This window comes from Vipera ursinii (assembly GCF_947247035.1).
Source record: "Vipera ursinii genome assembly, chromosome: 1".
Taxonomy (NCBI): Eukaryota; Metazoa; Chordata; class Lepidosauria; order Squamata; family Viperidae; genus Vipera; species Vipera ursinii.
The window spans coordinates 134,093,060-134,237,238 of record NC_139512.1 but is presented as its reverse complement, the minus strand read 5'-3'; positions in this window follow the sequence as shown (position 1 = coordinate 134,237,238).

The window sequence follows — 144,179 nt, the reverse complement described above, 5'->3', positions numbered from 1 at the left end:
GTGTTAGATACAATTATTAATTATATAAGCATGAGTTTACAAGAAACTCAAGGAAGGTATTTTAAAAAATCAATGCCTAAGATCTTAAAGAATAAAGAACAAAAATATGCTTCTTATAATTTTTACATGAGAGTAATTCAATAAATGATTCATTTTCATGGTTATTGGACACCCAGATAATGTTTTAAAAGGGTTATCTTATAACCTCATAAAACTCAATATAAAAGCAGAACAGAAAAATAGAAATAAAGCAGTCATAACAGAATATAAGAGCCAAAGCATCTCAGAAGTGATGCATGCATATCAGGCTCCACTTGCAATCTGGCCCTAATGTCTGAGGAAAAAACCAGCAGTGTTAGGGGTTATCTGGATCTCAGGGACCATGCTATTCCATAGGGCTGGCACTGCAATAGAGAAGGGATATCTCCTAAGTCCCACAAGGTGATTTTTTTTACTGAAGGGGATCCAACATATGCCCAGCTATCAGATCTAGTGGAATGGGCAGAAGCTACTAGAGAGTATGGTCACAAAAAACTCAACCCTGTGCAATATAGGGCTTTAAAAGTGAAAGCCAGCATGGATAAAACTAGGTGTACCCAATGCTGCATATGCTGCTGCATTCTGGACTCATTGAAACTTCTGAATGTTTTTCAAGGGCAGTCCTGTGAAAATCCATTATTGGATTTGCAATATCCAAATGGGAAGTGATGACTATAGTACTATAGAAATGTTTTAAAAACAATTGTAATAAAGGAAGAAAAATCCTCTCTATGATTTAAAATGTTTAGTTTAAATATTTACATGCAGTGTAAAATAATCTGTAAATTAACACTGTTTTAAATGACATATTAGATGTTCCTTCTTTGTTATGATATATAAAAAGAAATGTAATTAATAAAAACAGATATCATAAAAAGAAAGTGGACAGGTATTATTAATAATGAAATGAAATCAAGTTGGGATTTGTAAATTTTCTGAGATATAACTGCCAAGTCCCATAACCTCTTACAATAACAAAGAAGAATTACAGATTCCTACCTGTATCTACAAATTCTCATTGACTTGCAAAGCTTCAGTAGAAATACTGAACTGAAGCAGCTGTCCCTCTTTGATATAGTAAATCAATATTATTATAGGATTTTTCATGTATGTGCATGTATGTGGAGACTCTTTTATCACTAGTTCAGAATGTCCTTTCCCACCTTTGTTGTATTTTGCAAAAATTCCTAACCAATGTTAGTGAATATTGTGTTCTCAAATTCATTTTACCTTCAGTGATGCTTATGAATGGAATTTTGCTTTCCGACCTCCATTAATTAATGTGGCAGTTTGAATATATTGAAAGAAATCCATGTCTTTTTCATACAAAATGAATTTTGGCTACAGAACATGTCTGTCCTCTCCAATTCTCTAACAGTCTTTTATTGTACAGTTTTCCAGATTAACTCAAATACCTGATATCCTCAGACTGTATTAAGTTTAATTCTATCTGATATGCATTTGCCCATTAAAATGTAAGGTACAGTAGTACAGCACTAGAGCTTAGAGAATAGATGAATTTCAAATTCTAATGGAGGTAAATTGATTCAGATGTCATCATAAAGCTACTCAAAGGTAATAAAATTGGATATATATATTTCATTCTTCTATAAAATTTGGAAGGCCAGGGTTTTTTTTGCTGAAGTGATGGGCGGCTTTACTATTTTTTAAAAAATATGGAAAAAATGAGCAAGTTCAATTTGTTTTTACTCTAATTTCAAACAGTTTTTCAAGGATAGCCCCAAATGTTGTATATTACAGAAACAAGAATGAAATGAAATGAAATGGGGGATGAGTCAGAGATGAGCCTCAGTGGCCATTTCTTCAAGAAACTGTATAGCTCTCACAATAAGTGATGGTGGAGATAGGAATTGCCACACTTTTAATCTAACCTTCCAGGAATAGCGAGGGGTCTAAGAACACCCTCTAGCTCAGGAACCTCCAAATTCTTCAGCTCATTACTCCCTTCATAGTTTCAGATTGTTCAAGAACCCCCCAAAAATTATTATATGAAAATAATTTAATAAATACTACTTTAACTAATAATACTATGACAACAACAACAGTAATAGATAGTTACACCAACCCTTGGGGGTCAATATTGACCACTTGGGGGAACCCTGCTTCAGCTGCATATCTTTGCTATAAGTAGGAACTTAGACCAAACGGATCCTGCTTCATTGAAAAAACCCAGAATCGTGATCACTGATTATTTTGAGCAAGAGTTCTCAAGTAGTGAATTAAGACAACTGGAAGAAAAGTTGCAAATAATTTAAGGTTGGGTTACAATGGTTTTTTTTTAAATACCCTAATCATGACTGAGCAAAGCAAATGGAAATTGGATCTAAATTTACTCTGGACTTTGCTGCTCATTTTGTCTACCAAAGTGCAAAATGTGTAGTTGCTGTACTGCAATGTGGTGAATTTATTTGTTGGCCAGCTTTAACTACAGTGGAATTATTGGTATTGTCCATGAGAAGTCATCTAAAATCAGTGGCCACCATAGGTTATTTTACTACAGCAAAGTTTGAGAATCACTGATCAAGGATATGAAGAGTAAATAATAATTGATTTATTAAAGAATTTACCACCAATCTCTTCAACACGATTAGCAATAGCAATAACATTTAGACTTATATACCACTTTATAGTGCTTTACAGCACTCTCTAAATGGTTTACAGAGTCAGCATATTGCCCCCAACAATCTGAGTCCTCATTTTACCTACCTCAGAAGGATGGAAGGCAGAGTCAACCTTGAGCCAGTCAGGATCGAACTCCAGGCAGTGGGCAAATGCAATACTGCATTCTAACCACTGCCCCACCACGGCTCTTTTTTTAAAATTGAATTGAATTGAATCATTGAATCAAGTCCTCGTCTCATGGAAGAGCAGACCCCACTCAGCAATCCTTATCTAGCAATTTTTGGTATTCAGTGATAGTGTAAGGATCAGCAGCTACCCAAAGAACTTGAGGTTCCAAGAGGGCAAATCAGGAGACTCAAGTGGAGGCTTCCAAGTCAAACAGAACTTTATTTGGCCAAGTGAAGTTGCTGGGCAGAACACTGTCTGAAACACTGGCAGCTGCATTCAGAAGTGCCACACAGTGGTCAGTTAGGCACTCATATTTATATACAGGTAACAACCAATCACAAGGTGACACTTGTTGGCACACAGAATATTAATCAATCATCTTTCATTACTTTCCCGCTCTTTCCCCAGTCTCTGGGTCAGTGTACGTGATCTTCCTGCCTCCACAAAATGGCGTCCCTAACGCAAGCACAGTGTACAAAAGCAAAAATGGCAGCTATTAGGCTAATAATAAGAATACCCTTTTGTACAATCCCTATAATAGGTTCCTCTTTTCATCCTTCCAAGCAACTACCTCTTCAGTAATCCCAACTGAAATTAATTAACAAAACTAACGAATTACTTCTTTCTCTGTCTTTACTGGTGTCCAGGAGAGTTATTGTTGATTAGAGGGAATAATTCCTTAGCCCACATTAGCTCCCCTGGACACCACAAACTGATTCAGTAGAGACAAAGAAGTTTTCTTCACTGCCATATGTTTGTTCCTCAAGTGATACTTATACAATCCTGAATGTAGCACTGCTTCCACAAATGCTGGACTTCAATTAGAATTAAACACATTCCCATACCCAGAAAATGAAAATCAATGCACTGAATGTTTTGTTTTCATTAAAATATATACATACATCTCTGTATATGTATACTTCAGAGCAAGGTCATCAATTATTTTGGGTGCGTGGCATAGACACATTAATAACATTTCATGGAAAATAAAGTGTTTTTACTGTTTGTAATTAAAACTAGTGACATGCAAGTAATATCATATCTAGCTCATATAAACATATGCAATGTGTAAATTAAATTTACACATTTAAAAATGCCTACAATCCAGTGAATAACTTGGATAAAATTTTTGAAAATAAGGTAAACTACACCCCTATTCAATACCTCTGTTCCAAATAAGACTTGTAAAATCTAGGGAATCTGTTAGGATATTGAATTTAGCAGCTGGAACAGTAAAGGGTACACTAGGCCAGAACACAAAGTTGTAGTTGATTAGAGAGTACTGACATCTTGCATGAAGCAATCTATGCTATGATTGGTTGCCATAAGTGTAAAGGGGGAGTTTCCCTTTTTCCCCTCCTTTTTTCTTCTGTGTGTTCTGCATGCTGTTTAATTTACCTCATGACGTTCCTGTGTTCCTGACTGTTTTATGTTCTTTCCTTCTGGATGATGACAAAGATTGCTGTAAATTTGAATGTTAAATATATATGTGTGTTTGTGTTATTGTCTCTGACTTCATCTGGACAAGCTGCTACACAAATCCTTGACAGAATCCATTAGAAAAAGGTATTAATGTAGCCAATTAATATTTTATTATTTTAAATTATTTAGACAATAGTGTTCAAATTGAATTGAAATTATCCTTCTGTGTGAAACTTTCCAATTTCTTTGTTGTTTTGTTAATTTTTCAGCCAAGGCCACTTCCTGAGCTTTTCAGTATTACTGAGCCAATGAAATACATATTTCAATTTTCCAACTTTGCAACTATAAAGGTAATACTAAAAAGAAGTGAATTGATTTCTTATGCAGGATTGATTCATCTTCATTAGGCAATTCGGACAGCAAACCAATCTCAGGATTCATTATATAAATTTTTGTGAATTTATTATATTTCATTGCAAACCTGGGACATTTTTTGTTGCAAGGTATTGTTGTATTTTTAAAGTTGATATAACCCTTTTTGTCTTATCTTGCTTGCATTTGCTTCAGGGGAAAACATGAGGACTCAACTGTGCATTTACAGCTACATGTTTATGGTTTGAGTAATAACGCACAACTATTCACTGAGAATGAATAAGGTATCTGAAAGATGTATCTGAGTTGGTTAATCTAGATTAGAACCTACTCCATTTTTTTCAGGAATTGGTGAATGTATTGGATATTATGAACCAGATCTCTAGTTCTCAGTTTTCCTAATTTTTATCCTGGTGGCTATTGGACTTAAATAAAATTGTCAGTGCTTCATAGACCCCAGCAGTTCCCTTTGATTCTGACTAGGCAGTATGATTGGGACAATGTCCAGGGACTCCTTTGAGCCTCTGGGACTTGTGGACATAGGTAGGTTGTCCTGTCTTGTGGACAGGATCCATGTCTCACCTTGTTTCTCCAGATGGCTAGGTCTTATACTTGTATAGCTAGAATGAAGAGATGATGAATGCATCTCTGAAGGAGGGAGACTGTAGAATACTTTATCTTGTTTTAAAAGAGATTGTGACGAATTAACAATTTTAACAATGCTATGTATAGTGCGAGGTCATTCTGTTTACTGCAGCCTTCAGATTTAGGAAACATACAAGGTATATGGCCAACAATATCTTACCTACTTCTGTTGCACAAGGTATATCTTTAAATGCCACACTTCTCTCTTTTCACATTTAAATTTCCTTGTTTTGTAACATCCACCCTCAAAGGTTTATTCTGTCTGGATTCAGTTGTTATTGTGTGGTTGTTCAGCCTCAACCTTTGAATTTTATACAGTGTAAGGATCCTTCCTGATCATTCCCCTGTAACATGTTGAAGACTGACATGATATTTAAAACCTGCCAGGACCTCACTGAGTAACCTCTTTTTCTGCAGGGGTTGTAGATTAAGAACATTAAGTATTTTAAGTGAACCTCTGCTATGCTTGGCAGATCTGCTTTAGCAGCCTCTTATTTTAAGATAGATGATTCTCATAATGTCAGTTCACTGAACTTTATTTAACAGAAGCACACACATACACTGGTGCACATGTGGAATTATCCATGAGCAGAAATACTTTCTTAGGTGGAGGAAGCAGGTTTGTGAAGTGCCGGAGCGGGCATTAATGGAGATGTAATTCTCTTAATGCTTTGCTGTATGAATTAATTTGGCACGAAGCCTTGGGTGAGGCAAAGGGGGGGGGGAGCAGTTCCATTTACTTTCAGTAAAGAAGAATTCAATTTTACAAAAGCCTAGGAGGAATATTTAATACATATAATCCATGGTGACTAATTTCTTTTGCCTTAATTGGTTATGAAAAAGTGATTGCTTATTGAAGCTTTCTCCTGCAGTGAGTGACATAACTTTATTTTAGAAAGAGCAAGGAGTGTATTCTAGCCCCAATTAATCACTTTAAAATGATTTCTGTAGGAGATGTTTATGCATGCACCCAATGTCCTTTTTGAAGCCACTTATATAAGGACTTATTTGTGACCACACTGTCCCCAAGGGTCTGTCTGGATTACTTAGTACCCTTTGGAAACTTTACAGTCTCCCTGAGATAGAATGTCAGGTTTACACTGCACTTGACAAACTGGTTTGCTTCTGGGTGCAATTCAAGGTGTTGGTTAATATCTACGTATCTGGAAGTCTAGTCATTTTTTAGAAGACTGACTCTAGCTAGAATTTGCCTATCAACGATGTTTATGCTGTGTTAAAAGCCACCACTGCTTGTGAGGTGCGGTAGGAAGAAGATGAGAAGCAAGGATACTCTGTGGTCTCCCCACCTCTGGAACAGCTTATCTTCTTAGAGGGATTGTTGCTGTTGTTGTATTTACCTACAATACAGAAATTAGTGAAGATCAATTATTCTGCTAAACCTATTTTGCTAAGACCCCAGGAATTTAAGAAGCATCATGATTTGTTTTGTCTCTAGATGAGAGGGACATAATACCCTATGGATATTAGAACTCTTATTATAATGCTATTAGTTATAGCTTATTGTTATTGTTTTTTGTTGCATTATGTGACCATTTTGATTGAAGCGGCATAGACGTTGGATGATCATATTGTGTGAACCCTATCATTAGCTTGTCAGATTGTTTGAATCATGCTATTAAGCCATAATAGAGGTTATTTCAGCATCACTTGTTACATGAAAACTGCAACTACATTTTCTTAAATTTGATATACCATTTAAAAGGTTGTGTGAACCTATTCTAACATTGACTCTATGAGAATTCCAAAGCAGGGGCATTTTTATGCTGGAATTCTTTAATGGTACTATTGATTGATGGGAGCCCTGATCAGGATGCTATTTGACCTTCCCCTTGCCTCAGGATGTTCTACAAGCCTAGCTTGTAGATTTGAGTAATGCTTTTCAACCTGTGGTATGCGTATCACTGGGGGTACTTCGGCACCTGGCAGATGGTATGCATACAATGAGTTTATAGGGATTGTACGAAAGTGTATTATTGTTATTAGCCTAATAACTGCCATTTTTGCTTCTGTACACTGTGCTTGCATTAGGGACGCCATTTTGTGAAGGCAGGAAGATCACATACACAGACCCAGAGACTGGGGAAAGAGCGGGAAAGTAATGAAAAATGATTGATTAATATTCTGTGTGCCAACAAGTGTCACCTTGTGATTGGTTGTTCCCTGTATATACAGTAAACACAAGTGCCTAACTGACCATGTGTGGCACTTCTGAATGCAGCTGCCAGTGTTTCAGACAGTGTTCCACCCAGCAACTTCACTTGGCCAAATAAAGTTCTGTTTGACTTGGAAGCCTCCACTTGAATCTCCTGATTTGCCCTCTTGGAACCTCAAGTTCTTCAGGTAGCTGCTGACCCTTACAGGTTGAAAAACACTGTTAACAAAAGTATAAAAGTGTAGCGGGTGGGGGGGATGAGCTAAAGTGGCAGAAATGCCGCACAGGCCTGTGGGAGAATCAGCTGGGGCTGTGGTGTTGGCCAGGGCCCTGCTGAGCACCCAGGATTGGTGTGGGGCTTCAGCTGATTGGCGCTTCCAGGAGCAGAACACAGCCTGGGGGAGAGGAGTCAGCTGGAATTGCACTGAAGAGCAAAGGAGGAGGAGGGGGGAGAGAGAGGAGAGAATATAAAAGGAGAAGTATTTGTGGGAAAGGGAGAGAAAAGAAAGATGATGGGGAAAGAGAAGGGAACAGAGAAAGAGAGACAGAGAAGAAGAAAGGCTTCTTTGAGTCAACCAGAAGGAGAGAAGCGGGTAGAACAGTGCAAAGATTAACGTCAGACAAACAGGCACAAGTTTCCCATTAAAAGTGTAGTAAGTGGGTGTACAGATAGTCTTCAACCTACGACCACAATTGAGCCCAAAATTTATGTTGCTAAATGAAAAAATTATTAAATGAGTTTTGCCCCACTTTACAACTTTTCTTGCCACAGTGATTAAGTGAATCACTGCAGTTATTCAATTAGTGACATAGTTGTTAAATGAATCTGGTTTCCCCATTGACTTTGCTTGTCAGAAGGTTGCAAAAGGGGAACACATGACCCTGAAACATTGTGATCATCATAAATATGAATCAGTGGCCAGGCATCTGAATGTAAATCGCATGACCCTGGATACTGCAAAAGTCATAAGTGTGAAAAAATGGTCATAAGTCACTTTTTTCAGTGCCGTTATAACAGTCACTAAGAGAACTGTTATAAGGAGAGGACTACCTGTATTTTATCACTTTTATCCTTTTTTTTTGGTCATCAAGTTTTTAACACCTTGCTAGGCAACTGGTGATACTCGAATATTGTCATACCTTAAAAGTGGTACAATCTGCGAAAAAGTTGAAAAGCACTGAATTAGAGCACTGATTTTGTTGCCTAATTTGGGTAACGAAATGTCTGCAAGAAAACAACCAAGCTCAGAGAGCACCAAGGACTCCTCATTCTATGACCTAACCAGTTTCCCCCTCATATTTCTTCTTAAAATTTTAGGTGATTTGGTTACAATACAAGCTGAAGCTGTAATTGTTCTCAGAATCTTCCTTTCTTCATCAATCAATCAGAATATTGCTGGAAGGGGCCTTGGAGGTTTTCTAACCTAACCCCCTGCTCAGGATATACTCTTTCAGATAGGTGGCTGTCCGGTCTTTTCTTAAAAACCTCCAGTGATGAAGCACCCACAACTTCTGAAGGCAAGCCATTCCACTGGTTAATTGTCCTCACTGTTAGGAAGTTTCTCCTTTGTTCTAAGTTGCTTCTCCATCCATTGATTCTTGTTTTGCCTTCTGGTGCTTTGGAAAATAAGCTGACTCTCTCTTCTTTGTGGCAGCCCCTCAAATACTGGAATATGCTATCATGTCATCCCTAGTCCTTCTTTTCTCTAGACTTATGAAGGACAGAGAAAGAGGATGACAAATTTTATACTCCCCCCCCAAAAAAAAACCCAACAACAAATCCCTACATTTGGATTTTGACTTTGTGGGCCCTCTGAGCTTCTAACTCCTGGATCGTGCAGGGATATCCAGATTTAACAGCACTTCAGCATCTGACAAATTGCATGTCAACTGGAAACTTCCATACATACAGATTTTCCAGGTAGCATGGTTATATTAAAAAAGTAAAATAAAAGAAACACTGTTCTTGTGTTTTTGATATTGCTGCTGGCGCTGAGATAACAGTTTTGTAATTACAATATATTTGATAGGATCTGTGTTCCTATTATTTGCTTTAGAAGATATGTAGAACATGACTGCAGGGGAAACAGCTTCCCACTTTTGCAAATAATTAGTATTACAAAAACCAAACAAGCTGGGCTGTTCTCATAAATAATGCTGGGAAGTATATAATTTGCCAGTTTTTCTACTTGTCACAGGGTTTACTTTCAAGAGTTAGTAATAGGCGGTTAGGAGAATTAACATTTCTCTACATCAATGAACCCTAACTTGATTTTCTCAGCATGCTGGGATACAACTCAAAGAATTCTCACTCAGCAGCCAGTCATCTTGGGAACCTGGAGGCCACCATGTTGGGTGAAAAGGAGGCTTCCTGCATAATGACAGAGATTTCAGCTTGGGTAAATATGTTTCTCTTAGTATGGAAGTCACTGGCCTATTATGCTAAGGAAGAAGTCCAATCTGTGTAAGCCAAGGTCTACTTATGGGAGCCAGAGTCTGGGTGCATTCCCACAAAGCATATCCTTAAACTGTTATTGAATTATCTTTTTTAAGGTGACAGAACAGAGAATTTCTAAAATGCAAGGCTTCTAATTTAATTTTTGGCTTGACCTCACTCATTTTGGGAAAGCACTGCCTCGCTTGCTACTAAAACATCCAGCTGCATTCCTTCACCCTGAATAAAAGTTGAATTCCATTGATCTATGGGAATAATAGCACTAGCAATAGCACTTAGACCAGGGGTGTCAAACTGCCGGCCCATGGGCCGGATGCGTCATGCCAAAACTGCACCAACCCCAGCTTCGGCAATGGTGAAAACGTCACAACACGTCATGACACATCACGTGATGTGGCAAGTTTGACACCTCTGACTTAGATTTACAGTATATACCATTGCATTTTACTGACCTTGGAAGGATGGAAGGCTGAGTCAACCTTGAGCCAGTCAGGATCAAACTCCAGGCTGTGGGCGGAGTTTCCTAAAATACTGCATTCTAACCACTGCGCCACCATGATTTGATTTTTTTCCTTAAGTCCAAGCTTTAACGGGGATGCTATAATGCATATATATATATTTCATTTCTGATTTTAAAATACAGGTAGTCCTCATTTAAGTGAATGGTTGCCTCAGATAAGGACCATTTACAGTTATAACAGTGATAAAAATATAACTTGGCAGCTAATCTTTGCATTTAGGGCCTTCACAGGTCTGTAAAGGAAAGAAAAACTAAAGATGATAAGCATTTTCACAGTTTAGCAATTGCTTCACCTAATGATCAAGTTGCTGATCCCTACTGGGGTCTCTATACAAGGATTGTCTGTAAAAACCATATTTAATAAACATGAAAGAAAATTAAAGCATTAAAGAGACTGAGGGAGCAACAGGCATTTTTTAATGTTATTGGATTGCAGTTTCTGTCATTTTTTTACCTCCACTCATGGAGTTTAGTAACATTTGGAGGACCACACTTTGCCCAGATCTGATCTAAATATAAATAAGGTATTAAGAATTTCCATGTGTGATTGCTTCATTTTGTAACTGCAACTGCTTCATGTGAGATGAAGAATATTGTCCTGAAGAAATGATTGTGTAAGAATGAGTAAATATCTGCATTTAACATGTTTGCCTTGGATAGGACTTCCAAGTTTATATACCTAAGTGTAAACTAAATATAATCAAAATTAGTTTTTGTTGAAGAATGTGGTTCCTTGCATGCCATTTAATAACTACTGTATAATTACAAGACTCTCCAAGAAAAGTTATGTAGCCTGTCAACTTGCATTTGCTGAAACCTTTTGAGTCAAGGTTTTAGGTATTTCAGGCACAAGAATCCTCCTTGTCCATTTATTAGGGGGCTGGTGCTTCCATTCCATTTTGATTGAACCATATCTTCATAACCATATCTTCATAAGGAATGTCGGCTGGTGGCCCCCAGGGGGAGGGCATTCTCAGTGGGTGCGCCAGCCCTCTGGAACACCTTACCTACCGAAATCCGGATGGCCCCTGACCTCCGTACCTTCCGTCGCGACTTAAAAACTTTTTTGTTCCAGCAGGCTGGCCTGGCATGATAGCGTTAATTGGGGTCCCAGTTTGTGTTCATTAGTGTTTCTTATTATTTTATTGTTCGGTCTGTATTCTTCGTCCTTCCTCTGTACACCGCCCTGAGTCCCTTGGGAGAAGGGCGGTTTATAAAAACTAATAAATAAATAAATAAATAAATAAATAATAAATAACACATTGGTTATGGAGGTCATTATAGTTATTCTCTCTCATTTTGTAAATATTACAGGAGCAAAGTAGTTCAACTCTCCTTCCCTTCAACCACCCTTTTTTTCTCTCTCCTCTTTGAAATCTGGAGGTTTTCCCAGTCATTGCAGACTTTCTAAACCATTCCATAAATCATGAGGAGATATTTCAAGGCCGGGGGCAGCATTTGCCATATTGTTAATTCAGTATTCGGAATCAGCTCTACCTCACTGAAAATTCAATCTATCTCTTGCAGCATGAAAGTGAAAGAACACAAAGAGGCACACAATTTGGGGGCATCACTGGAGTTTTATTAAAAGATGTTCCCACAAACATTTTATCTCAAAGAGGAAATAATTGAGTTTGCCTTTGATAACAAAGAAGGAAAAGCAAATTTCACAACAGAATTTCTCAGCATCCAGCTATGTTTCAAACCACACCAGATATGAAAAATAAAATCTTTTAAAATCTTTTTAGTATTGTCTCCACCCCTTCAATTTGACTGATAGACCCAAAGTCAGACACATCCATTTAATTTTTCACTTTTTAAATAAAAGTTCTGGACTACAGAAATATCATTTTTTTAAATTCTAAACTCACATAGATCTGCTGTCTGCCATTTTGGAAATATGCACAGGGAATTCTTCTACACATAACAACTTCCTCAGATACACAGAATTATTTTAGTTATAAATACTAAACAATTACATGTATCATATGTAAGCATATACCACTTCTATAGATGTATATGAAAACTGATTTAAGAAAGGAAATATAATTCAAAATAGTGTGATAGAAGTAATATTTAATTTAGACTAGGTAATATAAGTCTGGAAGTGAATATTGCACCAAAATGATTGTGTGTGTGTTTGTGTGTGTTAGTGTTGAGTCCTGGCAACTGCCTGCATAAGTCTCTGAAGTTTTCTTGTTAAGGTTTTTCAGAAGTGGTTTACCATCGCCGGGGATGGGGGGGGGGAGAGAGAGAGCAGTTGGTTTTGTGCCTTAGGAATTCACAATCTCTCGGTTTTCAGTCTGATGTCTTAACCACAACACCAAATTGGTTCTCTCAAAAATGGTTTTTTAATGCTTTGTGGGAAGAAGTAGTGAACTGAAAACTGCTCTGCTAAATGCAGAGCTGATGACCATGGTAGAATGAAGAGCCAAAGAGTAGGATGGTTATTCATAATTCCTCTCTGGGAAAGGAGAGGACTTGAGATTGTCCACAAGTGCTCCATATGGTTGCATCTCATGAGAAGACCGCAAGACATCAGTGTCAGGTGGGTTTAGAGCACTGGAACATGAGAGAGCCATAATGCCAAAATCATGTTTGGCACTTTTGAAAGATCACTGGGTTTACATACTTACAACCATTCATGTAGCAATAGTAACAGCACTTATATACCATTTCAAAATGCTTTATAGCCCTCTCTAAGCTGTTTACAGAGTCAGCATGCTGCCCCCAACAATCTGGGTCCTCATTTTACTGACCTTGGAAGGATGGAAGGCTGAGTCAATCTTGAGCCGGTGAGAATTGAACTGCAGGCAATCAGAAGCCGGCAGTCAGCAAAAGTAGCCTGCAGTACTGCATTCTAATCACTGCGTCACCACGGCTCATATAGTGACCTTTTGAAGTTACAATAGTGCTAAAAAAAGTGACTTATGATCATTTTCACAGTTATGACCTTTGCAGCATCCCCAGGTCACGTGATCAAAATTGGGACACTTGGGGCTTCTGATTTGTGCACGCGACACTTTCGGATGTGTAGGAAGATCTCTCTCTCCCTGCCGTCCAATGCTTCTTCATTGGAGAACCCTGAAAAGGGTCAAATGTTGCCCTGGAGGGGCAACCACCGCAAGGAGGCCCTCCCTGTGATCACAGAAGGGCAGCAGCCCTCCGCTTGAATCCGGAGCAGCTCCTTTGGCCTGAAGAAGAAGAGATTGGCCATCAAGATGGCCGATCATAAAGCCGTTACCTGCCGAAAGCCAAAAGCACCATCTAGCACAACGAAGCAATCTGGAGGACCTGGGTGAGACCTTTCTTATCCCCCTATCTGCCTTCCTGTGGGACTTTTCCAAAAATTTCCTCCCCCTTTTTTTTTTTAAAAAAAGGCATTTGTATACTTGGGGAATAACATTTTAAGCCTTAAAGCCTCGAAGAAAAAAAAGTGATTAAGCAAAGAAATTAAGCAATATTATTTCTACTTATTAAAAAGCTATTTTTGGTTGGAATCTACTACCCTATTTGCTGTTTAAGATGTGAATTAAGGAAAAAAGAATGGACTAATTATACAAAAGCTTTATATTAATTTGGAAAAAAAAGAACTTCACAACTTATTCTATATGCTATTGATGACATCCTATGGCTAAACTTGGAACAGCAAGTAAACCTTTTGCCTATTGTGAGAGCTGATTGAATAAGAGAGCTGTCGTTGACACTAACTTCAAATATAAGTGTGGGAACACCTGGCACTGAAAACAAATTTTAGGAACATTGGAGATGGAAAATTATTGACTCCTATTAAAATAGCATCCATGGAAGACTTAGCTGTAAATACCAACGAAATGGATGACTATATCCCACCACTTAATTACAAACTGATATTGGACACAATCTTGGCAATAACTGAGCAAATTAAAGCCAAACTGCATGATAAACCTGACAACTCAAAGCCACCAAATCAAACTTTGACCTTAAATGATGAACTGACAATCCAAAAACAAATAGAAGTGGAAACTAACATCAAAATAGGAGACTTCAAAAAGCAACAAATGCAGCCTACAGAGAACCTTGAAGTCCAAACTCTTACTTCAACTACAAAATTTACAACTCAAAAAACAACAATACCTGAAGAAAGCAACATTAAGAGCGAAGATATCAAAGGCCTTCAAATACAGTACGTTGAGGATTCAGCTAATCAAACAATAACAACATAAGCTACTACTTTCTACCTAAGCCAGATGGAAATGGAAGAAGAAAAAGATCAGACTGAATTAATGACAATTATATTACATCAAACATCAAAAACTGAGCTATTAAAGCAATATTTCAATACTATAAAGGGGAGACCTGCTTTGCAAAACTGTCATTTGGATGGTCTCCTCGGATTTAAATAAGAGGTGGAGGAAGAAAGGGAGACACAGTTAAGAATTTAAAGGCACTAAGATGGAAGCTTGATTGGCACAAAAGGGAGGCGAGAGTTAGATTTAAAAAAATTAGAGTTGATTTTTTGGGATTTGTAAGAACAGAGCTTAAAAAAATCTCTTTTGATGGACTAAGGAATATATATATATATATATATATATATATATATATATATATATATATATATATATATATATATATATATATATATATATATATGTTTTAAGTGTTTGTTAAGTATTTTAGAATACCTTGCTAGGCCCCAAACATGGGACAAATCTTATTGCCTGTTTCAGCCTAACCCAAGGCCATCCACAGGCTGTAGTCACAACAGTGACAGCTCATATTTGTGTAAATTTTTTTGGATTGCTAACAATCCAATATATATATATATATATAAACTGTTTTTATATTTAGGTTTTAGATCTTTAAAGGAAAACAAAATTAAGCTTCTAGAAGATAATTTTGAACTATACTATAGAATCTAGAATTTTATAACAAAAGATAGTATTGTAATAATTGTTGAACGGTTAAGACAAAAAGTATTTTTCTAATAATTGGTGATTTGTTAAGATGAAAACTAGATTTTACTGGTAAAACATAAGAATGTTTTGTAATGAAAAATGTAAGTTTTGTAGGCAAGAGAATTATTCTTTATTGAAATAGGGAATTGTGGGTTACGCAACAATTAAGCTTTCTTTTCTATATTATAGGCTACTTTAGAGTATTTTATTGCAATTAGATAAAACTTAAAAACAGGATATTGATATGTATTAGTGAAAATATATTGAAAATTATGTTAATTGATTAGGTCACAACTAGAAATGTAATGATTATTTTGACTATGTGATAACTAAGGGAATCAGAGAGGGAATCCTTGTTGATACAACCTGAACTATTTACAAACAACTTGTTATTTGTTACTTTGACTACCCAACCACTGTATTGCTTCACAAATACATGTATATGTAAATATTAAAAAATCAATAAAACATATATATATATATATATATATATATATATATATATATATATATATATATATATATATATATATATATCAATTGGGACACTTGGCAACTGGGATGCATTTTTGGCAGTTGCAGTATCCTGGGGTCATGTGATAAACTTTTGTGACCTTCTGACAAGCAAAGTCAATGTGGAAGCCAGATTCACTTAATGACCATGTTACTGACTTAATAGCTGCAGTGATTCACTTAATAACTCTGGCAAGAAAAGTCATGAAATGGGGCAAAACTCACTTGACAACTGTCTTGCTTAGCAATGAAAATTTTGGACTCAACTGTGGACATAAATCAAGCTCTATCTGTACTTCCCTTTCTAACCACATTCAGAAATTCCTTGCTAACTGCTTTTCAGCTATTAGGATTAACAAGCCTTATAACATTCCTTGAGTTTCCTTCAGTCCTTAGTGAAAGAAGTTTTAAATATGTTTAAGGAAATATTTTTCTTTTAGAACATAGAGCAAGTGGATAATTAGACTTTTTGATGTTAGAAAGTTACAAATGGATTAAAAGTCCATTTTATTTTAGCCTGATTGGATCCTGAGTTTTGGATTCAGAAGGTCTAGCATAACTTGGAATAAAATCAGAAACTAGATGGAGCATAAAATTAGCATTTTCTTTCTGTTTGTCTTTGAATATTTTTATGCATTGGACTGGAGATTGTTAGGGGAGTCTGGACTGTTTGATGTTTCTGGCAATTCCACTGTTTTTGAAATTGAAAAACCTCGGTGTTAAGTGGCTTTGCCTGATGTCTGTCAAACTGTTGGGCTTATCCTGCTTCTCTTTCCTGAAGAATTTTTTTCTCTCTTCTATAGAGCATTTGGTTTTTTTATTACTGTCATTCAATTCTTCTGAAGGTATTTAGTCCTAGATGTCTTTTTCTTTTATTTCACCATTTTTTTTCTTTTTAAAAATGAGATTCCATCCATGAAAACATGTATGAAATTATGACGGAATGTATAGTTTATGTTTGTATAGAAGGAAAGTGTAGGATATTTTAGAATCAAGCAAATGTTCAAAGATATGGAATTGAACCTGTGACCTTTTCCTTAACATAATAATGAAAGAAGCATGTGGTATGTATTCAAAGTCATCTAACTAGTAGTATATTAACGGTGATATATTATGACTAATAATAATTAGATTATTAAAATTCATAAGGATTGTTCAAAATGCTTTGTAGAACCTCCAACTGCTGCAGATTTTGGAATACAAGTTTTATTTTTATTTGTCCCCTTGTGCCTTTCAAGACAGTTTTTAAATTATTGTTATTATCAGTGAGGTCAGGAACATTTATGTTAAGTTATCTATATATTCAAGAAGGAAATGTTTGCTGGTTTGTTGAATTTACACTCACACAAGAGAAAAGAGAAGACTTTGGGGCACGGTCTTGGCTTCTTCAGGCTTCTCCACACCAAAATCTTTTGCAAAGGGAAGGAAGACCTGAAGCAACGTGACATCAGTACCCAAAGCCTTTTGTCCATTTGCAAAAGCTTTTGGCATGGAGAAGTGAAGCCTTTGGGGACGTGGTCTCCTGCTCCTTCAGACTCACTGAGACTGCCCGATGCTCCAAAAGTGGATCGGGTGTCCTGCGCAGGCAGCCTCGGTGAGTCAGCAAAATTGAGCAGGGCATGCTCATCCCACTCAGCCTCAGCTCTCACCGCTCCACTTTTGGAGCATAGGGAGCAGGTGATTTGGTGTCCCAGCTGGAGTGGAGAAAGGGGAAACCAGGCTGCATGAGTGGTGGGATGGTGCGAGCACACATGCAGTTCCACTCATGCAAGAGAGACGTCTTTGGGGCACCGCTCGCGAATAGACCATAGCCCGGTAGTGGGCCACAGCCCACAGGTTGTGTACCCCTGCCTTGAGATTCCTGCCAGCTAACTAGGATATAAAACCTAAGTATAGTAAAAATTAAACTATCCACAATAAACCCCAAACAAATTCTCTCTATTTTTTATTAATCCTTTCTGTTGGAATATAATCTGTTTTGAAATAGAAAAATATTTCAGTTAGATTGTAAAATTCACATTCATTTGAAAATAATTTCTTTGTATTTTTCAAATGGTTTTTGAGCATCTATTAGTTGAATAGTAAGGGCTTCTTTAAAGCAGATTATAAAAAATAGCAGAATATTTTTTTCATTTTAATGGGGATTTGGTGTCATCACTGTATTTTTGTGAGGTATAGCAAAGCACTTATTAGAGAGTATAATACTGCATATGGCTCTCATAAAAGAAAGCAGTAGTTGGTAAAATTTGTAGATAAAAATCATATTAGAACTTTAGAAGTAAATGAATAAATTGTTTGTAGAAGTTTAGATTGCATTGAATCCAAGGATGAAGTCTTCCCACAGATACACCATTGAGTTCCATTAAAGTAACATACTTAGAACTTTGGCCTTGACAGAAAATTATAAAATTGCATGAAAATGAAGATTACCTGCTGTTTTGAAACATTCCATTGTATGGTAGCAGTTGACGAAGAAGGCTGCAGATACATTGCAAACGTTGCGTTGCGCAGGTGCGTTGCAGATCTCAAATGCAACCAGGTAATTGTGAATGTCTTGCTCCATAGCTTTGCAGTGCAGTGGTTGGATTATTGCATTTGGTCTGGAGAAGCCTTGGATCGGTTCTGTTCTTAGCCCTTACTTAAGTTTATTTGGTGATATTGGATACAGTGTTCTCAGCTAATCACTTTCACTGGGCTTCCTCTTTGGGAAAAAGATTGTCAGTGCAGGTTATGAAATCATGAAAACTGCCAAGGGTTGTAAAGAATCAATATACTGTTTCGTTTATGCAAGAAAAAAAATGGAATTTCTGCAAAGCATGAAGTTGGAGAAGGCATCCTCCTTTCCTGCCAGGACACCAGCTGCTTATGACATTATGAAAATGAGCTGGTGCCATCTACGCCTTATTCCATGTTATTGCTGTGCAAATGACTTCATCCAATTAAAATCTAATGTTCTGTGTTTATTAGTGGATGGTGCCTGTTATGCTGAAACAGCTATTGAAGTCTCTGGAAAATTCTGAGTATTCTTATGGCTCAAAAGAAAATACTTTCTGGATGATTATGAACAGAATGTGCAGGGTTTCTCAGAGGCTTTCCAAGGCCGATGAATGATCGATCCTCGCCTCAACCTCATATACTGCAGAGTCTCACCCCGAACATGAGGTCAACCAATTACTTAGCATGAGATGCTAGAATTGAACAGTATAAGGGAAAAGGTAGAAGTTTTGCTTAAAATCAAATTGATCCCTTGTATCATCAAATCAGGGACACGGTGGCTCAGTGGGTTAGGACGCTGAGCTTGTTGATCAGAAGGTCGGCAGTTTGGCGGGTTGAATCCCGAGTTCCGCATAATAGAGTGAGCGCCTGTTACTCGTCCCAGCTTCTGCCAACCTAGCAGTTCGAAAGCACATAAAAATGCAAGTAGAAAAATAGGGACCACTACGGTGGGAAGGTAACAGCGTTCCATGCGCCTTTGGCGTCTAGTCATGCCAGCCACATGACTACGGAGATGTCCTCGGACAAGCACTGGCTCTTCGGCTTTGAAACGGAGATGAGCACCGGTCCCTAGAGTCGGAAACGACTAGCACACATGTGCAGGGGAATCTTTACCTTTACCTTTATCATCAAATCCCCCAATTTTCATGAGTTAGCCTCGAGTCACCTCTTTCTTTTCATCCAGATTTCCAACCTGCTTTCACTTTGGAATTAAGATTATTGAACAGGAAATTGAGGTTCAAACTTGAACCAGAATCCTATTTCAACTTAGTCTATGCCACATGACTGTTATGAGGGTTAAGTGAAGGAATGGAATGTCCCTCCCTTGAGGAAAAACAGCATATTATGTCACCACACCCCTATTTTTACACTAGCAAGTAAAAGCAAGCTTCATATTTTGTTTAAAGTATAATGGTTGTAAATATAGACAGTCTTTGACTTACAACTTTTCATTTAATGACCATTCAAAGTTACAACAGCAATGAAAAAAGTGACTTAAAACCATTTTTCACTCTTACAACTGCTGCGGCATCCCCACAGCATGTCATGTATTTATGATGGTTGCAGTGTCCCGGGATCATGTGATTTCCCTTTGACAAACTTCTGACAAGCAAAGTCAATGGAGAAGCCAGATTCACTTACTAACTTAACTACTGCAGTGGTTCACTTAAAAGTCATAAAATGGTGCAAAACTTACTTAACAACTGTCATGCTTGGCAACAGAAATTTTGGGCTTAATTGTGGCCATAAGTTGACGACTACCCATAGCTGTATGAAATGGTTCTTCATACAACTGTAAAAAGTCATTTTCTTTTCATATAGAAAAAAGGAAAAAGCCCAAAATGGATCAGTAGCATCTTTTATATTTAACACAGAATAACGGAATAATAGAGCTGAAAGGGATCTTGGAGGTCATCTAGTTCAACCCCCTGCTCAGGCATGAAATCTTTTACCATTTCAGACAAATGGCTGTCCAGTCTCTTCTTAAAAACCTCCAGTGTTGGAGTACCTGCAATTTCTGAAGGCAAGTCGTTCCACTGATTAATTGTTGTAATTTTAATACAGTCGTCTTCAATGTGATACCAGCCAGATGGGTTAAAGTAGGCTAGCTGGAAATTCTAGAAACTGTTATGATAAAGATGCTGTCTTGGGCAAGACTGAAAAAAATAGAAAAATGCTATTAAATGTTTAAATATGACAAGGTGAACATACTTTTCCATGTGTGAAGGTGAGATCTTTGTATCAAGCTGAATATCTAAGTTTGAACTCTCTGAGAAAGGCACCAGAGAAAAGAAGCAGAATGAGGCATAATATATATATATATATATTTAGGGATGCGGTGGCTCAGTGGGTTAGGACGCTGAGCTTGTCGATCGGAAGGTCGGCAGTTTGGCGGGTCGAATCCCAAGTGCCGCATAACAGAGTGAGCACCTGTTACTCGTCCCAGCTTCTGCCAACCTAGCAGTTCGAAAGCACGTAAAAAATGCAAGTAGAAAAATAGGGACCACTCCGGTGGGAAGGTAACAGCGTTCCGTGCGCCTTTGGCGTCTAGTCATGCCGGCCACATGACTACGGAGATGTCCTTGGACAAGCGCTGGCTCTTCGGCTTTGAAACGGAGATGAGCACCGGCCCCTAGAGTCGGAAACGACATATATATATATATATATATGGATCCTTGGTTTTTCGGGTTTTTCCCCGTGTAGAACTAAAGGTGTAGGCGCAACGTTTCGACGAAATCCCATCCGTCATCATCAGGCTAGTGGTTTCTGCTTCCTTCTTCTGGGAGAAGTATGTGGCTGTTTGTTTTTCTTTTTTAAACTGCCAGAGGGGGTGTGTTCTGTGAGTGGAAGTGTGCTGATTGGGTGGGGATTATGTGTGTTCTGAACACACATAATCCCCACCCAATCAGCACACTTCCACTCACAGAACACACCCCCTCTGGCAGTTTAAAAAAGAAAAACAAACAGCCACATACTTCTCCCAGAAGAAGGAAGCAGAAACCACTAGCCTGATGATGACGGATGGGATTTCGTCGAAACGTTGCGCCTACACCTTTAGTTCTACGCGGGGAAAAACCCGAAAAACCAAGGATCCACATACAGGCACCCGCGAAAACCTCAGAAAACAAATATATATATATATATATATATATATATATATATATATATATATATATATATATATATATATATATATATATATATATATATATATATATATATATTTTCAGATTTCTTGTCCTGATTTAAATATGCCTGGGATTCATATTTTAGTTTGATTAAGGAAAATATATATACATATACCCATACTTTGTGAGGCCTATACAATTCCGCTAATAATTACTAATGAGATGGGTAATTCCTTGATTATTAGTTTCCACACATGTATAATGTGTATGCATGTTTGGATGCCCACACAAAACATACTGTGTGGGACTCACTTAGGATTCATTTAATAGGCAATTATTAATCAGATGGGCAACTTCTTGATTACTACATTACAAAAAAACACACATATACATATGCACACACACAGATACATATACATAAAGTACGTGCATACACACACATCTATGTGTGTGTTTGTGTGTGTGTACAGACAATCAGACACAAAATAACTACATGTCAATATCCAAGAAAAATCACCAACAAAATAAACCTGTTGAAGTAATGTTGCACTCTTGTTTCCTCTTCTGTGGGTTAAAAAAATCCCAAGGAAACACAAATTGAATTCTTTCCATGAGTTATTTGAGACTGGTCCCGTGGGAAGTTCTCCAAAGAGCTGCTCTAATAAATATTCTGTGGTAAAGAAGAAATGGCTTTTCCAGAGTAGGCAGAGAAGTATGGCTCTCAGAGTTGTTAGGAACCTGCGGGCTTTGCCAAAGGTTTGAAGGAGGCGCTTGATTGATTTCCTGTGAATGCAAGTGCAGCATCTCTCTGTTCTGTTTACAGCAACCTTTTTTTTCCCACCCACCCCTGTGCTGGGGTCAGGATCAAAGTGTTTTCCTGAGTCCTTTTTGAAGCATGTGCAGTCCAGCAACTGCAGCTCCAAAAATGAAATAATTTGTATTCATTAATGTAATCTCAGTTATCAGCATAAGCACTCACAACTCTGTTTCCTATTTTATAGCATTCTTGTAAAGAGCTGGCCATATGGCATTTCGTCAGTATTTCTCTTCCTTCCCAGGCTGCCCATTCAGGCAAAAAAAGCTGCATACTTTAAAAAAAACAAAACAAAATCTGAATGTAATCTATTTCTGATTCTCACACTTGATTAAAAATGTAGCTAGTGCTTAATTCTTGTACAGGAAGTGACTTGATTTATACATTAAGTGGAACCATTATTGTGTAGATGATGGTTTGCTGAATATGCCATAATGGTAACATTATACAAGATATGAATCCATCAACCATGATTTATGAACTATGGGAAGAGCATACTAAACTAGAGCCCATTCATCTCACATGCTGATTTAGTGTGATGCTAGGATCTTATCACACATTTATTTTTTTAGCACTTGAGAAAAATAATGCAGAGTGTCATAGGCCCCTAACAACTGGCTCTAAATCTGAACATTTAGTGATCATTGAAAGCCCACAGAATTTAATAGGAGATATTACTGTCTACCAATGAACTCCCTCCAATAAGAGGAAAAAATGACAACAATTGACTTTTTTTTACTTTGTACACTTCTCTGATTTATAGGAAGTAGAAATGTATTGTATGGTCTTAAGAGAGAAATAGTCCACACATTACTTGTGACAGATTATATAAAGGTAGCCTTTGACTTACAACTATTCGCTTAGTGACTGTTCAGAGTTACATTGGCACTGAAAACAGTGACCTATGACCATTTTTCACACTTATAATCATTCCAACATCCTCATGGTTACTTGATCAAAATTTGGACACTTGGCAATTGGTAGTGCTTTTTTTGTAAAAAAAAAAAAGTGCCAGAACTCACACACGTCATACAACCCGCCTTGTCTACCCTACAAGGTTCCATCCCAAAAAGGTGTTGGAACTCCATTCTGGGTGTTCTATGACAAAAAAAAGCCCTGGCAACTGGCATATATTTATGACAACTGCAGTATCCCATGGTCATGCGTTCACCTTTTGTGACTCTCTGACAAGAAAAGTCAATGGGAAAGCAAGATTCATTTAACAGCCGTGTTATTAACTTAACTACACTGGTTCATTTAACAACTGTAGCAAGAAAAGTTGTAAAATGGGGCAAAAGTCACTTAACAACTCTTTTGCTTAGCCATGGAAATTTTGGGCACAATTGTAGTCATAAGCCAAAGACAACTTGTACCATGATCTTTGAAATCAATTGGCAAAAATCTAGATGTTCTTTGGTTACTTTATTTTTTAAAAATGTGCTTTTTTCAGTATAATATTAGCAGAATGAGTAGGTGGAGTAGCTGACTGATATTTGCAAGTAGTTTTAAACAATTCCTCTTCAAGTTTATTCTAACACCTTAAAACCAGTTTTTTCTAAAATAGAGATTGCTTTATTTTCCATTTTTTATTTTTTACAAATCCAACACTTTTTAAATAACATTAAACAGCTTCAGTGTAATAAAGTCACAAAACAATAAAGTAGAAGAAAAAAGCAAGAAAAAGAAAGATGAGGAAAAAAGAATAAGATCCTAATGAAATTTTCTTGATAAGTACAAGTATCACGTCCTTAGGGGGATGTTCTTAGATGGACTTGTCTCTGATCCAACAGAGCGGGCATGACAAACAATCAAGAGTTAGTTTGCCCTTTCCAAAATAAAACATCCTATCAAACCACTGCTAAATATGGAAAATGGAAGTGGGAGGAACAAATGTAGCCTTTGCTCTCCAGAACAGCTAATTACTGGATTGCTGGCTTTTTCCAAAGAGTTTTGTGTTCACAGTTATCTCATGCTGTATTCTGTTGGGCACAGCTTGCTTTGCTAGCTAGCATGAGAGTGTGGAAATCAGATTCTTTCAGATGGGAGACCATTCCATACCCTTAAGTTATTTAGTTATTTAGGTGAACAAGTCTTCTTCTAAATGACTTACCCAATGGATGATTTTATTTGTTCTGATAATTTCTACCAAACCTATTGTTTTCCTTTCCCATCTTCTTCTAGGACTAAATTTGCGGTTGATAAGTGCATTGCAAGTGCTTTTTGACTTTTTTTTTAAAAAAAGAATGCTATGCAGGGTAAAAAGCTCAAGAAAGTCATATCAGTATATGTGTAGCGCTTCCCCCAAAAGAGCCGCTGGCAATCAGGCCTTTCTATCCCTTTCTCAGGGGACCAGCCTGACCTGGCCCAGGCCCAGGCCCACCAACACATTTTGGAAGAAATTACAGACTTTAATTAAAATAACAATTGTTAAGACAAAAATCAGATCAAATTATGAATCACAATAATATAAAATATTAAAACGATCATAAGCCCATCCTCTTTGGCTAAATGGCCCCTCAGCAATCCTGTTTCTTCATCAACATAGGCCCAGTGAAAGGCCTATATCCAGTCTCCCTCTCGTGGCAGCTCGGATGCAGTCTCAAGGCCAATGGTAGCCATCCTCTGGGGTGGCAAATCTTGCAATCTTTTTTTTTCTTTCTGAAGGAGTGTAGTCTCTTTCCCTCATAGCAGTTTTGTTTCTTTCTGCTTCCTCTCAGTTCTGTTTTAACCTTCAGCTCCCTGAGAGTGTCCTTTTACTCTTCCTGCTGGAGGACAAGGTGGCACAGAAGCTTAATGATGTTGGAACTGGCAGTCAAAAATGGTCTGCACTCCAGCGGTTCAAGCCCAGTTAAGTGAGACAAAGTGAGCTCCCATCACTCAATCCCTAGCTCCTGCCCGCCCAGCAGTTTGAAAACTTGCAATATTGTGAGTAGATAAATGGGTACCACTTCAGTGGGGAAAATCTAGCTGCATTCAAGTGTGGAAGCTGCTGCTAAACCTGGCTGGATGTGAGGTGAGGAGGGACAGGCAGAGGAGCCCCTAGTCAGCTGCTGTCAAGGTAATTCAACCCCGTGATGCACCAAGGATAGGTGCATAAGGCCCTACACTGTACAGAATGAATTAGCATTCTAGGTTGTCAGAACTGCATTGTTTATCTAGCATGTGTAGATTTCCTTGACAATGTATGCCATATACTAAACAAATAAACCCCCTTGCTGTGAAGTACGGTATCTCTCGTGGAAAAAACCCCCCAAACCTTCCCTCTGGGTCTTTTCCTGTCCCCATTCCAGTGGCAAGGCCCCAACCAGCCAGCCAACCAGGGAATGCTATTAATAGAGCAGGTTACATATGAAATTAAGTAGCATATATTAATTTGTTTCTAAATAGGAATTAACCTGGAAAATTATTGGTGTGGATAGTTAAGACATCAGTTTTGTGGTATACGGCCTTATCTGCTCATAATTTTCTAAATTCAGAATTATTGTTACAAGGAAAATTTGTTTGTACCTTCAAATCAGTTGTGAACACAAGTCTGCCATTTTGTGGGATAAGATTCTTTGTCAGAGCTTTATGAAATGGCAGGCTTTAATGCTCTATTGGTATGAGATTGTTGTTTTCTGAATTATGATGATAGATTTTAGACTTATTTTATTACAGTATTTGAGTAAAGGAGCATCCAGTTATACTGGCATATCTAAGCTGATTTCTAGGCTGATTAGAACAAAAGAATTTATGATTGTTTTTCACCCTTACAGCTATTGCAGCAACCCCATGGTTAGGTGATCAAAATTCAGATGCTTGGCAACTAGTTCATATTTATGACTGTTGTAGAGTTTCAAAGTCATGTGATTACCTTTTGTGGCTTCTGACCAGCAAAGTCAATGGGGAAGCCAGATTCACTTAAAAAAAAACATGTTACTAACTTAACAACTGCAGTGATTCACTTAACAACTGTCTTGCTTAGCAATGGAAATTTTGGGCTCAGTTGTGGTTGTACGTCGAGGACTACCTGTGAACAATTGAAATATTTGTAAGCCAGTTTAGCTTGCCTTGTTCTGAATTTTCATTCAGTTGTGAAATTTAAGCCCATCCACTATAAACTAACCATTATTTCTCAACCTATCCTACTTCATGGGGTTGTTCTGAGGATACCACAATAGAGGAGCAAGAATCTCATGTACTGCAAGTATGAAATAACTTTCTTCACCTTGTCCCATCTTAGCTCTATTTGTGAGCAGATCGACCTGCACAAAATGAAAGTGATCAAAAGACCTGTTACTGGAAAGTTGTTGTTATAAAGGGACACTATGCCAATCAGATTCGAAGATGGGCCTGCTCTTCCTCCACATCATCTTTTGAATAAAAGAGTAATTTTACAGATCTGCTCTGTACCAGTAGCACTGAACTGTTCAGTCCCATTAAGAAAAGAATGCTGAGGCACCTGTTTGTCTAAAGATTCCTCAGCACTCTTTGGTTAATGGGGCTTAACAAATCACTGCAGCTTTGTATATTCTATCCTGTTGTGTTCTTGAATCCAACCCATGGCAGATTTTGTCAAATTCTATCAAACCTGTTTGAAGTATGGATTTTAAACTTATATAGGCAGAATTAGGATCACCGAAAAACTACTGGGTAAAAAGCACTGGATTAAATTCCTACATGTCTTGATGCTAAGCATTGAGGCATTTCATGAACATGACAAAACCTTCTTCAACAGCAGCTACAACATCTACTCCCTGATCTATTAAGTCTCACAGGCCAACATATCTTCAGGGAGGAGGAAAACCCAACATCAATTGTCAGGTATAAAATACTGTACCTATATGCTTGTTGTACCTATATGCTTGTTGACTTCAACACTTGACTGGCTTTTCAATGAACTGCATTTTTTCCAAAACATATGCAATCTTTTAAAAATGATTGTTTTCACTTCATTTCAAAACATTATGCTGTTTTTGTTTATGAGATAGAAGAAATTCTTTGACAATAAAACTATGTTAACAAATCAGTAGCAGCATCCAACCCAGCTCAATCCAATGTAGAGGTTAGAAGGACAAAAGTAGATAATGTGTATTAAAGCTTTTCAAGCAAACATTTGGGGTCTTTTTTTTCCCCTGAAAGAGAAAATAAATAATTGAAGAGGCCCTTCCCTAATAGTGGTTTATGGTCTGTGTATATTAGGAAGTCCCTACCATACAGGTAATCATGGAACTTCTTTACTCCTGCAACCACTGCCAGTGCCTCCTTATCTATCTGGGCGTAATTCCTCTCTGCAGCTGACAGGGTCCTGGAGTAGTATGCAATGGGGGCTTGAGTTCCATCCTCCTCTAAATGGCTGAGCACGGCCCCAATCCCATAAGGGGATGCATCGCAAGCAATGCAGATTGGCTTGTTTTTCCTGAAGTGTGTAACTGTGGCATTTCCTGCTAACAGGTTTTTTAGTGCATTGAATGTGTCCAGGTGTGTGGCAGACCAGTTCCAGGGTGATTGCTTGTCTAGCAGCCTGTGTAAGGGCTCTGCTATCGTTGCTTTGTGTGGCAGGAAAGTGTGATAGAAGTTGAGCAGGCCCAGGAATGCCTGTAGCTCTGCCTTATTTTGTGGAATTGGGGCTTCTTTGATTGCCCTGACCTTGGATGCTGAGGGATGGATGCCTTGAGCATCTATCCTGAACCCTAGGAATTCTGTTTCTGTTACCCCAATCCTGCACTTGTCCCTCTTGAGTTTTAAACCTGCAGCCCTAAACCTTTCCAACATAGCTTTCAGGCAATCTGCCAAAACGTCCTCAGAGCTACCTGCAATTAGGACGTCATCAAAGTATGGGCAAACTCCTGGTATCCCCTTGAGAGTTTTTTCCATGACCTCCTGGAAAATTCCAGGAGCCACACTTACTCCGAACTGCAGCCGGTCTACCCAGAATGCCTCCTTGTGTGTGACTATCGTTTGTGCTTTAGCAGCCTCCGGGTCGACCGGTAGCTGTTGATAAGCTTGGGCAAGATCCAGCTTTGTGAACACTGACCCGCCTTGCAGGGACGCGAGGATGCTGCTGACTGCGGGGACTGGGTAGGAGTGGGTGCTCAGGGCTCGGTTGATTGTCCCCTTATAGTCTGCGCAGATACGGACATCGCCATTTGCTTTGAGGGGTGTCACAATGGGAGTTTCCTATTCTGCTCTATCGACCGGAGTTAACACCCCCTGGTCTACCAGCTTGTCTAGTTCCCACTCTATTTTGTGCTTTAAAGCAAACGGAACTCTCCTAGCCTTCATTCTGATGGGCTGGACCTGGGGGTTTAACTTAAAGGAAATTGGGGAACCTGTGTATTTCCCTAACTGTTCATCAAAGACATCTGCAAACTCTTCACAGACAGTTTCAAGTGAACGGCAGCTCCGCGTCTGCTGAATCCCGGTGATTCCAATGCCCAGCGCTTTGAACCACCCCAACCCCATGAGGCTGGTTCGCTGCCCTTCAACAACCAGCATGTTCAATTTGCCCGAGAACCTCTTGTACTGCACCATCACTAATGCCTCCCCCCAAATGTTTATCGGTGAATTTTGGAAGTCAGAGAGGGTCAGTCTGGATGACCTCAAGGGGGCCTGCTGGCCGCTCCGCTCGCAAATTGCTTTAAAGGTTCTGGCGGAGATGATTGATACGGCCGACCCCGAGTCCAGTTCCATCGTGCAGGGGACCCCTTGCAGCTTTACCCTTAATTTTATTTTTGGGGTGAGGGTCTGTGGACCCCCCGTTGTGCAAACAGCCGCCTGTCTCTTCATGTGCCTGACCGTCAGTCTCTGCAACCGTTCCCCGGTACCTGTGACAGACTGGAACTCCGCTTCCACTTCGTGCAGACTGTCCCATTGCTTGCTCCTGCAGACCGATGCGATGTGCCCAGTATTCCCACATGCTCGACACTTTGCCTATTTCAAACGGCAGGTAGACCGGGGGTGCGGTCCTCCGCAGCTTGCGCAGCGGGTAGACCGGGAGCCGTTCGCGCTGCAGCCGGAACACTGGGTAGACTGGGTTTGTCCGCAGCCACCGTGCTGGGTAGACTGGGACCCACAGCCACAGTGCTGGGTAGACCGGGGCCAGTTCGCACTGCCACCAGGGAGCTGGGTAGACCGGGGGGTGTTCGCTCCACACCTGCACTCCTGGTACTTCTGGTCCATCGTGGCTGGCCTTGCTTCCCTCGGGTTGTCACGGTTAGTGGCGAAGGGCCGAGGGGTTCGGTGTATGGCATCCACTTTGGATGCTGACCCTTCTTCCCCGCTGCAGCCGCTCAGCTGGTGGATGGTTCCGCTTGCCCTCGTGTCGGACTCCTCTGCCACCTCCCAGGCTAGGAACTCCTCCAGGACGTCTCTCAAGGTTAGTTTTTGTTTGGCGAATATCATCTGCCGCAGTTTCCGATCCCTCAGGCCGCAGACGATGCGATCCCGCAGCCTAATTTCTAGGTTTTCAAAATTACAGAGATGGACTACCTGCCTTAGGGTGGCCATGTACTGTTTGGCAGACTCATCTGGACGCTGGTCCCGCTTCTCAAAACGATACCGCCAAGCGATCTCGGACGTGTCCGGTCGGAAATGTTCAGTCAGCTTGGCCAGCAGTTCGTTGTAGCCGATGGTGTTGATGTCATCTGCTGAGCAGAGACCGACCGCCAGCTGGTAGGTCTCCATTCCGCAGCTGCACAGCAGTGCCGCCGCTCTCTGGCAGTCATCCTTAACCCCGTTCGCCCAGAGATAGCACTCGAGCTGTCCCACGAAGGCTTCCCACTCTTTGGGACGGTTACTGTTAAAAAGAGGATACTGACCCAGCTGTGCCATTTCACTGTCTTGGGTCGTCCTGCGTCCAGATCCAGTGCTGCCGATGGGGGTTCTTCCGCGGCTAGCGATGTCCAGGGCAGAATCCCACCTTCATCACCAGTGTAAAGTAGTGTGGGCGCACACAGAGACGGACACTCAGCTGGGTAGTAATTTCTTTATTGAGGTCAGGAATGAAGCTGGGGAAAGGGGGTTACGTGGCATATCTTTATACCTGCCCAGGTGAATACCAACCAATGTATTCAAACCTGGGCTTCCTGCCAGTGCAGGTGACCAATAGATTTAAACCGTGGCTTCCCGCCAGAGCTGGTCATAGCCCGGGGCTGTCAAACTCGTTCAAACCAGGCTTTCCCGCCAAATGCGGTTATAGCCTGGAGCTGTCCAGCCCCCTGCTGTGCTGACATCCTGTGTATGCTTTAGCCGCATATATATATCTTTAGCCGCATACACTACATACACACACAAACACACACACACACACACACACATCCTATATCCTATCCTATATCTATATCTGCAATTAAATATGGAGAATTCCAAGAATTCTCAAAATGTAGGTTGTGAGCAGTTTCAAGAAGGATTGCTATTTTATTAAAATATGACCTTGCTTGTGCTCTTCGCAGTGGAGAGCAAAACTTGGAGTAAGTTTTCAGAGCTGGTAAAATCCATCCAGCCAAATGTCAATTATCCACCAGTCACATATCAAAAATCATATTTTAAATATTAAATATTTTGATATTTCTGATTCAGTTATTTATCTATTATTTAGCTGTCTTAATGAGGGATGTTTCACAAATCCATTTACCATTCTTTATTAGTGCAAAGTTTGAGAATTCTTGCCCTATGTGCTGAGGAAAATGAATTCTTACAATTCTTTTAGGAAAATGGATTGTTAAATCTGCAGAGACTAAATGGGTCTTGGCTGCAACATTTACAGTAATTGCTCCCCCCCTTCTTATGTTGATAGCAATTTGGTATTAGTAGCTCCATTAGCCTTTCAGCCTGTGTTGAGGTGGTTTGTGGTTAAATAAAACAACAGCTTGTTCTTCAGGTGATTGAATCAGGCTATGCATTCTCAATAACAGAAGCAACCGGTAGACTAGGCTCTTGAAAGAAAAGGCATTTCTTTTGGTTTTTGGAGAACTGCTAGTGGCTAATCCCCCTTCCCAAATGTTGTGTTTCATTTTTGCATGCTGAATGTTACTGTTTTTCTGAAATATTTTATTACCGGTAAGTCAAGTCTAAATTTCATCCCCTTGGACAATTACTTATGAAAACAAAACAGGGAACTATTCCCTCCTATCAGCTACTATGCCTGAGCTGAGTTGAGAAATGCTATGCATCACAGCTTCTCCGTCCATTTGGAGGAGCAGATCAAAAGCTAAAGGGAAAGTCTTCATCCTGCATTAGGTTTATATGCCCTAAAATTGCTAGTTTCTTTGGTTCAGTCTTGCTCTTTTTATGAGAATATATTGTCAGCAAAGTAAAAACCAAGAGCTCTTGCTTCCTTAAGTCTTAATTGGTTTGGTCCAAGATCAAAGTTGTGTGATTACTGTATGTTTGTGACTAAAGGCGACTTTGCTTTTTTGCTTTATGGCTTGTGAACACTTTATGGCTTAGATTATAGCAGCTGCTGGCTATAGATCAGAGCTATTGTTTATGTTTCTCTAAGATATTTCTGGGTTGGAGCGATTATTTTTCTATTTGGATTGTTTTTGCATAAAATCAAAATCCTGAGAATCTGAAAGGACCTTAAATGTTTCTTACCTTTTAGAAATACAATATGTCCTTAGAAAGCTTGATTGAGCAGCACAGAGCCAATTAGTTGTCCGAAGACATGGCATTTAATTCACAATCCTGCATTACTTTGTTCTACTGAATGCGTTTATCTCATATAGAAACGCCTTTGCCCTCTAGCTTCTCAAGACAGCTGCAATGCACAAGGAAGACAGATAATTCTTTCATTTCAGAACTGCTTCTTTTCCTTCAGTGTAAAGCAATTGGCACATCAATGCTGGCTCATAAAACAAAGAGGAAGAACCTTCTTCTTTTTAAATGTGAAAGGAAAAAAAGCTGCTTTTATAACTGTCTTTTCCTTCTTAAGCATCTCTGCCCCAAAAGTGTTATATTCAACATTTGTTTCAATTATTTGCTAATCTAAACCATAACTCAAAAGATATTTTGAGCAACTGATTTCAAAGCTTTTTAAAGACAGCAGCTAATTTTCTTATAATTGTTCCTTTACAAGGCAAAACAACATAAACAGTTCTGAATTTTTTTTTCTTTTATTGAATGCATAATTTATATGAAAGGGTTCTTTTTTTAAAAAAAAAATGTTCCTCTTTGAAATATGCAGTACTGTAGTTTAGAAGCTGCTAAACGAGTTTACTCTTTTTCATCTTCAGAAAGCCATTATACTGCAAGAAAAGTATAAAAAGTGACTTTGAGATTTGTGGGTTGAACTGTAAAACCTGCAGGTAAGTGGTAGACACGCAGCAAAGCTAAGAATGTCATCTGTGTATTTTTCTATGCTTGATTGTATGCTCAGAACAACTTGTCACCAGGAATAAGTCACTTTTCATTCATTTCACTGGAGATTTTGCCTCAGAGATTGTATTGTTATGTTCTCAATATATGAAAGGAATGGCAAAGGAGAAAAAAAAACCCTAATAGCTGTTTGGATTAATGGGAAACTGCTAATGAATTATGCACTGAGCTTGTTGAACATTGGTTATACGTGCATTCTTTCTTTCTTTCTTTCTTTCTTTCTTTCTTTCTTTCTTTCTTTCTTTCTTTCTTTCTTTCTTTCTTTCTTTCTTTCTTTCTTTCTTTCTTCTTTCTTTCTCTCTCTCTCTTTCTTTCTCTTTCTTTCTTTCTTTCTTTCTCTTTCTTTCTTTCTTTCTTTCTTTCTTTCTTTCTTTCTTTCTTTCTTTCTTTCTTTCTTTCTCTCTCTCTCTCTCTCTCTCTCTCTCTCTCTCTCTTTCTTTCTTTCTTTCTTTCTTTCTTTCTTTCTTTCTTTCTTAAAAAATCAAATACCTGCATTTTTCTTTTGAGAATACATTTATTTTAAATATCTGGTCTTCAGTTATCCTGTTAATCCTTCTGTTTGACATCCCAGTTGGTATTAACAAATGCCAAATCTATAGGCTCAGGTGCATAGTTTGTATGGAGTTAATGTATTTTCTTGGAGAGCAGGAAATTCAAAGAGTGAAGCAGATTGGATCAAATCATGTTTGACAGAGAAAACATTAGGGTGAGGTTTTTTTTTAAAGTTAGTTTGGCACTGTAACAGTTCAGTGGTGATGGGAAAAAGGAGGTATGGCAAGGGACAAGATGGAGGTTGCTCTTGGGGAAGGCAGTTTCAGCAGCTTATATTGATTCTGCCTTTTAGCTCTCTGGGTTGAACCTCAGTGCTGGATCGTTGAATGAACCCGGGTTCAGGCAGTTGTTGCTTAATGCCAGGTCAGCTTATAATAAGGTGTTACTCATCCATAATCTAATCAGGATGAGATGGTTGACCTGGCATGTATTACAAGGATAGGGTGGGAGAGGGAGATGTCTCCTCTCAGAAATGTACTGATCTGGGTTTTGAGTGTGACATCAGCCATGGCCTCAGGACAAGGCTAGGAGAATATTGTCAATTAGATGTCCCTGAAAGCTTTCAGAAACACTGTTCCAAAGATAGCTGGATATAAGACTCAGTGAATTTGGGGCCTAGGGTACAGATGGTTTGCTGCTTCTGAACTGGGTTCTCCAATGTGCAGTGGCTTGACTTCCTGAGCTACTGATGCTGTGGCTGCATTTCCCTGAGTTTTGGTCCTAATAAATTTCAACTTGCCTTCCCTGGGTGTGGAATCTGAAGCAGCTTAGAAGGTCATGTCCACTTGTTTCTAGTCATTGAAGTTCTGATATTCTGTGGGGTCACACATTGGATTTGGTTTTTTGACATGGGGAAGGGGTAATTTGATCTGGAACCAATCACTATGTCTCCTTTGTTGTGAACAAATCACTTTGTCATTGCTCTGGAGTTTTCCATGCTGCTCTCTGAGGGAGAGAGGAAGAGGATCCATTGAATTAGTCCAGACACTGATGGCCTCTATTCCAGTTTCAGAGGGTGCTTTGGGAAGTTCCTGAGAATGTGGCACACAGTTCAATTGAGGTCTTTGTCAACTCTTTGAAGGACATCATAATGATGGCTCAAAATTGTGCCTCTGCACATGACTTTGGGGGTAGTGATGATGGTTACATCAGTGTAGTCTATACCAGAAAAGTGACATACGGTGGTAAATTCATATACAAAGTAGATGTGTGCATGTTTGGGTGTGGATGAGCATGGTCACAACAGATGAAGTGGCAGAAGAAATGCCTAGAATACAGTAGAAAGATAAGTAGTAATGCAATAGTGGTGAATATGTGTAGCTCATGTGTAGGATGAGGGTGAAGGTTCATTCTCTGAGTTTGTGGGTTGGTTTCTAAGTGTTTGTTACCAAGCTAAGTAACATTTTCAGCTGAGTTTAAGGGATGTCAGTGTCGGTGTTCCGTTTATAAGGGCTTCTGTGTCAAGTGAGAATCTGTGTTGGGTCTTGTGATGGGTCAGGTGCTCAGGGTAGAGCTGTGGATTAGAGCCACTGCATGATTTCTTCTGCTATTACGCCTGATATGGGTGATCCCATCAGGGTACCTTGTACTTGCTTGTAGATTTTCCCATTGAACTTGAAGTATGTGTTGAGGCATAGATCCAGGAGTTTCATGATGGTTTCAGTTGATATGAAGTATTCTATGGTGGTATCATCTTTGGGGTTATGATGTTTAGTGAGTAGGTGGTGTATGGTTTATTTAACCAGGTCAATGTCAATTGAGGTGAAGAGGGTGGTGTCATTGAAGGAGACCATAATTTCATCCTTGTTGAGCTTGGTGTGTGTGAAATTGTTCTGGGGAGTTTACCAGGTGTCTGAGTTTCCTCTGCAGGGTTTTTGTTAGTTTATATGCCAGTGTTCCTGGCAGAGACAATTAAGGGGATCCTGTTCTTCTGTATTTTGGGGAGTCTGTAGAACCTGGGTGTGGAGGAGTCTTGTGGTTGCATGTTCTTTCTCTCTAGTGCAGATAGCTGATTTTCCATTTTTCTTAGAGTGTCTTTTATTTTGTTCTCTAGCTGTTTTGTCTGATCATTGTGGATTATTCGGTAGGTTTTGATGTCATTGAAATGGTTTTCGGCTTTGCTGATATAGTCAGTTTGGGTCCATTACTACTGTCAGTCTGCCTCTGTCTGCCAGTAGGATGTTGATGCTTTCGTCTTGTTTCAGTTTCTTTAGTGCTCTCTTCTTCTTTTGGCTGAGTGTTTCATTTTGTCTGTTGTGTTGCACATTGGGGATGATTCTTTGTCTGATTTCTTCTTGTGTTTCTTGGTCCAGGTGATGCATTTTTAGAATGGATTTTTGAGATTGGCAAATAATTCAGCTTCTTCTTTGTGGTTGAAATTGAAGGCCGTGTGTGAGAATGGACTTTTTATCATCAAACAGAGGTCTGTTGGATAGAATTCTGATACATAGCTCTATATACATTACATACATTACCAACCACTGATCGACTGCGCACAAGCATGAAAACTGGCCTTCCAAAATGGGTGCAAAATGCTTCGGTTCATAATCACTGATGCCCACAACCACATGGAAAAATAGCAACACATCACTGATGAATAAAAATCTGCATGCCTCAACTCCATCAGACAAGACCTGACAGTCACCTTAGAATACATGATCCACAGGAATGCCAACAAAATGCAAATCCCAAAACGTGACTCACTACAAGAGAAACTCAATACCATCACTCCAAAATCACAAGATGACAACTCAGAAGGAAGGAGTATTATGTACCTTTACCGCCTTGAGTTACTAATAAGTAATAAAAGAGGAATAAAAATTAAATGAATGAATGGTTTACTGGTTTAAACTCAGCACTTTAAAGTGCCTTCAGAAACTAATAGGCAGCCAGTGTAGAGCCTATAGAATCCATTTTTAGGTATAACATAATAACAGCGATAAAAGGGGAAACAAATAGCATTAGATCTAGCCTCTTCCTAGGTGGTTGAGACCTCCAAGAAGTGGCATCTGATGCTGACCTCATCATTCAGAGATGACTGGGTTCTGCCTCTTCTTAAAGAGGGTTAGACTGCCTCCTTCCTTAAGAAGTCATTACTGGACCCAACAGTGTTGACTAATTTCTGACCCGTCTTTGAGGAAGATTATTGAGAAGGTGCTCAGGGTGCAATTTCAAAGGCCTCTGGAGGAAATGGATTATCTGGATATTTTGGTTGGATTCAGGCTTGGCCCCAGTACCAAGAGAATGTTGATCATGCTTGAAGGTTACACATCGGGGATCAGGATAGGGATGCTGCATCCCTGGTCCTCCTTGATCTTTTAATGGCCTTTGATACCATTGACCTGGTAACCTCCTGAATGCACTCAGTAGGGTGGGGATAAGAACTGTGGGGTTATGGTGGTTCTTCTTTTCTCCAGTCAGTATTAGTTCCAGTCAGTATATTTAGGGAAAGAAGTCCAGCTATTGGCCACTGTTTTGGCCAGCCCAAGAAATCTTAGTGTCCAGAGCAGGGGTGTCCAACTGCCAGCCCATGGGCTGGATGAGTCACACGGAAGACATGCTCAGCACAGCTCTGGCAAGGTGAAAAAAGTCATGATACACATCATGTGTCGCAGTGAGTTTGACACCCCTGGTCTAGAGGCTGTGACTCAATCCTATCAAGACTAAGTGGCTGTGGATTTGGGAAGTGCCTGAATTCAGGAGTTTAGTTTAGTTTTTAATAATTTAATAATTTAATTTAATTTAATTTTTAATTTAGGCATCTTCTGACTCTGGGCAATATACAGATGAAGTTGCTTCTGGCACAATGTATTTTATTATATTTTATATTTTAATCATTTTATTGAATATAATAGTTATAATGTGCTGTTTTGTGTGTGCTACTCTTAAGTTGTATATTGACTGAGCTGCTGTATGAATGGATTACATACTGTACATAAATCTCTGTTTTTATAAGCTTCTCATCACAACATGTAGAATTTCAAAATGAAACTGACATATAGCAGTAGAACCAGGGCGACTTTGGGGTGAGAGTGGCTCACAAAAGTGTATTGGGAAGATGTTTAAAAATCCTGGGACACAGGTTGTTCACTTTTGCTTTAGGCAGAAGAGTGTAAATACCAATAAGACAGAACAATTGTATATGGAAGGTCATGCGTTAATGGGGCCATTTCAAATTGTCAGCAGTGCGGGCTCTTTCCTTTTACTATGAACAATTTTTTTTCATTCCAGTTTTTTTTTCTACAGCCATTTCTGCTATTTTTGTTGCTGGTATAAAGCAAAGTAATAATTCATTTCACCCCAGAGACTGTTCAGCATAGGTGATTCTACTGTAAAAAAATTTCAGAATTACAAAATGTCATAACCAGGAACCCTAGCTTTAGAGCTGTAACACAATTCTAAGTATACATGTCTGGCTACTTTTTTATGCTGGAAAGATCCCAGTGTGCCTTCTAGTGCCAAGGGATTGTGACAGAATAGTTTAAATATTTATTTATTTTTATTTTTATTGCATTTATATCCCGCCCTTCTCCGAAGACTCAGGGCGGCTTACAAGCTTAGCAGTAACCAAGTAGCAAATAACCAAGTTGGGATTCTAGAAAAGCTATCCAAACTCCAACTAAAGGCCAAAGGCCATTTGGCAATGTTCACTATGGCTATAATGTAAGCAAACCAGCAAAACCGATATTCGTAGCACAAATTTGGTATATACATCTCATGCAACTTTTTAAGATGAATATTTATTATATTCAGAGCCTGATACAAATATCTGGTAGAAACTTTTAATAAGCCAGAGAAGAAACCTGGGACAATATTTTGGGATTTTTTTTTATCTTGTGGACTCTGAATATGTGAACTTGGTTCTGAATAACTTGAGTCCTGTCATCTATAAGCTGGATCCCTATTCTTCTTTGCTCCTTTAGGTGCCCAAGGTGAAATTGAGGGAATAGGTCCAGGTGGTGATAAATGCATCCCTGAGAGAAGAATTGATAGGTGCCGCTTTGAAGAAGGTTTTAGCAGACCTTCTCTTGAAGAAGCCATCTCTCAATTATACACTGTTGCATACTTTCTGCATATTCTCTCATTTACCTCATTTAGGAAGACGTGAGAGGTGGTGCTTAGGCTTCGGCTGCAAACAATCCTGGATGAAGCTGATGGTCTGGATCTCTTCAAAGTCATGATCCACCCTGACTGTGGAATGAAATAGCATTGGCCATTCTTGTGGATGACCTCCAATAATGTTTGAATGTTGGGACTGCAGCTAACACGGGTCCTGTTAGCCTCACTGCTGCTTTTGGAGAGCCTATAATGATGGGAAGATTGGGTCGCCGATTTACACTGGTACTGCTCTATGAGTGAGCTATCACTCATAGTGATAGAGGATGAATGACTGAATTTAAGGATCCTTTTCCATAGTGATTCATCAATACATTGATGAGATCCACCAGAAGTGAAGAGAAAATGTTATAATGGTACTTCTCCACAGGTCAGGATTGTGGTTGGATTAGGTTGCTCTCCCGGTTGATGTGAAGGGGAGTGTCACATTGTCCTGAAACAGCAGGTCAGGAATTTGGAGGTGTTCCTCACTTCATAGTTCTTTGAGCAGTTATGCCCAGGATTGCCTTTTTTCTAATAATTGTGATCTTGTTAGGAGTGTGAAGTTCTGGCAATAGTTACCCATACACTCATTACTTCCAGATTAAATTATCTCAGTGCTGTTTAACTGGAGCTATCAAAAGATTACCAGGAAACTGAGATTGGGAAAACATTTTAGTTCATTGTACAGCATCTATAAAATTTCCTGATGAAAAGGGACAAGGATTTCTTCATAGATAAAAGAAAAGTTTCAGAAAACCATTCTTTAATTCCATTAAATTAATCACTCTTCATTTTTATTCATAGACAAGATATGTGACAGTTCTGGGATTTTGCAGCCCAAGTAAATCCATTTCAGTGCATCTTCAGGTTCAGTTATCAGCTTTAGCTGTCCTTTTGGTACTTAAAGCAGGAAACATTACTAATACTTTTACTATGTCTGGAGAGTAAAAGCAGAAAGTATTTATTAATCTGCTGACTTGTTAGGAAGCAAACTGGTCTGGCTGAGGTAGTTATCTTAATTTGCTGAATGATAGGTTGCTACAGTCTAAAGTAATGTTCATTCGTTACATCTTATTGGTTCGATCCAGACTTTTTGAGAAATGGAGTTTTCTATTTTATTTATTTTATTTATTTATTTATTTATTTATTTTGATTTATATACCGCCCTTCTCCCGAAGGACTCAGGACTCATTTTTCCTTCCCCTCCCCTTTTTAAGAAAATCCTTCCCATTAACATCGTAACAAGAAAGAATGCCTAAGCTATCTCCAAGCTGGGACTGTCATGGAAGCAAAACAGATGAGCCACATGGAAGATCTAAGCATGCCACTGGAGGTGGAAATGATTCTGATACTCTGTCTATATTTTATGGCTTCTAGAAGAATCAAAGCTCAATTCACCCATCTTGTGTTCAAAATAGATAATTTGCCTACCATTACATTTTGCCATTAAAATATTCAAGGAGGTGTTTATTTTATACAATACTACAAAAATGTTCCCAAACATTTAGACTTGTACTATTGGGTCAATTTATACTGGAAAGAAGATTTCGATTTTATTAAACAGATATGCTAGAGGCAAATGTCACTGATTCAGTGGTGTTTAAATATAGTGCCAGGCTTAACTTCATGGATAACTTTCCTCCCTACACTAGCTTCTACCAATCCCTCATTTTGTCAGCTGCTTTAACAAATATTATGTTTATTTTTTATCGCTTATGTTCTTTATGAGAGTTCAGGGGATCCTTTTTATTTATTAAATAGCCACATTTATTGCTGATGGATGATAATTTATAGTTCCACTTCTAGGGAGAAAAAAGATAAAGAATAAAACCTTTGTTTTATTATGCTCCCAGAGCTGCTTATTGGAATAAAAAGGAATAAAACAATTCATACATCTAAAGGGGATTACTGCCCTATCAGGCAATACACCTGCTCAGCTGATGAATAGCAGCTAGAAGTAGAGTTAATAAAACCCTAAAGTTATTTGAAGCTCAAGCATGGCAGAACAAAGCTGTGCAAATGTAGTTCATAATGATGTCACCATCATAATATGAAATCTGAAGATTTAGCAGTCAGTTATGGAAAATAACACTACTCTATTAAACCTATTATAGATATTCAGTTTTGGGTGGTGATGGTGAGGAATCTAATGGTTTCCATACTGCTTTATAACATAATAAAGTAGACTGTCTAATACATTTAGTAGATTGAAAAAGTGTAGGTTTTATACTTAAGCAAATGCTGAAATGCAGTTATTTCATATAAAAATGGATGAATGTAACTAGAAGAATTTATGTAAAATTATAATATTGGTCAAGAAGAGAGTTGAAAAGTCTGCCATTCAAATTTGACTTCATCTTGGGAATTACTGGAAAGTTTTAGAAATAATATCACTGATTTAGGAGCAAAATATTAGTATTTTATAGGAATGTTTTATCAGCATTGCTTTAGCCCATGCTAAAACACATGCTCTATATAAATTCAAGACTTCCATTTATTTTTCAAATTTGAGAGGCAAATGTGAATAACTTTATGCTGATGTGCACAACTCTCCTCCAAAATCTGAAAATCTTCTGCAATTTTTACTTTTTTCATAGTGGTCCCTGAGCAATAATAAAGATCAGGGAAAAGTGATGCTGTCTTTTGAACAAATATTTTAATAAATAATATATATATTTGTAGAATTTAATTTTAACACACACAAAAAAACCCCCATAACTTTTTTGTTGTAACCTAAGAAAACCCAAGTTTTTATCATGGCAGAAAAACTCAGTGGGACTCAATAGATGTGTTTAGATTTCATTGCTCACTCAACCATTTTCCTTGTGTCCCCAAAATTAGTTATCTCGTGGAAATAACCTATATTACGCACCTCAGAATGATTGAATAAAATAAATGTGGTATTAAATCCTAAATTATAACTTTTATAAATAAATTTATCAATAAATAAATCAAATAAATTTAAATTTAATAAGTTATTTATTAAATAAAATAAAATAAATTTGTATTAAGTTAAAGAGTTTCAGTTTGGTCTAGTGCTTAGGGTGCCAGAAAACTGTGAATTGTTTTCCAGTCTAGGCATGAAAGCCAGCTGGGTGACTTGGGGCCAGTCAACCTGTCTCACAGGATTGTTGTTGTGGGGTAAATAGGAGCAGGAAGGAATATTATGTGTATTCACTACCTTGAGTTATTTATAAAAATAATAAAGGCAGGGTAAAAATTAAATAAATGAATATGCATATGATAATGTAGATATAATTTTTGAAATAATTGCTATAATTTAAATAAAAATGTAATTTATTTCATCATATAAATGTTAGGTTGCTAAAGACAGCAGAATAACCTTTTCAAAAAAGCATACTTTCAAAAACATGATTAGAGTTTATAAAAAACAAAGCTGAACAAACTAAAAACCATCAACTGTTCATTCAGACTTTTTTTTTTCCTTTCTAGTTTTAATTGCAAAGAAAATAAGTGGAATGTTAACCCTGCCTATATGCTTGGAAGAGTTATTGCTTGTTCCAATAATTGGCTAGCAATTTGTCTTAAATTTCTGGTTATTTTACACAAAGTAGAGAGAGAGAAAGAACTGAAATAAAAGAGATCAGGAAGTATGCAATGAAGATTAAGACAAGCATTCTGTAAAGCAAAATTCTCACACCTAGCAACCCACACACAATCTTTCTAATCTTGAAACTTGTATGATTTTAATTTTCATTTTGAGGCATCTTATTTCCTCCCTGTTTTGTTATTCCTTCCTTTAAGTGGCAATCTCATTGAAGTAAGCAGGACCATCTACGTAGAATTTTGGATCCTGAGCTATGGATCCTTTCCAGTCACTCTGTTATGTTATGACTCTGACTGAACTGTCTTTTACTCTCTCCCAATTTCATTTCGAGGTCTCCAACTGTTGTTTTTCTTCCTGTTATTTTCTCTCCACTGTTTCATTGTGGCCTGCGCTACCTATGATTCAATACACTGGAGAGTCATCTGACTCCTTTCATCCTTCAAAATCAGCACTCTTCTTTCTAATGGAAATCTGCCACCCCCTTTTTCTCCCAATGCCTGAAGACATCAAAGCACTGGGAATACTTCACTTTTCAAAAGATGTGATATTTCCACTAATCAATCGAAGCCCATTTGGAGACCCTCCTTCCTCATCATGAAAGGCCCTCAACGAATCTCAGGAGTGTGAGGTACTATAATTTTTCATTTTTGCCAAAGGAATAGGCATATAGAGACACTTAGATAAGGCATTTTTAAGGAAAGGAGATATAGTAAGCTGAAGGAACAGAGAGAAACTATGTATGCTGACTTAAAGCATAGTTTTAGAATAGTGCACACTATTGTAGAATAGAATATAGCTTATGAATAACATGTTATTCAATTTATATAAGGTTTGTTCTTTATAAAAACTGCCTAGAGTTAGTATTTTAAAGTATAACTATGAACCAAAGTGCAGCCATGTTTAACCAAAGTGTGAACTCTGTTACACACAAAGCTTCTAGATGAAAAGCAGGCACTCTTATAGATAAACAAGGGAAGACATAAATCCTTTATAATTGCAATTATCCAGTTTGGGTAACAGTTCACTTTGTAGATAAAGCTACACCCTTAGTTAGCAGGATGTTACAAATCATGCCACAGAAAAGGGAGGGGAGATAAGACAGAAACAAAAAAAGGCTTTTGATCTAATAATTGGAGGATTTGGTAATTATAATGGTTGCTAGGTGGTCAGAAAGCATGTGACTGGGTGGGCCTTTCAACTGGGCTCACTTTGGAAGGATGTGGCATGATGCACGGGATAGGGTATAAAAGCCAATGCTGAAATTGATTCAGTGTGGCCCTTTATTTGCATATAGAAGGGCACAGCAGCTTTTGCAAACGCTTAAATAAAACTTACTACCAGAAGTACAGGCAGGATTTCGAAAAGACAGAGGAACTAGAGATCAAATTGCCAACATACGCTGGATCTTGGAAAAAGCTAGGGAGTTCCAGAAAAACATCTACTTCTGCTTCATTGACTATGCTAAAGCATTTGATTGTGTGGATCACAACAAGCTGTGGCAAGTTCTTAAAGATATGGGAGTACCAGACCATCTTATGAGGACCCAGATTGTTGGGGGCAATTAAGCTGACTTTGTAATAATGCCGCTGGGGTGTGTGTGAAAGCCCTAATAAGCAGGCATATACATAGAATGAAGGCTACTACTAAGCTTGTAAGCCGCCCTGAGTCTTCGGAGAAGGGCGGGATATAAATGGAATTAAAATAAAATAAAAATAAAAAAATTGTCTCTTGAGAAACCTATGTGTTGGTCAAGAAGCAACAGTGAGAACTGGACACGGAACCACTGATTGGTTCAAAATTGGGAAAGGAGTCCGGCAAGGCTGTATACTGTCACCCTGCCTGTTTAACTTATATGCAGAGCACATCATGAGAAAGGCAGGGCTAGATGAATCAAAAGTTGGAATTAAGATTGGGTTAACCCTAACCCTAAATATCAACAACCTAAGATATGCAGATGATACCATTCTAATGGCATAAAGTGAAGAGGAACTAAAGAGCCTCTTGTTACGAGTGAAGAAGGAGAGTACAAAAGTTGGGTTGAAACTAAACATTAAGAAAACCAAGATCATGGCATCCAGCCTTCTTAATTCCTGGCAAATAGATGGTGAAGAAATGGAGGTAGTGACAGATTTTATTTTTCTGGCCTCCAAGATCACCACAGACGGGGACTGCAGCCAAGAGATTAAAAGATGCTTGCTCCTGGGGAGGAAAGCCATGGCACATCTAGACAGTACACTAAAAAGCAGAGACATCACCCTGTCAACAAAAGTGCGTATAGTCAAGGCTATGGTCTTCCCAGTTGCAATGTATGGCAGTGAAAGTTGGACCATAAGAAAGGCTGAGTGCCAAAGAATTGAGGCCTTTGAATTATGGTGCTGGAGAAGACTCCTGCGAGTTCCTTGGACTGCAAGGCGATCAAACCGGTCAGTCCTAGAGGAGATCAACTTTGACTGCTCTTTAGAAGGCCAGATCCTGAAGTTGAAACTCAAATACTTTGGCCACCTAATGAGGAGGAAGGACTCACTGGAGAAGAGCCTAATGCTGGGAAAGATTGAGGGCAAGAGAAGAAGGGGACGACAGAGAACGAGGTGGCTGGATGGAGTCACTGAAGCAGTAGGCATGAGCCTAAATGGACTCCAGAAGATGGTAGAGGACAGGAAGGCCTGGAGGAATGTTGTCCATAGGGTCGCAATGGGTTGGACACGACTTCGCAACTAACAACAACAACAAACAAAATAAAACTTGTTTTGTTTTCCAACACCCTTGGAGTTGAATTTTTATTCCTCACAGGAGTATTGTGCCAGAAATGAGCAAACATTAAGGGATGGATGACAACAAACATACTTCACATACATGGCTCACACAGTTTATTTTGATCAGGGGAAGAGAGGGAAAGGGAACACCTTTAACTTTCTCCTGTTTTGTATAAAACAGATAGTAGCATCCATATGAAGTCTCGAGATGAATGGAAATATCTATTCAGACAGCCTCAAAGCCCCTACCAATTGCTCCTCGGAGCACAAGCTGTTTTGGCAAATCAGTTCAGGAAGAGTTAGAATTAATTCCATCATTCATTAAGGATCCTTAGAAAAAGGGACTTTAGTGAGAAAAACACCTCAGAGCCAAAAAATCTAAAATTAAGAGCCAACAATTCAATTTAAGAAAGCTGTACATTTTAATGAAACATCAAGTGGATGCCATGCGATCTTTAAGGAGAAGAAAAAATATCTGATTTTGTATAAAGAATATTAAAAAGACTCAGCTTTTATGAAATAATTAACAAAAAGAGAAGCAGATAAAATCTTCCTCTGGCTTTCTGCACCTTAAATTAATAGAGAGATTAAAGCAATTATTTAAAAGCACCTTTGCAAAAGAAGATGCTTTTTTCTATGACCATTACTTGGTAACTCCTGAGAAACATGCTTTTGTTTTATGTTATACTTAATACATGATTTATATGAAATGACCTTTTCATTCATTAGATGGCTAATGGTATTATCTATTGTTCAAGATTGCTAATGATAGTGGCGTCTTTTCATTTGACATTTTACCTAAAGCGCCGTACAGAACATATTTTCAGTTCCACAACTTTGACATGTACACTTGCCACCAAAGGAATTAAGTGCAACCTTAATAGAGAAGGAAAAATTACTTCGCTATATGACAAAGTAATTTGAACCAACATTAACATGTTTTAAGGAGATGGGAAATATGGTAGGCTTTAATATGTGTGGTCCCTCAGTGGATTGTTATGTTGTGTCTCTAGATCCTAATGTGAATTATTATTAAGGCCTTAAAGCTGCTAGAATTAGGAGTTTGAGATTTGCAAAAGATTTTACTACACAGGGAGAAGCAAAGGACCATCCTTCCTTTTCAACCCCATCTTATTGAACTCTTTCCTCACAGTGCTATTATTATCTATCTCCCTCTACCTCTTCATATCTATCTCTATCTCTCTACTGTATTTATATGCCTGCCTACCTCACAAGAAATTATCTTGGGTGGCATACAGCAAAATAAAAAGTATAAAAACCATACACATGTTAAAAACATACACATACACAAAAAAATCAATAATGGAACCACCTGAAGATTTCTTGGGACCTGCAGGCCTGATAACAAAGCCAGATCTTCAGGGACATCCAGAAAATAAGGAGAGATGGAGCTGAGGAAGCTTCAAGAGGAAGAATGTTCCATAATAATAATGGAATAATAGCATGGATCCAACATGCACTTGCACAGGTATAATTCCTCTCTTCAAGGGATCCTGAATTTTGCAGGATCCTGGTAGGTCAATTCCTCTTATGTTTTCCACTTTCTTCTCTTTGTTTCATTTCTCACTTCACCAAGAAAGGCAGTCTGGGCTGGTGGGGGTTAAGAATATGCTCTTTGTCCCATTCATTTTGCTGAAAAGGAGATAGATTTTATTAAGCATCTTCAAAAGAGTCTTTTGTGTCATAAATGATTATTCAAGTTTAAAAATGCAAGTGAAAAGCAAGCATAAGCAGTTTTTTAAATAAGCTTTTGTATAATCATTTACATTTCTTTGCTTTAATAGAAATTCAAAGACTTTCCATAAACCCAGTTCAGACTTTGGACAGCTGCCTGTTTAAATTTAGTTTTAGTTTGGTTTAAATTAGCTTTATTGTTGTCTTAGAGAAGAATTCAGACAACTGCATGTATTTGATTATTCTCACTGGGATACCTTACAAGGTTGTACAACTACAGTATGGTTTTAAATACATGTATTGGTATTTCTTTTTAAACCCGTGAATATTATTTCACCGCTGAGAAAAAAAGTGAACAATCAGTTCACAAGAATCATACCGAACAGCCTAAATAGCATTCCTGCCATAATCCTCCAGGTTATCAGGCATAAAAAACCATTGATGAAACAATATGCTGATCAGAGTAATATGTTTATTGTTGCTCGCCTATAGAGAGGAACCTTGCCAGACTAAAGCACACATTGCATAACAACTGTAGATAAATATTGCAAACTTTTAGGGACGATTCCTGTTCAGTCTCTTTCTCCTCATAAGAGACTCAAGGCTACTGAGCTGTTTCACTTCTCCCCTCCACTCAGTGCTAGATTCCACCACTCAGATACTGTGGCATCTATGAATGCTAATACAGTCAAATAAGAGAAATTCAAGTAATTTCTCATAAAAGATCGATACTGTCAATGACATGACTGAGATTCACCATGCAAGGGAGCCATGAAGTAACCAGCAATAGAATCTTGCATTTTCATACCACGGACAATCTATGGAATGGAAATCACATGTGCAAAAATAAACATATTAAAATATGTACGAAGACAATACAACATTAAACATTAAAATCCTCTTATTAGAGGCCTGACTGAAGAAGAGTAGCTCAAATTTCTTTCTAAAGATGAATATGAGCCAAATTCTTAAGCAGCTGTGTCATCAGGAAAGGTGTGTGGTAGTAGTTAGAACAGAATTGCAAAATGCAGTTCAAACCTTGTCTGTTTTGTCTGTACACACATATGAAAGGGACAGAACTTAAAGCTGATGAAAGAAGAGGGAATCTATCTATTCTCCAAAGCACCTGAAGGCAGGACAAGAAGCAACGGATGGAAAATAATCAACGAGAGAAACAACCTAGAACTAAGGAGAAACTTCCTGACAGTTAGAACAATTAACCAGTGGAACATCCTGCCTCCAGAAGTGGTGAATGCTCCAACACTGGAAGTTTTTAAGAAGAGACTGGACAAACATTTGTCTGAAATGGTATAGGGTTTCCTGCCTTAGCAGGGGGTTGGACTAGAAGACCCCCTGCTGGGATTTTTTAATTGTATAGTATCATGTTATTCTCATATTGTGGATAGGTTAGCAGCTAAGCTTCACTCACTGAAGGTTTTAGATAGCCCCGTTTAGAATAAATTATAAAGGTAGAAACATGATGTAACCTCCGGTTATGAAAGGCAATTGAAATTTCATTAAAAATAATAATTGTCAGGCTTCACACCATTTAAAAAGTGAGTTAGCAAAAACCTGGCACAGAATATGATGGCTTTGGTCTGCTGAGATACATAATGGCCAACTCTATCTTGGGAACCTCTGATTTCTGCCCTAACTTCATCCCTTATATCAGCAAAATGAAAAATAGAACTTCCAAAAATTATTATTATTATTGTCAAATGTATACCTGGCAATTCAAACCTTTAAGAGAAAACAAGATGACGTTTGTGGAAATAAACTAACTTTTCCCAAATCTTTGCCAAGGAAGTTAGTGAATTCCAAAATAAGATGGAAGTAATTTATTTGATCATCTCTAGAAATAATGAGATTCTGCAATTTAAATACAGTTTTCTTTCCCTTGATCTTCTTTCTTTAAACTTAATAGCAGATGACATTTGTTTATAAATTGATACCAGATAGTGAACTGAACGTAGGCTAATTTTTGATGTTAGTTACACAATCCCCATTATAATAAATATCACATCTATTGCTTTCATTTTATAAATAGCATTTCAGGGGCTACAAATGAGTAATTTCAAATTATATAAAGCATTAAAATAGGAAATGGGGACATTTGAAGATATAATGAATATGACTGAATAAATGGAGTTATCTTTGTGAAATTCAAGAAAATCAAGGCATTTCTATCATGTTTGTTAACTTTTTTCATCATTTGGAAGAACAACATTATTATAATCTTATTTTATATTCCATAGTAATACAATGTATAGGCTTGCCCTGAATGCCATTAATATTTCTCTTCTTTTAAAATTATATTAACTGTATGGAAGTCAGGAGTGCAGGAACAAGAATTAAAATATAGTTGAGACACAAAATCTATCTAGAATTTCAAATAAAGAATGATCATGATTCAGAAATGGGAGCATTTCTGTCATAAATATTGTATTATCCCTGCTTTAGAGGTTCTCTGCATTTCTGCTACATAGAAGAGAACACTGCATATTAACTTTGATAATCAAGCTTGATTTCATTTGTTTTTGCAAGTTACTTAAAGAAAACTCAGCATCCCCATAAAATGTCTGTTTCAATTTTTAAAGGTGACTGTCCACAGGGTCATTCAAAGATATACAGTAGAATGAAAAAAATACTGGTTCCAGCAACAAAAATATAATGGCTGTGAGGTATCTCCACATGTGTATGTCCACAACTACCATCTACTTTCCATCTTTCTTTGCTCCTCAAATCCATGATTTGTCTTCTGGTCCATCTAATTATTAGCCTTTTCAATTATTATTCAGAAAATAAGCAGCAGCTAAAGACACTTATCACCATCCTCACCATTTATTTTCAGATGTGAGAATTCTTTTGAAAGACATCGACAGAAATTGTTTCTATTATCATTGAATCAGAACGCTATAAAAGTAAACTACAAATGGAGTTATGAAAATGAAGAGAGAAAGGAACAGAATAATTCTTTTAAAAGTATTTTTGTCTTACAGTTTCCAGTTTGAAAAATCTAGGAGGAAACTAAGTGTATACAGAAGGGTCTCATGAGTGACTTTTTTTTTTACAATGTGAATAAATCTAGGTAGCAATAGATTATAATCTGTACTTATATTTATAAATACAGATTATAATTGTACTTCTAATACTGATAATTATTATATCAATTGTGATTGGAACCCTCTGAGTGATACCTAAAGAATTTCCTCAGTGTCTGAAAATATTGAATTGATCAGATCTGAACACCCAAATTTACAAACAAAACACTCTGCCTGCAGTTGCCTCTGCTGTATTCTTACATTCTTGATTAGGATTTAAATTTGTGAGTTTCCACCAGTCTTAGACTGTGGTTTTCACACACATAATAATTTAGAAAGGAAAGCATATTAATTTAATAAACAATATATCCAAAGAGTGAGAAATTGCTAAAGACAAAACTGAATGGTAGAAACACCATCAAAGTCATCAATACCTGGGCCATACTTGTGATTCTGCTAGAATTATTAACTGGATAGTTTGGAACAAAAACAAGAAAGTGGATTATCCACTATGCATTACATCCCTGTAGTGATATTGGTAGATTATGCTTGCCCTGCAGAAATGGAGACAAAGGTTTATTTCAAGTCTAACAAAGTGTCGAAGAATAAAAGCATTCATTGAGTGATTATATAAAAGTATGATCCTATTTTGGAGTGTGTTTTCTGTCCCCACAGTTCAGAGCAAGCATAATTATCGTGAAGAAACTCAAAGTAAGGATGAATGGCTTCTCACAAGACTCTAGACAGCATGAGTGAAATGCACATAAGTAACTTGCTGAAAGTGGGTTTTTTTTGGAAAAAGTAGAAATTATTTGTGCTCTTTCACACATTCCCTACATCTGCTCCTGACACAAGATCGTGAACATCTTTTCCTTCTATTTTTCTTAATCCTATGTTTTGTTTTGAATAACTGATATTAATATTAAATACTGCTGCTACAGTGCTGAGATCAAATGCTACTTATACTTTTTAATCTCTTAGTTTTGATTTTGGCTTTGTTTCAGTCATATAGCATTATTTGTTTATGGTTGTTTTTACTTTACAGTTATTGTTTCTGCTTTGCAAGAATGTCCTAAAACCTTTGTATATAAAAATGATCTGAGGAAAAGCTTTACTATTCTCCTCAGGTCTTCTGTTCCTTCTCCAACTATTATGTCTATCTGCAGAATTAAAAAAAAACCCCATAACTAGGTTGCAACAAATATTTCTGTGTTTCATACATTGCTCAGCTCCAAAGCAAACTATTTTCTTTATCCATTACAATACAGCTTTGTCCCAGGAAGGCCAATCTAAGCCTACATTCATTGGTTGAAAACTAAGAGCTATCATGTTCTTTGCCTCCAAACAAAAGCACTGCATTTTTGTCTCTGAATTCTTGCCTTAGCCTTAAACTAAAACACTCTGAAAATAATTAAATTGGCAGAAGACAACTTTTTTCAAGGTTTTGTGTGAGCTGGAACAAATAGCTGCTTTCAGGACAGTATTAACTTTACTGGCTGAATTAATGAGTAGAGAGATGGATTACACTAGAACAAGATCCAAAGCACTTACTTATTGCAGATAATTTTCTAAGCAAACACATCCTACTAAACCATACCCAACTTTGCTGAAAGGCATAAGAAAAAAAAATCCTCTAAGTAAGCTGCCCTCATTGTAGTTTTGTTTGACTTAATGGATCCCTAATGTCTTTTTAATCTAACACCTAGTGGTTTTGTTTAACCCTACCTCTAATTCTTTTTCATGTCAGCACAAGATTAGGAAATGCACCATGCCTTGAGAAGTGAATCAACTCTTGGCAAGCATATTGTAATGCACTCTATATGGGGCTACCCTTGAAGACCATTTGGAAGCTACAGAGTGTGTCAGTGTGGGTAATTTTGGGGGCCCCAAGAACGGCCCCTGTGATACCTCTCCTCCGCGACCTGCATGGGTTACCAGTCTGCTTCTAGGTGTAATTCAAGGTGTTGGTGATCACCTTTAAAGCCCTTCAGGGCCTGGCTCCAGGTTACTTGTGGGGCTATCTCACCCCACTGGAACTGGCCCATACCACTCGTTCCAGCAGAGGAGTCACGCTCTGAGTGTTCTGGCTGGCAGGGTCCAGGAGGAGGGCCTTCTTTGCTGTTGCTCCTGCCCTTTGGAACATCTTGCCCCCCTCCCAATATGAGGTTGGCCCTGACCCCCCCCCCCGTCCTTCATCAGGACCTAAAGACCTTGCTCTGCCAGTCAGCTTGGGGCCCCAGAGGGGGATCAGCGCAGTGGAGGTGGTTGGTTGAGTAAAAACAGATCCCACCTTCCTCCACCTTCCCCATGTGTCTTTGGTTGTAAGGTTTGATTTTAACATTTTTGTTTTAACTAAGATGTAATTGTAAACCACCCAGAGTTACCCGATGGCATGGGTGTCAAACTTGCCATGTCACGTGACGTGTTGTGACGTATGGTGACTCTTTTTGCATTGCCGGCAATGGGGTGGGCACAGCTTTGGTATGATGAAACCAGCCCACAGCCCGGCAGTTTGACACCTCTGCCCTATGGGAAGATGGGCAGCCAATAAATGTAAACAAACAAATAAATAATCAGACCTTTTTCTCATCTGTGAACCATTCCTAGGGACATGCGGTCCTGACACACATTTACTTGGAGCCACATGCAAGCATTTACACACTGTTCCCTTCTGCTCAAACATATACATAATGCCCTCAAAGAAGTTCAGGCACACTTTGCCTTGTTTCCCTCTCCCTTTTACACAGACACGTGCATCCTCCCTCCCTCCTTCCCCTCAAACAGCTTAACAGCTATTCTCCCTCACAGAGGGGTTCTGGGCAATGCCCAGTTTAATCAATATAATAAAATATTGAAAACCAAATAATTTAAGGTGAATGGTTTTTTTTTTTAAAAATGTAAAGCAACATTATAAAATTGCAAAAGATGGAGAATTCCAAGATGGGCAGAGTAGAAACTGTTAATCCAGGCTGGGGGGGAGAGATTCTCATGAAGCCAACCAGCCCCATGGCTATGTGGGTCCCTGTGTCTCCCACACAAGGCTACATTGCCAAGTTTTTGACCCTTTGTGGAAGCTCAGGAGATTGGGGGCTTTCCTCCCCTCTGAGGTCAAGATGTTTCACAAAAACAGTGTCCCCCCCCTGTCGGTGGGAATTCTTCTGGATTCTGCTCAGACTGGAATGCAGCTAATTAACTGTTACACTTTTCCCATCCAAATCATACATTTCCTGGACATCTCTTTTCTGTTATAGTTATAAAACCTGCTTCACTAACCTCAGGAATACTTGAGTATTAATGAGTGATCTTAACATACATCCAAAAACAGCTCCCATTCTCCTAAGGGGGTGCTTAGCTATAATAGTGAACTTCTAAGGGAATGCCATCTGGGGAAATATATTCATAGCCATGCAATAAAAGGAAAGTTCAGACAGATACGATTAAAAAAATGAATTACTAAGTGTAAGTTTACTTGTTAACAATTAAGCAAAAAGAAAAATAATCAAAGCATCCTCTAGATCAGGGGTCTTTAAACTTGGCCCTTTTATGACTTGTGGACTTCAACTCCCAAAATTCCTCACCCTGGCATGCTAGCTGAGGAATTCTGGGAGTTGAAGTCCACAAGTCATAAAACTGCCAAATTTGAAGACCCCTGCACTAGGTAATGCATTCACTGGCATTAACTAATGGGGCAACTTGTGTTTTATTTTTCTTTTTGAAATCTCTGGAACCTCCTAGGATTGCATTGCCTTACCTACTGCAGTTTTGTAGTGAAAAATTAATAATAAAGTGACTTTCCTGACTGGAAAAAAGTTGCACAGACCTGAGTTAAAAAGTTATTCACTGGGTAAAATAATTCTTTTTTTTTATTAAGTTTATTGTTTAAAAACATTGGACACAGTACCAGCGGGCTGACAAGCCTTCTTGTCTACAATGTTCAAATATATATATATATACATGTATATATGTACATCAAAAATACACTTAAATACACTTAAATTACAAATCAGTGAAATAACACAATATTTAAAACAATGAGCTAGTCTGTAAAACCTAATAGAGGCCTTTCTTTTTATCCCTCCAAAGATACAATTTGTTCCAAATTCTATAGTAATCTGATTGATCTTTATTCTTTAGTTCCAAAGTTAGTTTGTCCATTTCTGCGCAATCCCAAATTTTCCTAATAACCTCTTTTTCTCCTGGGATCTCATTCTTTTTCCATTTTTGCGCAAATGACATTCTAGCTGCTGTGATAATATGGATCATCAAATATAGCACATCTTTAGGATATTTCTCTTTCGTAATTCCCAACAAGAAAAATTCTGGACTAAACTCAATATCTTGTTTTAGTATTTCTTTCAGCCAAATCCAAATCATTTTCCAAAATTTTTGTGTTTTACTGCAAGACCACCACGTATGGAAATATGTGCCTATCTCTTCAGAGCACTTCCAACATTTGGGAGATGCTGTTGTATACATTTTTGCTAAACGGGCTGGGGGAAGATGCCATCGATAAAACATTTTAAATAAATTTTCTTTATAAGATGAGGCCAGTGTTATTCTTTTATTTCTGTCCCAAATTGTTTGCCAAGTACCTAAATCAATGTTATGTCCTAAATTGTTAGCCCAAATCAACATGGGATCCTTCACTTGCTCTTCAAACAGCTTATATCCCAAAAGCAATTTGTATAATTTCTTTATCTGTTTGGTGTCTGGGCCCAATAATATTTTATCCAATGCTGTTTCAGAGGTATATATCCCCCATTCTTTTTTATCCTTCCTAAATCTTGATTGGATTTGTAAGTAGGCCCACCAATCGAGTTTTATACCTTGTGAATCTAATTTATTCCTCAGTTTCAATTCCCCCTCCTCATTCATAATATCCTTGTATGAAATTATGTTACCCACATCAAATAAATTTGGGTAAACAATCGCTTCAAGGGTGGATAGCCAGACCGGTACTTTAGTGTAATTGTGAGATCTAATTTTTTTCCAGGTATTAAGTAACGCTTGCCTAATCCGATGTTTTTGAAAGTGTGAGAAAAGACCTTGTTTCTCCGTCCACAGAAAAGCATGCCAGCTATATTGCAAATCGTGACCCTCTAAAGTTAATAGTCTTCTATTTTTCAAAATTACCCATTCTCTAATCCAACTCAGAGCCGCGGCGTGGTAATAGAATTCCCAGTCTGGCAATCCAAAACCCCCATTTTCCTTCGTGTCCTGTAAATATTTCAATTTAATTCTTGATTTTTTCCCCTGCCAAACAAAATTTAATGATAATTTATTCAAATTTCGAAAAAACTTAGAATCGAGTTGTATTGGGATATTCTGGAACAGAAACAGAATCTTGGACAGGATATTCATCTTGATAACAGCGATTCTCCCCAATAATGAGAGTTTTAGGTTTCCCCATCTTTCCAGATCACCTTTTATTTGATTCACTACATTATCATAATTATCTTTTTTGAGTGAGGTGCATCTAGCCGTAATATTAATCCCTAGATATTTTATTTTCTTGACTATTTCTATATCCATGATTCCAGCCAAATTTTCTTTTTGTTTATTACTCATGTTTTTAACAATCATCTTGGTCTTATTTCTGTTTATTCGCAGTCCGGCAACCTCACCATATTTAGATAGCTCTTCCAATAGATTTGGTCCCGTCTGATATGGATCCTCCATAATAAAAACCAGATCGTCCGCAAATGCTTGAAGTTTAAAAGTTTCCTTTTTAATAGTTAATCCTTTTATCTTTGGGTCATTTCTTATAATTCTCGTTAATACTTCAAGTGTCAATATAAAGAGCAATGGTGATAAGGGGCAACCTAGCCGTGTTCCCTTTTGAATTTGAAACTTCCTAGATGCTTCCCCATTAATAATTATTTTTGCTTCCTGGTTATCATAAATTGCCCTAATTATATTTATAAATTTTTCACCCATATCCATGAAGCTAAGTTGTTGATGCAAAAATGACCATTTAACATTGTCAAATGCCTTTTGGGCGTCTAAAAAAAGTAATGCCATCTGTTGTCCACTATGTAATTCATAATACTCCAACGTATCCAATATTATTCTAATGTTGTGCTTGGTGTGTCTCTTAGTGAGAAAGCCATTCTGGTCTACATGTATGAAATCATTCAGAAATCGTTTCAGTCGTTCCGCTATAATTGATTTAAATATCTTATAGTCCGAATTAAGAAGTGATATGGGTCTATAATTTTGGATTAATGTATGATCCGTATTATCTTTCGGGATGAGAGCTATGTTTGCCTCAGACCAAGATTTAGGCGTTCTTGCGCCTTCTAATACTGCGTTAAATACCTCCACTAGGGGTTGTGCTAAGATATTTTGTTGTTCTTTATAGATTTCTGACGGGAGACCGTCAGGGCCCGATGCTTTATTATTCTTTTGTGCATTAATAGCTTTTATCACCTCAGATAGCCGAATTTCCTCGTTTAGCATATTTCTGGTATCTTTTGTAACCTTGGGTAGCTTGGCTTTTTGAAAATATTCCTCCATTTTCTCCACACTTGCCTGACTATCTTCTTTGTATAAGCGCTCATAAAATTCCTGGGCTATAGTTTTTTTCTCCTCTTCCTGGTGGAATATTCTCCCTTCCTCATCTCGTAGTTCACGAATCCAGTTTTTTTCCTTTTGTTTTTTCAATTTATATGCAAGCCAACGGCCCGGTTTATTTGCATTTTCAAAAACGTTTTGTTTCGTGCTTCTCAATTGTTGTGCTAATTTCTCTTTGTCTAAGATATTAAGCTTGTGTTTAATCAAGTCCATAGATTGTTTGATATTCTCTTTTTGTGGATCTTGTTAGAGTATAACTTCTAAACTCTTATATTCCCCTTCCAATCTTTCCCGTTGTTGTCTTTTCCCCTTGTTCTTGTTTATCATATATGCCCTCGCTACCCCTCTCATTATTGCCTTGGCTGTGTCCCAATTATTTTGTACTGAGGTGTCTATAGCTTTATTTTCCTTAAAAAAAAGACTTAGTTCTCTCTCCATCTTGGATTTAAATTCATCTTCTTTTAAAATTGCTCTTTGTAACGTCCATCTGGATATTTTTTTGGAGCCTTTCCAGCTAAATTTAATAGGATTGTGGTCTGCCCAAGTACCTGTCGCTATATGCACCTTGTCTATTTCAGAACTAATTTCTTTCGTCATCCATACCATGTCTATTCTAGACCATGAGTTGTGTCGATTGGAGTAGTATGTATATTGTCTAGCCTTACGATTTCTTTCCCTCCAGACAGAGAGGGTAAGATAATTCTTGTAGGTTTTATATGTTATAGAAATTTTTTTTAGTGACATTTTCCCCCAAAAGGCCTAAGAAAAAATATGTAATATAGTTTATGGAATAATTTCAGAAATGTGGAAAATCAAATTGCAGAATAAAAATGGGACATTTTCTAACTTACACAATTATTTAGAATCATAAAGTTGAAAGGATCTTTGGAAGCTTTCTATTTCAGCCACTGACAAGAAAGAAATCCTTAGGCCATTCCTTAGGATTTATATCTCTTTTTTTCCCCAAGAGATCCATATTATGCCCACCCTTGGAAGAAATTTGGAGAATTTAAATTTCTGCAACTTATTAAAGGACTGGTGGTTCTCCCAGGCCCTGACCTAGGAGCTCCTTTGGTTTTTAGTTCTGCTTTCTGGTCAGCAATATATGTTATTTTATTTTAATTTTAATTTTTAATTGTAAGCCATGTCATTATGGAATTGGGCTGTTCTGAAACTGAAATATTGAAATTGAAATGAATCTGTACTATTCATTTCAATTAGCTGAAATGACTCCATCTATTGTGACAACATTGGAAGACTGCTATCGTGTCTCCCTTCAGCCTTTTCTTCTTGAGGTCAAATATATCCAGTTCTATAACCATTCTTCACAGCAGAGGTCACCAACCTTTCTCGGTTGGCGGACTAGAGGGAAAGGGAGGGAGCAGCATTTTATGTGTGGGCTTGCGCAAACAGAGCAACGAGCGTGCATGAGGTACAGCGTCCCATTTTTGCACCCTGCAGTGCAGTGGTGTCCTGTTTTCATGCCCTGCGATGAGGTGCCCCATTTTTGTGCCCCATAGCCCTGGCCGAGTCCCATTTTTGTGACCCATGGGGTGGCAGCATCCCATTTTTGCACCCTGCGTGCCATGGCCACATCCCATTTTTGCACTCTGTGGTGCAGCAGCATCCTATTTTCATGCCTTGTGGCACAGCATCCTGTTTTCATGGCCGAGGCACGGCAGTGTCCCATTTTCATGGCCCGAGGTGTGTCGGTATCCTGTTTTTGTTCCCTGCAGTATGGCATCCCATTTTTGCACCCTGCAACTGTGGTGCTAGCACGAGTGGGACTTTGTGTCCGCACACGTGCGTGCACTGGCCAGCATGATAGTGGGCCATGTTCCACAGGGTGGGGATTGCTGCTTTACAGGATAGAGCTTCTAAGAGCCCCAACAACTTTGTTGCTCTTTTCTACACTCTTTGCACACTAGGACAGGACACATTATTCTAGAAAAGTGCAGCATACAGCAAAACTGATTAAATTGTTAGTGTTTAGACATATTTTGACACTGATATTATGATTCAATTTTAAAACATAGTGTGGCACACATAGTGGATTTCTGTATTCAGGACACACATAGCAATTTTAATTCTCTTTTTGGGGTAGAACCTTTTCAACATAAAGATTGAACATTATAAACGAATGAGGCAATTCCAAGATTATTTCTTCTGGAGACAGAATCTCCAAGGTTGTCTCTGTCCAAGCTAAAATGCATAGCATTCAATGGTTGCCAAATTATTTATATAACAGCAAAATGTATCTGAAATAAGGACCTTGCTGTGGAAGACAAACATACAAATAAATAATATCCTACAGAACCAATATTATTCTAGCTAGGCACTGAATTCCTTGCATGTTTATTTATACAATAAAAAGTCAGGAAAAGTATATTTCCAAAGAGCTGTGCACAGAATTTCAATTACATCATGTACTTATTGTCTTCTCTTATTTTTATTCCAGTTCCAGGATTTAACCCATTTGACCTCTGTTTCCAATGTTGATAGAAATCTCCAATATTGCCATAGTTTTCTAAGTATGATCCCAAAGCAAAACCTGCCAGGAAGTACCAAACAGGTGCAATCAATAAATGTATACTTAGAGTCCTTTCACAAATTCTTGAGCCTGTAGAAAGTTATGCTAACATAAATTTTGCTCTTTCAGTGGTGATCCTTTGCCTGACACAGGGCGTTTTCCTTATTTATGGTGTATAAAGGATAAGATAGTTGGATTTCCCTGGTTTCCACTTATCCTTCTTAATATTTGTGGCTGGAGAAGTGTTAAGGCTTGACAAATTACTAAACAAATGGGTTTAGCTCCCTGTGAAAACATGCTGTGATTTGGTGTAAATGTTTTGTGGGATTGTGTTCAAAGAGAGTCTATGAACTGAAAAGCATTACGTAAATCTAGGTTAAAAAGCACCATGCTATTTTTTTTATTTTTTTGCTAATTTTATCTTCCTTGTATTTCAGGAAACAGGAGTGTGCGGTGAGGTGGTCACAAAAGTCAAGATTGAAGCTCTGCCCATTTTTATGGGTGGAAATCCTGGATGGAAGCATGATATTCTTGAAGCCAATCAAGGACAAACTCATCTCGATGATACCTTAGAGACTGTTTCTTCCCTTTGCATCCAAGACACTGGGAGTTTCTTTGTTGTCTGAACAAGAAATAGGGGAGAAGCAAGAAATTTATGAGCAGTGGTATCCATATAGGAGATCAATTCAGTCCTGACAAAAGTAGCATCATGACATGCATATCCAAAAGAAGCAAAGCTTATTGTACAATGGTGATGAGTGACTCCCCTTGGTTACCAGATCTGTATTGCTAAATCTGGACAACTGTTAACTGATAGCAAAGTCGTTGGACAAATAAAATGTTTGCTCCCATCTAGTGGTCATCTGGATATTTGCAGCTCAAATCTAGTAGTCCTACCCTGAAATGGTTACACCAAACCTTCTTTTCTCTTCCTCATTGATGTCTTGGTCCGGTTTTTAACCTATATCAAGGGGTCTCATGGAGTAGATTCAAAATTAACATTATTCTGGAAAGACTCTCTTCAACTAACTGAGTGTGTGCTTCACTTCTGTTAGTTGAGGACTTAGCTGAAGAAGATACAGTAGGTTCTTTGATAGAGAGCTGAAAGCATTAAGGGCAACTGTGTTAAGGCCTGGTAATTCCTGGTCACTAACATAGCAGGCTGAATAAAATAAATAAATAAAGAAAAAGAGTGCTCAGTCACAAGATCACAAAATTACTTTGTGTTAAAAGAATGTATATCAAAGAAGCTATTTGCTTGGCAGTATCCATAGTTGTATTTCTAACTGTAATTTGGGGTTGTAATGAGGATTGAAAGAAAACAACTGATAAATGTATTGATAGTATTAAAGTAGTTGCATCCAACTACATAGAAATGGGGGTGGAGGTAGGTTTGTTGAAATGGAAAACCTGAAATGAAGGTTGGTAAGAAAAAAATGATAAAAGAAGAAAGTGGAAATTAATAAGGGAAAACAAATAAGAGGAGCATAAAACCTCATATGATTACTCTGCCAAAGGTATTTTTTTTCCTTTGCTAGGAGAAAGGTTTAATGGACAGTATTCCTCATAATGGCTCTTCTGAGTGTGTGGTGTAGCAATATATTAAAAGTATCTGAACCATCACAACCTTGGGACTAAATAAAGAAGTGGAAATACGTAAGGCAAAAATAGACTGAGAATTTCTGAACTACTCTAACCACTTCACATAATTAGCACTAATCTTTGAGCTGTATATGTTTTTAAACTGCAATTTATTTGTGTACGGGTAATCCTAGACTTAACAACAGTTTGTTTAGTGAATGCTCAAAGTTACAACAGCATTGAACAATGTGGCTTATGACCGTTTTTCAGAGTTGCAACCTGTTAGGCATATGGTGTTAGCCTACAATGTTGGGTTGAAAATATATTAACCATAATGCTATGTCTTTAAGTTGTTAATTGGCCAATGGGTGTGTAAGTGTTCTCATGGCTATAAGAGGAAGCTAGGAACGTAGCTTCTCTCTCTCTCTGAATTCACTGATCTCTACTATTACTGTTTTTGCTCTGCTGTTGGTTTACTACTGTTGTAAACCTGAACTGTGTATTGACCTCTGGACCGGTAAGAAGACTTTGTAGTTTGGATTACTCTTTGGACTGTTGCTATTGTTTATGACCTGGACTGTTTATTTTTGACTGTGCATTTTTGTTCTTACACCACCTCAAAAGTAAACTACTTTTTGCTTTTAGAACTCAGTGTACTCCTGTGTGTGACTTTTACTACTCTCAGTACCCTTCCTTGTCTGTGCAACTCTTTGGTAGCACAAGGAGACCTCTGCACAAACAAATTCCTTAACAGCATCCCCAGAATCACGTGATCAAAATTCAGATGCTTGGCAACTGAATTTGTGACCTTTGCTGTGTCCCGGGGTCACGTGCTCCCATTTTACAACCTTCTGACAAGCAAAGTCAATAAGGAAGTCGGATTCACTCAACACCCAGGTTACCAACTTATCAACTGCAGTCATTCACTCAACAACCGTGGTAAGAAAAGTCGTTAAATGGGGACAAAACTCACTTAACAAATGTCTCACTTAACAACAAAAATGTTGGGCTTAATTATGATCCTAAGGCAAGGGCTACCTATATTAAGTCTCAGGCTCACAAGAAGACAGAAAAAGTTGGTTGAATTTATGTTTATGTCTAAGGAGATTTCTCAAGAGAAAGCAAAGTAATGAAAAAACAAAAATGTTGCTTATGATACGATATGTTTAGGTGCTAAAAATGAAGGAATTATTTCTAATAAAAGAGAGTATTATGTAGAAATCTAGGAAGCTCTTGGATAAAATGTTGATCCATCTAGTAAATGGATCTCTAATCCACTGGATCCATCTATTCAAGCGACAGTAGCTATGTTTTAATGTAGGATGTATCCAGTTCTGTCTGGAGAAACTGCAGATGGAACGCAACAAATTTGGGTACAAGTAGTCCTCAACCTTTGACCACAAAATTTCTGTTGCTAAGTGAAACAATTTTTAAGTGAATTTTGCCCCATTTTATGACCTTCCTTGCCACAGTTGTTGAGTTGAATCACTGCAGCTGTTAAATGAATCTGGATTTTTTCACTGACTTTACTTGTTGGAAGGTTGCAAAAGATGATCACATGACCTCAACCGTCATAAATACAACCGTCATAAATATGAGTCAGTTGCCAAGGATCTGAATTTTGATCACATGACCAAGGGGATCCTGCAACAGTCATAAGTGGGAAAAGTGGTCACGAGTCACTTTTATCAGTACTTTGAATGGTCACTAAAAGAACCGTTGAGGATTACCTGTATTTAGTACTCAAATACTAAATGTCGTTTCAACATGCACAGTTATAAAGTGAATACTGTATATAATCAGACAAAAGGAATTCTGTCTTTCCAAAAATTATCTTGGGTTTGTGTGACTACAACAGGTAAGCCTGCAATTTAAAAGCAAATCCTGTGTTGAGTAGTATTAGGAAAAGAATGGAAACTAAAGGTGTCAATATTATAGTAATGGCCTGGTAGAAATTGGTGGTGCAACTACCATTGAAAAGAGGGATTCAGTTCTGTCTGCTAAACCAGAAAAGTTTATTGAAAAAAATGTGGAAAATAACATCTTAAAAGAAATATCCTCTGAGGAAATATTACAGTGTTTGGGGCTCTGAGTAATGAAGGTGTAAAAGTTATAAGTGTGGGTAAAGCAAGTGGCTAGGACTTTTATTCCTCTTTTGTTTGGTACATTGTAAACTAATTACTGTGATTAGTTATTGTAGCACATTAAACTATGACATTTTATTATGAGATCAGCAAATGGGATGACTTTAAGAAGGAGTAGACTAATTCATGGCAAATGAAACCTATCAATCAAAGGCTATTTTATGTATTGATGTACAACTACCACGTGACCCTCATTGTCAGTGTTTCTTCACAGCTTCTCACAAGTAGAAACATGGCAGGAACTGATGTGATTGTTCACACTCCTTACCAGATTCCCAGTAGCAAAGTCTTTGCTTGTGGGAAGGTTGCAGGGAGAAAGTTAATGCACGACAAGTTATTAGAAATATGGAGAATACTCAATATTTATTATTTATCAGGATATGTAGTTGCCCATCATTAACAAATGTCACAGTAGTAAATATAACACAATTAGTCATACAATCATAAAATGTCTTTTGTTTTAAAAAAAGTTAGGATAATAAAATACTGGTAGAAAGAAATATAATTCACTCCTAAAGACTGATCAGTTTAAAAAGCCAGAGTAACTAGTTTTATTCATAAGAAAGGCAATATAGCAAAGTTTTTTGCCACTGTTGTTATGTAATTTGTTGAAAGTACTTTAAAATAAATTCTCCTTCAGATCTTCAGGGATGGCCACTTTAGGAAGAGGCATTCCTTCAGATATTGACCCATATACTGTATTATACATACATACATACATATATACATATATACATACATACATGTGTGTGTGTTTATGTATGTATGTATAAATGTGTTTGTATGTGTGTGTGTGTGTAATTTTACATACTTACTTTACTTATCTTCTTACATGAAACTTAATGCTTAATGTAAGTTTTCCCAAGTTTTGCAATAATGATACATTCTAACTTACGTATTAATACTCAAGCCATTTTTTTAAAAAATAAACATTACTAAAACTGCACATTAAGAATTTCCTAATTTATGACTTCAAATTGTTACTTACCCCTTTTTCATTGGCATGCTCCAGATTATGGTGTATAATAAAAGGAGAATCAGGACTGATAATAGCTTTCTTCTATTTTAGTAGTATGCCTGTATGATGTATGATAGATTTACCATAATATGACAGCTCAGATATATGGATCAAGTGAATGCATCAGGACCTATTCTGCATGAGGATTGGTGAAGGAAATTATTTATTGAAGCATACAATTTAAGTTAGTCACAGAAAATTAAATCATTTGCATGTGTTTGGATTGTCGAGGATCACATTAACTCCAAGGCCTGCTGTGGTTTCTTTTGTCCTTAAAATAAGTTTGATGTAATAATGTTAATTAAATTGCTAATCTCATAGCTGTGGTTTTTAATGCTCAGCTTACTTGTACTAGAAATGTTGTCACTTGCAACTGTGTGTTTCTCAAGGACCACCCAGTTCATTTTTCTGTTCCTTGCAGTAATGATTCATAACTAGACCATTGAGTAAGATCAGTAGCTTACTATGGGGTTACAAATATGTCAGGAAATATTGAACTGCAGGGCTGACCTTTAATGGTTGCTTGACATAAATACATAGCAGCCTATGTATTTTGTAAATCTGTAGAGCTTGCATTAAAATTCTGGTGCATTCTCTGAATGTCTGCACATTGCTTACATTCAGTATTATTAATGACAGTGCTGCTCATTGATTCTTATATTACTTAAAATATATTCCATCTCTTTTTCAACTAGTAAGTAGCTTTTACTTTCCCCCCGATTAATGGAATCTTGCTCTGTAATGGATTTTCCTCTCTTTATCTTTCCAAGGCTACTTGCAATATTTATTTTTCTTTATTGCAGCTGTTTGTTTCCAAACCTTCTAATCTGTATTGGTAAGTAATACCAATAGTTAATTTTTAAACCCATCCCATAATTTTTTATATTCAGAAACAGGATAGTAACTGGGAGATCTCGGTGTTTTGCTACAAATGAGATTAGAAACAGCATCTACAGAGAAACTGTATTTCATACCTTAAGTATCATAGATGGATAAAGCATAACTCTAGCATAAGGGCAATAGCAGTTCAGATGTTGGTGGCTGTAGCATCCAAGCTAAGTTATATTGACCTTGAAAAGAAGGAACTTGCCTTTATACCATTCGCCACGCATCATTAGGACATATCTCTGTTTTGAAATGCTGATATATTAGATTGATTGGGTGCTCAGATTCTGGGCGTGTATTCTGTCCATCAGTTAGTAATGGAAGCCAGATCATAAGTGAACAGTCTGGAGACTTCAGAATGATGGATACAGTGCAACTGTTTTTAATAACTTTTGCTGGGGAACTCTCATCTTGTTATCCTACATGGGAAGAAGGAACATGTCACCAGTTTTGCATCCATTTGTCAATCTAATGTTTTTATTTTATTTTATAATACTATTAAAGAGGCAGTGGGATAGTATAGTTACTTAGTTAACATGGAAAATGATAGAGGAAAGGTGAACAGACAGTACATAAGGAGTTAAGGTACTTAAAATTACTGGAACTGTCACAGTAATTAATGTGCTCAATAAACATGCTAATTAGTTGACTTGGACAGAATTTTCCAGGGAATGTGTTGGATCCCTTCATATTACTCTTGAATGCAAACATTACCTTATCATATCCTTACCAATGAACATTACCTCTACATCATTTCCTAAAATTAGACAGTTGTTATTGACTATTCACATAGGGGGGAAAAAAAGGACTTAATAAAATCTGACAGCTGGCTGCTTTTCCTGCTAACATAGATTAAGCCTGCACTTCATCTGCAATTGTGCATTTCAATGAGCTAAAAGTAAGGGAATAATTTTTTTACTATTTACAATCTTCTTTGGCAAATAATTTTGAAGAATACATCTGTGAAAACTGGATGATCACATTCTTATTGTATGTTAATATTATAAATTTACACTATAAAAATACTAGATTTACCAACTAGCAGAAGTCAGGTGTTTAGCATTTCTTCATTTTAGAAACTTACAGTAGTATCTGTTCCTGTTTTAAATATTTTTCTCATATAATTTTCTTTTCTTTTCAAAGAAAATTTACCTCATTTATTATTTCTTACTCTTTCCTATCCTTCCATTGTCTATTTGATTTGCATATCTGGTTTCATAGCTTCTGACCTACGTATTTACATAATTTTACTTTAGATGTCAGTAGTTTTAAAGCAAAGCAGATAAAAGAATTGCTATTTTGAAAATTTGTTATGCTTCTTTGATGGCAGTGATTGGCATTTATAAAAGATAAAGACATTGCTATTACATGAAAAATGATTTATATTATTAGTATAAATACAAATAGCTGTAAACTTTGCATTGCTGTGTAACATTCTCTTAAGAAACTGGGAATCATAATCTTCTATTTCCATCCTTAGAGCATTCCTTTGCTCTTTTTCTAATTTATTAACCTTTCTAGGTATTTCTTCATTATAGCTTCCTGGGAAAGGACTTTTTATTAAAATGTATGAATTTATTTTCTGGATGCATAATAGAATAAAAGCTTTATTGGTATCTGCCGACATGAAACAAAATAATATTCAGGCTTTTGGATTCTCTAGTGTACAATTCAATTAGAAAGACAGTTTGGAGAAAAGGTAAAACAAAATACACACAAAAAAAATTAGTCATGCAGTTTGCAGTTCAGTCTGAAAGGAGTTGGGTAGATTGAGTATATTTGTTAAGGAGAGATATCACTGATATCAGTATGTAATTTATTTCCAAGGGTATGGATTCTTCATCCAGCTCTGAAAACACAAAGTTCTTTGCTATTTCTGTGAATGCAAGCAATGCTTATAATAAGATAATAAACAATGATTAAAATAAGATTAATGTTGATGGACTTTATTCTACAAGCTCTCCACAGGAGTGACAGATTGTATCTGCCCTTTCAGAAACTTTTTCTTCCCTGCAAAATATCACAGTATTTCTGTTTGTAAAATAGATGACAATTTTGGTTATTTTGTAAGGGTAAGAATTAACAGCCAACAATTTAAATAAACATGACCTTGCTAACCTAATCCAATCATGATTCCTGACAGGTCACTCAGACGACTTGGCAGACTTTTGCTTATTGAATGACATTTTATTGATTGATTGATTTAAAAAGATTTATATGGCTGCCCAACTCAACCAATGTGACTCTGGGCAGTGTACCAAATCATTAAACAAAAATACAAAGGAAATAAAAATATTATAAAATAAATAAATAAAATAAAATATTATAACTTACCAATTGGGATCTCTACTCATCCTGACCCAAGTTCCCATGGAAAGAGCTGGGTCTTGGCTTCCTTTCTAAAGGTCTGCAGGGTTGGGAACAACTGTGTATCTCAGGCTGCTGTCAAGGAAGCACTTCTCCTGGGACCCATAAGGTAGTATTATTTCAGAAAAGGGACCTGGAGTGTGCCCTGTCTGTTGGTTCACGTGGGGCAGGGAGATATTATTGAGAGAAGGCACCCCAGAAATAATCCAGAAAGAGCTTGCATCTTGATAACCAACATTTTGAATTGTACTCTGTATGGAACCAGCCTCAGCTTGCAATGTAAAAATGTTAGTTGGGTATAACGAAGAGTCCCTATAGCCATTCATCTGGCGCATTCTGAACCAGTGAAGCTTCCAGATGGTCTTCAAAGACAGTTCCATGTGAAGTTAATTTCAGTAATTGAATTGGGAGGTGACTGAGGTGTGAATGACCAAAAATGTACGCAAGTGGCACAAAAGACGAAAACAGTTTTGCTCCTTGTTTTCCTCCAGTGATCCTGGAGGAATCGCTGTTACTTCATCTTCTGGAGGTCCTTGGTAAACCAGTGGGTACACAGTGAATTGAAAATCTGCAGAAGCTGGATAAAGCTGCCATCAGTGCTTCATTCCAAGCGGTGGCCAAACCAGCAAGCTGTGTTTGAGTCTCTCAGGGGATAACCCTCTCAAACCCAGTTGGATCCATTAGACACCTGAAGTGAACCAATCACAGAGGTCCAACCTTTTTGCAGAAGGGTAATATAGTAAACTTTAGAATCTGCTAAGAGTGGTGCTCTGTCCTTGACAAGAAATTGTTGATAATATCCCCCAAAGTTTTTAGATTTTTACCAACAGAAGAGAACAATAGATGAAAGAGAAGACAAACAAGCAGAAAACAATATATAAACAGGGAGCAAACCTTACAATTATTAGCCCTGATAATATTAGCTGGTTGTGTAATGAAACATCTGCAAGCAAACCAGCTCAGGGAGCACCAAGGATTCCATAGCATTTATGTTTTATTTTTATTTGATTTTTTTTATCCCACTTTTATATATGCAAAAGTCAAAGTGGTGAACCCCTGCCTGCTATTTCCTCTGCAGTAACTACCACTATAGCAGGTGGGTTGGGCCCATAATAAATTGGATCAATTCTATAGTTGCCAAGATCGCCGTGAATTTCCAGGTTGCTTCCGAGTCTGTGCCCGAAGGAAGCAGGTTGAAATTCCCCAATACCATAGGCTTCCAGGAATGACCCAAGCGTCTAGCACCATGGGCAAGCAAGCTGCTTAGGGGCAGGGAGGCTAGTACAGTAGAAGCAGTTCCAATGGACTCCTCAGGCTCAGCTCCAAAGTAGGATTTCATATCCAGTCATCTGGTTTTATTATTAGAGGATAATGATAAAATTATGATAATAAATAATGAAATAATAAAATTTCTGATAGCCAAGTTTCTGTGCTTCTCCTAAGTGCTGTTAGCATTTGATACTATTGATCCCCAACGACAGCTAACATGGCTACCATTCCTGGGCATCTCGTGAGTGGTTGATCTTAAGTTTCAGTCATATCTCTCCGGCAATTCTTCCCATGCTCATCATGTTCCATAGGGTTCTCTCTTTTGGTGAATATTCTTCAAGTTCTGTACTGAGTCTTGGGCCTATTTTTCCCCCCTTCTACACCATTATCCTTGATTGCCTAACTTCAGAAATGAGGGTCTAAATATCGTATCTACGCTAATGCTAGTCCCACAACCCCGAGATAAACAAGAATGTGTGGTCTGTCAGCACTGTGACAATTGAGAAACTATAGCCATTTCATATTTTGCTTTCCTTGTGCTTTTTTCTGTTATTGGGGATTGTCAGATGTAGAAGTGGGGAAGGGGGAAACGCTTGAGCGTTTTCTGTTAGCCATAACATTTGCAGTTAGGTGAGGACCAAGGTCAATGTTAAAGTTTTGGCGGGTTGAAAAGTTGGGAGGAGAGCCCGCGTTTTAGAATAATTGGTGAACGTAATTTGTGACAGCCTTTCTGGGGGGGGGGAACTGCAACTTGTTACCTTGTATCAGGGGGAGGGAACTTTAGTACTGGGTTCAACTATGTAAGTGCCGATACTTTGTTTCCTGAATAAAATGTTCTTTGAGGAATAAATCTTTGCCTTAAAGTTCTTTTAAAAGGTTTCATCTATCGGAACCATGACATGGTCCTTGCATAGAAATATAATTCAGGGATGTTTTCATTCACAACTGTACATCGGTTAAAAGTGAATAAGGAAAAGTGCTATGGATATCAGAACCTGGTGTTTCAACTGGGTCATCTCTCCTGTTCCTTAAATATCACTCCTATCCTCCTTTAGGACGAGAACTAGTTCCTAAATACCTTGGGGTTCTCTATACGCAGATAGTCTTCAGGTTATGACCACAACTGACCCTCACATTTCTGAGCAAGGCAGTTAAGTGGATTTTGTCCCTTTTTATGTTTTTTTTGCCATGGTTGTTAAGCACATCACTGCAGTTAAGTGAATCATATGGTCATTAAGCAAATCAGGCTTCCCCCCACTGACCTTGCTTATTCACAGCCAGCTGGGAAGGTTATGAATGGTGATCACATGACACCAGGACAGTGCAATTGTCATGCATACATGCCAGTTGCCAAGCCCCCGAATGTTGATCATGCGATCATGAGGATGCTGCAACAGTCATAAGTGTGAAAACTGGTCATACATCACTTTTTTCATTGCTGTTTTAACTTCAGATGGTCGCTAAACAAATGGTTGTATGTCAAGGACTATTTGCAGTGTGCTGTTCCTTCAGCTGTTTGCAGCAGCAACTGTGAAAGCGTGTCGTCTTCACTTGTTGAACGTCTGCTGAAGTCCACAGTTCCAGTCTGCTGATACTGCACACTCATTACTACAGATGTGGAAGTTTCTTTCCTAGACCATTGTAACAGTATATGGGCAGTATATTCCTTTCTCATCCACTGGCTTTGGTCCAGAACCTTGCTGTATGCATTGTTTTGCATGCTCTTCCATAGGGCCAGAATGTAAAGTAAGCTCCTGGTATTAGCATTCAATGAAATGAAATGAACCTTTATTGTCAAAGTACAACTATGTGTACATTGAGATTAGCTGAGCCTCCCTTGGTGCTGCCACCCCCCAACACACAGTGACAACAAACCCTCCATCTTACTACACCATGTAAACCAACTACACCACACACCGGCCTCCCAAGTCAATTCTGCATTCAAGCCTCCCCTCATGTCCTGGCTCCTGTCTTGGCATAATATGTTCTGTTTTAAAATACAACACGATCAGCAGACAGTCTTCTTTCCATTTTCTTTTCACTTCTTGTTCCATCCTGATTTTGTACATTTCAAGACAGGGGTTTATCAGTGATGGACCTCCTTTCTTCTTCTATTCCTACGCACCTCTTTATATCCATTTAAGAAAGATACAAAAACACGTAAGGCAGAATGATTGGTGGAAGTAGATGTGAACAGATTGTGAAAATGGGGTCAGTAAACTTAGATGGTAATAGTTGTAAATCTTAGAAGTAAAATTACACGGGATGTTCATAGGTTTAGTGTTTTAATTGTATAAATGTTACTTCCTCTGTGATTAAATACACCAAGATGTATACTGATCTTATTGCTTCCATATAGTTTTTACCATTGTTGATTTTCACTTGTTAATTTTAATTGTGATAGGACCTCTCCCTATGGGGGATATATTATAAAATTGTGTTGTTTTGTTTGTTTGCACAGTATTACTTAATAATTGTCAAGAGTAAACCTCAGCTTGTTTAATGTCTCTTCAGTTTATCTTTCTGTAGAGGCAACTGTACTTTGGATGGCCAAATACAATACTTTCAAATGGACTACAAAATAATTATAGTGTCAAGTTCCGACTGAGAAGTCCACCGAAGGAAAACACCAGAGACTTTGCGATTTCTAATGTAAACTTTATTAGACATTAGCAAACTGGTATGATAGAAGGAAAGCTAGCTCTGAGAATATCATGGGAAACACATAATTTAAAGAGTAAAAGACTCTAGAAAGAGTACAGAGAAAAGCAACAAAGATGATCAAGGGACTGGAGGCTATAACATATAAGGAACGGTTGCTGGAATTGGGAATGTCTAGTCTAATGAAGAGAAGGATGAGGGGTGACATGATAGCCGTGTTTCAATACTTCAGGGATTGCCACAAAGAAGAGGGAGTCAAGCTATTCTCCAAAGCACTTGAAGGCAGGACAAGAAGCAACAGATGGAAACTAACCAAAGAGAGAAGCAACCTAGAACTAAGGAGAAATTTCCTGACAGTCAGAACAACTAATCAGTGGAACAACCTATCTCCAGAAGCTGTGAATGCTCCAACACTGGAAGTTTTAAAGAAGAGACTGGACAGCCATTTGTCTGAAATGATATAGGGAGGTTGGTCTAGAAGACTTCCAAGGTACCTTCCAACATCATCATCATCATCATCATCATCATCATCATCATCATTATATTTTATTTATAAAACATGAAACTCAGTCAACTGAACACTCAAAATGACTGGCACTAATGGTTGACACAGGTTGCTGCTAGCATCCTAGGTATCAACCAGGTATCTCCTTAAAATGTAAGATGTTCCGAGTAGTGCAGTTTTTTGTAGCTTTGCTGGAGTTATTGCAGGAAGCAGCAATTTCTTGATGTATTTTGCAAAGTTTTTGGACATAGTTCCCAGTGCCCCAATGACAATGGGTATCACTGTTACACGTTTCATCCATAATTGTGCAGTTTCGATGGTGTAATTTTTTTCAGTTCTTTTTCTTCGACTCTGGCATCTCCTGGTACAGCGATATCAATCAACTGTATGCTTCGGTTCTCTATGACTGCGATATCTGGCGTGTTATATTCCAAATAGTGATCTGTCTGTATTCAGAAGTCCCACAAGATCTTCACCCTCTCATTCTCGACAACTTTATTATTGTTGTTTTTGTTGTTGTTGTTGTTGTTGTTGTTGTTGTTATTATTATTATTATTATTATTATTATTATTATTATTATTATTATTATCATCATCATTATCTCTGCCTGACATGGTGATGTTCAGTCAAGGTTGGCAGCCACGCACATAGGATGGTGATGGTCGATCTCTTTTGATGGTAACTCACATGGGATGATCATAGTTGACCTCAGGCAATAAGACTTACAGGAGACGATGGTAGTCTAGTCCTGGTAGCAGCAGTTGGCATACAACACTAGCAGTTGGTCCCTAATAACAGCAACCTGTTTAGGGTGATGTTAGCCAGTCTCTGATATGACAATGTTAATCTCTGGTAACAGCGACTTGCTTAGTCAGTCTCTGGTGATGGTAACTTGCATAAGATGATGGCAATCAGCCCTCTCTGGAGCTCACAGGGGCCCTTTATCTACTCTCCTTGTCTCTCTCTGCCCTCACTTCTTCTGGCCTTCTAACTCCCTCTCTCTCTCAGCTAGCTCTGGATGGCACACTCCATTAAGCTAAGGTCTCTCTATTTTTCCCCACTCGGTCTGCCCGATTCCCCACCAAAAAACCTCCCTCCAGTCTCTTTCTCTCCCCCACTTCCTGTCAGCTTCCTCCTCCATTTTCTTCCCTCCTCAGAGCCATGCCCTGCTGCCAGCTGCTGGAGTTCCTCATTTCCCTGCTGGATTGGCAGGGCTCCCATAAAACCTCCCAGCCAGCCCCATTCTCAACCCAGCTCCACTACAATTAACAATGATAATAATACAGTATTTGCTTGGAGAGTCTTACTATAGAGTTACAACTTGCTCAGAAATAATGACAACACCTGTAGGAGAGTGAATAGTTTTGTGATCTAAAAAACAGGAATGATGACAATGATTTTGTATTGTTGCATTCAACAAGATTGCAGCCATACCTTTTAAAAATATTGCTGCTGAGACTGGCAATAGTGATATGGGCAGAATAACAAGTGGTACAAGGTTAACCAATCTGCTTGAACCAATAAAGTATTCTGATGAGCTGATAAATCAAATGAGTAGGAGAATTCTCTGGAAGCTACGCTGCAACTTGGAAAATTACTTGTCATGGCAACAGACCGGCATCACTGCCGAGATTACAACCCTGGAGCAAAGAGATTGATCTAATTTGCACAATGAGTGAGACTTACTTACAGGAAATCTATAAGAAGTTTGCAGTAGGGAATAGCAAAGAAATATAAATAGTTAAAATCTGGCAAATATTATAAATTAAGGAGAATGAAAATTGTTTTAGAAAATGACAAGCAGGTGATAAGCTTGGCCAAAGGTGGGGAAAAAAAGTAATGTTGTGAATATATGTACACACACACACACACACACACACCCCTTTTACTACCTTCATTAAAGGGCACAGGTCATTTTTAAGCATCTGCTATGCTTTTTAAATAGTTCTGCTCCTCTATAGTACAGAAAACTAACCTGGGGGAGGAAAAAAACAAAGCTACTTATTCTGACCATGTTCAAAGGAATACAGGTGAAGAATGGCATTAAAGAAAAGTTATTTTTTTCACCATCTTTTCTTTCTGTATGTATAAATCAGAACTTAAAGCATGTAAAGAATTGTTGTGTACCATGCAGACTCGCCTTCACTGAAATGTGTGGCTATATATTAAGTAAAATAAAACGGATTACTGTGGTGGAATCTCCAGCTAGACTGGAGGAAAGTGTGAAGGGGAGGAACTGATCTTAGAGTCCATTCACTGCAGAAAACAGCACAGGCCAGTCCCCCAGAATCCCTGAAGCCTTATCTGACCCTTCACACGGGAATGCAGTCAGTCTGGTGAGATTCTTGTAACATAGGTCAGGTGTCCCCAGCCATGGTCTGTGGACCAGTACTGGTCCCTGGCATGCCAGCAACCGGTCTGCACAAACAAGCAAAGCCCCATCTGCGAGATGCAGGCAGCACACAAAACCACACACTCTCCAGTCCATAGAAAAACCTTTCTCCATGGAACCGGTCCCTGGTGCCAAAAAGGTTGGGGACCTCTGACACAGATGACTAACAATGGTGCTTCTGTATGGGCTATTCATGAATGGTTCATGTTGCTTGCCCTGATATTACTGTTATCACCCAGGTGGTCAAGGCAAGGTATGCCTCTAGAGCAGGGGTGTCAAACTGCCAGCCCACAGGTTGTATGCATCATGCCAAAATTGTGCCCACCCCATTGCTGGCAATGGAAAAAAAGTCATGATACGTTACGACACATCACGTGACACTGCTCTAGGGAGTCCTTTATTTCTTTCAACAAATGGTCCAGCAAATGGCTCTCCAATGACCAGTAAGTCTCCACCCTCAATCTACCCTGAAGGCAGCCACTCTCAGTCCCCCAAACAACAGCCCCTATAGTACAAATAAAGCCTATAGACTAGGAGCACACTCACAGGGCACGGTCCAAAGTTCCAAGTCCAGTCTTCAAGGCAAAATCCAGGCACAAGACAATGGCAGTTCTCAGGGCAAAGAAAAGGTCCAAGGCAAGAAGCAGTTCCAAGGGTACAGCGAAGCAAAGGCCAAAAGCAGTTCACAAGAGAAGGGCTTGATCCAAGAGAAAAGGCGAAGAGCAATCTTCAAGGCAAGGCGAGGCAAATAGCAACAGGCAGCAAACAATTGTTCCCGGCAAGGATTAACTCCCCATGGCTTCTCCTTAAGTTACACTCAACACAGAAATCAGATTGACTATATGCTCTACAGCCAAATATGGAGAAGCTCTATACAGTCAGTAAAAACAAGACCAGGAGCTGACTGTGGCTCAGACCATGAGCTTCTTGTTGCAAAGTTTAAGCTTAAACTGAAGAAAGTAGGGAAAAGCACTAGGCCAGTCAGGTATGAATTAAATCATATCCCCATTGAATATACAGTAGAGGTGACAAATAGATTTAAGGAATTAGATCTGATAGACAGGGTGCCTGAAGAACTATGGACAGAGGTTCGCAACATTGTACAAGAGGTAGCAACCAAAACCATCCCAAAGAAAAAGAAATGCAAGAAAGCAAAATGGCTGTCTGAGGAAGCTTTGCAAATAGCTGAAGAAAGGAGGGAAGCAAAAGGCAAGGGAGAAAAAGAAAGATACGCCCAATTGAATGCAGAATTCCAGAGAATAGCTAGAAGAGATAAGAATGCCTTCTTAAATGAACAGTGCAAAGAAATAGAAGAAAACAATAGAATAGGGAGGACCAGAGACCTTTTCAAGAAAATTGGAGAGATGAACTTTTAATGCAAAAATGGGCATGATAAAGGACCAAAATGGCAGGGACCTAACAGAGGCAGAAGAGATTAAGAAGAGGTGGCAAAATTACACAGAAGAACTATACAAGAATGAGCTTAACATCCCTGATAATCACAATGAGGTGGTCACTGACCTCGAGCCAGACATCCTAGAATGTGAAGTGAAGTGGGCCTTAGAAAAGCTGAGCAACAACAAAGCTAGTGGAGGTGACAGTATTCCAGCTGAGCTATTCAAAATCTTAAAAGACGATGCAGTAAAAGTGCTACACTCAATTTGCCAGCAAATTTGGAAAACTCAACAGTGGCCACAGGATTGGAAAAGATCAGTTTACATTCCAATTCCAAAGAAAGGCAGTGCCAAAGAATGTTCAGACTATCGCACCATTGCACTCATTTCTCATGCTAGTAAAGTTATGCTTAAAATCCTACAAGCTAGACTCCAGCAGTATGTGGATCGAGAACTACCAAAAGTACAGGCAGGATTTCGAAGAGGCAGAGGAACTAGAGATCAAATTGCCAACATACGCTGGATCATGGAGAAAGCTAGAGAGTTCCAGAAAAACATCTACTTCTGCTTCATTGACTATGCTAAAGCCTTTGATTGTGTGGATCATAACAAACTGTGGCAAGTTCTTAAAGAGATGGGAGTACCAGAACATCTTATTTGTCTCTTGAGAAACCTATATGCGGGCCAAGAAGGAACAGTGAGAACTGGACACGAAACCACTGATTGGTTCAAAATTGGGAAAGGAGTCCGACAAGGCTGTATACTGTCGCCTTGCCTGTTTAACTTATATGCAGAGCACATCGAGAGAAAGGCAGGGTTAGATGAATCAAAAGTTGGAATTAAGATTGCTGGAAGAAATATCAACAACCTAAGATATGCAGATGATACCACTCTAATGGCAGAAATTGAAGAGGAACTGAAGAGCCTCTTGTTCCAAGTGAAGAAGGAGAGTGCAAAACTTGGGTTGAAACTTAACATTAAGAAAACCAAGATCAGGGCATCCGGCCCTCTCAATTCCTGGCAAATAGATGGGGAAGAAATGGAGGTAGTGACAGATTTTATTTTCCTGGGCTCCAAGATCACTGCAGATGGGGACTGCAGCCAAGAAATTAAAAGATGCTTACTCCTGGGGAGGAAAGCCATGGCACATCTAGACAGTACACTAAAAAGCAGAGACATCACCCTGTCAACAAAAGTGCGTATAGTCAAGGCTATGGTCTTCCCAGTTGCAATGTATGGCAGTGAAAGTTGGACCATAAGAAAGGCTGAGCGCCAAAGAATTGAGGCCTTTGAATTATGGTGCTGGAGAAGACTCCTGCGAGTTCCTTGGACTGCAAGGCGATCAAACCGGTCAGTCCTAGAGGAGATCAACTTTGACTGCTCTTTAGAAGGCCAGATCCTGAAGTTGAAACTCAAATACTTTGGCCACCTAATGAGGAGGAAGGACTAACTGGAGAAGAGCCTAATGTTGGGAAAGGTTGAGGGCAAGAGAAGAAGGGGACGACAGAGAATGAGGTGGCTGGATGGAGTCACTGAAGCAGTAGGTGTGAGCTTAAATGGACTCCAGAAGATGGTAGAGGACAGGAAGGCCTGGAGGAACGTTGTCCATGGGGTCGCGATGGGTTGGACACAACTTTGCAGCTAACAACAACAAAATATATAAATAAAAAATGGAGAAATACAGCAATGGGACATGTATTGGCCAGAAATTAAATAGAATTAACTGAGACTGATGATGTTAACAAAACCAAGATAAACTCAACATATAATAAATATTATCTGAAAAATATGGTAAACCTTATATGTAGTTACATTGCTTTAGCAGATGAAAAACTGCTTCTAGAAATACCTACCATATGCACCATAGAAATACTTTGGAAAATCACAGTCCTGAGGTGCAATCATTTTGAAATTCCATTTAGATTTACCTAATATAGATATCTGTACTGTATGTTCAATTATTTAGTGAAAATGAAACTATAGCCAGCCCTAGTTTTATAATGCATGAGGAGGCTTCAAACTCTTTATTGTCTCTTTACATATTTTATTAAAAACAAGCAAACTGAATAGTATGTAAAGTTATGATGGTAAAGATGCTTTATTTCATGTAGGCTTTTAAACAAAAAACATCTTGCAGAAATTCCTCTATTAGGAATAATTGTAGTGTTAAAATGAAATTGAAGGCTATTTGTAAATGGATTATAAACGAATTTGAAAGAACCTTAATAAATAAAAAAACCAGATAAATTAACAGGTTTGTTGCTTGCAAGTGATCTTTGATATGTCCCTAGAAGATTTGCACAGAAGCTATCATGTTGACATTTCATTTATGGCTTTTACCCAAACTCCATGTTTTGGAGATATTTTGAGCAATTGAGCTGGATAGGAAACAATTAAATCTTGCATGGTGTACAATGGACCAAGAATGACAATAACAAGTGATGTTGTATTGCCAGCATGTATGCCTTTTGAATAATCAAGCCATCTTTTAAAAACATGTTGGGTGTACAAATGTTATTCTATTAATGACATAATTCAGCTAATTAATTTGTTTCTCAAAGGACAAATTGATTGATTCATGGGTCCTTCCAAAAATGTAACTATATTAAATATGGAAAATGGTGTGTATTTACACATATCCAGTGCATAACATGCGCAATATTAATTAGGCCTTATAATACAATAAAAATAAAATAAACAATCTTTTTTCCCCAAAACTTTATTAAGTTTCAGTAAAGTATAAAATACAAACCAGCAAAGGAAAAAAAGAAGTGAAAAGAAAGGGAAAAAGCAAAATTGGGAAATGAAGACAAAGAAAAAAGCTGTACAAAATTAACTTTCGACTTGATTTATTTATTTATTTATTTATTTATTTATTTATTTATTTATTTATTTATTTATTTATTTATTAATTATTTTATTTGGTATATATAAAAATCTAAAAATCACTGATGCTTTGAATTAGAATACTGTGTTTCCCTGAAAATAAGACCTATCCCAAAATAAGCCCAAGCTTGATTTTGGGAGGGGGGCCTAACATAAGTCCTACCCCCAAAATAAGCCCTAGTTAGGACCCTGCCTCTTCCCTTTTATTCCCCTCCCAAGCCAGACTGCTGGCAATTTTGGCTATCTTGCCCCCTTCACAGCTCTACCCGCACAGCCACCGAAGCAGAAGGTGGAGCCCCAGAGGGTCAGGGAGGATGCTGAAGCAAGTGGATGCCCTGCATGCAGCGCCCACGCTGGCTGCCTTTTCCCCACCAGAGCCGGAATGCTGCCACGTTTCAGTAGATGCCAGCCTTCCCTCTGGCAGGCCTGGGCAACTGCTGGAGAGAGGTAGGCCCGTTTCAACACCTGGCATCCTGGGGGGGGCGGTTTGCCTTGCCACCTGCTTTCCAGCTCCATCGCATTTCTCTGCTGCCACAGAGCTGGAGAACTTGCCACACCACTGCCCAGATTCCCTCGCTTCCCCCAAGTATTTCTTCACTGACCTAATCTGCAGCTCTGTCGCATTTCTCCATCGTGTTTCTCCATCGTGTTTTTTTTTTAAAAAAAATCAATCAGACCTTCCAACTTCTCGCGAAAAAAAAAATTTCATGAAGTTGGAAGGTCTGATTGAGCTTTTTTTTTTTTTTTTAGTCCCACAAACTTCTAGTTACCCTGCACGAGATGGCGAAGAAATGTGATGGAGAAAAGTGATGGAGCTGAAAATCAGACTAGCGAAGAAATGCTTGGGAGAAGCAAGGGCATCTGGGCGGTGATGTGGCAAGCTCTCCAGCTCTGTGGTGGCAGAGAAATGTGACAGAGATGGAAAGCAGGTGGTGCCTGGGGCAGATTGGGGGAGATCTGCCAAGCCTCATGGCAGCTGCATAGGTGTGTGCAACGTGTGATGCAGCAACCTGCTGCGAGTGGCCAAAAGCAGCTTCAGAAGAAGTGGGGCAGCATGGGAGCCCCACTATGTGAGCCTGTGGCATGGTAAGCATCCTGCATGGGGCAGATCCCCTTTCACCTGCCAAGCCTTGTGGCAGAGGCACCGTCCTGCCATGAGTAGGCAAAAGCTGCCACAGAAGAAGTGGGGTGGTGGCTATACAGGTTGCCACCATGAGGCAAGACAGGTGTGACTGTGTGGGGGAAAAATAAAACATCCCCCAAAATAAGACCTAGTGCCTTATTTGAAGACAAATATATATATATAAGACCAGGTCATATTTTCAGGGAAATGCAGGTAAACCATAACAACCAGCATTTCTACCATCATAAACAATGTAATAATCCAAATCCAAGGTAAATATTTCATTTCTTTCACCTTCAAGCAAAATATCCAAGAGCAGTTTCCAAGTAGAAACAAGCTAGATAAAGTTGTTTCTTTAATCAAAAAGCAATTAATTTCATCATCTCTGCCGACTCCTTTAATTTCACTATCCATTCTTCCATTGATGATATATGTGAGTTCTTCCATCTCTGCACACAAAATGCCTTGCTGTTATTGTCACACGTAAGAACAAAGTTCCATGTTTCTTTTTCAATCAGTCCATCAAACTTAAAAGGCTTTGGCTTCTGTTGTCCATTAGTTTTAAGAATTCTTTGAATTAGAATACATATCTAATTCCAATAAGTGTACACCGCCCTGTACACCGCCCTGAGTCCTCAGGGAGAAGGGCGGTATAGAAATATTAATAAATTAAATTAAATTAAGTCTTCACTTTCAGAGGTGATAAAAATGCCTTCAGGTTGTTACATTTGTAATGCACCCTTGATAATTCATCGTGTGTTAAATGTCAATGGTACATTATCTTATTAAAAAATAAAATAATCTTAATGACTTTTGACAGAATTTTTTTCTTTTCATTGTCATGGGACCCTACAGATTACATTTGTTCTGAGAAATACCATGTTCTTGCAATCAAAAAATATGGTTACATAGCATATAGCTTTGAGAGTTTGAACTAGATTGCCTATTATTTCCCAAGAAGGCGGGTGAGATGTATATCATATATTTATCAATGTTATGGGGAATGCCAGTGAGAAAAAAATATTTTATTTATTTATTAATTAAACTTATATTCTGTCATTCTTACTGTTGGAGTGGTTTTGGGCTTGAAAATTAAATTTTTATAAGACGCTCCTTGAAGTTCTATGTCATATATATATATAGTCGCAGTTGTGACTTGAGCCTGCTTAACGCTCCTAGGCTGGGGCTGCAAGGCAAAAGTGATTATAATAGTAGAACTGCAATATAGCAGTTAAAAACCAAGGTATACTAGACCGGTCTGTCCGGAAACAAACTTATTTATTTATTTATTAAATTTTTATACCGCCCTTCTCCCGAAGGACTCAGGGCGGTGTACAGGGCAATAAATATCAAAATATAAATACAAAAGTTAAAAAGATTAAATAATTATGCCCAATATAATATAATAATAATAGAATTAAAACTATGTTAAAATCAAGTCCAAACCCCAAACCCATCAGACCAGGCTGGATTGTTCAAATAGATAGGTTTTTAGATAGCGTTGGAAGGAGTGAAGGTTGGGGGCCATCCGGAGCTCAACCGGCAAGCGGTTCCATAGGTCTGGCGCGCCCACAGAGAACGCCCTCCCCCTGGGGGCCACCAATCAACATTCTCTGATCGGAGGCACCCTGATGAGGCCCACTCTGTGGGAGAGCACTGGATGAGGGGAAGTTGACGCCGGCAGCAGGTGCTGCCGTAGGTAATCCGGACCCATGCCATGTAGGGCTTTATAGGTCATTACCAGCACCTTGAATCTCACCCGGAGGGCAACTGGCAGCCAATGCAGCTCGCGGAGCAGAGGTGTAACATGGGAGTATCGGGAGACCCCCAACTTACCATCTCTCTCTCTCTCTCCCTCCCTCCCTCCCTCCCTCCCTCCCTCTCTGTCTGTCTCTCTCTCTCTCTAGTATCATAATTTAAGTTCTCTTTGGATTGTTAATTACACTGCATGTTTTCTGTAGTTATGCAACATTCCAGATCAGTGTTTTCCAAAAATACATTTTTTTTAATCCCATTTATATCCCGCCTTCTCCGAAGACTCAGGGCGGCTTACAATTTAAAGCACAAATCAATGTGCTTAGCAATAGCCTTCATTCTATGTATATGCCTGGAGAAGGGCTGTATATAAATCAAATAAATAAATAAATAAATAAATAAATAAATAAATAAATAAATAAATAAATAAATAAATAAATATTACAAAGTCAGCTTAATTGCCCCCAACAATCTGGGTCCTCATTTTACCTACCTCGGAAGGATGGAAGGCTGAGTCAACCTTGAGCCTGGTGGGACGCGAACCTGCACTAATTAAAGGCAGCTGGTGTTACTTCAGGAGGCATTAGCCCACTGCTCCACCAAGGCTCTTCCCTTGCTAAAGTCAGTCTTCACAGAAGTCTGATATTTGTATCAAAAAAGATATTCAAAATGAATGTCCAGTTTCAAATGCAATCTGGCAACCATTTTTCAAAAATTTCTCAGTTGCCTCTGCTTACCTTGGTTTCCCTTCTATCTGTTCATCAACTCATATCAAATATCATTTTCCAATGAAATTGACAACTGTATAGAATAATGAGCTGCTATTTGTTCATATCAAGGGAATCTGCTTAACTTTAAAGCAGAGCATTGTGGTACTTGTGAATTGTACCAAATTTTAATGTATTTAACAGAGTTCACTCTTAATCATTGCTGTAGGAATATGCCATTCTTAGCACAATTAGTTTGCAACTGCTAAGTGTTGCAAGTTGAACAGTTGAAAATCTTCACTGGGTTTTTCAAGTGTTCAATTTGAACGTTCAAGCTGATCAATTTTGCCTGACTCTATTATGCTACACTGCCTACCATCAATTTCTCTGCTCCTGAGGATGAAAAAATGAGGTTATTAAAGAGATAAGAGCAAAACAGGTAGTTAAAAAAAGTAATTTGCAGAAAGAGATGCAAACATTTTCCCTTTTAACTGAGCAGAATCTCACTGAGAGACTTTCTTGAACTGTACAACTCTGGCAGTTATTTTTAGCTAAAATTATGAGTACAAATGGTTTCACAGATGGAATTGGGATTGCATCATTGATTTGAACAGAGTAGTTGCACTATAAAGCATATTACTCCATCTCCAACCTATTTCTGGGTGCAATTCCTAATTATAATTCATTGCCCACCATATAGTACAGAAGTAGGCAAAAAGGGTTTTGATCAGAGAAAAAAATGTACTTGACGAGGCATTTATTTGATTAGATGTAATGCAATGTGGGAAAGTCCTTGTGAGTCAGGGGAAGAGATAGTGCCTAGGGCAGGGGTCAGGAACCTGAAACAGTGAAAGAGCCACTTGGAACCGGTTCCCTCACAAAAGGAAAAACTCGGAGCCGCAAAAAAATGTGTGCACATGAGTGTACATGCGCACATGTGCAGAACAGGGTTTGACTGAAGAGTGGAGCAAAGGCGAGATATGCACCTATCCTGCATATTTGAACTGATTGGTTGAACTTTTTTAGTCCCACTTTTTTTTTGGACTGCACATGGCAGAGGACTGGGGGCCGCAGGAGACGGCTGAAAGAGCCGCATGCGGCTCTGGAGCCGCGGGTTGCAGACCTGTGCCCTAGGGAATGGCCAGCTGCACAGGCCTTCCAGAAAGGCCTGTGACTGAGAAATGCAGGCCTGGGTGCAGAAGACAGCGCAGAAGAAGTGGGCTAGCCAGGAGAGGCCTGGCTGCGAGGTAAGTGGGGCATGGGGGGCAGATCCACACCCCTACCCCCGCCTCAGCTTGATTTTTAGGTGTGGGCCTTCCCCCAAAATGAGGTGTCATGTCCCCAAACCCTTATTCTTTACTTTGCATATATACTCTACTTTTGGGGCCTGCCATTCCGCTGGGGGCAGGGGGAGTTTTGCATTACTTTGGGATAACTTTCGCTTTCTACTCTCTCCTCCTGCCTCCATCCCTTTGAGATAGGAATGTGTCTCCCTTATCAGGGAGATGGTTACAGAGAAACAAAACTGGAGAAGACCTTGAGATGCGCGCCAACTGTGCCAGTTACCCGCTCTTCAGACCCCCTGTGGATTGGCTGGATTTCAAATGGACATTATGACATTGGAGGGAGGAGGAATATTGGTTGCTTAACTATACCGTTTCGGCAGGCTTTTCCCCCAGATCTCACCTTGACTTTCCTATTGTCACTGACCCCTAATAAAAGTATCCTTTTGAGACAATGCCTGTTTTAAGAGTTCTGCTTTCTTGGGTGGTTAGTTGAAGTGGATCCTTACATTAGGGCTTATTTTTTGCGTAGGGTTTATATTAGGCCCACCCCCAAAAATCAAGCTAGGACTTATTTTGGGGTTAGGCGTTACTCTTGGGGAAACACAGTATTAGACTTGCAAGATTCTGTGAACCTAGCCTTACAACTAAATACGGTCATGTTTCCTCTCTGATCTACCTGGAAAGGCAACAGAAGAGAGACAGAAATTTGTATTAAAAACCAAGGATCCCAGCTACAGCAGACGGATGGGTATAAATCAAATAAATAAATAAATAAATAATCTGACAGTTTTACAGAATTTTCCTCCAACGGTCAATATATTGATATTGGGTGATGCATAGAACTTGACTATTGAATTGATAAAAAGATACAAACCATACAATTCCATTTTCCTACTGTGAAATTGGCAATATCAATAAAGTGTGAGAGTGCCCATAAGAGGGGCATTACAGAAGAGCATGGCTTGCCCTTTCCTTACCTACTAACTTTCCAGGGCAAATATGTTTGAATTAGGAATGGATTAAGATCTGTCAGCCAAGCAAAGGCAAAACATTAAACCTGGCAATTGCAAAGATCTGACAGTGCTTTGACACAGTAATCCTCAAGAGATAAGAGGTCATGACATGCTTATTTTTGGTTTTGTCTCCACAGAGGGCTATACTTTCATCTCTTTGGAGTTCCAGAAATAAAAACCTTATCTGTTAGGATTTTAATCCAAATAAAAAGGAAGTTATCATCCAGATTAATGGGATCTGATCACTTTGAGGAGATGTAAGCTTGAACCATAATTAAGCTTCGGACACAATTTAAACCATTACAGTTCTTGTTAACCTCAGCTGAAATGTCAAATTTGGAAAAGGTTTAGGGGACTTGAGGATAGATCCTAGAAATTTAGACAGTATTATATTCAATGAACTGAATTTCTTGTGAGTACATTTTGAGAACCATACAAATCACCTGAGGTTTCTTGTTCTTGCCTCAAAAACTTCCAGGGCAGGCAAAATATAAATATTTCTTCTTGCAAGGAAACATCAAAGAACAACAACCATGCTTGTTTGAGTGTGTTCACCAGAGAACTGAATATGTTTGGGCTGCTGATATTGAACATGGATGGTGCATTGTAGGTTGTAGTATTACATATACTTTATGTCAGACATGAAATGTTACTATTGAGAAAGGCCTACCTCTGTGGAAAATCTTCAGTTTACGATTTGTTTCTCATGATCTCAAGCTACAATATCAGCCTTCGTATCAATTCCCTGGAATCTAACTGAATCAGGAAGGATTATCAAGTACTGACCATTATAATGGAAGTTCAAGTATCAGGTTATAGCCAGTTGAAACATCAATCCCTGACCTAATTACCAGCATTAGTTCTGATAATTTCTTCAAAGTGATAAGTGTAAGCTGTGAAGATCTTCTACTAAAGTCTAAAGAAGTACATCAACTCACTGCAGAATCCCGTACTTTAAAGCAGGGGTGTCAAACTGCTGGCCCATGGACCAGATGCATTATAGTGAAAACGCTCCACCCCATTGCCAGCAATGGAAAAAAAGTCATGATACGTCATCACACGTTACGTGATGTTGCGCGTTTGACACCCCTGCTTTACAGGATGTGATTTGCCTTTCATTGGAAGGCACTGCATACCTTCAACACTTTCCCAGTGAGTGCAGGAACTAATCTTGTCATCCATTGGTCTTCTGCCATCTATATGCTTGGACAGTTCTTTCACATCTTAAGGAAATTCTTTTGATGTCCTCCTCTTTCACAGGATGAAGTTTAATCTGACAGAAAGGACCAAAAAAAGCTTGAAGCTAACTTTTCTGTCAGTTAATAATCTTCAAGAAATTCTAGAAACAGAACAACATAATGCTGGGGCTGTTCCTTCCTCTCTGCTGGTGAAAGACCAGGTCCCTTTCCACTCAGAACCATGAGAAATCCGCCCCCTTTATATCTCAAATGAAAGTCTTTATTCTCTTCAGATTCCGAGAGAGCCATATTTACCTACAGATCAGCTTTCCCCCAATCTTCTAGTATAGGCATATGTTCCCGGCTTCTGTTCCCTCTCCAGAGTCTGAAAAGGTCACCACAAACTACTAAAACATTGGAATGGATATTAAATCAGATCTTCTGAGTGGCCGGTACATTGACAAAGGGTCCAGATCTGATGAGGACAGGTCAAGATCACATGTTTTGCAGATTTTTTTCTTTTTGTTCAAATTTGCAAACACAGACAATAAGCAGTTGAGAATTGAAGAGGTATAATTTTGTATTGCCAGTCTCAAGCTTACTTGCATTTTCCATCTCCCATCTGACATCTAAAGCAAAATACCAAATGAGCATTTTGACCTCTTGACTCGTGTTTGTTCTCATAAGCATTCTAAGGAAACAAATCTTAAATCTTGTGTGTGTCTATGATATGTGCTTCAGTCCATAATTCCTAATTTTATTCTATTAATATAGGTTTAAGGTAAGAGTATATGTAATTAATAGGCACTATACCATCCAGTCTCAAACTGAAGTGATGATAAAACACTGGCTGGTTAATTCTCTGATGGGCAAAGAGAATTAATTTATTTTCCATTATCCTTAGTTCCTGTATAATCTTAGCATCAGCTAGCCATTTGACCCATGACATTTTTCATTTTCAGCTCTCTTTTTTCTAGGATATGCCCTCAAATGCCTTGGTAATTTGTGTCCTGATCTCACCCCAAAGTCCATAAATTCTAATTAGTGTCATGTGCTGAGTTCTGTTTAGGTTTACGCAGGGCTTTTTTTGTCATAGAACGCTCAGAACGGAATTCCAACACCTTTTTTGGATGGAACCTTGTAGGGTAGGCAAGGCGGGTTGTATGACATGTGTGAGTTCCGGCACCTTTTTCTTTTACAAAAAAAGCACTGGGTTTATCAACCACTGGATGAAGATCATCAGAATTTAGACCAGTTTCAACGTTAATACAGTTGTCTAATCCAGAGGTCTCCAAACTTGGCAACTTTAAGTCTTGTGGACTTAAGTTCCAAGAATTCCCTAGCCAGAATGGCTGGCTGAGGAATTCTGGGAGTTGAAGTCCACAAGTCTTGAAGTTGCCAAGTGTGGAGACCCTACAGTAGCACATCTAGCTTCTAGTCAGCTCCTCCATTACTGAGTTTCTTTTCCCTAAATTTCTCTCTGATCTCATTATGGAAGCTTTCCTTTTTCATGGTCCTCCTTCTCCTATGTCCCATTACAACTCTTCTCTATCTTCAGTTTCATATCAACAAAGCAAAATGCAAAGCATATAGAAGATTGTGAGTTATTTTTTTCTCCTCCAAAGGCTAACTACACCCAGCTGCAAGGATGCTTGCCTAGTCCTCACCAAAACTTCAGCTATGTTTTATGAACCTCCCAGTCACAAAAAGCAGCTTTAGCAAAAAGTGAAGAAGCTGCTGATTCACTGACCTTCCCTGGTAAGTGACTATTGACTGCAGTAATGTGTGACAGCCACACTGCATAAATAGCTATGCTTTCATGCCTCGGTATCTTTTTTTTATTTACTGTCCAGCAAAATTCTCTTGCTCCTTCTCTTCCCTGAGGCCTCTTGTAATCAAATCCCAAACATGTATTCTTATAGCTTCAGAGTGTACTGCGTCTTTTCGTTGCATTTTATGAGAACATTACCTGAATAGATGAAAAATAAATCTAAATATTGGCCATGCATGCAAAACCTAATATTGGAGAGCATGAGGAAAAAAAACTGAATAATGAACCAAGAGCAGTTGGGACAACATAGAAAATGAATCTAGAGGTACTGGAAATCTCTGGGTGATTTGTGGGAAAGTGGCAAGAATGTATGAGTTTCAATTGTTTAACAATATCAGGAAGTCTTCCAAGTTGTTTTCCATTATGGAATAGTACTCCTGACATAAACCCATGGTAACCTAGAGTAGTTTTTAATGTTGAAAGACTGCAAATTCTATTCAGTTTTGGCATGTGAAACAAATTCCTAGGCCCATAATTGTCCAATTCTTGGAACGAGTTTTGAGCCTTGATCTGACTGTCTCTGAGTACTCATAACTACAACTCAAACGTGGCAAGCTTGAAGTCACTCCAACTAAACTTGAAATAAAGATTAAAATCAGGAGAAGCAAACTCTCACACTCTTAACCCCAAGAGGAGTAGCTGCACCATACTCTAGGGCATTGCTGAAGGCTGCTTGCTGCTTGCTGCATGCTGGGACTGTTTACTGTGAAAGAGCTGGTTCTCTGATACCTTATGCAATAATCAGTAGTAATAAAATTGAGACACAAGAATTCCATTTGCCTTTAAAAGAATGTTTGATTTCATTGCAGGACTGAAGACCTTTAATATAGAACAGGGCAGACATAGCTCCAAGATGTTCAGCAACACTCTTCCTCTCCTTTTTCAGTCTCTGCCAATTGGTGGTTTTAGTATGAAATGGAGCAAAAGGCATCTACAGATATTTAGAGTTCAGCCAACAAGGTGGTGATTGTGATGGGGAGGGAAGCAACAGCCATAGCTTGCCTGTGACCATGTGCTTTTGATAAGGAATGTTGTTATTATTTATGGATGACATTTTTGTTTTACTTTTCTTCCAGAGAGCTTAGTGCAGCTTGTGCCTTCATTTTATCTTCACAATATTCCTTTGGGATAAATTAGGCCGGGGTTCATTCAATCTGCTGAGAAGTAACATAGCTTCCTTCACTTTGGCTTGATGGATTGCAGAGGCTCAGCCACTGGGATGTGTAAACCAAGGCTTATGATTTAGTGTGTTGTGGAGATTCAGCCAGTTGTGGTTTATTCAGTAAGTGATCGCTGACAAAATAGTGCCAATTCAGCCAGTTTGTAGCTACTCCAAGGTCAGAGCATTGCTTTCCCTGGTCCTAGTCATCCAACTACCACTGTCATAATGGCTCTCCCCAATGCATGAATATCTTCTTTGGGAGATATATTGACCAAAGAATATCTGACCTTTGAAAACATACTCTACAATTCCAGATGAGACCCACTTGTAAAATAGGGTAGGCATACATAGGGTAGGTACTTTAATGAGCAGGTGCTTGCTTTTGTTTTAGCTTTTAATTTGCTTGTGTAGCACCAATTCAAAGATGATAAATCCAATCTTAATAACTAGACTAATAATTATTCAGGAAGGGCTGAAACCAGATAGATTGCTGCTGCAATGTCTAAGTGGGCACATGCACAGGTTGATATATTTTGTTAATTTGAGGTTCCGCTCCAGCTACAGTGGGGAGATTCTCTCATTTGTACTGTATATATTTTTTTCTTGCTTCAAAGTGCCTCACAGATCATTTACTCTGTCTTCATTTTAAATGAAATTATGTGTTTGCTTTTTAACTTGGAAAGACAGCCCTTATGTTTTCTCTCTCCTGATGATCTCGTTGAGTTGTCGGTTAGGGTTGTAGAGAGAATCCCACTTCTTTCCAATGAGATGCTTCACACCGGAAAGGCAACACATTTACGTCATCTGCAATATTCCACATTGTCCTGGATCTCCTTCAGGAATTCCGATAACTGACTGAAAGAGTCAAAAGTTATTTCTGCACACATGCACTGTGTTAGATGAGGCCTTGAACACCATCAAGTTTTTAGAAGAAGGGTGTTATTTCTCGAGAAGCAGCCATGAAAAGATGTGTTTACATAGTCCTTTGTTGAAATAAAGCTTCCCTCGAAATTGTGAACAGCCCACCTGTTGATGATGCCTCCAAATCAAGAGTCCTGGTATACAGTTTAATGCTGGACAATTTAACATTGCAAAATTGGTTTTGGGATTTCTTAGATTTTTCCTTATTTGCACTGTGTCTTCCATTACACAGTTTTCCATTTTTGGAAACTTCTCCAGCTAACGAATCTCCTACATTTGAAAAAGTTCACCAGGAGGCTTTATTTCTTCTTTTTTAAAAAAATAAAATAAAATAAAGTGAAAGCTTATTTGGAAACTTATTTTAAAACTTTGAAAACTAAGTGAAGCATGGAAAGTTTGGGAAACTGCAGACTCCCAGAGTAAATACTTCTATATGTGTTTATACACATACATCTCACAAAGAAGAGCATCAACTTCATATTAATTCTACCAATGAAAACTTCAGTGAAATTCAGCAATTTTTATACAAACGTAGAAGGAAAAATATGCAGGATATATATATTTTTTCTACATAGCACTAATCGCCTCCAGAAGTAGGATATTATCAAAACTGGGAGGACTTTTTCCCAGGGACAAGTACCAGACTGTTTCTTAGATTGTCCTTCCGAAATGGGGGTCAGAACTAACTGGAACATATTACTTTCTTTCCTTTCATTGAACTGTAACAGATTAATTGAGGAGAGTTAAATGAGGAAAGGACTCTGACAGTTTTTTTCCAGCAACTTCACGGAAGGACAAGACAATCTGTTCATTCTCATTTTTTGTCTTTTTTTTAAAGTGCTTATGTGGAAAGCACACTTTTTCCATGTGCCAAGAAAGCATTAATTGCTCTACAAACGATCTGCAGTTTCTAAAAGATAGACCCTTCAGCACACTGTAGGCTTTTCAAGCATGCCAAAGACGTGAGACAGTTTCATGTTATTAATTGCTTACTTGCTGTTTAGATTTATACAGAATTGTCAGTCCTTCCAACCCCCAAATAATTATTCCTTACAAAATAAAAATTTACAATGCCATTAATGTTATCCCTAGTAGGTTTTCCAAAGTAAAATCTCCTAACAGTGATGAACTTTTATTGCATGTTTAATTTATTTTCCCCTAAAGTCAGGAAATGTCTTCAAGACTTATGTTGGTGCTTTTTGGTATTTTTCCTGAAATATACATAAAGATATTTAATCTATTTCTTTCCTTCCTCTGGGTCTCCAGGAAGAAGGATACTTCCAGATGTTGTTCCTTAGAGCAGGGGTCTTCAAACTTGGCCCTTTTATGACTTGTGGACTTCAACTCCCAGAATTCCTCAGCCAGGCAAACTGGCTGAGGAATTCTGGAAGTTGAAGTCCACAAGTCATAAAAGGGCCAAGTTTGAAGACCCCTGCCTTAGAGTGTCAATAGTGGGAAGAGAGAAAACAAGTAATTAAAGAGCTGTGCCTTCAGGCAGACATTTTGAGTTACTTTTACTATTCGTTTAATAATATATTTGTATTTGTCTACCCTCTTATCTGATAAAAAAACCAAGAAATCCTCTTAGGTTGCCCAGTTTTGTACCTCTATATGTGCTACTCCTCTATTTATAATTGAAGATTATGGCTTAGCTACTTATTGTTATTTTTTGTTACCTTATTTTATTATCATGGCACTTTTATCTCTGAACTTTTACTAAATTTTATTCTATTTTTTTGCTGCATATCCTATATCCATACATACACATACAGAGAGAGAATTTAGAATTTCAGCAATTTTTTGTGACTGGTGATTATATTTTTTCAATAAATAGTTTGGAGACAGCCAAGAGTTACACTGGGCAGAACCATGACTTCTTCGGGACATTTGCATGGGTAGGGCTTTGGAAAGAGTTATACATATAATATCAGCTTTGTCATTGGTTATAGTTTTGTTATGGTTTAATATTCATCAATCTGTTCATATTTTGGGGGAAAGAAGAATAGTGTTGAATGTGATATTGAAGTTTTTATTTCAATACATTTAGAAATTTTCCCTACAGAAATAGCCTTGGATTTACTGAGTGTAGAGTATGGCGGAATAGATCACTTTATTAAGGTGTTAAGAAGATGAACTCCAGACTGACTATCTTGAATTCTCTTGGCTTATAAATTGGTTTGTTAATGATTTCATGGAAAGGCTGTTCAAATTTAATGCTGTGTTTGAAAACTGAGCATCCAAAGGGAACATTAACGTGGTCCAGAAGCTGGCTGTGATTGCATGACTGTAGCCCTCACCCTTTTTTATATGTATTGCATATACATATGCTAAAAAAGGTGGGGGGGGGGGCTTTGATTGCACAGCTGAAACCACCATGTTGAACTTTTTTTTAACCTTCATAGATGCTTTGCATCGTACAAAACATGCTTTTATTTATCTGATTTTCATTTTATTTTTTGTTCTTCATTTTTGGACATAATAAAAATAAGATACATAGATTTTTTTTAAAAAAAATGGCATATAAGAATTGGGATCAGTTCCTCCTTTTCTTTCTTTTGATGTGTTGAGGGTAAATCAGGTTGATATACTACATGGCAGCACTTAGCTGACTGGGGCTGTAGTTGAAAATTTAAGAAGAGTTGTATAAACATTTAGATTGAAACCCAGAGTTGTGGGCTACACTGGGAAGTTGTTTTTTTAAAAAATATATAATTCTTGGAATAAGGTGGTTACCAACCACTTTTGTAATGCTGTCAAGAAAACTACATGGACACACGTGTTTATGAAGTCACCAGGAGTTGAATTCGAGAGAATATTTATTAATCAAAATAGAACTGAAAGGGACCCTGGTTCCTATTTTGATTCTGGTAAAAAAAACCATCTACAATTTACAGGGGGGGTTAGGGGAGAGGAAGGGATGGAGATGTGAAGTAGTACTAGTTTATAGCAAGTAAGAAAGATGGGGAATCAGACATACAAATCAATTTAATGTTCCAAATTAAGGGCTGATTCCTATAATTAGCTTCTCATGATTCTGTATCAGTTCTTGTTAATGTCAAAAATCAAAATAAGATGAACATGTACAAAGATGTTTTTCTGTAGACTTTGCTTCTTGTTACAAAATCTTCACTTTGCTTTTCTTTAGAAACAGATTGGATTTCCTAACCCGGTGGAGATGCTAAATTGAACCATAAAATCAGTGAAGGTTTTGGGAGTGAAGGAAATTAATTAGAAATGATCAGTTGTGAGGAATGAAACATGCTGATGAAATTATGTTTGTTATATAGGAGTCTTGAAGCAGAAAGGATTCGATTAAATGAAGGAAGCAATGCAAGCAGTTCTTGACTTGTTATCACAGAATTCTGGTCACTAAGCAATGCAGCCATTAAACAAGTCATCACGTCCGGATCCATTTTTATAACCATTTTTATTGTAGTAGTTAAGTGAATCACATAGCCATTAAGCAGATCGGGCTTCTCTCATTGATTTTGCATGTTTGAAGATAGCTGGAAAGGTGGCAAATCACTATTGTGTGACCACAATGTTGCAACCATTGTGAATGAGACTCAGTTGCCAAGAACCCAAATTACAATTGTGTGACCCATAGCGGTGATATGATGGTTGTAACTTTGAGGGTGAGTCCTAGGTCACTTTTTTTCAGCACTGTTGTAACTCCAAACCATTGTTAAATGAATGTCTGTAAGTTGAGGATTACCTGTGCAGTAAGAAGTGTTGGTACGCTCCTTTAAAGCTTTTAAAACGTATTAACAAGGGAGCGTTGTAGTTTGAATGAACAGCAGCTGTTAAGCAATTTTGTGCATGTAATATGCAGCTATTCTTTCAGTTATGACCAGCATCCATGTTAGGAAGTATTATTTCCACTCTAGAACTGCCAATATTCAAAGTCAGGTCATTAAAACAACTGGTATCTGCATCGTAATTCTATCCCAAACCATCTTTTAACTTTTAATCCAATCCAAATACCAGGTTTTTGTACTAGGAACTTTGATTTTAAGAATTAACAAGGATAATTCCATATAATTGAGAAAAACTGTTAAGTCTTCTGATTTTAAGGGATTGATCCAGGATATGAGTGGGTTACTTATTTTTGACCTTTTAACCTTGGCCTGTTTTAAAAATGAGATGACATAATATAGTTATATGATCTAATTTTAATAATCTTAACAATTTAATTACTTTTGTTGTTTATGTTTTATTTGATTTCTATACCGCCCTTCTCCCTAGGGACTCAGGGTGGTTCACAGGGCATATATAAATAACGGTACAAAAGTTAAAAGGAAATTAAATCAATGCCCAGTTAAAAACAATAATACAATACTAAAAACACCAAATTTAAAACCCATAATCCCCCATCAGGCCAGACCAGCTAATTCAAATAAGTGGGTCTTCAACCCGCGACGGAAGGTTCGGAGGTCTGATGTCATCCGGAGCTCCACCGGCAGTTGGTTCCATAATGCCGGAGCGCCCACAGAGAAGGCCCTCCCCCTGGGGGCCACCAGTCGGCATTCCCTGACCAGAGGCACCCTGAGGAGGCCCTCTCTGTGGGCACGTACTGGGCGGAGGGAAGTTGACGCCGGCAGCAGGTGGTCCCTGAGGTAACCCGGACCCATGCCATGTAAGGACTTGAAGATCATAACCAAGACCTTGAACCTCACCCGGAAGACAACTGGTAGCCAATGCAGCTTGCGGAGCAAAGGTGTAACATGGGAGTACCGGGAAACTCCCAAGACAACTCTCGCGGCCGCATTCTGTACCAGTTGGAGCCTCCGAGTGGTCTTCAAGGGAAGCCCCATGTAGAGAGCATTACAGTAGTCAAGGCGAGAGGTCACGAGCGCATGAGTGACCGTACACAAGGCATCCCGGTCCAGATAGGGCCGCAACTGGCACACCAGGCGAACCTGGGTGAAAGCCCCCCTAGTCACGGCCACTATATGATCTTCCAGGGTAAGCCGTGAATCTAGGAGGACTCCCAAGTTGCGAGCCCTATCCACGGGGGGTAAGAGCTCACCCCCCATAGAAAGAGATGGAACATTTTGAATGTCCCGGGATGCCGGGATGTACAGCCACTCAGTCTTGTCAGGGTTGAGTTGAAGTCTGTTCCTCCCCATCCAGACCCGAACCGCCTCCAGGCAACGGGACATCACAGCAAGGGCATCACTGGGATGGTTTGGGGTCGAAAAGAAAAGTTGGGTATCATCGGCATATTGATGATACCCAACTCCAAAACCATGAATGATCTCACCCAGCGGTTTCATGTAGATGTTGAACAGAAGAGGCGAGAGAACCGACCCCTGAGGAACTCCACAAACGAGAGACCTAGGGGCCGATCTCTGCCCCCCTGCCAACACCGACTGCGAGCGTCCCAGGAGATAGGAGGAGAACCACTGAAGAACTGTGCCTCCCACTCCCAATCCCCTGAGACGCCGCAGCAAGATACCATGGTTGATGGTATCGAAAGCCGCCGAGAGGTCTAATAGGACTAGGACAGAGGAATATCCCCTATCCCGAGCCCTCCAGAGATCAATCACCAGCGCGACCAATGCCGTCTCCGTGCTGTACCCGGGCCTGAAACCCGATTGGTAGGGGTCCAAATAATCCGCTTCATCCAGGACCAGAGGGAGCTGATGCGCCACCACACTCTCGACAACCTTCGCAAGGAAGCGAAGGTTGGAGACTGGACGAAAGTTGTTCAATACAGCTGGGTCCAAGGCAGGCTTCTTGAGGAGAGGTCTCACCACCGCCTCCTTCAAGACGGTGGGGAAATAACCCTCACTCAAGGAAGCAGATATAACCGCCTGGAGCCAGCCTCGTGTCCTCTCCCTAGCTGCATAAACCAGCCAGGAAGGGCACGGGTCCAACAAACATGTGGAGGAGCTCAGCCTCCCCATAATCCTGTCCACTTCATCAGGGGTCACAGAATCAAACTCTTCCCAGGTAACATTGACAAGACCGCTCATGTCCTGATCGCCAGACTCTGCCCAGTTGGAGTCCAAACCGGTCCGAATCCGAGCGATTTTATCCGACAGATGTTGACTAAATTCCTCGGCACGACCCTGCAAGGGATCCTCCCTCACCTCCTGATTAAGAAGTGAGCGAGTCACCCTAAACAGGGCGGCTGGGCGATTATCTGCGGACGCGATGAGGGTAGAGAAGTAGTTATACCTCGCCACCCTCATCGCTGCGAGATAAGACCTAATGTAGGTTCTTAACCGCAACCGGTCGGGTTCGGATCGGCTAGACCTCCAACAGCTCTCTAGGCCCCGTTTCCGACGCTTCATCTCCCGGAGCTCCGCGGAGAACCATGGAGCTCGCTGGGATCTGCGCCGGGTCAGGGGCCGCAAGGGTACAACCCGGTCAAGTGCCTCAGTGGCTGCCCTTTCCCAGGCTTCCACTAAGGCATCCGCCGAGCTGTGAGCAATGGAGGCAGGTGGGGACCCCAGCGCCGCTTGGAATCTATCAGGATCCATTAAGCATCTGGGGCGGTACCATCTAATTGGCTCCGTACCCCCACGGTGGGGGGTGGCAAAACGGAAGACCAGCCGCAGGAGATGATGATCGGTCCATGACAGGGGCATAATAAATGGAGAGCCCCCACCAAGATCATCCAACCACCGTCTAGATAAAAAAATCAGGTCAAGGGTGTGACCTCCCTCATGAGTTGGTTCAGAAATTACTTGCGTCAGGTCCATGGCCGTCATGGAAGCCATGAACTCCCGAGCTAGCTCAGATGAACCTCCCAGGGATGGTAGATTGAAGTCTCCCAAAACTATAAGTTTGGGAAACTCAACCACCAACCCCGAGAGGATATCGAGCAGCTCGGGCAGGACTGCCGCTGTGCGACTAGGCAAAATGTACACCAGCAGCAAGCCCAACTGCGCCCCAGAACCAAATCTCACAAAGAGAGACTCACACCCGACTATCTGAGAAACGGTGCGTCTCCCGCGGACATAAGGTCTCCCTAATAGTGACCGCCACTCCCCCACCCCTACCATGAGCTCGTGGCCAGTGTAGCACCCGGAAGTCTGGTGGGCAGAGGTCAACCAAAGGGACCCCACCCTCTGGGCCCAACCAAGTCTCCGTGATGCAAGCCAGGTCCGTATGCTCACCCTCAACTAAATCCCTAACGAGGGGAGCTTTGTTGACCACGGACCTGGCATTCAGATACACCAGCCGGAGCTCAGGAGGCTGCACATCCTCGCTCCCGGGACCTCGGGGAAGAAGCAGAGGGTCGGAGCGCCTCACCGCTTGCAAGTAGCAGAGATGGCCCTCCCGGTAGCGATACGGCCCCCTGTCTATCCGCCTGCTGCCATTCCCCGTCGTGGGAATTGGTAATCCCACGACCCGCTCGTGAGCTCCGGAGACAACGACACCCTGTTCTCCCGCCGTGCGGTCAGACCCAAGTCTGGCCTGAGCCTTAGTTGATTGGCCACCCCCCATAGCCAGACAACCCCCATCTCCCACCCCTCTCCCCAACCCCATAAAAATTTTTGATAAAAAAGTAATCAGGGGCCTCCTATTAAATTTGTGTTGACGGCCCCTGCCCCTGCCCAGCCATCTCTCAGGGTCCCAAAACTCGGGCCCTTCATCGAGGTTAAGAGAATTTAAAGAGGCGGGTCGCACCCAGGCGAGGGGGGCACCCCTGAGAGCGAGCAAGGTTTTAAACTTATGTGGATACTTCTCTCTTTTAATTAGTTTTTTTTAAAAAAATTATGTTTAGTTTACATATTAACTACAGTAACACACTTAAGGTTTTTTCCTCTATTGTATAATTCACTATTTAATATATTTCTTGTATTCTCTCTTTTCTTCTCTCTCTCTTTCTCTCTCTCTCCTCTCTCTCTCTCTCTCTCTCTCTCTCTCTCTTGCACAAACACAGGAACACACGCACACACACATACACATTTAACATTCAGGAGTTAACAACATGGTCAATCTTCCTTCCACATAGGGAGGAACCATTTAAATCAAGAGGCAAGTCTTAAAAGAATCTTAATAAGATATTTGTGGAAGGGAAAGGATACATTTAGAATAGCAAGTGCTTTAATTTCAAATGAAGCATCTATTTAATAACAATGATATGGCCAAAATCCTTAACCAGGGACTTGAAAATGGAAGAGAGCCTGGTACTTTTATAATGATGGTGCTCATTACTTTGATAATTTAGTCTTGTTATTAGTCTGAAAATCAACATCAATCATAAGCTATGATATCTTTGCATTTAATGTGGTAAGCAAAGAGCTGTTATTCCATTCCTTGTCTCAGAAAGGACCAGATAAATATTGTGCTTCAACTTGCTGACTGGATGGTTTCATATATTATGCTAAGCCCATACTGATTTGTTCAAGTAATCAGGTTTTCTTTAAAAAACCCATGGCATAGCATGTGAACCCTACCAGAATGAGTATTTGACAGCTCATATGTGCTTGGTCAACAAAATAAAGCTTGGTATTGGTATGATATAGCTGTGGCTGATAACTGACCCATAATTACAATTAATTGGATAACAATTCATTAAGAGATTACTGAGATCTGGATTCCCTCACTCAGGGGAAGGCGATGATAGAAGCACCAGTTGACATTTGCAAAGTCAGAAGGTCAGATGTACTTGGGTTTCCTTGGTTGGTGACATCAGCAGATGACTGAAGTTATGACTTGTACAGGAAAAGATTGGTTATCAAGTTTTGACCTTGAACATAAATGCGGATCACCAAATATCATTATTTATTTTTTCTATTTATACCCTGCCTTTTTTCTCTGGCAAGTATTCAAGGCAGGGTTAAATGAATCAATATATTAGGAGATGTCATCCCTGTGCTGCTTTTAACTAATCTTCATCCAAGCCCTATCTACACTCTCGTTTTAACCTCAACAGGATTAATATTTAGAAAATGAAACCTGAATGGCATTAGTTGAACTTTCTCTTGGATTTTCCATGCATGTAAATGTAAACATCTACTGCAAAAGCCCCAAAGGTGTGAATAAACTGTAAAATGAGCTTTTCTTCATGTACAAATATATGATTGCTCCCAAAGAAATGGAGAGATGGTTACTATTGAACAGGTAGGGCATTTCATTAAACATTTATTTCTATTCATAGCCATTTCTATGTAACAGAGACATATTTGCATGTCTTGAAAATTCCAGATGTCAGGAAGGAATTGTTTATTTTATAATCCTTCATAGTTGAAAGAATAACTCTCTAAGTTAAGAGTTTGCTAAAGGAAATGCATTCTAAATTTTTTAAATCAAACTATCCAAAACACAGGTAATTTAAAAGTATATTACCTTGACAGAAGCAGCAATACAGAAAAAGCTTCTCAACAACTGCAGTATTTCTCATTAATAAGCACACTCATTTATTTATATAATTCAGTTTCAAGGCTGCCTGACTAGTTTAGGCTTGGAGGAAAAAAAATCTGACTGCAAACTAACAGATTGCTTCACCCAGAAATTTCATGTAAATATTAAACAAAATGGGAGAGAATGTTAAACCTTAGGGCAGTGATGGTGAACCTTTTAGAGACCGAGTGCCCAAACTGCAACTCTAAAGAGAGAGAGGGAAAGAAATCTTTAATCTTTTCTCTTTGAACCTAACCACTGTTTTGATGACAAAGGCAGGTTTTGTTTTTATTTTATTTTTTATTTTTTTTGACAATCTGAACTAGTTGGTATCTTGTAATGGTCTTACTCTGGCAGTGCTGGCAGAACAAGGAACCAATAGTCCCATTTTTCCCATATAATTGCTCTGTTTGCAAAATCGAAAGCAAGTGGCATCTAAGTGGCAGCTCCTTATTTATTGACTAGCTTGCCCTTATTGAATTTCGTGCTAACAAATATAACCAGAAAGCACTGTTGTTACAATGGCAAATGTGAACTCACTCTTCCCAACAGAACTTGCAAAATGATGTCTGGTTGCAACATTAAGCTTAATTTAATCATTATTGATGTTTGTCAGTACAGGGAAAGGAAGCTAGGATATTGTATTTTCAGAGCTGTGGGAATACACATTTTCTTGCTCCTGAAACTAAAATGTAAATTGCCTACCAGTGACTTCTCCTACTAAAAAGTGGACTTACTTTGCAAATTCTTATTGGATGGCTCCTCTTCTTTTGGTTCTTTTCTATGTTGCCTATTTGTCATATAGCATTCTGGAGAAGCCAAAAGTTCATATACTGTTTTTTTATCATGTAGAATGGACTCAGTTAACCTATTATCCAATTATGTATTCAGAAAATGAATTCAGTAATTTTAATACACTTATTTTCCCCAGAAATCAACAGTTAGAAATTAAAGACATTTATAGATAGCTTCATGAGCTCGTATAGAACAAATGAAAAACATAATAAAGGAATGCATTAACAATCATAATACCATGTTTCCTCGAAAGTAAGGCCTACACCAAAAATAAGCCCTACCTTGATTTTTGAGGTGGGCCTAATATAAGCCCTACCCCCAAAATAAGCCCTAGTTTTGGGGCAAGGCACACACCTAAAAATCAAGCTAGTGTGGGAGTGTGGAGCTGCTCCACCTGCCCCACACCCACTTACCTTGCAGCCAGGCCTCTCCTTGCCGGCCTACTTCTTCTTCTGAGGCCTCTTCTGCATGCCAGGCCTGCATTTCTCAGTCAAAGGCCTTTCTGGAAGGTCTGTGCAGCCAAGAACCAAGCTATGGATTCAATCCTAGCTCAGTTCTGTAAGACCTCAGCAGCCAAGCACCAAACTATGAATTGAATCCATAGCTTGGTACTTGGCTGCTTACTGACTGCAAAATACAGGCCCAAATGCAGTTGCAGAACTTTGGCCCCAGAAGAAGTAGACTGGCTGAGCGGGGCTGTCAGTGCCGGAGGTAAGGTAAGGCCTACCCTGAAAATAAGACCTGGTGCCTCTTTTGGAGGCAAAAATAAATAAATAAGACCCAGTATTATTTTTGGGGAAACACGATATGTAAACTATTACTGATAGTATTTCTCATTAATAAGCACACTCATTTATTTATATAATTCAGTTTCAAGGCTGCCTGACTAGTTTAGGCTTGGAGGAAAAAAAATCTGACTGCAAACTAACAGATTGCTTCACCCAGAAATTTCATGTAAATATTAAACAAAAGGGGAGAGAATGTTAAACCTTAGGGCAGTGATGGCGAACCTTTTAGAGACCGAGTGCCCAAACTGCAACCCAAAACCCACTTATGTATTGTTGGGTGCCGGGTGGGTGTGGCCCATTGGGTGGGCATAGCTGGGTGGGACTAAAAAGTTCAATCAATCAATTCCAACTTTGTGAGATCTTTGTTTTTTTCCTGGGAGAAGTTGAAATTGAAACTTTTTTTGCACTCTGTGGCAGAGGCCTAAAGCAATTTTTTTTTATAAAACCCACCTGAAGGCCTAGGACTGGGGCAATGGCGCATGTGCCCACAGAGAGGGCTCTGCATGCCACCTGTGGCACTCTTGCCATAGGTTCGCCACCACAGCCTTAGGGTATCCCACTAGGGACAGAGTCTCTCCCAATCTGTCAACACTGATTGAAGCTGGTTAAAGAAAAAGGAGGAGAACCACCTTAAAATGGTGACTTCCACCCAATTTCTGAAAATGGTCCAAAAGGATACTATGGTCAATGGTACTGAAAACCATTGGGAAATCAAAGAGCACAAGGGTGAGAACACCAGTCCTATCCCAGCTCTGCCACAGAACATCAGCAATTGTAATACGTGCACTCTTCATAATAACCCTAGTCTGAAAGCAATTGGAATGATAAACTGCTTTTTCCTGGAGTCTATGAAGCTGAAGCCTGACCATTCTCTCCACGATCTTTCCTAAAAAGGGAAAGTTGAAGACTAGCTGATAATTGCCCACAGCCAATGGATGCCTTTTTTGAGGAGAAAGTGTACCATAGCACTCTCCATCAAATCAAATCAAACCAAATCTTTAGTATCACTACAGAGTGACTTCTAACTCTTCTTCAAGGCCAATCAGATCACTTCCTTACTCAAAAATGCTGATACCATTTCATGGAACTCCTTTCAGGAGTTCCAAGAAGGCTCCATACCCATTTGCACTACTCAGATGACCGTGACGACACAGATAAACCTCCAGATGGTCTCAACAACTCTCTAAAAGAATGCAAATGACCAGCTGTCTGCAAGGAGTATAAATCCTTCCATTCCCCACCATCCAGTCAATACTGAAGAAGCTTCTTCGATGAGAAGTGAAGCTTCTTCTTCTTCAAAAAAAATGGAAAGTACAGTGGCCTCCTGAAAAAGCACCTTTGGGACATTTCATGGACCCAACCTGTCAGCCCTATCAGATCAACTATACCAAGAAATAGACTCTGTGCAGATCTAAAGCTATATTTACTACAACAGCTGTTGTAACAGAAACTTCCAAATCTAAATGTACTTCCTCTCCTTCCTCTTTATCCTCATAAGAATTGGTAGTGATGGTTCTCATCCTCCTTTAGTTAACTTTGGGTCAGCCACTTTAGCTCAGCCTTTCACAAGGAACTTAAAAAATATCTACCCTGTCCACCAGACTTTGATGGACCAGTGTAGTAGATTATGACACTGTAATAGAATGTGTGGATGACCTTGCAGAATGAAGGGAAGAGATGCTATTTACGAAACAATCAGACGAGAGAAGCAGCAGCTCCCCCAGTGGCTTAAGAGGCAGAGGAAGAAACTCAGACTCACACAAATGAATCTAATAGTTAGAAGTTGCGGCAGGAACTTTTGTACTTTCACACTTGCAATATTTTATTAACATAGCCTTACAGTAAAGAAGAATCAGTTCATCTAGTCATGTTTATTTCTGGTTTAACTGAGGGCTGACAAATACATAACCTTCAACAAGGAGGCCTTCATTCTGCAGTGGATTGAATCAGACTGATAGAACATCTGGCTGACTGTGTGATGAAACATAATTATGTGAGTGTATGTGAATGGAATGTACCTACATACCTACCTACATACACACACTTCTTTCTCTTTCTAGCTCTCATTAGAAGATTTGGAAGACCGGCTTAGGGACAGATCACCATGGGAAAATCTATCTGCTTGGTTGCTAAGAGTTGACATTGACTTGATGGCACATAATCAAATCTGTACAGATGTCTAGTGCGTCTTGCTTATAGGAAGGAATGTGATTGCCCATTGCTTCCCAGGAAAAGAAAGATAACAGGGAAGGGTAGTAGCAGAAGTGTCCAAATGGGAGCATGTGATAACTTTCAGTCCAGTTACCAAAGTATCTTCAGGCTGAAAAGGATTTGGCTTGGAGTCAAGAGAACATGAGCATAAGACTGGAGCTGCTTAAGGGTGCAGTGCACATATGCCCAATAAAGGATACCTCCTAACTTTATTTATGGAGGTAATGCAATCACTATAAGTGAATCACCCTGTTTTGTTTTGTTTTTTAAAAAAGCAACCACATCTATTCTTAGTTCTCTTCTCATTAGACATGTAAAGTCAACCTTTTGGGTTTGGGGAATGTCAATCTCACCAGTAACCAACAGGAAGTGTCCTACACAAGTGAAGATGTCAAGAATTGACTGAAAGAAAATGTGTCAAAAGTCTGCTCTTCATATATTAAGTGTGACATAGGGTTGCAGGGTGACTGGTATCTTAAGGCGGTACTAGCAAATGCAGAGTGAACATGAACTCTCTTTGTCATTTTTCTACATGTGAGAGAAAAAGGGAGGTATGGATATATATCCTTGTGCTAAGCATAAAAAAAAAGAAAGGATTCTGACTGGGAAACACATTATGCATTAGGGGATGGAGAATATTTGATGAAGTTACTTGTGCATTCGTTCATTTATTCCTTCACACCTCTCCCTAGAACTATACAGTGCCTAATGGCCTCAGGGCAATCAATTGAGGATGAACAGGCAGGAGTTAAGGGAAACTGCTAAATGGGGAAAGGGAGAAGAAAAAAAAATATTAGTGACTATTATGGGATAGAATAGAGGACACCTAGCAAGCCAAAGCTTCATATAATTGACAAAGAATGTCAGTGAATAAGGAGTGACGATCAATAATTAATTTTACCTTCATTTTAATATTTTAGCCCTAGACAGATTTACAGCATACTGGGTGTAGTAAAAAGCTAATTTAAATTCTGTCGGGTTTTTTTTTAAATATTAAAGTGGGATTAGAAGTGATGGTTTTCCATGTCCCTTAGTGGCTCTACATTCCACTCCTATAAAAAGCTAAAAAAAAAAAAGACCAGCTGGAAAAAGGACAGAAATGATCCTGAGAACAGATATGCATTTAGCATCTGTTACTATTTGATGTTTGAAGAAAGGGGCAAGTTTTATGGTGCTACAAAACCTTGACAAAATAAAGTGCAAACACTAGCTAACTTTAGAGCAACATTGAATAAAATGTTGATATATAATGGACCTTCTTCACTCAGCAGAAGGACATAACTAATAGACGAGACTTGTCAACAACATAACATACCCAATCCTAGTGTGGGAAGCCCCCCAACCCGCCCTCCGAATAAAATATTCTGCAGAATATTAGAAGAGGCAGAATAGAATGATTCCCCTAAAGGAGAAGAGGAGAAAAATCTCCTTAACCAAGACAGAAAGCAACCGTTCTTCTGCTATAGGAAAACAGACTCAAGTTGGGCCACTCTGTTAATAAACAAAGGGCAGCCAGAAGCCCAAATAAGCAGCACAATAGGCAAGGAGCTGAAACTGTCAAGATTAGCTCAGATAAACAAGACACCTAGGATTTGATTTCCCCTTTTGCCTGTAGAGCCAGTCATGACCTTTACATTATATTAAAGCAGGGGTCCCCAGCCCCCAGTCTCTGGGCTGTCACCGGTCAACAGCATGCCAGAAACTGGACTGAGCAACGAAGCGAAGCCCCATCCACGGGATGCAGGCAGCATGCAAAACCACGCCCTCTCCGGTCCACAGAAAAACCTCTCTCCAGGGAACCGATCCCTGGTGCCAAAAAGGTTATTTTTTGGGGGAGGCACTATTTTAAAAGACACATTCTTGCGCAGGAACTGGAATCTCAATCAGAAAGCCCCCAAACTTGTATAAAAGCCCATCTACTCTCAAACCCAATTTGTCAGCCACCTCAGAAGCATGCTGTTGTCACTGTTGTTTCTGGCTACCAAATAAAAGGAAAACTTCTTTCCAATTGCAGCCTGCCCTCAGTTCAGTTCTTCTGCATCTTTCTCCCGACTTGGAATGAAAACCAGACCAGATTTTTCTTCCAATACTACAGCCAATAGCTGATGAGTGACATTTGTATTAATGGTCTACTTGACTATATTATTTGTGAGATGAGAATGACATTTCATTAGAAGGTATTGCCTTTGGGTAATCTTTGGATATTAGGACAAACTTTTCTGAATTTCTGCTTTAAGATGTAAAGAAATATACTAATATTATTATGAAAAAATTATATGCATTCCCTCTGCATGTTATACATGAAGTGTAGGTATTTATGGCTAGTTTGTGTAATATCTTAAACTGGCTTCAAGCATTCTCTTTCCCCATGTCCCAACCTGTACGGAGAAAAACAGATGGGAACCACAGTCCTAAATTCCAGAATGTAGGTAAGCTCTTCCAGTCTCTATTCTCATGTGACTCTGACTTTCAAAATCAATGGCAGCTGGGAATTTTGGGAGTTAGAATCCTGATGTAGCTGGAAGCTACCAAATTGAGAAAAGTTGTCATACAGTGGTAAGGTATGTTCCATATGTAGATCATATTAAGTCAATGGAGCAAATAATCATAATGTGGCAGACTGAATTCTACGTGGATTCTACTGATTTTATGACCTTAGGATGAAAACTGAGAAAATTGGAAATGGTTTCAAATTCTAATTGTTTCCTCTAATAAAACCTTCAAACATTTTTACATTTATGTAGTTCTATCAGGATAAATTCTACTTTCATATATAGCAGTTTATTCCATCCTTACAAAAATCTTTCGTTTTTCCAGTCATACAGAACCATACAGTGATTAACAAACCAATACTTCCAGGTTTCCTGTGAGACTGATAAATTCTACAGGAAAAAAGCTGACCAATAATATTTTCATTGTGTTAGAAATATTGGCCGAGACACCTGGTTTGTACTGACACTAGTTTAAAGCAATATGATATAACCAATGATATGCCCTTGCCTTCTCCTTTATCCTGTCATATTCATTCTGAAGATATTTAGTAGATTTTGGTTAAACAAGCATAAGAGTCAAATAAGAGACAGAATTAAAATTGCTGAAGCTGAAGTCACAGACTGCAAAACTTCTTAAAGCTCTGCTTTGCATAATAGTTTAAGCCTTTCTCAATTTAGGAAGCGATAGTGAATTCTGCTGCACATGAAGTATTAATGTGCACAGCTGCAGCAGCTCATACAAAACAGGCTGCCACATTTATTTTGGAAGCATAATAGGGTCAGGTTTTTGCTACCTGCATTGTGGTGGATATGCCTTCTTCTTTATCCTGCCGTATTCGTTCTGCAAATATTTAGTAGAATTTGGTCAAACAAGTTAATTACACAAAATAATCACTTCAAAGGGTGCTAGGAAATATGCATGCATCACAGCATTGTTAGTGTCAATCCATCCTTATGTCTATTCTTCACTTTAATCCTGTGAAGTCTCGATTTAGTAATGAAATTGAAAAGTGCTCCTACTACAGAGTGTATCTGTAGGTTGTGTGTAGGGTGTATGCAGCTTATGGATATAGCACCAAGGGCGTCTATCAAACTAATAATGAGATTTATGTTATTTATTATTAATAATAAGATTTATTAACTATTAAGTTAATAATGAGACTTATGGTGAAGGCCTGGAGATATCACTTTGTTGTACTGGTGAAGGAAGGCAGAAAAGCCAGCAGGGTGATTTTGAGCAAATCATTGTCAGCTCTACCTGCCTTCCAGGATTATTATTATTTTTTATTAAAATGTTTTACAATACATTTTATCTTTAACAATCCCCCCCTCCCTCCACCCACCCCTACCTAACCCTCCCTATCCCTCCCCCCTTCCCCCCTCACCCCGACTTCCCAGAGCTAAGTACAAGGTATAAAAACAAAGAACAATCATAAGCAACCATATGCTAACAACAATAAACTATTAAGTCTATCGCACTCTAGCTCATATGAAATGACTACAAGCAATACTAATATTACATAAAAAAAGAAAAAAGAGAAAAGAAAACTTATTCAAATGCTAAGTGAAACTTTTTAGTCCCATATTTGTTCTGGATATAATCAATCCACTTTTTCCACTCCATAATATAACATTGTTGCGAATGATCTTTCAAATAAGCCGAAATCTTTGCCATTTCGGCCAGGTTAGAAACTTTTAAAGTCCATTCTTTTATAGTCGGGAGTTCCTCCTTCTTCCAATATTGACCTATTAAGAGTCTTGCTGCTGTGGTTAAATTCAACATCAACTTAATGTCCACAACAGTAGCATCTGTAATTATGCCCAATAAGAACAATTACGGACAAAACTTTATCCTTTGCTTGAAGATCTTCTGCATATTCCACCAAATTTTTATCCAAAAAGCCTTAACCTTTTTACAGGTCCACCATATATGAAAATACGTTGCATCTTCGCCACCACATCTCCAACATTTAGGTTGATAGTTCGGATACATACTTGCAAGCTTTTTAGGATCTAAATGCCATCTATAAAACATTTTATAAAAGTTTTGGGCTTGCGTAAATTTTACGTTCCTCACCCAGATCTTTTCCCACGTGTCCATTGTAATAACTTCTTAAATATTCTGAGCCCATTTTATCATACAGTCTTTAACAAGTTCTGTTTCTGAATCAATGTCTATCAATGCAAGATAAATCCGTTTAATATGTGCTGGACCCTGGTTTCTAATTTGCTTTACCAAATAGGATTATTGTTTTAGGGAAACTACAGGAGGAGGAGGAAGGAGTATTACATTTGTTTGCCACCTTTAATTATTATAAAGTAATAAAAGCAGGATAAAAATCAAATAAAGAAGTAAAGAAGGCTTCCATATACATTTTCTTCAACCCATGAGGAAAAGGCTGTCCTTTCCAACTGGTTATAATATAAATAATCCTGTCAGGTGGGGAATAAGAGAAAACGGAAGAGAAAAGGGGGAAAAAAACCATAGATACGGATCTTTAAAGTGAAATGTTATTGCTTATTTATGACTGATATCTTTATTCCGTAGATCAGATCACAAGTCTCAAAGGGTCATTTTGATATGAGGAAAAAGCACAGCTTGATGCAGCTCCTCTTGCTCCTCAAGGAATCTCTGTGGCACTAAGAAAATGATTGCTATTTGATGCTACTCCTGCATGGTGCCACACTTTGGAGAACCCCCAGACTGAGCCATCACTTCATGTCTCCTTTTGTGAGGGCACCAATCCTCCCTCGGCTCTGTTCCCAATCAGGAAGGGTGGCTTTTTCCTAACCCTTCTTCTGACTTGCTGGCCTAGTGCTGCGTTTTAATTGTTTCTCTTAGTTGGATTACCAGCGCAGACCATTTCAAGAAATTTAGTATTGATCTGACACTACAATTTAATTTGTCTAATGGTCAGCATATGCCATGTTGGTATATTGCTGGTTGAGTGTGATTATATTTCAGGCAGCATTAAATAAAAGTTATGCCGATCAATAAAGCAGGTGAACAGTTTAAACTTAGTCAAATTTGCGTGACATTTAAAACATGCCTCAATGTCAGCGTGTGGAAACATTGGACCAGTCTATCATTCCGATGGCATTCTGGAAGGCATAGAAAGCTTGGCTTATTCTGCCAGGCATTCAGGCAGGATTGCAGTGAGCCCCTGTGAGATTTGGGTTTGCTTGCTGTGATTTTCTTTCTCTGGACACACATTTCTTTGTTCTTTGACATTATTGTAATGTATGGGATTTTTACGTGAACTGATTCACGTGTGTGAATGCTGCTTAAGGTTGCTCAGTGGTATGTCTGTGTAACGGTCACTGGCTAAGCCAGACATGTTGTCTCCAAGAAGATCATTGGATGATTTGGGGTGGGAATGGGTTCCTTTAAACCTATTGGCCACTGCCTAGTGGCCAACTGTATAAGTAGCTGTGCAGCAGCCTCTGTTTCAGTTCTGTTCCTGTTTGCCTGAATAAAGCATGTTCCTGTTTGCAACCTTCCGTCTTGCGTATTGTCTGCAAAGAACCGGCTACACAACACTGGCGACAAGGGTGGCATGCTGCTTCTTCGAAAGAGCCTGAAGTCACTAGGGGGTGAGGCCAGCACAGCACCTGGCAGGGACCGCATTCCCCCCCTCAGTCTGCCTAGCAAGCCACGCTAGAGACCACCCTGCCCTAAGGACCAGTCCCAGGGCCTTCAAAGAATCCAGCAGCATGAGGCAGTGCAAGCCATGAGCCACTAAGACTTCTCACCATGTTGAAGGTTGGGAAGCTTGAAGAATTTGATGTCACGCACCCAGAGAGATGGTCATCCTACATTTCAAGAGTGGAGAACTACCTCCAAGCAAACCAAGTTGCCAAAGATGGCCTGAAGGCCACAATACTCCTCTGTGTGTGCGGGCCTGCAACGTTCGACATTGCAGAGAACTTAGTCATACCAGCACAGCTGGAGTCCGTTACTTACGTGGACCTGAAGAAACGGCTCAGCGACCATTTCCAACCAAAGCTGTCGGTGATAACGTGGAGGCATTCTTTCGAACAGCAAGTACAACAAACCGGTGAGATGGCCACAGAATTCATTGTGGCGTTGAGACAAGCTTCACGCCTTTGTCGGTTCATGGACTTGGAAGAAAGGCTTCGAGACCGTCTCGTCTGTGGACTAAGGAGTAGAGAGCTCCAACAAAAACTTTTCGCGAAGGAGACTCTCTTGCTCCAAGAAACCTTAAAAGAAGTGATGGCAGATGAAGCCACTGGTGGGGTCATGAAGGCATTGTGGCCTGCCAAAAGCACTCCACTCAAAGAAGCTGTCCACCACGAGGACACTGAGCATCAAGAAGATGTCGGCTCTGAACATAAAGTCAACAAGATCCAGCGGAACCATGACAAGGAACGGAAGCCCCCTTACAAGGCAGTTCCCTTCCTTCAATGTTTGGGCTGTGGTGGCTGCCACCAACAAGCAGACTGCCGATTCCGGTCAGCCATGTGTTGGGCCTGTGGGAAATCCAACCACATTGCAGCCATCTGTAGAGGCCGCCACAAGGACTGTCAATGAGACAAGCCATACAGGAGAGGTACTGGGGCACCTGGGTAGCATAGAGTAGGGTTCTGCTACAGTTGCAGGAGTGTCTGCTCCATGGGAGCTCGCCGCCCCGTTAAACCAAAACTTTAGCTTCAAGTCAAGCTGCAAGGCGTTCCTTGCAGGATGGAACTGGACACTGGTTCAGCTGTATCCATTATTTTATTTGAGACTTTCCAGTTTGTATGCAACTGCAGCAAGAGGTGGGCCAAGCTTAGGCCGTCCAATATCATTCTAACTGACTTCCAGAATTCCTGAGTAACCGTCAAAGGCGAGACCACTTTGGCATCAAATTCAAGGGGTTTTGGGGGCCCCTAGATGTAATTGTGGTGGAGGGCCAGAGAACGAGTTTAATTGGGCTTGATTGGTTCGATGCACTAGGCATTCAAGTAACCGGGATCCAGCGGACACAAGCGGCAAACTTGGCGTCAGTATGTGAGGAATTCGCAGATGTGTTTGACACAAGCCTGGGAGAGTACAAGAGCCCTCCCATAGCCTTTAAGCTTGATCCTTCCATAACGCCCATTAGGATCAAGCCCCATCAAGTGCCATTTGCACTAAAACACAAAGTTGATGCAGAGCTGGAGAAGCTAGTCAGTCAGGGGGTACTATAGCCCATAGATGGGGTGAATGGGAAACTCCCATTGTCACACCACTTAAGGCCAATGAGGAAATCAGGATTTGCACTGATTACAAGTGCACCATTAACCGGGCACTACAGCAGCACGCATACCTGGTGCCAGCATCATTGCAAGGGGGTACCGTGTTTGCTAAGTTAGATTTGGCACAGGCCTATCAGCAGTTACCAGTGGATGAGGCCACAGCGGCCACACAAACAATTGTGACACACAGGGGCTTTTAGAGTCAAACCCCTCCAATTTGGGGTTAGCGTAGCCCAGGGATCTTCCAGGGAGTTATGGAGCATATGCTCAAGGGTATTCTGGGGGTCTGCCCCTATTTTGACGATGTACTCATCACTGGTGAGACCACTGAGGTGCTTGCAAGGCAGCTCAAAGCTGTCCTTCAACGGTTCCGCACAGTGGGACTCAAGCTGAAGAGGGACAAGTGTAAAATTGGGGTCCCTTCCACTGAATTCCTGGGGTTCTGTATCGATGCTGAGGGCATCCATTCTGAAGAGTCCAAGCTGAAGGCAATTCAGCTGGCACCAAGCCCCAGATCCAAAGGAGAACTCCAGGCATTCCTGGGTCTCCTGAATTTTTACCATGCGTTCCTTCCTAACAAGGCGGCAGTGACAGAGCCGTTACACCGGATCTTAGACAAAAACACCCTGTGGAAGTGGACCAAGGTTCACGAAAATAGCTTTAAGGCAGTAAAGTCACTACTGTCCTCAAATTCAGTGCTTACGCACTTTAATGAAAACTTGCCTGTATGCATTGTGTGTGATGCATCCCCTTATGGGGTGGGGGCTGTACTAAGATATTTGTCAAATGATGGGACTCAAGTCTCCCTTGCCTATTTTTCAAGGACATTGTCCGTGGCTGAGCGCAATTATGCTCAGATTGATAAAGAGGGTCTGGCCATCATGGATGGGGTTAAAAAATTCCATGATTATTTGTATGGCCGAGAATTCACGGTCTTCACTGACCACAAGCCATTGTTGTGGTTATTTACCACAGACAGGCAGATGCCTCAAATACTTTCACCTAGAATGTTAAGGTGGTCTATTTTTATGTCAGCCTACTGCTACAGGCTGGTTCACAAACCCAGCAAAGACATGGGCCACGCAGACGGCCTTAACAGGTTGCCATTGTCACACATGGAGCCAGATCCGGCTCCAGCAGCACTCATTTTGTCAATTCAAGATTTGCCTGAACTTCCCCTCCGTGCTGGGGATGTTGCTGCAGAAACTGCCACAGACAGAATTCTAAGCAGAATGTTGTCATGGGTTCACAACGGGTGGCTGAAAAATAGCCCAGGATCAGAGTTCCAGAGCTACTTCACATGGAGACGTGAGCTTTCAGCTCATAAAGGCTGCATCTTATGGGGGAGTAGGGTTATTGTCCTCAGTTCATTAAGGCATGCAATGTCGGCTCCTTTTCACCCCTCGACTAACGGGCAGGTTGAACGCATGGTGCATATGATGAAAGAGTCACTAAGTGGATTGGCACTATAAGCTGGCTGATTTCTTGCTGTGCCAGCACAATACGCCTTGCACAGCCACAGACAAAAGCCCAGCAAAGCTTCACTGGGGAAGGAGATTAATTATGAAACTGGACAGGTTGCATCCTGACCAGGTAGTAGCAGACACCACACAACTAAAGGCACCAAGGGAGTTGCAAGTGGGTGATGGGATGTGGGCCCAGAAGTACAGGCATGGGAACTTGTGGGTGCCGGGTAAAATTGTTAAAATCTTGGGACCCCTTTCCTATGAGTTGGCTCTAGATGGGGGGGGGGCAAGTCATTCACTGACATATTGATCAGCTGCAAAGGTGTTTTGCAGAATGGCCACTAAACGAGGACATCACAGCTGGTCCACAACCAGAGCCGGCAACCGGCAGCATAACAGAGCAGTTCACATGCTCTAAGGACTCATTCAGTCATTTCAACGGGGAGGTGGTCGTAGATGGGCATGGTCCGGGAGTGCAACATGGGTCTCCTGACGGGGAAGGTCAAACCAAACAAGTCAGCAGCTTCTCTGAAATAGCTATCTCATTGGACTTTGTTTTGGGCTGACCAGGAATGGCCAGCCAAAGGAACTTGAGTCAATCCAACTCACGTGAACCCAAGAGTCCTGATCTACCCAGCCTGGTGGGCAAGCTGGTAGACCGGGAACTGCCTGGATCCCCCAGGCATTCTGAATGGTCACGTAGACCACCACAATATCTACAAAATTATATTCTTAATGTGTGTACATTCTAGGGGGGAGGGGTGTAATGTATTGGGATTTTTACTTGAACTGATTCACGTGTCTGTTTGAATGCTGCTTAAGGTTGCTCAATGGTGTGTCTGTGTAATGGTCACTGACTAAGCCATACTTGTTGTCTCTAAGAAGATCATTGGATGATTTGGGGTGGGAATGGGTTCCTTTAAACCTATTGGCTGCTGCCTAGTGGCCAACTGTATAAGTAGCTGCACAGCAGCCTCTGTTTCAGTTGTGTTCCTGTTTGCCTGAATAAAGCGTGTTCTTGTTTGCAACCTTCCGTCTCGTGTATTGCCTGCAAAGAACCGGCTACACAACAGTTATTGCTCTGGCTTTTAATAGTGTAAAGTGCCCAGAGCCATTGGAAGTTGGACTTTAAAAATAAAGAAGGGAGGGAGGGAGGGAGGGAGGGAGGGAGGAAGGAAGGAAGGAAGGAAGGAAGGAAGGAAGGAAGGAAGGAAGGAAGGAAGGAAGGAAGGAAGGAAGTCCCAGCATCAACAAAACTGAATTTGGAAAACTATATGAAGTTATCTTAAGGAAACCACTAAGTGCAGATGTATTTTTAAAAAAGTGTTGTGTGCATTACTTCAGGAAAGATGAATATTCGGTTGAGGTTGTCTCTGTTCTTTCAATGTGAAGACAGAGTTCCTGCTATATTGCACTGGGGAAAGCGCTCCAGCACTCCTGTGCTAAAAGCTCTTAAAAGTTATTTAGATACAACACTTACCTTATGACATACTTGAAAGCCACAGGCTGCCCCCTAGTTCCCTCTCTTGTGGCAAAAGCTCTATTACATTACTTGGTGGTTTGCTTTTAGATATGAGCTGAGTGGCTGGTGCTATTAAAGTATTAATGACCTTTAGTACCCCATCCAACCTATGATGTTTATTAACCAACTTTTTCAAGAGATTGCTAGTTAAAACTTTTATTTGTGAGTATAAAAAGTGCTTTTGGCATTTGATGGTCTCACAATTTAGTGGCCAGAGTAAGGTAGCATGTGGTTTGTGATCAGTGGTCTGAAAAGATTTTAGGCAGGAGACTGATTTTAAGCAGGAGACCACCATTGTCTGCCTTATACTGTTTTGATTGCTTACACCCCTTATCCCACTCAGGAAAGAAAAGGAAAGCAGAAAGAAAGAAAGAAAGAAAGAAAGAAAGAAAGAAAGAAAGAAAGAAAGAAAGAAAGAAAGAAAGAAAGAAAGAAAGAAAGGAAGGAAGGAAGGAAGGAAGGAAGGAAGGAAGGAAGGAAGGAAGGAAGGAAGGAAGGAAGAAATATATGGATGTTCACAGCCTTTTCTCAAGTAACGGGAAATATACAAATTTTGTACTAAAACATGACACACCATTAGCTGTAGACTGAAGAAATCTTTTCTCTTTGAATAAATTTTATTTTAATTAATTATTTAGTTAATTTTATTTGTGGGTGAGTAGTTTCTCAAACAAGAGATGACAAGACTGAACATTGACATCTTAGGTATCAGTGAACTAAAATTGACAGGAATGGGTGAATTTAATTCAGATGACCATCAGGTATACTACTGTGGGCAAGAATCCCTCAGAAGAAATGGAGTAGCCTTCATAGTCAATAAAAGAGTAGGAAAAGCAATACTGGGATACAATCCTCAAAATGACAGAATGATCTCAGTTCGAATCCAAGGCAAACCATTCACTATCACAGTAGTCCAAGTCTATGCCCCAACCACCAGTGCTGAAGAGGATGAAATTGACCGGTTCTATGAAGCCCTACAGCACCTTATAGAAGTAACACCAAAAAATGATGTCCTTATCATCATGGGGGATTGCAATGCTAAATTAGGAAGCCAAAAGATAACAGGCAAGGAATAACAGGCAAGTTTGGCCTTGGAGTGCAAAATGAAGCAGGGTACAGGCTGATAGAATTTTGTCAAGAGAATACGATGGTCATTGCAAACACCCTTTTCCAACAACCCAAGAGACAGCTCTACACATGGACATCACCAGATGGTCAACACAGAAATCAGATTGACTATATGCTCTGCAGCCAAAGTTGGAGAAGCTCTATACAGTCAGTAAAAACAAGACCAGGAGCTGACCGTGGCTCAGACCATGAACTTCTCATTGCAAAGTTTAGGCTTAAACTGAAGAAAGTAGGGGAAAGCACTAGACCACTCAGGTATGAATTCAATCATATCCCTGTTGAATATACATTAGAGGTGACAAATAGATTTAAGGAATTAGATCTGATAGACAGAGTGCCTGAAGAACTATGGACAGAGGTTCACAACATTGTACAACAAGTAGCAACCAAAACCATCCCAAAGAAAAAGAAAGGCAAGAAAACAAAATGGCTGTCTGAGGAAGCTTTGCAAATAGCTGAGGAAAGGAGGGAAGTGAAAGGCAAGGGAGAAAAAGAAAGATATGCCCAATTGAATGCAGAATTCCAGAGAATAGCTAGAAGAGATAAGAATGCCTTCTTAAATGAACAGTGCAAAGAAATAGAAGAAAACAATAGAATAGGGAGGACCAGAGATCTTTTCAAGAAAATTGGAGAGATGAAGGGAACGTTTCATGCAAAAATGGGCATGATAAAGGACCAAAATGGCAGGGACCTAACAGAGGCATAAGAGATTAAGAAGAGGTGGCAAAATTACACAGAAGAACTATTCAAGAATGAGCTTAACGTCCCTGATAATCACAATGAGGTGGTCACTGACCACGAGCCAGACATCCTAGAATGTGAAGTGAAGTGGGCCTTAGGAAAACTGAGCGACAACAAAGCTAGTGGAGGTGACAGTATTCCAGCTGAGCTATTCAAAATCTTAAAAAACAATGCAGTAAAAGTGCCACACTCAATTTGCCAGCAAATTTGGAAAACTCAACAGTGGCCTCAGGATTGGAAAAGATCAGTTTACATTCCAATTCCAAAGAAAGGCAGTGCCAAAGAATGTTCAAACTATCGCACCATTGCACTCATTTCACATGCTAGTAAAGTTATGCTTAAAATCCTACAAGCTAGACTCCAGCAGTGTGTGGACCGAGAACTACCAGAAGTACAGGCAGGATTTCGAAGAGGCAGAGGAACTAGAGACCAAATTGCCAACATACGCTGGATCATGGAAAAAGCTAGGGAGTTCCAGAAAAACATCTACTTCTGCTTCATTGACTATGCTAAAGCCTTTGATTGTGTGGATCACAACAAACTGTGGCAAGTTCTTAAAGAGATGGGAGTACCAGACCATCTTATTTGTCTCTTGAGAAACCTATATGCGGGTCAAGAAGCAACAGTGAGAACTGGACATGGAACCACCGATTGGTTCAAAATTGGGAAAGGAGTCCGGCAAGGCTGTATACTGTCGCCCTGCCTGTTTAACTTATATGCAGAGCACATCATGAGAAAGGCAGGGCTAGATGAATCAAAAGTTGGAATTAAGAAAGAGAGTGCAAAGCTTGGATTGAAACTTAACATTAAGAAAACCAAGATCATGGCATCCAGCCTTCTCAATTCCTGGCAAATAGATGGGGAAGAAATGGAGGTAGTGACAGATTTTATTTTCCTGGGCTCCAAGATTACTGCAGATGGGGTCTGTAGTCAAGAAATTAAAAGATGCTTGCTCCTGGGGAGGAAAGCCATGGCAAATCTATACAGCACACTAAAAAGCAGAAACATTACCCTGTCAATAAAAGTTTGTATAGTCAGGGCTATGTTCTTCCCAGTTGCAACGTATGGCAGTGAAAGTTGGACCATAAGAAAGGCTGAGCGTCAAAGAATTGAAGCCTTTGAACTATGGTGCTGGAGAAGACTCCTGCGAGTCCCTTGGACTGCAAGGCGATCAAACTGGTCAGTCCTAGAGGAGAACAACCCTGACTGCTCTTTAGAAGGCCAGATCCTGAAGTTGAAACTCAAATACTTTGGCCACCTAATGAGAAGGAAGGACTCACTGGAGAAGAGGCTAATACTGGGAAAGGTTGAGGGCAATAGAAGAAGGGGACGACAGAGGATGAGGTGGCTGGATGGAGTCACTGAAGCAGTAGGCATGAGCTTAAATGGACTCCAGAAGATGGTAGAGGACAGGAAGTTCTGGAGGAACGTTGTCCATAGGGTCGCGATGGGTTGGACACGACTTCGCAGCTAACTACAACAACAGCTTGTCAAACTATCAGGAATCAGAATTATTATTATTATTATTATTATTATTATTATTATTATTATTATTATTATTATTATTATTATTATTTAGGTAAACTACAATTAGATTCGCAGTCAAAACAGATGGAATAGTAACAATTTAAGTCCTAACCAATGTCCTAAAAATTATTAAAGTAGCATCTAAAAATACAGGTAGTTCCAAGTAGAGTCTTGCCTTGTCTTTTCATAAAATAAAAGTGTTCAGATCCTATACATTCAAAATTTTCAAATATCAAGGGAGTCCTTTAGACATTAAATTTCTATCCTGTCTTTAAATATACACATATAATTCAACGTGGCAATATTCCTAATCTGCCTATCTCTTATTTTACCACAGTATCAGCCCTATGAGGTGGGTTGGGCTGAGAGACAAGAAATGACCAAAAGCCACCCAGCTGGTTTTTGTGCTTAATGGAGGACTTGAACACATCATCACCTGGTTTCTAGGCTGGCACCTATAGCGGCTCTCATAATGAATATGCAATAAATTAAACATGAGATGTACGTGTATTAAATCATAACCCTTATTTATCCAACATATAGCGTGGAAAGCAGAGTTATATTCTACCCCCTCATATAATCTTTCCTAAATCTTTCTTTACATATAAGCTGTTTTGTATGAACGTCTACTTCTGGAAAACAAACATTTGATTTGCATCAAAATTCACAGTCACTTCTAAAATCCAGAAATGGCTTCAACTATTATGCAAAGGAAGGCTTTAGGATGTTTTCCAATCTGTAATTACAGCTGGGGCAGATTTAACACAACCCCCAACTGGATTCTTACATTTTTTAAAATAGCATTCAGAGTACTATTGGAATAAATATTGCAAGATGCAGCAGAAGGCAAAATGAGAGGTGTGAGACAGAGCACATATCATACTTTTCCCCTTAAACAATAAATATTTTTTTCTATTCCAGTCAAAATAGAAACGTTGCTTTCAATTTCTGATTTTTAATACACTGTATACAGTATTTGGTTTATGGTGAGAAACCTATCCCAAATTTCTCTCTCTGTCTCTCTCTCTCTATATATATTCTCTCTCTCTCTCTGTTTTTCTGTCTCTATGTCTCTATCTCTGTCTCTGTCTTTCTGTGTAGATATAATAGATAGATAGATAGATAGATAGATAGATAGATAGATAGATAGATAGATAGATAGATAGATAGATAGATTGATAGATAGATAATGTACACACATGCACACATATGAAAAGTGTATTGAACTAATATAAATTAATGTTTCTTAGTCTAAATATCTAAGTAATAAACTGTGTTATATAGGTCAACCCGTAGTTCCCTTCCCCCTTACTTTTTCAGAAAACAAAGCCAACTATTTTAATTCCATTTTAATATGAATAATAATGTCACTCAGGATTCAAGCTGGGCTAAGTTCTGAGGTAGGATTGGTTCCACTTGTGGAATCTCTCAGTGAAGTTTGATACCATTCATCATGGTATTCTGCTGGACTGCTCTAGAGGTCAGACATTATTTTGCAGTAGTTCTTACATTGCTGTTAGGAGAGGTCTGTTATATGAGGCACCTCATGAGGTTCTCTGTCCTCTCCTATTTATTACTGATATGAAACTGCTGGGTCAGATCATTCAGCGTCATGGGGTTTAGCAACATAAGTATGTGGATAATACCCAATTTTACATCTTTCCCCCATGTTGGGCAATTGGTGCTGTTGAGGTGCTGGGTCCGTGCCTAAAGACTATAAGGGGAGACTAGTTGGAGGAAAATTGGTTGCATCTCCACCCTAGCAGGATGGATGGTAATGGGTGTTTAACTGCCCAGGGTCAGGAAATTTGACATCTTTGACTCTGGATAGAACTGGGGTGCAATTTCAAGATCCTCCTGGACTTGTGGACCCAGCAGGTTGCTGCTGTGGCCAAGGGGACTTTGCACAAATTAATCTGTGTCCATTCCTGGACCAGAAAGTCTTCTTCACAATCAATATTTCCCTGTCCATCACACACTGGAATCTAATATCTGATTGACTGTTAGTCTTCTCTCCCTTCCCAGTTTTTCACTTAGGAAAAGCTACTTAAAATATATTTGCAGTAGATTCTTCTTAGCTCAGAAAGACAATGCTCAAAAATTACTTACTGAGTGTTTTATTTAGTAGATTAAATTATGGTCTGGAACATTACTAATTTGGGACTTATATTCAACTAAACCCCCAATATTTTAATTGTTTTTTTTGCCTATAATATAACTGATCAACTGTGCTGAAAAGTAACTGTGCTTATTTTTGAATGATAGGGGTGAAAAAATTATTATTATTATGGAGGATTTTTAAATCTCTCTTGCAGCTGTGTTATCATGTAAGAATTTAAAATGTTGCAAGTTTGATATTTCCCATCAAGCACTCATTAATCTATATAAAATATGCCACTGAAAGAGAAGAGGACCCTAACGATACCAAAATTAAGGTGCTCTATAATTAAGTACATATTAGCATTTTTAGAAAGACATACTAAGGTTGAGATGTTATGACTATAATGCGAATATTTAGTTAAACATAATTTGCAGGAATATAAGTTGACCCTCAGAGTAATATTTTAATTTATATTTCTATTAGTTAAAGAAGAGATGTTTTCTATTTTGTCACTATTTAGTTCAATTGGTATTACTGTACTTTATAATAAGGCAGGATTGAATCAGCGCAAAATTGACCTAATCAAACAGAATTACATATGTCGGAGCTTATACATTCACTGTGTTGCTTAGAGTTCAAACACAGATATGATGTGTCTGCAGAAGGTTAGAGTTATTTCTCTGCCATTGGGGAATTCTGATATGGTTCAGATACCTCAGTTATTGGAAAAGGAAATGTTATAGAATATCGAAAAAGCTTTTCAAAATGCTTGAAAAAAAAACTTTTCAAAATGCATTTACAAACAAGATCACTTGCTATTCTGCTTTGTACTATGTTCTCTGTCAATAGTAGCCTTATCTAGTTTGAGCTAATGATACATAGTATATCATTACACTCCCAAATTCTGGTTTCATTAGATCATCCTTAAAATAAATCCTGTTAAATTCAGTGGGACATTAGGATTATACGTAGACATACATGCATACAAAACATACATAGGCATAGGCCAGGGGTAGGAAACTCGGCTATTTTATGACTCGTGGACTTCAACTCCCAGAATTCCTGAGCCAGTATGGCTGGCTCAGCAATTCTGGGAGTTGAAGTCCATAAGTCATAAAAGAGCCAAGGTTGCCTACCCCTGGCTTAGGCATCAGGACTATATAATGGCATTCATGAATTCTGATATTGCTTCCAGGAATTAGGTTAAGGAAAAAGCCTGAGACTGGGCTAAGTCAGTGTGGCAGAGTTCTAAAAGAACTCTTTCATTTATGATTAACAAGGGCTAAACCAAGGGAAGAAAAGCAGTATTTAGATTGATTATTATAATAAAGACATGAAACTATCCATATACACTGGAACAAATTAAAGTTGTATGAAGAAGCAAGTTAGGTTCCTGCCAATGATAAGACATTAATAAGAAGCATACTTATTTATTTGTGCAGAGAATTTGTATGGTTGCCCATTTTAACTATATAGCCCTGGGAGCTAACAACTACCGGTATTCACAAACATACATATAATAAGACCTTGAAGTATAAATACAACTGAATTACAATAACTATAATACAATATCTTGGTACCATAACAAACTCTCAGCCCAACTACACTTGTATATATCTCAAGTAAGATTCTGGCTCAGCATCTGGGAGAATAGCCAGGCCTTCTCAGCTTTCTGGAAGGGCAGGAGGATGGGACCTTCTGAATTTCAGTGGGGAGGCTGTTCCATAAATATCACAACAGAGAAGGCACATCTCCTAGGTCCCAGCAAATGACATTGTTTAATAGCAAGGACTATCAAATCTGTTGGATGGGCAGAAGTCTCACCAGTAAGCTAGCCCTGTGCAATGCAGGACTTTAAAGTGATAGCCAGCACTTTAAAAGGTAGCTAAAAGCATATTAGAAATAGTGAAGCTCATGGAACAGCAGACTACTGCATTCTGCCCTAGCTGAATCTTTCAAGTGTTTTTCAAGGCAATCTGACATGGAATGAATTGCAGTATCACAATCAAGAAGGGACTAAGCCAGAGGTCCCCAGCCCCCAGGCCATGGCCCACTACTGGGCCATCAGATGTTCGGAACTGGGCCATGGAAATGGCAGGCGAGAGTGAGCACCTGCATCTCCCCACTTGTGCGAGCAGCGGGTGAGCACATGTGCTCCATTTGCATGAGTGGCAGGCTTGCATGCCCACCACTTGTGCAAATGGAGTTGCGCACATGCACGTGCTTGTCCGCCACTTGCACAGAACCATCCACTCTCCCTCCCCCTCCTGGTCCGCAAAGCCGGACAGGCCGGGGAACTCTGGACTAAGTCATGCATGACTATTAGGTGAGATCACTCATCCAGCAATAGGTAAACTGGTGCAAAAGTTGAACGTCCATGACAGCCTGTGCTCTTTGAGCAGGAGCAATGAGTCTAGGAGAACTCCCCAAATGCAAACCAATTCTACCCAGAGATGTGTTATCCTGTTGAGAGTTAATAATGAAAGATCTCCAAGGGTAGAGGGAACAAAACTCAAAGCCATTTCTTTTTGCTAGGATTGTCTGCTTCTAGATCCTCACAGTCTCCAGTCACTGGGTAAGTACCTAAGTGACATCACTTGTCAGCCATGGCTGGAGATAAATAACTAAGTGTTATCAAGAATAGAATAGAGCTGACCTTCCGGTGGCGACGCGACGCCGAAGACAGCCGTTTTTGGGCTGCCCGCTCCACAGCTGTGTTTTTCCATCGTAAACAGCGCCGATCAGCAGTTTAGATGGATTTGAAGCCCCCTCCTCGGGAGAAGAGGAGGGGGTGAGGCCCCAGGTAGGGGTTGAGCTCTCTGGGGCCGCCTGAGCTGAGAGCTTGGGCGGCTGAAGGATGAGCCCCCCCGAAGCCTGGGTTGCTCCGAGCTGCGCAGCGCCTCTGCTCTGGGATTATTGGAGCAGAGCCAGGCGTTAGCAACCACCCCTGCCAAATGGAAATACTTTTGATTATCAAGAAGCAGGCAGAGCAGTACAGGAGGTCAAGGTGAAGTGGACTCTTTATTTTTACTTTCTAGCTCAATGGATTTTATAGCTTCAAAGTGAAAGTGAGTAATAAGTGAAAGTGGGGGAAGATGGCGGCTAAAACTTCTAAAGCTCTTCGGAATGTGGGGTCTTCCCTGGTGCAACAGACCTCATTGCAAGCTTTGCTTCCTCCTGCATCTCCCCCGGCATTAACGCTTAAGGATTTACAAGATGCTCTTGGAAAGCATGTACAATTGATGTCTGATATGATGGATGAAAAGTTGAAAAAGCTGGAGGAGAAAATGGAGAAATTGGAGAAGAAGATAGAAGAGAAGCTGAGAGCAATGAGGGTGGACATTTTGTCTAAGGTTGAATCCGTAGCTGAATGTGTGCTACAGCTGGATATAAAAGTGGAGGATCTCAGTCAAAAGAACTCTATATTAGAAGCAAAGGTATTAGAAAATGAAAATATAAGGGATAAAATGGACGAAGAATTGAGCCTTGTTCAGTATAATCAGATGCAGTATGCTATTAGAATTAGGGGTTTAAAGGAGAATGGTAAAGAAGATTTAAAGCAGCTGATTTCTGAGGCTCTGGAAGGGGTACTGGGCCAGTCAGCATCTGAAATTGAGGGAAATATGGACAAAGTTTTTCGTGTAAATTCATGGATTGCAAGACAGAGGAAGTTACCCAGAGATGTGGTGGTCTATTTTACAAAGAGAGCAATGAGAGATGAAGTTATTCAAGCTGCTTATGATACTAATTTGGTAGTGGCTGAGCAAGAAGTTTTGGTTTTAAAAGAGATCCCTCCGAAGATTCTAAGGAGAAGGAAAGATTTTGCATTTCTGGTACAGGAACTTAAGAAACGTGATATTAAGTTTAGATGGGAGATTCCAGTTGGATTGGTGGCGATGTATGAAGGTAAAAGACATCGTTTGGTTACTGTGGCTCAGGCACGTGATTTTTATAGTAATGTGTTAAAAGCAACCCCCCTATCATTTTTGGAAGTTGCAAAAGGATACGGTGGGGGAAAGCCTCAAGATGTTACAGATAGACAGACAGAGGACAATGGTGTTGGAGGGGATCAAGTCACAGTTTCATCAGTTGCTGTAGGAGGCCAGAAGATGACGCGTGCCGCCCTAAGAAGAGCGAGACGAGAGCAAGAGCAAGATCAGCAGAAAGTTATGGAATCTCCAAAGCGTGCTTACAGTGAAGATGTGAGAGAGGAGCGGTCTAAAGAAGTTTTGGGGGTCATGACAGAGGTGCACCAAAAGTTTTGGGGCATTAAGATTGCTGATTAATTTTTAGATTAGAATGTCAATGGAGTAAAATTATTATAGAGGAGAAAGAAGGTTTTTTTTTCTTTTTGTTAATATTTTACACAATTTAAGATTGCTTGTTAGAAAAGTATATTAGGGTAATGGACTTAAAGGATGTGTTGAACTAAGAATTAACAACAAGTTGGCTTAGAGACTGCCTTTTTTATATATATATATTCTTTGTATTTGAACTTTTATTTGAACTTAAGGATGATTTGGAACTGCGAGACATTTGGCGTGATACATGCAAGAATTATTTTTGATCGTAGTTTAGTTTGGTTGGAGATTATTAAGATTAACAGAGATAGGCGCTTTAGGCGTGTAATTGAGAATTTGTTTGGAAATTAGAGAAAGGTGGGAGAATGCAAATAGCAGGTGAAAGTTTTTTTGTTTTTTTTCTTTTTTCTTTTCTTTTTTCTTTCTTTTTTTTTGAAATTAATATGAATAAGGACTGGGATTAAGAAAATTTATTTTGAGTAAAACTTTTTTTTCTGTTTTCCTCTTTTTTTTCTTTACTTTATTTGTAAAGTTAATATTGTTTGTATTCATTTTATATGAGCTAGAGAGAGATAGAATTTATAGTTTATTGTTGATAACATAGGGGTGTTTATGTTTGTTTTTTTTATTTTATGCCCTGTATTTAGCTCTGGGAAGTCGGGGGGGGAGGGAGTGGGGGAGAGGGAGAGGGAGGGTTGGATAGGGGTGGGGGAGGGGGGATTAAAGTTAAAATGTATTGTAAAACTTTAAAAAAAAGAATAGAATAGAGCTGAAAGGGACCATGGAGGTCTTCTAGTTCAGCCCCTTGCTCAAGCAGGAGAACCTATACCATTTCAGACAAGTTTTCAGGGCCCGTCCGACGAGTCACCAAACAAATGAAACCGGAACGGGAGCTGGTTCTTCTACGCCACGTTTATTAGCTTCATAAACAAACGCTCGAAGACTGATGAAGTCAGCGTTGATTCTACAGAATCATCAACGCTGTTAAATAGCCAGTTAAGCCAACACCCTCCACCACACCCCTAATTATTCCACCACGCCCACACCCTACTTAACCACTGCCTCCCACGATTCCCTCCCTTTTGCACCCACCCACCACCATTGCAACCGGTAAGCCACCCCCCAGCCTAAACCACCCTCTTTTTCCCCAGAGCTCTGCATATGTACATCCCTCCCCTCAGCTCTCCACCCCGCTGTAGGTTGTGCCCTGAGCCCCTCCCCGTCCCGCCGGCAGCCTCCACCATCCCCTGAGTCGCCCCGGCGTCCGTTTGTGTCCTGCCGCATGAACGTTGGATCTCGACCAGCTGCTCCACCGGACGGCCGCTCCCTGGCCCTCTGGTCGGCCCTGGAGGCTGTCAGGCCGCGTCGGCACTCATGGTCTCCCTGGTCTTCCGTGCAATCTCTGAGAGCCAGCTGGCCGCTCCATGCCTGTAAACGGCAGCCGCACTCCTTCCAGTCCTGTCGGTTACTTCCGGGAGCCGGCAAGCTGGTCCGCGGCCTCCCCAGCTGGTAGGCGGCCTGCCGCTGCGCTGTCAACCCGGCCGCTCCTTTTCCCCGCCCACTAGGACGTTGTGGAGGCCGGCAACCACCTCCAGAGCACGGCAGCTCGTCCGGGAAACGAAGAGGCTGACGGGGGTCCCCGGAGGCCGGTAGGAATCTCCGTGGCTTCCCCGGGAGTTAGGCAGGCGGCTGCTGGGGTGTGGCGACGGCCGGGCGTGCTCCCGGCCCTCCGGAAAGCCGCGGGTGCTGGCGGTTGCTTTCGGGGCCTGGTGGGGCGCTCCGCGGACGCTGGCGGTTGCTTTCGGGGCCTGGCGAGTCGCTCCGCGGCCCCTCTGAATGTCGGGCGTGCCAGGCCCGACACAAGTGACTGTCTAGTTTTCTTCTTAAAAATCTCCAGTGATGGAGCGCCCATGATTTCTGAAGGCAAGCTGTTCCACTGGTTAATTGTCCTCACTGTCAGGAACTTTCTCCTTAATTCCAGGTGGCTTCTCTCTTTGATTAGTTTCCAGTCATTGTTTCTTGTTTTGCCTGCGTGCTTTGGAGAATAATGTGACCCCTTCTTCTTTGTGGCAGCCTCTCAAATACTGGAATACTGCTATCAACATACTGATATTTTATTCTGTGCCAACAAATACCCATTTAGTGGCTCATGTAGATGTTAAATCGGAATAGAGAGAAGGCCAAACCCTGAAGTGCATAAAAAAAGTCCTAGGGCTACACCTTTCTCCAACATTGACTGGAACTCACCCTAGAGCTAGATGGTGAACCACTGCAAAACAGTGCCACCCATTCCCAAATCTGCAGGTTGGTACAAATGGATACCATTATAAATGGTATCAGAAGCTGCTGAGAGATCAAGAAGAACAAGGATGGATGCACCACCAACATTCCGGATCCTCCTGAGGTCATCCATAAACACAACCACTGAACACAACTGAAAAGGATCAAGGATATAAATGCCTTAGTACCACCCTATTTGTTGTTTCCTGGTAACTGTGACTGTTTTATTAACATGTAATTATCATATTGATGTATAGCTGTTTAACACATTTTCTCTCCCTCTCCCTTTATCATCTCTGTCTCTGTCTCTGTCTCATGTTTTATATTTTCTCAACAATTTTATTTTATTCAAAAGATTAAAATCCAAAATAAAAAAAAATTCAACAGAGGCAGAACAAAGCTAAACAAAAAAAATTGAAAAAAGTGAATTAAAAAGAACAAAGGACAGAAGCACATATGCATGCAGGTTTGTGAAAGAGACACGCACAGTGAAGGTGAAATGCATGAAAGATGGAGTATGTGAAAACAGCTGGAAACAAGCTATCAGGCAGACCTCGAAGAAGTCACAAAAAGATTCTCAAAACAACAGTTGGCTCCCAAAACACAGAGTTGTTTTCCAAAGAAGGGATGAGAAGTGCACAAGGTGATGGCTCTCCTGTGGAACCATGCTGGGGCGTTCAGAAGAATATTAATCTGAGACTGGCCAAACACTGGTTGGAAATGATAAAAAAGGATGGGAAACTGTGTCGATTTGGATTTGTCACACAGATCCCATGCAAGGTTGTTTTCTTGCCTTGATTCCCCAAATATAGACGTGCTAGATTACTTTAGGGGTGAAGCTTTTTATTCAGAAAGTAAAGAATAAAATTTGCAAACATGCATTTCTAAATAAGAATAAATAGCATTGAAGAGGTTGTAAAGACCCTTTTTATGAACTTCCACAAAACAATTGATCCTTAGAAGCATTCTGGCTCCTAGAGTGGAGGTAATATGTAGTTATCCTGACTAGCAGCCAGTGACAGCTTTATTCTCCAAGAATTTATTTCATCCCCTTTTAAAGCTAAACAACTTAGCAACTCTTCTTAGTTTTTGTACTGTTCAACTATAAGTTATTGTCAGAACCCTGTCTTTCTATGGGCATGGGATTTCTTAATAATAATAATAATAATAATAATAATAATAATAATAATAATAATAATAATAATAATAATAATAATAATAATAATAATAATTAATAATTAGCAGTGGGCTAATGCCTCCTTAAGTAACACCAGCTGCCTGCAATTAGTGTAGGTTCGCATCCCACCAGGCTCAAGGTTGACTCAGCCTTCCATCCTTCCGAGGTAGGTAAAATGAGGACCCAGATTGTTGGGGGCAATTAAGCTGACTTTGTAATAATGCCGCTTGGGGGGTGTATGAAAGCCCTAATAAGAAGGCATATACATAGAATAAAGGCTACTGCTAAGCTTGTAAGCCGCCCTGAGTCTTCGGAGAAGGGCGGGATATAAATGGAATTAAAATAAAAATAAAAATAAAAATAAAAAAATAGAATAAAATAAAAATAAAAATAAAAAATAGAATAAAATAATAATAATAATAATAATAACAACAACAACAACAATAACAACAACAACAACAACAACAACAACAACAATAATAATAATAATAATAATAATAATAATAATAATAATAATAATAATAATAATAATAAAGTTGGAAGGGACCTTGGAGGTCATCTAGTCTAACCCCCTGCTAAGGCAGGAAACCCTATACCATTTCAGACAAATGGCTGTCCAGTCTCTTCTTAAAAACTTCCAGTGTTGGAGCATTCACCACTTCTGGAGGCAGGTTGTTCCACTGGTTAATTGTTCTAACTGTCAGGAAGTTTCTCCTTAGTTCTAGGTTGCTTCTCTCCTTGACTAGTTTCCATCCGTTGCTTCTTGTCCTGCTTTCAGGTGCTTTGGAGAATAGCTTGGCTCCCTCTTCTTTGTGGCGGCCCCTGAGATATTGGAACACTGCTATCATGTCACCCCTTTGTGGGTTCTGCTATTCTCCTGGGGAGAGGGGGAAGCTTGGGTTGCTAATGTGTATTTCCTTTGCTTTGTTCCTTGCTCTATCCTCTTTGATATTTCTCTATCAGAGTGAGAATAGAATGTGCCTTTGGCCATCTGCCTTATCTCTGGGTGTGGAAGAAGTAGCACAGAGATCTAACAGCCTTGGAACCAGCACCTTATCGCTCCATTCCCACAGTGTTTTCACACCTGCAGATTGCCCTGTTTGAACTGTCTGGATGGACAGTTGGGGTGGGGTTACCATGGATTCTTTTGACTTACTGATTCGTGTGGGAAACCCTCAGATCCTGCTTTCTATTCCTGCTGTCAACATCCCCCAATAAAATTTCCATTTGAAATAATGCCGTTTCAAGAGTTCTGCTTCCTTGGGAGAACCGATTGAGGCAGGTCCTTACAGTTATGCACTGAATGGAAAAACATATCCTTTTGTCTTCTGTTCAATATATTACTGGAATAAAAAGACCTGTCATTCTTTTTCTATTGCTTGCTCAAGCATTGACATCACAAATAACTATCATAAGAAACTTATATTCTAATAAAATTCTGAGCAGTTGCGAAAACACTTATGTAACTGCTTGCACAGTGGATGGTGCAAACAGAATCAAAGCATTGGGACTTTCCTAAATTTTAGAAGCTTTATTCTAGAAGAATTGGTACAGGATCCAATCTGAATCAGTCACTGAGACTAGCAGTTTTGTCTTCTGAGCTTTTGGACTCATACTGGAGCCCATCCTCAGGGAACGTCTCTCTCACATTCTGTGTCACATTTTGGGACACATGCCTTCATTCATTACTGATATAACCCAAAGCCCCTTTGAAGATATCCACTAGTCTGATAGGAAGAATATTAAAAATATATCATTTTAATCTGACAGAATAGAAATATGTGCATCAAAGCATTAGGGGAATCCTCACCATTGGGAAGAGAGAGACTTTCCTGTTGTTCATTTTTCAAGAATTAGAAAACAGCAAGAAAAACATGACATTTAATATTGTCTTCGACCAATGGAAATCCAGAAAACTACATGGGGATTATTGCTGGAAAGACAGAAACAGCACATTTGCATTCTGTTTATCTGGTTTGATTGACTAGAATGTACTACTGCAGCGGCCTACAACCTTTGGGGCATCAGGGACTGGTTCCGTGGAGAGAGAGGTTTTTCCGCAGACTGGAGGGGGCATGGTTTCATGTGCTGCCTGCATCTCAAGAATGGGGTTTCGCTTGTTTCCACAGCCCGTTTTTTGGCATGCTGCGGACCAGTCCCAGTCCACAGACTGAGGGTTGGGGACGCCTATATTACTGTATATGTTGAGTAAATTAGGAAATATTTAAATCAAAAGAGAATATTTGTTTTCCAATTTGATTTTCTTCCAGGATCTTATTTGCATTTCTATTCTACTGAAATCAATCTGAAACATTTATTATCAGTAGAAACAGTCTCCATATGGTATTTATACTTATGTCTGTAGCATATCACATGGCTCACTGTATGATTTCCTTGCCTGGGGCGGAATACACATTCTGTATTTCAAGGCACTAAGAGTTTCCAGGAAACTTTTGTGTGGAAATTGCTGCTCTGTGTGTGACATGTAGAAGACCTCGTTTCACCTAGCTTCTGCTTAATAAAAACAGCATCCAAACACTCTGAATGTGATTGGATTTCCACAAGTCAGTTCATCACTTCTAAAGGCAACTGTGCTCTGAACTGGAACATTGCAGCTTCTTTGGACCAAAGGGACTACAATAATGCTTCCCACAGAGAAGCTCATGTCCTCCATGGAGATGAAGATCTGAAGTTCTTTTACTTCCCCTCAAGCAGTGACTGTCATTGGCAGAATAGCGAGGCTCTCTATGCTGTCAGTGAATGTAACACTAGTTAAACTCTCTAGATGCCTCAGCTGGTTACTAAATCCTTGCCGATTAAGGTTCTTCATTTTTCAGTAAGAGCTGGTTGTCTATAAAAACAGAAGAGAAGTAAATCTCTCTATAGTAACTTGAACATGGTTTCCAAGAGTTTACCAATAGTTACAGTTTAATTCCAATCAGGGTTTCTGGGAAGAAAGTAAATGTGCTACGATACCATATTTTTAATCTTTTTCTCTTCTTCTTTGCTTCCTCTTTTATCACTTCAGGATCGAGAGAGATACAAAGTTTTGATTCTTGCTCTTCAGGCGGCATCAGCCATTGTTTGTTTGTTTTTTTATGTTGTCTCTCCACCTTCTGGATCTGCCTCATGTTCTTTAGCCTTCTTCTCTTTTTGTATATGCCTTGTATATGCCTTCTCTCCATAAGATCAAACCACTTTATTTGCTGTTTTTGTATGATCTTGTTCTTGATTTTATCACTTCTGGTCACTCCAGCAGCTTTCTTCAAACCCCTTATTTTTCTAGTGACTAATTTTTATTTATGTTTCATTGTAAATATCCATGTTGGCACTTGGTAACCTAGGATGGGGATGAATATGCTTCGTATGAGATGTTTTTGATCAGTGCATATAATTTAATGTCATTCATGATCCCATATGTACAAAGAAAGGGATTATTCAAAGGCATCATCAGTGAAGATTTAATGTTTGTGTCATTAAGTATGGATCATTTTGTGATGTGCATGATTTGGGGAGCTGAGCTTGATAATGCTATGCTGATTGTGTGAATTAATTCCATTGAAAATGGAATCATGTTGATAAGAAAATTCTGCTTGTAGAATTTTATCTGTAATGTATTATGTTTAACTGTTTTCTATAAGAAAGTGACATGTGAATGTTTATTACGCTGGACATGACTGTTTGAGCTACTTCTAATGGTAATCTTATATGAAACTGGTCAATTTTCTATAGGCTTCACCAATGGAAAATTGTTATGATTGTGCCTATACAGGTAGTCCTCAGCTGACAAACATTTGTTTTATGACCATTCAAAGCTACAACAAGCAGAGTCAATGGAGGAAGCCAGATTTGCTTAATGATTGCATGTTTCACATAACAGCTGTAGTGATTCACTTAATAACCATGGCCAAAAGAATGTACAATGGGGCACAATTTGCTTGACAACTATCTTGCTTAGCAACAGAAACATCGTGCTCAACCGTGTTGTAAGTCAGGAACTGCCTATAAGCGCTTCGAGTTAATTAAACAAAACTTCTTTTAATATTCTCCAGAAATGAGTAAGAGGGCTATTCTCCCCCAATTATCCCTATAATTTTCAGAACAGAAACAATGCATACTTTATAGGCTAGTTTTGTGTCGGTGACTTAATTTCTTTCTTTTTATGGACCTTGTACAGAGAAGGAAGGCAATTGATCTGACGGATTCCCTCCATCAAAGAGAAGCTAAAAGTTTTGGTATCTGTAGGGACTGAAGACTTCTTGGTGAATATCGTACACATGGAAAATTAAATTTCAAATGGAAGAAACATCATTCTTATCTATTTAAAACTCAGGTTAAAAATTGGTAATTGTATGGATGATAACCTCCAATTACAAGTAATTACTCATAAATAGTTATGGACATAACAAAGTTGAAATTATTTTTACAAGTATAGGGTAATCTAAATGTTGCATTAATGTGCCTTGTTCAGATGGCCAAAGCACAAAAAGAATACTAATGTGCAGAGATTGCAGAGTTGCTTAATTAATTATTTGTATAAGTCTCTACTGTGGAAAAATATTGAAGAAATATCCACATTCAAACAATTATTTTAGGTGAGGGCCTTTGAGGAGCTATGTTAAATAGAGATGAGCAATGAAGCTGTAATTGGCAAATTACAAATTAACAACTCATTGGGGTTGTAAAGCTTTCTTTCACCGGAGACATCTTCAAGAATTTAAATGAGAAGCTGCTGGCCTTTGAATAAAAAAAAATCCAATCTGTTGTTAAAAATTAGCATTCCCATTCAATGCAGGGAAGAGAGAGCAACTAGTGGAATACCAATTTAAGAATGGCATTCCAGAGGAATTTGGGAAATCATAGGTCTATCTGGGCATTGTTGTCTGTTTAGACTATGGAAAGCATTTCCTACTGAACACTAAAATTAAAATGACATTGGCAGCTTTGGGTAATTTAACAATCACCACAAGTCGAGATGTTCTGATTTTTAACTTAAAAATGTCAGGCTTATCTGTGGGAACATGCTACTCATACTGACTCTAGATGATGGTCTATGCTGGCTGACTTGTTTACAGCTGAGTTAATAATGCTATCCATTTGCAAGTCTATAAGCCTTCAGGATGGTATAGAATCAAAATCAGTGACAATGATAGCATACGTCAGTGATGATGGTGAAAGTGATGATGGTGGTAATGTGCTGGGGGAAATTCACTTGGAGAAAGCAATTATGTTTGGAAGGGTTAGTGGTGAAAGGAAACCAGGCCACCAAAGAACATGATGTCTGGACACCATCAAAGCTGACACCAGCCAGAGCATAGAATAACTCAAAGAAGTAGGGCAAGATCATATGTGGAGAGACCTGGCCCACAGAATACCCAAGAGTCTGATGCGACTCAATGGATAACATCATCAACATCATCATACAGAGAGAGTGTGCTGGCATTACTTCTAATTCCTTATTTCTTGCACACCCAACCACACACTCTTGAAGGATGGTTTTAAGGATGGTTTCAACCGGTATCAGAAGACTTTCCACTTGGCACCACTCCAGTTTGTTGCTTCTCAGGCTTCAGATGATATCCAATTACAGTTCATTTTCTTACAGATGAAAGCATAATGGTTACATTGCTGCTGCTTCTTCTTTTTTTTTTTTTTGCAGCCCGTTCTGATCATGCCATGCTTCTTAGTGCTTTACTTGATATTCCTTGGAATTCAACTTTGTATTCATTGGCTTTCTGCACTTCTAAAATTATTGACCACTAGGAACACAAGATATAGAGACGATGAGCAGTGGAACACTCCCTTCTTTCCTTGTCTAACATACTTTATTCACTTATCTCTATATAACAAGTCTGGAACTGGTTGGACTGCTATTTTCCAGGTATTCACTACTTCCCCTGCTTCCTGATTCAATCCTCTTTTTCTTCTGACACTAAACTGTATAGATTCTCACTTGACTTCTTTCCATAATGAAGGAGAAGACACTATAGACTGTCGATGGACACAAGTAACTCAGGCTTTCCTCCCCTTAAATTATTTCCTAAATAAAGTTTATCTTCTGTCACATAAGTACCGGATTCAAGAATACTTTTACAACCTTACCAAAATTCTATTCATAACTTTAGTTTTTCCTCTCTGGGCACATTCTTTCTGCTGCACCAAGTTGTCTGCTCTCTAACAGACACAGGATCACTACTGTTCAAATCTGACCTACAGGCCTGGGAAACGGAATGGGACAACTCGCCACAGCCAACTCAATGCAGCCAACTCACCATGGCCAACTCGCCACAGCCAACTTGCCATGGCCAACTCACCGTGGAACAGCTCACCAGAGAACAATATAACAATTCAATTTATTATTTAAAATAATTTTAAAAAATACTTTAATTTTTGTCATTCACATTTCATTCTGTCCCTTTTTTCTTTAATTATTCTGTTCCATCATTTTTTTAATATATTAGTGTAACTCTTGTCCTGCAGTGAATTGTCCCATGGTGAGTTGGGCATGGCGAATTGTTGTAGACCAGGAATGGAATCACTGACATAAAGCCTATTCAGAGATATGCATTTACTCTAATGCATTCTAAAAAACATTGAAAAAGAAAATGATCCCTGTAAACTTTCTGATACTCCTCACTGACAGTCTCTGAACATTTCTTAATAATGAACTTATCCTTTGCCTCATTTGATATTCTATTTATAGTCATAAAATAATAAAATATAATCTGTAACAAGGAAGTGGAAGGCATGTTGCCTATAAGCTTACTGACTTACTGACTGCAATTAGTATCAAGGGATTATGGTGCCCAGCAGAGACAGTGTACCGTCGTCTCTCTTTTTTAAAGCTGTAACTGCTATTTCATGCTATATTGAAATCCCTTTCTGTTCAATTACCTTGAAACATAGCTTGCTGTAGGATGCTGAGAGGGAATAATTTGCTACATTCTGACTCACAGACCTGGTCTTTCATTCTGATTAGGTGCTTAGGAAAGGTTTCTTCTATGGGGCCAAGCAATAGAATCTGTTTAAAAAGGTAGAAATGATCACATCTGGTCTTCAGAATGCAACAGCTCTTAACACATTGCTTGTCTGAACATTTGTGCCTCAAATCTGATAGCCCTAAGAAATGGGAAAGTTAGTTTTTCCTCTCCTTCTGGAAGGAGAGAACATCTCTTCTTTCCCATTTCATGTAGTTCTTCAGCCTTCTGGAACAGACTGAGGGAGAGAAAATAAACTCAGTGGGGAATTTTGAATTACCCATCTCCTCTTTTGCATGGGGAAAAACTTGAGTAAAAACATGACTGAAGGAATCTCCCTTAGAAAATGAGATTTTGGACAGGGTGACTTAGATAATTTTCAGGAACTATTATTTGGGAGTAATTTCCATTCTACCACTAGATATTCCTATCGCCTTTGATTCTTAGCTAGTACCTTACATTTGATTAACTTTTCTATCTAGCTGAGTTCTGTTCAGGTTTTTCATCATCCAAGAGATATCATGTATCCCTTCTAGAATGGAAACCAGGAAGATTTTAGCACCTGGAAATTATGCTGCTGCAGTTCAGCCCAACTTTGTTGCACTCAGTATAACCTAATTGCATTCTTTGGCACCTTCCTTGCACAGTATAAGAATCCAGCTGGTAGTGGAATTGCTCATAATATTACCTCAAATCTCCTCTTCCTTTTGGCTTTTATCTATTTCCCTAAGAAAGCTTCGAAGAAAAGAACCTTCAAAAACCCATAGCTACCATGAAAGTTTAATTAGCTTAATCAATATATTTATACCTTGAAATATTGATTTACATATTTTTGTGATCAGCACAGATAACGTTAACATTGTGTATTAACTTAATAACTATAGAGGAGAAGGCATGACAGCTTGGGAGCAGAGTCCAAAGAGGAAGTATCCTAGAGTTGGTGTCAATGCTGCTAACATTGGAGGTTCCTGCTCTGACAACTGATAAAAATGCAGCCATTTTCTCTTTTCCTTTAATGTGCTTTTCTTTACTTTTAGAATTCAGGTGCAGTTTGGGGGGTGGGGTTTGGGATGTAAGCTCATAAGCCATAATAATGCGGCCTTGGGAACTCAAGGTTGCTGATAATGTTTTGGCAGGGTGAGAAGCTGAGGAGAAAGCCCACGCTTGAAGCTAATTGGGGAATGTATTTTATGACAGTTTATTGGGGGTGGGAATTATACTTTGTTACTTTGTATCAGGGAGAAGGGAATTTAGTTTTCAGGTTCAACTATGTAGTGCCGACACTTGTTTCCTGAATAAATGTTCTTTAAGGAAGAATTTTGCCTCAAAGTTCTTTTGATGGGTTCATCTATCGGAACCATGACAGTTGGTACATAGCCACAAATGTATTAACTCTAACTCTCCTTGAATTCCGTTAACCCTCGTCTAGTGCCAAAATAGTTAGTTGACTAGATTCTTGTGCATAGGCATGAGCAATAAATCAGTTTTATTGGAACTTAATGTGTTGCCTTGATATTTTGTGCCTGACAATAACTGTATTGAATATCTTTTGGTAATCAAATTTCTGCCACTAGAAAATATCTGATACTGGTATTAGCCCTTAATGTGTAGGGAATTTTAACACACTCATATTCTCTTGAAATACTAAGTAAGGGCAGATCTGTAGTAGCTGAATTTTCTTCAGATAGCCAGCACTTAATGCATACAGTATTCATCTTAGTCTCAGGAGAATAATGGTTTTACTATTTAGGGAAACTGGGTTTAAGATTCAGATGTTGTTCTGTTTTTTATTTTATTTATTTTGTTTGTTTTCATTGGGGCTGAAGGAAAAGCTGTTGGCCTAATGAATTGTGTATCTTCTGATTATGCAACATTCCAACTTCTCAGTATGGGAATTGTGATACATTTGAATAATAAATGAATGCATGTGTTGTTTCCCCTGACAGTATGTTTTTTTTTCCATTGCAACTTGCTACATGCTAAATTGATCCTTCTTCCTTTTCTTGCAAATTCTCTCATTAAGTTAAATAGCCTGAAAGGAGCGGCCATTAAACATTCATTCCTTATTAACTAAATGGTATAAAATGGAGGTCTCTGAACACTTACATAATTAATTGCATAAAGCTGGAAACAAAGTTAACATGGAGCAAAAGAGTATTATTTTTTTTGGGTGGGGGGACGGGATGATTATATAATTGACTGCAAAGCTATTTACTGAGAACCACAGAAGCGGAGAGTGTTTTCCATTCTGCACAGGCCATTAGAAGAAAGCTCCAGCAGAGAGGTCATTTCAAGATATTCTTTGTTTCCTTAAAAACATCAGGCAAACCGATCCTGAACTATGCTCATCTGGATGCCTTCCTTTAGATTAGGTCAGCCATGTAAGCAGTTTCTTTAGATCCTGTTAGAACAGCAGGTTTTTATTTTTTAAAATGCAGAGCTTATAAAGGTGGCTTCAACACCTGAAACCAGCATTAAATAGACAAATCTATTCCAATGCATGTTCTACTCAGAAGACATTCTCATTGATCTCTACGAGATTTATTCCTAAATAATATAGGATTGTTGGATTAAAGAGCAGCCTTCTGTTTATTCAAGAAGTACATCTCTTTCAATACAGTAAGATTTACTCTGGGGTAAATAAAGATAGGATTGAAAACTCAGTTAACTAAGCATTTATAATTTCATCCACATCAATTTTTCATCTCATTGTTTCCAGTTCTATTACTGGAAGAATTTAGAAGAATTGCAAGAAGAGTAGGTGATGTCACTATTTCCTATTTATGGCAAACAGCTCTCATGCTCCATCACTATTTTAGACCTGTAATTTGAAGCTGGGTCTTTGTTGCTAGCCTTTCTGCAATTTCTTCTTTAGCTGACTAGCAAAGTTCTAAAACTTGAACGAAGGGTAAACTGAAGATTTAATCTTGTATCCCATTGAGGTGGGGAACAGTATTAGGAAAAATCATTCTATAGTATAGAGAAAGGAGAAATGGAAACAAAGCTAAAAACATTTAAATAATTGAGCAAAGTCTGGGCCACCATCGTTACCAAAAGGAAAATTATATATAAAAATGCTGTCCCTATATTTTCTTTTTGACACTTTCATCAATAATGACTCTTTCATCAATAATGGGGAATACTTTTAACTGTTGCTGTAACTTGTAATGCAGCAATATGATTGAAATGGTGAGAGGAAAGTAGCCTGGGCAAAAGAATTTTCTCTAAAGTCATTATCCTTAGGCAGGTATATATTTAAAATGTCATGGTTCCGATAGATGAGACCAGTAAAAACAGAAATCCAAGGCAGAAAGTTTTCTTAAAGAATATATTTATTGGCTACAAAGTATCGGCATGATCAAAATTGAAACCAAGACTGAAGTTCCCTCCCAAAAGGTTATAATGTTGCAAAGTTGAACTTCCCACCCCAGCACCATATCATAAATCACATTCCCCAATTAACTACTTTGGTGGGCTTTCTAATGGAAGGCTCAGCCTGCCAAAACCCATCCCACACTGTGGCAACTGAAAACGAAGTAGAAATGGCTTCACCCAAATTCGTTGCCACATTGACATAAAGTTTGCATCTCACGAGATTCAATCTAACCACTGTTTCTTCTTCAAGCAGAACTCCAGACATGCCAGTTATATCCTAACATGGTTAGCAAAGTGCAGCTAAGCCTGACTGAGAATGCCTGACCTCGAAGCAGCTACGTAGCAACCTTCTGATGAGTAGAAACAACAGGTAATTAGGGTTTCTCCTCTTTAATTGACCTGATTTTTATTTTAAAATGCCTAATCCCACTTTTCCACCATTTTAACAATACACTGTAGCTTTTATCCTAAAGCTAAGAGCAACCACCAAGATTCTGGATCCCAAATCCTCATCGGCATGAAACTGGATGGAGAAGTCCTGCTGGTTAATTGATACTGATGATGTTTTGTCAATACTAGGCATAACAATGCCCAGTTGAAAAATGACAGACTATTAGTTCAATGAAAATGTCGAGCGGAAGTGCAAAACCTCTTCAAAGCAGTAGCCCATGAGCTGGTCTCCATGGCCCTGAGTCTTAACTCCACAGGCAAATTGTCTCCTATCATCATAGACTTGAGCTGGAACAAGATCGATGGAAACTGCCGATACCTTTCTCCTGATATCATTGTCCTGCCTAGCAACAATATAAAGTGAAAGGACATTTCTCCCTACTGTGTCTGATGTGTGATATCAGCAATTGATGCTGAAGCCAGTAAGTGACTGAACATCCTTTTATTTATTTATAGTATTTATAACCAACTGTTCAGCTGCAAATGCTCTCAGAGTGGTTTACAGCTCAATAATAAAAAAAGGCAGCCCCTACCCTCAGGCTTACAACTTAAAAAGATACATCACAAAAGGAAAAAAAGGGAGTTAGGAAAGAAAAGGAAGTCAATAATTCTAATACGCCATTTTAAAAATGTTATCTGGATGTTATGGCAGCCATCTGCACCGTAAAGTACCAGGAAATTGTTGGCTTTATTAGTGTGACCAATAAGAATGTAGCAAATTAAATAAATAAAGGCAAAGTTTCTGTTCTTTCAGATAAGTCAGTGAAGTGACACCATGTCCTTTCTTACCCTCTAGCATAGCCTGGGAGAAAAGCTGCTTCATGTATCTGTGGAGCCAATGTAGCATTAGTTATCTTATTACAGCATGTGCTAGATTTGTTTGTGCGTATGTAAGCTCTTAGATATAATTCTGTATAGATGAAAAGACAACAAAGCCACTTTCACAAAAAGTATAGTTCTGGGCTTTACCAAAGAGGGGAATGCTTACAGAATACAGAATATCGAATATTTATTTATTTATTTATTTTTATTTTATTATTTTATTTTATTATATTTGTATACCGCCATTCTCCCGAAGGACTCAGGGTGGTGAACAGGGCACATATAAAAATACAGAATACAAAAATTAAAAAAAGAATTAAATAGGAGCCCGAGCTAAAACAATAGAATAATATAAAAATCCACAATAAAAACCCCAACACATTCCCCCATCAGGCCAGGCCGGCTTGTTCAAATAGATAGGTCTTCAGACCGCATCAGAAGGAGAGAAGGTCAGGTGCCATCCGGAGCTCAACCGGCAGCTGATTCCATAAAGCCCACAGAGAAGGCCCTCCCCCTGGGGGCCACTAGCCGACATTCTCTGACCGGTGGCACCCTAAGGAGGCCATCTCTGTGAGAACGCACAGGGCGGAGGGAAGTTGACGCCGGCAGCAGGTGATCCCCGAGGTACTCCGGACCCATGCCATGTAGGGCCTTGAAAACCATTACCAAAACCTTGAATCTCACCCGGAAGACAACTGGTAGCCAATGCAGCTCGCGGAGCAAAGGTGTAACATGGGAGTACCGGGAAACTCCCAAGACAACTCTCGCGGCTGCATTCTGTACCAGCTGGAGCCTCCGAGTGGTCTTCAAGGGAAGCCCCATGTAGAGAGCGTTGCAGTAGTCCAGACGAGAGGTCACGAGCGCATGAGTGACCGTACACAGGGCATAACAGAGTTGGAAGGGACCTTGGAAGTCTTCTAGACCAGGGGTGTCAAACTGCCAGCCCGCAGGCCGGATGCGTCATCCGGAAGCCGCACCCATCCCATTGCTGGCAATGACAAAACCGTCTCGATACGTTGTGCGATATCACGTGACGTCACAAGTTTGACATGTCTGTTCTAGACCAACCTCCTGCTTGAGCAGGAGACCCTATACCATTTCAGACAACAGGCTATCCAATCTCTTCATAAAAACCTCCAGTGATGGAGCACCCACAACTTCTAGAGGCAAGCCGTTCCACTGATTGATTGTTCTCACTGTCAGGAAATGACCCTTTAGTTCTGGATCGGATCTTGATTAGTTCTATCACTAAGCATTAAGCTTAATGCTGCATTCCAGCAGTGGTAGACAACATAGGATTCAAAATTTAGTCTCTCAGTTTTCCAAAGGTCTACAGGCGCAATGAGGTGTTGTCGTCAGAAAGGAAGAGACCAGAAATGTTTCAACCTGGTTTTTCTCAGGGCTTAAGAGGTGGGGACGGACCATGAGCCCGTACCTCTCCCAGCAAAATTGATTTGAAAAATCAAATCATTAATTTGAAGGATTTTAGTTTGAATAAAAAGCAAATAAAAAACATTGTAGGGCCAATCTCCGGCTATAGGTTGCTAAGCAATGCTGTCTTCTGGTACCAGAAACCCACAAATGACTTATAGGGAACTCCTATAGCCAAATAAATTCAGGTTGCCCACCACTAAATTCCAGACTCTTTAGCCTTCCAGTAACAGAAACATTGCTAGGTTAGAACGCCTACTGTAACATATAGACACATATTTTTCCTGAATATTTATAGAAGGCAGAAAGAAAGGAAAATTAGGAAATAAAGAGGACACTCTGGAGATTACAGGACAGGGTTCTGATATGGGCCAGAAATCCTCCAGTAGCAGTAAAATGATGGACTGCAGAGAATGAAACAGGTAAATTTGGGAAGAAAATGTTGAATGTTTCCTGGAAGCAAATTGTTTTCAGTCAGTAATGAAACACACACATAATTGGCGTGATCCCTTGTATCCTTCCAGGCATTATACCTCTTCCCCGTAATTTTGAAAAATTCCAGGAAGCAAGTGGATTCTTGAGCACATTTGTTAGAAGAGTTCAGTACAATTACAGATAAATAGAGATTCAGTAGGCCATAGTGTGTCTATCAACATAACTTAGCATTTCTTGAGCAATAAATGGTTCAAGTCGAAGCATTATGCATTTAAACTCTTGGTTGCAAAAGGAGGAAGGGTGATTAGGTGTTGATCAGATTCACAATCTGGGGCTTTAGAAGGCCTGGTTAATATTATGAAAGTTATACATTATGAAATATATAACAAGTTAAGCTTTATGTCTCTTTGCAGGAAACAGTGGTCTATGGACCATGGTGAAAGTGCCTCATTCTCATTTTCCCTTCAGTAAGTACATTTTTATTGGCATTAGTTATTCTTCTACTGATCCTTCAGACTGAATATTTAGTTCAGCTGAATTACTAAATTACACACCAATTTATAGCTCTAACAATTGGTGCTGATAGTGCTTGAAGTGCTGTTAGAATCTGCAATAATGTGCTAGTGGTAGCACTTATACTTTGCATCATCATTCACATCTGTCCTAGTAAAGCTATTCAAATTAGGAATGTGATAATGTAGCCAGGTAAGACACTTACCAGAGCATCCTGAATTAAGAAGGAAAAAAGACTAATGACAGCAGTTCTGGATATTCATAGCAGAAGGAAGTTTATGTTAAGGCTAGTAAAAAGGCTTCCATTGTGATTTTAAAAGAGACGCAAGATGGCCTCTGAAGAGCTGCTTTGTTTCTGGAGGACTGGAGTTTAGGATATTTGTTTAAAGTTTTGGGAAAGAACATGAAGTGGCTCCAAGTAGATGGAAAGGTAGAAGAATGTGTGGAAAGATTGGCCACTGGGAAGGATCTTGGAATTTGGAGTTTTGCTCAAGATTTGGTATGCATTTGATTGAGATGATAGTCACTCTCTGGACCTGGCATGTTATAAGGGCCTTGAATTAGACTGCTCCTATTGGGTCCTCTTTCTTGCATCAATCTTGAGGTGATCCTTGGTTTTCTGAGAAAGATTATGGATGAATTTGAGCACAGGTAAGACCCCACAAGTCGTTCTCAGGTTTTAACCCTAAATTGGGACCAGAATTTTCATTGCTAAGTGAAACGGTCGCTAAGGAAAGCATCACATGACTGTGTTTCTAAATGATGGCCGTTCTGGCAGTCCCAGTTGTTAGGCCGTGACCACATGGTCATTAGGCCAGGATCTTAGGTTTCCCTTTCCTGCACAAACTGCCTCTGTTTCAGCTTCCCACCAAATTTATACAAAGTTTTATAGTAAACTGCTAAATAGCTACAGTATGCCGTTAACTTGAATTCAGCTGATTTGATTATTTATTTATTTATTTATTTATTTATTTATTTATTTATTTATTTATTTATTTATTTCCCACCTTTATTTTTTTAATATGTAACCCAAAGCATTTGAACAGGCCTAGTACTCTTTCCCCCTCCTCTTTTCCCAACAACAACTCTATGAAGTGAGTTGGCTAAGGGAAAGTGACTGGCCAAAAGTTACCCAAGTGACTTAACTGGCTTTTACGTCTAATGTGGCACTAGAACTCACTTATCTCCTGGTTTTCAGTTTGGTGCCTTAACCATTAAGCCACACCGAGTCTCTTAATATTGGTTAAGTGGATAAACATTTGCTCCACCATGAGATTTTTACTCCCCCTGGCTTTTACCCTGGAAATCTGGGTAACATTCTCTAAATCCAGGAGCTAAATGATTCTGGGTTCTGGTTAATAGACAGATGTGTAGCCACCAGGAAACTCCAAGGCTGTGGAGTAGACTGGTAAAGCTTAGAGAATGGCAAGCCACTTCACTGTTGCCAATTGAATCAAATGGATTTGTCTATGAATTAAGCAGGATGTATTTACTTTTGGAAAGAAAAAATTATTCTTGTATTGATTTAAATTTGATGTAGATCTTCTGATAAATGCACACCACTTGCTGTTTATTGGGAATTTGGTTTTCCACTTTAAAAAAATGGACATATTTTGAATTAGGTAGAAGAGGTATTTGCTGCAATGTGATTTATGGTTTTCCATTCTGTTTTCTGAACATCAGTAGTACAGCACGGAGGACAGTGTGAACACTTAGTAAATGGGCTTCTAAAGTGTAATTTATCATTATGACTAAAACAAAGGGGTGTTATAACTTAGGTAAGCAGTCTTCAGTTGTTCTGAGCGGTGTTTCTTGACTCACATTTGTCAATGTGCAAGCTGGTTTGCAGGAATTATATGAAAGACTTTCTACAGTGCTCAGCATCATACATTGACTGACAACCTGGCACTGAAAAACACCAATATACTATAGAGGCTGACACTTCTCTGTGTGGCTGGAAAACTAAACCTGAAGCACATATAAATATGCATTTGATTTAATGGGTACTTTGTACTCTGAAATAGGAACCTCACCCATAGGGAGAGGGTAGTTCCCATGTTCATAGCTTTCCAGAACTTGTATGGTCTGAAAGACCTTTTGGATTAAATGTGGCATAACTCCTGGCACCGGGAGTTCATTATACAATATTATAGTACTGTGACTGTTGTGCTGTTTGATAGCATATTGTTGAAGTATTGTGCTATTGTTGCGTTTGTTATGTATTGGGCTCAATTGTAGCATCACGTGGTAAGCTGGAGCAGCTAACGGCTCTCCAGCAACCCAGACTCCAGGTCTCCAGTGCTGCTATTGGCTGCCCCTAGGCAGCAATGGTTGCTTTAAACCCACTGGCTGCCGCCTAGGGGCCTGGCTATAAATTGCTGCAAGCTGCAGCCCAATTCTCAGTTCAGATCCTGCAAGCAATAAACCATGAGCTTTGTTGCTCTCACTTGCCTCGTCTCCTTTCCTGCGCGAAGAACCCGTGACGTAACAGCGCTGGCTTGAGTATCTCTCTTAGAATTATTCAGCCAAAGCAGCTTATAAATAAATAAGTGGCTTATTCAACAAACATTAGTTAAAGAAACTATGGTTCGGTGTTTATTTATCAACTCAACCATTGCATATTTATTAGGCTGAGCAGAACTAAAGACCTTAGAATCTCAAAAATTAGCTATCGGGCAGAAATGGTTTGGGAAGCACATAACCTGTGTGCTTGTGTACACGTGCGGACATGTGCTTGTGCATGATGACTCAGTCTTGGGTGACTAATGGGGCAAGTCCTTGAAGTTTTTTTGCCACCATTTTCAGAAATAGGGCTAAGAGAAAGTGACTGGCCGCAAGTCTCCCAGCTTCTACTACATCAAACACGGTCTTGCATATCTACCCATCCACATAAGTGGAAGTTATAAGTAGAAAAGGAAGATATGCTCATATCACTAATACTTTCCTATGGTTAACAGAATATTTCAGCTAACAAAGTAGACTGGGAGGGATGTGCATAAAATTAGGTATATGGGGGAAGAAGTAGTTAACACAAAAAAGTCCTACCTGTCATAATATTAAAATCTTGGGGGGGGGGGGAATTACTGAAGCTGAATAGTTAGGAAATTCAGGATAGAGAAACAAATGTAAATATCAAGATAGCAAATAATTAAACCAGGATCTGTTCTGTGGCTTTTGAAAGTTTCAGCAAGGCTACAGTGCAGAAATTCATCTGGAAAAAGAACTAATGAAAAATATTGCTTTCTGTTTGCTTTCTCTCCTGCACTTGGAAGCTAGAATAATCAATAAAACAATGAAACCGTAGTCCTCATCTGTAATTGTCTATTAGCTTTCTTGCTCTGCAGATTTTTTAAAAATATGACCTATGGCTAGTTCCTTCTTTTTTAGGCACATTTCTCCTCTTTTAATATATTCTTCACCACCACCTTCTCCCTACTGAAACACAGTGGCGTAGTGTGGGGGGTGCAGGGGGGGCCGGCCGCACCGGGCGCGACATCTGGGGGGGCGCGCTCGCACTCGCAGCTCTCTGCCCCTGCCTGGCTCACTCACTCTCTCTCACTGCAGTGCTGGCTGTGCGAATCCGATCCAAGCCGCCGGGTCGCCGCCCACTGTGGAGGGGAGGGGTGCCAGGCGTGCGGTGCGGTGCGGAGACAGAGCGAGGGACTATCTGGGGGAGGGACAGTGCAGCGGCCACCCAGCGCAAATTACTTGCCTTGCCCCGGGTGCTGACAACCCACGCTATGCCACTGCTGAAACAATAATTATTCCATCTGATTGTGTGTAGTCTCCAGAGGCTATTTTGCTTGACTTCAAGCAGGGCCGGGGGTGGGGGGGAGGGGAGTGGGAATTCATCCAAAGGAGGGGAAAATCTCCTCCAATCCTTTTTACCAGCAGAGATCCTCTGGAGGACTTTACACCAGCAGAATAAAAATCTACATGTGGTTTTGTTTCTCACCAAAGAAATTCCAGTTAGCACCGGAGGATAAAATAACTTTGTCCTCTTTTGTTCTTTCGTATTTGCTGTTAAAAAATTGCAGCCTTTTCTGGAATTACAAAAACCCGCAGCCAATGCTTTACTTATTTTAATTAAAGTGAGCTTCATTAAGTAGAGTATTATTATTATTATTATTATTATTATTATTATTATTATTATTATTATTATTATTATTATTATTATTATTATTATTATTATAACTGCCTTGGTGGAGCAGTGGGCTAATGCCTCCTTAAGTAACACCAGCTGCCTGCAATTAGTGCAGGTTCGCATCCCACCAGGCTCAAGGTTGACTCAGCCTTCCATCCTTCCGAGGTAGGTAAAATGAGTACCCAGATTGTTGGGGGCAATAAGCTGACTTTGTAATAATGCCGCTTGGGGTGTGTGTGTGTGAAAGCCCTAAGCCCTAATAAACAGGCATATACATAGAATGAAGGCTACTGCTAAGCTTGTAAGCCACCCTGAGTCTTCGGAGAAGGGCGGGATA